The 113305-nt window shown below is 42.4% G+C and overlaps 1 protein-coding gene across 5 annotated transcripts; it reads left to right on the top strand.

The window, feature by feature from the left end:
* Positions 1-15883: 15883 nt before the first annotated feature.
* On the top strand, positions 15884-90129 carry Enpp1 (ectonucleotide pyrophosphatase/phosphodiesterase 1). Of its 5 annotated transcripts, none has more exons than NM_001308329.1 (25): positions 15884-16237; positions 48783-48855; positions 50014-50130; positions 51940-52065; positions 53368-53428; positions 55931-56028; positions 58021-58100; positions 58244-58363; positions 58925-59034; positions 63067-63132; positions 63442-63488; positions 66068-66176; positions 67762-67893; positions 70173-70204; positions 70811-70938; positions 72171-72240; positions 73068-73155; positions 73974-74140; positions 75157-75208; positions 76647-76798; positions 78670-78799; positions 79946-80026; positions 80758-80890; positions 82603-82765; positions 86067-90129. In NM_001308329.1, exons 10-25 carry the CDS (start codon positions 63126-63128, stop codon positions 86235-86237), a joined length of 1662 nt encoding a protein of 553 aa, NP_001295258.1. In that variant the 5' UTR covers positions 15884-16237; positions 48783-48855; positions 50014-50130; positions 51940-52065; positions 53368-53428; positions 55931-56028; positions 58021-58100; positions 58244-58363; positions 58925-59034; positions 63067-63125; the 3' UTR covers positions 86238-90129. The 5 variants fall into 5 exon arrangements, with proteins under 5 accessions (NP_001295258.1, NP_032839.3, NP_001295256.1 ...); NM_008813.4 differs by having other exon boundaries at positions 63416-63488; NM_001308327.1 differs by having other exon boundaries at positions 63416-63488; positions 76644-76798.
* The last annotated feature ends 23176 nt before the right edge of the window (positions 90130-113305 follow it).

Here is a 113305-nt window from a genome sequence, read left to right as displayed (position 1 = left end):
CCGTGAGGCCCAGAGATTCTGAACTGCTTCCTCTGTATCCCCTCACACTGGGGTTCCCTGGCTTCCCACAGCCAGACTCCCAACCAGGCAGTGTAGAGAGCAGAACTATGTCTGCCCACCAAGAGCCCTGGAGCTCTGGCGGGACTTGGGTCATCTCTCCCACTTCCTTGATTTCCCCGTGACTGGCGCCCCACAGAGAGTGAGTTTCAGGACAGCCAGGGGTACATAGAGAAACCCTGTCTCAAAAAAAGAAAAGAAAAACAAGAGTAGGTGCTAAGAAGTGTGAGTCTTCAGTCCATGACTCACACGTATCTAACCTGTCTCACTTCTCCTATGTGCAAATTTGTGTCTGTGGTCCTGTTTCTGCTTCCTCTATTCAAGCCCTATATGTCACTCAAATCTTGGGTCAACTATCAGTCCTCTAACCACAGTGTACCCTGCAGACTTCAGGCTGATTCGGACATTCCTGAGACATGTTCTTCTGGTCCATCTTACTTTGTTACCATAGTGCCACAGCCTGTGGATTGTAAAGTTACATTCTCTGTATATAATTCAATCTCTTTCCAGTATGCTCTAGTCTCATTGTGGAGATGATATTCATTCAGTTGTAGCTCAATCCTGGGTCAGCTGTCAGTTTATCATACAGACTTAATAACTATTTGGTGCATAGTTGAATTAAAATGTAGGAGAAGGATTGTGGGCCCCAAAGGGGATAGGAACTCCACAGCAAGGCCATCAAAGTCAACTAACCTGGACCCTTGAGGTTCTCAGAATCTGAACCACCAACCAAAGAACATACATGGGCTGGACTTAGGCCTCCTTGCACAAATGTAGCAGACATGCAGCTTGGTCTTCATGCAAGTCCCAAACAACTGGAACTATCCCAAAGGCTGCTGCCTGGCCATGGGATATGTTCTTCTAGCTGGCCTGCCTTGTTGGCCTCAGTGGGAGAGGAAGCACTTAACCTCACAGAGACTTGAAGTACCAGGGTAGGGGGAATCCAGGAGGAACAACCCACTCAGAGAAGAGTAGGGGGATGGAGGAAAGATTGTGTGTTGGGGCTACCGGGAGGGGGACAGTGAATGGTAAATAAATAAATAAAAATAAATAAAGTAAATAAGTAAAAGATAAAAATAAATAAAGTAAATAAATAAAGTAAATAAGTAAAAGATAAAATTTAATTTAAAAAAAAGGTGAATCAATAAAACCATAGTGTGGTGGTTTGAATAAGCTTGGCCCATGGGAAATGGCACTGTTAGGAGGTGTGACCTTGTTGGAAGAAATGTATCATTGTGTAGGCAGGCTTTGAGGTTCTGTTCTCAGGCTCTGCTCAGTGCAGAACAGATCCTTCTCCTGGCTGCCCGTGAGACAGTCTTCTCCTGGTTCCTTTCACATCAAGATGCAGGACTCTCCACTCCTTCTCCAGCATCATGTTTGCCCGCAAGGTGCCGTACTTCCTGTTATGATGATAATGGACTAAACCTCTGAAACTAAAAGCTTGCCCCAATTAAACATTTGCTTTTATAAGAGTTAACTTGGTCGTGGTGTCTCTTGAGAATAAACTAGAGGACAAAATTTGTGCTGGGCTTTTTTGAGACTTCCTTTGTTTTTTTTTTTTTTTTGTTGTTGTTGTTGTTTGTTTGTTTTTGTTTTTGTTTTGTTTTTTTGTTTTTTCTTGTTTTGTTTTTTGTTTTTTTGAGACAGGGTTTCTCTGTATAACCCTGGCTGTCCTGGAACTCACTTTGTAGACCAGGCTGGCCTCGAACTCAGAAATCTGCCTGCCTCTGCCTCCCGAGTGCTGGGATTAGAGGCGTACACCACCACGCCTGGCTAAGACTTCCTCTGTTAATGCAATTAATATAAGTCTCTTTACCTTAGCCTCAGGCAGACTGTCTGGACAAGGGCAAAAAAGCAGCATCAGTCTTCACCAAACCATCCTAAGATCTCCAGAGTTCAAATCACCCTCAGCACCAATGTCTTCCATATTCCTACTAGGATGGCCCATTGAGTCCCACTCAAAGCATTCCATGGCTTTCCAAATCCAAAGTCTCAAAACCCACATCCCTCCAAACAAAAATATGGTCTGGCCTATCATAGCAAAACCGCAGTCTCTGGTACCAACTTCTGTCTTAGTTAGGGTTTCCATTACACTGAAGAGATGCTACTATGGCCAAGGCAACTCTTATAAAGGCAAACATTTCACTGGGGCTGGCTTACAGTTTCAGAGGCTTAACCCATTATCACCAGAGCAAGAAGCATAGCACTATTCAGGCAGGCATGGTGCTAGAGAAGTAGCTGAGTCCTGCATCTCGATGTGAAGGGAATCAGAAAACTGTCTCACGGGCAGCCAGGAGGAGGGTGTCTTCTGCACGGGGCCTAGCCTGAGTATAGGACCTCAAAGCCCACCTGCACAGTGACACACTTCTTCCTAATGGTACCACCCCCCCCCCACAGGCCAAATTTATTCAAACTATGGCAGATAGTTGGCAGGATTGTTAGTCTCTATCTTAAATCTGCCCATGATGAGAATTCAAGTTTGTTGAACATATGGTTGTGATTTCAGAAGCTGAAATGGCATATTCCCTCAAGTATTGATGTTGCCATATTGTTTCTCACAGTTTAGGTTTTCCCTGTGTTGTGTGAGGGACTGAGAGAGAGACGGTGGACATGTTAATGAGTATGTGTAAATGTATGTTTTAGTTTCATTGCATTGCTGTGAGCACATACTGGAAGCAAAGCAGGGGAACTTTTATCTTGGATCGGTTTCAGAGAGACTTTGTCCCATTTCTGTAGAACAGAAAGACATGGGTCTGTGGCAGCCAGGGATTGTGGTAGCCAGATATTTTGGTGGAATCTTTCCTCACAAGGAAGCTAACTGGGAGGAAGTAGGATTGGGCTATCCCTGCAAAGTCTGAGCCCTACCCTCCTTCCCCCGACCAGGACATACTCTCAGAAATTTACACAGCCTATTAAACTGTCCATCAACTTAGATATTTAAATCATAAGACTGTAGGAGACATTCTAGAGGCAATCCATAACAATACATATTTATAAAGTTGAAGTCTTAGCTAGAAATATATGTGAAATAATTTTATACATATTCTTAAGTAATATTATACATTAAAATACATATTTGCTTGAGTTTCTTTAATTTCACTAATACAGTTAAATTTTTACTATGAATTTTCTGTTTTCATGTGGTGGTGGTGGTATGTATATGTTTCTGTGGGTATATATGTGGACTGATGGGTGTGAACTTGGGTGTGCATGCTTGTGAAACCACAGGTAATATTGGGTGTCTTCCTCAATTACTCCTCATCATAGCTTTTGAGACAGGATCTCTCACCGAACCTGAAGCTAATGGCTTCTTTTATGCCACTTGGATAATAAGTTGCAGACATCTCTTGTCTCAACTGTCTCAGAGCTGGGCACTGTGATGCCCACGTGGGTGCTTGAGGATCTATTGACAAGATCTTGCACTTACAAGGCAAGCACTTGAGTGACTGAGCCACCTTCTCATCTCTTGTTTTATCAGCACACCTTTACTTTCAGCACTCGGGAAGCAGACGCAGGTGGTTCTCTGTGAATCTGTGGCCACCTTGGTCTATAGACAGAGTTCCAGAACAGCCGGGACTATAAAGTAAGACCCTTTCTCAGAACAGATAGGGAGAGATCAGGAGAGATTAGGGGAAAGAGAGAGAGGGTGCTATCAGTAACTAATACTAATTGTGAAATTTTCATATAAATTTGGTATTCTGATAATTTTTTGCAATTATCTTTGAAAAAAGTAAAATCATCCAAATTATCCAAAATGGGAGACTTGTAAATGTTTTCTGTTCTATTAAATTGATTTTAATTTCTGTCTCAGTATTTTGCTTTCTGTGATAAAATGAGCGACCTGGGGAGAAAAGGGGTCTTCTCTTCTCTTCTCTTCTCTTCTCTTTTTTTTTTTTTGTTTTTGAGACAGAGTTTCTCTGTATGTCTTGGCTGTCCTGGAACTCACTCTGTAGACCAGGCTGGCCTTGAACCCATAAATCTGCCTGCCTCTGCCTCCCAAGTGCTGGGATTAAAGGTGTGCACCACCACCATCACCCTCCCCGCAGTGGGTTTTTTTCTTGATCTCACACTTCTACACCACAGTCCATCCTGGAAAGAGGGCAGGGCAAGTACTCAAGGCAGGAAACTGGAGGAAGGAAGTGGGCTAGAGCCTAGGGAGCAATGGTGCTTAGCATTTTGCTTCTCATGGCTTGCCCAGCTTGCTTTCCATGCCCAAGGGTGGCACTGTAAGCTTGCTCCTCTCTTACTAGCTGTTGATCAAGAAAATGCCTTGTAGGCTTGCCCACAGGCCAATCTGTTGGGGACATTTCTTCCTAAATAACATTTCTTCTTGCCAAATGACTCTAGCTTGGGTCAAGTTGACAAAACTAACCAGCACAATCTTGATCTTTAATTTTTTTTGATAACTAGTAATCAGAATCTCCCGATTTAGGTCTCCATCGAAAATCTGCACCCCGTGAATGATTACCATTTCATTTCCTTTATACTTATCTTTAAACAAATTTGCTCATGACTCTTTAATAGTGATAGTTTGCAAGCTTAGTTTTCCTCATTGAGATGATTTCCTTCCTTCCTTCCTTCCTTCCTTCCTTCCTTCCTTCCTTCCTTCCTTCCTTCCTTCCTTCCCCTCTCTCTCTCTTCCTCTTTCTTTCTTTCTTTCTTTCTTTCTTTCTTTCTTTCTTTCTTTCTTTCTTTCTTTCTTTCTTTCTTTCTTTCTTTCTTTCTTTCTTTGAGACAGGGTTTCTCTGTGTAGCCCTGGCTGTCCTGGAGCTCACTCTGTAGACCAGGCTGGCCTCGAACTCAGAAATCCACCAGCCTCTGCCTCCCAAGTGTTGGGATTAAAAGCATGTGCAACCACTGCCCGGCTGAGATGATTTTCAAAATGGAATATTTACCCATGGCAACACTAACCAATCTTTCTCATGGAGTCAGATTATCACAGCTCATCTTTTCATTCGTTTATCAGACTCTTCAGAACTCATCCTTTAATTTTTGAATTGTAGACAATATGTGAAGAGGCAGATGGCCTCATTCCGTTACTCTGTTCATTCTATCCCTAGGTGCCAGCTATACATTCTGGACTCTTCTGTCAAGCAGAAATGTGCCTCAACTGTGCCAAGTGTTGGCTGCGCAGTTCTAAGGAAGCTGTGCCACCCCACTCCTATGATTCTACATGCCCCTGGTCCCTTCCTTCCATTCTTCAACTAATTCTCAATGGCTTTTCAAATTTACCCAGAAGTCACTGCCCTCAGGGACTCATCCATGATCTCTATTATAGTTAAGATTTTAGTATGGAAAGGAATTAATCCAAGAAAATTAGGCCATGGCAAAAGAGAAGGGTATGGTTGTAGGAGTAAAGAAAGAAGAAAATCCAAAGACAAGGAGCAAGTAAGATATGAGTCCTGTAGGACCTGGGTAGAGTCCTGGATATCAAGGGCCCATCTGTGCTCCCTGTCCTGTGTCTGGGAGACTCCTTTGCTGATCCAGCCCAATACTGTTTCCATTTGCCTCGGTGTCTACATTTTGGCTATTGTGATGCTTTATAGAAAATGATCAGGGGACAGCAAGTCCCACTGCTGAAGACAAAACAACAATAACAAAATAAAAGCAGCCAAGTCAGTCAATTGTTCAGATCTGTGAAGCATTCTGTAAAAAGTCCCTCCCGAGACCTCTCCCTCTCTCTGGGCTTGGAAGTCCCACCTTTTCCTCTCCTGCTCAGCTATCAGCTGTTCAGCTCTTTATTTGATCAATAGAAGATGGTAGAAAATAATGTTTTTACAAAACACAGAGTCAGGAGATGCTTCATAGTGATGACAATTCCAAGGCCCTGCATCCAAGGTCCTGCAACCAGACCTCGGTGTACAGAAGTCAGCATTCGAATGCACAGTGCACAAAAACCATCTCCTAATAACATTCACTGCTCTTGTTAGTCATGAAAGTAGGCACAGAGCCATGGTCCAGAGCTTATGAGGCACACACTCAGAGTGGCTAACTACACAATGGTTTTCTAATGCATATTGCAGATTCTATAAGCAACAATGACCGTGAGATCTATGGCCCTCACTTTGGGATTGGTTGCTTTCTACTGTGTGTTCCTTAACACTCTGTAATAACCATTGCTAGATGCTGGACTAGAACCTTCAGGGATGAGAAAGATGCTCATTTGCTTTTAAATCATCATCGTCTCCTCAGAGTCCTTGGTATGCCGTAGGAAGTGAATAAATGTGCATTCCAAGGTGAGAGTGCTGACATTTATCATGAACACTTACATCATGCTTCACATTATCTTGGTAGTTATGCAGTAATTAATTAAACATGTTAATATAATATAATAATTTATTGCCAGTGTGTTTTGGAGTTGGAGCCCACAGGCTGTTTTACTCTGTGATAACATTCTCCATAAAGAATGTCAGGTTTCTGCTAACAAAGAAGGATGTAGAGTTAGGGAGAGTCTAACTTTCGAACTCTACTTAGTCAAACTTTCAAACAACTTTTTCTTTTCCCCTCAAAACTTCCTCCTAACAAAATATCAGGTGCAGGCTGTTCTGCACATAATAAATCTGATAACATCCTGACTTTTTGTACTTCTAGTTTAGGTTTAAACTTTAGCTTGAACTAAAAACGATGAAGGGATTCTCACAAATGCATTCTTCATGGCCACCACTGCACTGATACCCAAGCCAGATGTGCACACATAGAAGAAGAAGAAAGCTAGCTAGCTAAAAGTCAATGCCAACATTCTTGATGAACTTAAGTGCAAGAATTCTCGACAAAAACCAACCCAGTAGTGTGTTTAATAGATTATTCAACATTATCTAGTAGGATCTGTCTCAGAATGTAAGGGCAGTTAGACCCCTACAAGTGAATAAATGCAGAACGCCTCATAATCAGAATGCAAGGTGGAAACCACAGACAGGGTGGGTTTTCTGGTGCCGGGGAACCTGGTTAATCACAACAGAAGAATAAAAGTAGGCTCTTATCATTCACTAGTTGTAAACGCCAAACTCAAAATGGGTTAAACACAACTATGTAAGACCTAAAACTAAGAAAATGGGAAACGTTTCAGAACACTGGAATGGGTGAAGAGCTTCTTGGCTGAGACTCCAAAAGCACAGGAAACCAAGGCAAAAATAGAAGATGGGAGAGGGGAGAGTAAAGTTCTGCACATTCCCAGGCAGCAGTCATTGCAGTGACCACACATGCCGGGAAATGAGGAAAATGAGTAGAATTCTGCCTCCGACGGTTGAAATCTGGTGTGAAAAAGAGCTAGAACTCAGTAGCAAAATAACATCTCCAACTGTACTGGCTAGTTTTGTGTCAACTTGACACAGCTGGAGTTATCACAGAGAAAGGAGCTTCAATTGAGGAAATGCCTCCATGAGCTCCAACTGTAAGGCATTTTCTCAATTAGTGATCAAGGGGGAAAGGCTCCTTGTGGGTGGGACCATCTCTGGGGTGGTAGTCTTGGTTCTATAAGAGAGCAGGCTGAGCAAGCCAGGGGAAGCAAGCCAGTAAAGAACATTCCTCCATGGCCTCTGCATCAGCTCCTGCTTTCTGACCTGCTTGAGTTCCAGTCCTGACTTCCTTTGGTGATGAACAGCAATGTGGAAAGTGTAAGCTGAATAAACCCTTTCCTCCCCAACTTGCTTCTTGGTCATGATGTTTGTGCAGGAATAGAAACCCTGACTAAGACACCAACCCTCCTCAAAATAAGACATCTGAAGGAAGGAAAAGTATTTAAACATGGCAAATGTCTCTAATTACTGAGGAAATGCCTATGGAAATGTATACCAATATCCCAGCATGGCAGTCAGAAGGGCTTTTATGAAAGGTTGTAGAGTGGAAGACACAGAAAGCTTGAGGAGTGGACACCAAGTTACACCTAGGAGCAAGACTTCCTCACTGGCCCTGCACAGAACAATAATCAACTGTGTATTTCAAAAAAGTACAAGAAAGGGATTAGGTTTTCAACAGGAGATAGACATTTTAACTGATTTAAACATTATACAATAGCTAATGCTTCCATATTAACTAACTTAAACAAACACTGTCTAAACTCATACAGTATAGTATCTATTAAAGTGGACAGTTTTTATGTTTTTATATATCTGGTAAAATATTTATAAATTCAGGGGGAGAGACAATACTTTGTCACCCATTTTGTCAAAATATTTGTTGGAATGGAACAGGAGCGATCTGGTGATTCTTTTTTTCTTCTTTAAAAAAGATTTATTTACGTATTATATGTAAGTACACTGCAGCTGTCTTCAGACACACTATAAGAGAGAATCAGGTTTCATTATGGATGGTCGTGAGCCATCATGTGGTTGCTGGGATTTGAACTCATGACCTTCAGAAGAACAGTCAGAGCTCTTAACCACTGAACCATCTCTCCAGCTCAGCTATCTGGTGATTCTTAATCACACTTTCTTTAGAAAGAGTTACATTTTCTCTGTGTATATTTACATTTTTTTCTTTCAAAAGTTAATTTTGTTAGAGAGTGTGAGAATGCCTCCTCTTTTTGCATTTTGCTTTAGCAATATTGTTTTCAGGATGTAAGGAATGGCACAGAGTGAGTTCCTGCTTTCGTGGAGCGAGGGACATTTGAGTCTTCACTGCGTGTAGTGTGACAAGCAGACAAGTGAAAAGAGTTAGGGACACCCTCAGCTGCACGATTTTATGGAGTCTTTAAGTAAGATGAACTGTAGAGTCGGGGTTATTAAGTAAGTTGAACAGAAATCCAGGCTCTGACATATTTTCTCCTCTCATTCTGAATGCGCCCTCTTGAAAGAGCTTCTGTTTCTGCTCTCCACGCTGCATGGTTGCGTCCACCTGAGGCAGAATGGTGCGGTGCGCTCTGTTCTGATGGTTCCTGAGGCAGAACTCTGAGATGCACATTCAGTGCTCTGTAAGAAGAGAAGAAACTAGACGTTCCCACGTGCAGTGGAAGATTTGGAACGCTCTTAGTTAAGGGCTTATGAAATAAGACTGTTCTTCGTGTTCTAGGCAGTGACTCTTGCACCAAGGGTCAAACCTGACCTCAGAAAAGGGTGGGGCGGAGGGCGTGGCTTTACTCAGAAGCACGTGCAGCTCTACCACAAACCGAGGGGGAGTATAGTGAGCTCTAAAATATTTCTGAGCCTTGGTGGGGCCGAGAAAACAAGTCAGCCATGTCCAGAAGGATCTCAGAAGATATGGTGGCTTTTACTCATGGATCACGTCAGACCAGATCCTGACCATGTAGACATTGAGAATGTGTGGCGAGATGCGGAGAAATCGGTGAAGCAATCAAGGAAAAGCCCACCTAGCACTGCATGAGAGCCCTGCCCAATCCTTGCTAGGAAATACTGGGGCATCGTAGATGTGGATAAACAAACAGGAAGGACAAGCATATTTATTTCCCCGTGTGAGTAACTCCAGAGACCAGCAGATCTGAGCTAGTGATGCAACTCTTAATCCCCATTCAATCTCTGGTGATTCAGGAGGACAGGGTTTAAAAGAAATTACTCCGTTGTATGCGGACTCTTTAAAACTTCAAAGGATTCCCAGAGAACGGGCACGATGCCCGCCATACGTAGAAAAAGAATGGTTCTTTACTAGCAATTTCTTGTCCCAGGTAAAGCTGCCCATGGAGATTGAATTCTGCTCAGAGAATTCCAACACTGAATAAGGAGCCAAAGAGATTATAGCTGACCCGTGTCGTCTTTGTTATCTAGCATGAAGCCCTCATTGTTTCAGAACAGCACATCATTCATACAGTGGAGAACGAATCCCTCCCTCCCCAGTCATCTCCAACCTTAACTCACTTCCACACATTTGGCTGTTTAATTCCTGAGTCATTCTAAAAGCACAGAAAACGATCGCGATCGCGACAACGTGAGCCTGCCCTTTCGGAGCAGAGATAGGGGTAAGCAGAGAATCCCTAGCCTAGAGTCAAAATGAAGACTAAGAGGGCACTGTTTCTTTGCAGGTCCTGGTACATCCCTAGGACAGAGTTGGACTTTTGTGAACCTGGATCTGTTGCTGTCCTAGGTACTCTTTGTGGACCTCCACGATACTTTTAAAGTATTGTCTCAGTTTTGAATATTTAAAAGTCAAAACAAATATAGAAATCATCTGATATCCAATATGTAAATCTCTGTTGTGGATTTCCAACTATACAAGTATGAAGAGATAAACAAATTCTCTCCCCCAAATACAATATAAAAATGGACAATACTCTCAACCCGGCATGATGGTGCACACCTTTAATCCTAGCATTTGGGAGGCAAGGGCAGGTAGATCTCTCGAGTTTAAGGCCAGCCTGGTCTACAAAGTGAGTTCCAGGACTGCCAGGGCTACACAGAGAAACTCTGTCTCAAACAAACAAAACAAAACAAACAAATAAAGACAATATTCTCAGTAACTACTATTTTCCCTTCTAGTTTGTATTATGTATACTGCATATACATAATATTTATAACTATATCAATATATATTACATATAATATACTCATGATATATGTAATGTAATATAATGTATATGGGCACAGTGTAAAGTCTATGTTAGAAAGAAATGTATAGATATTTATATTTAAGAAATTTTTATTTTATTTTATGTATGTGAGTACACTGTTGTTATCTTAAGACACCAGAGGAGGGCATCAGATCTCATTTTGGATGGTTGTGAGCCACCATGTGGTTGCTGAGAATTGAACTCAGGACCTTTGGAAGAGCAGTCAGTGCTTTTAACCACTGAGTCATCTCTCCAGCCCCATATTTAAGAAATTTTAAGACATCTATTAAACCAAGCCAAATAAAACAACCAAAGCCAGCAAGTTACAGGTTATAAACAAAACTCTCTTGTATATTGCAATGAACACTTAGGCTAAATGTACAACTAAAAAAATAATTCCAGTTATAATTAAGAATATGAAATACTTAGGAAAAATAGTCAGATGAAAGGGATGGAGAGTTGAATATAGATGGCCTAAGAGTAATGTCACTCCTGAGAAATACTGAAGGTCACATAGACAAGCCGAGGCCTGTGCACAGTCACAGGTCAGGTGGCATAGCTGGTAGAGGACAAGTCTCCTCAGTATGATTTACAGGCTAAGTATAATCCCATCAAAATTGGTAGACTCCTTGAATATAGAAGCTGAGAGTGAGTCCTTACACTTCATTTGTGCACTGATAGAGACACTTTCACCTTAGTAAACAGTTTCCCAGGGTGCTGGGTAATCGTGATGATGAAATTATCTAGGCACACCTTTGGCACATGTATCTGCATTTTTTTTCAGAGAGGTTTACCTAAGGGAAGATCCATCCTGAATGTAGGAAGCATCATCTCATTGGTTGGAGTCCTGGACTGGATAAGTAGAAGGAAGCAAATACCAGCGTCCATCCCTTCCCTTTATGGATACAATGTGACCAGTGACCTCCTCTTCTTGTGCTATGCACGCTCAGTCACTCAAACCCTAACTCCAAATAAACCCATCCTTTCCTTGTCTTTGTCAGGAATTTTGTCACAGCCCTGAGGAAAGCAGCTAACACAATAAATCTTTCAGAAAGTTAAAACCATGTGTGACATTTGGGTCAGCACTCCCACTTCTGTTCCAGGTGTTGACTCTGCAGGGACAGCAGTACCCGATTCCCAAGGACGTATTGTGAGGGCCCACAGGAGCCATGATCATAATAGCTCTAACTGGGAATGGTTCAAACATTCAATGGCTGGTGAAAAGATACAAGGCGGTACATCCATTCAGTGGAAAGAAACACTGATGTATGTGCAAGCAACGGACTACGAAATGTTCTGCCGAGTGAATGAAGTCATACACAAATTACTGTAGGACACCACTCACATGAACTGCTTAGAAAAGACAAATGAAAAATAGAGCAAATTTAAAAGCTGGGGCTAAAATGGAAGCAGTATTTTTAGATTTATTTTTATTTTTTTTAAAGTGTGCATGTATGCGCACGTGTGTGTGTGTGTGTGTGTGTGTGTGTGTGTGTGTGTGTGTGTGAGAGAGAGAGAGAGAGAGAGAGAGAGAGAGAGAGAGAGAGAGAGAGAGAGAGAGAGAGAGAGAGAAGCTTTGGAGCCAGAAGCATTTGTTTTCCCTGGAGCTGGAGTTATAAGCAGGTGTAATTTGGAAATTGAAGTCCAGATCTCTGCAAAATTAATATGTGCTCTTGCTCAGAGCAAGTTTTGGACTATGACTGTGTAGGAAAAAACTTCCTCAGATGATGAACAGGTTTCTGAACTGAATGTGTTACTCAATCATATGGATAAACGTCATATTGTGCATTAGTATATCATATATTAGTATGTAATATAGTATATTATATTAGTTTATATTAATATACAAACTAAGTTTTACTAATAAGTTGTCAGTAATAACAAACATGAGTACATTTTATAAAGTCAATAAATTTTAATTGTCTATCAATGTCAGGTATTTTTTGAGATAGCCATGAGGAAGAACGGAGATGAGGTGTTGGTGGTGGCGAAGATTATGGACAGCCCTAATGTGCAGAATTGCCTTCCCCCCGCTTGTTGGACTCATACCCCAAAGCAGATCTTTTCCTCAAGATTATGTATAAAATACACATAATTCATGAAATAGTTCTGGATTCACGAAGGCGTGGTGATTGGGTGAGACTGGGTGACTTAACTAGGGAAAGAATGGACTGGAGTGTTTAGATAAAGTTGAGAGAAATGCAGAACAATCAAAAGGAACTGGGAGGCAAAAGTGAAATTCCCTATCAGTTTACGAGTGAAGGGATTCAGGGTCAGAGACTAGGAATATGTTCAAAGCCACCCAACCTTCGCTGCCGAGGGTTGTATTAAAAATAAAAGAAAGAAAAATGAGGATGGTGTACAAAATTTTAAAAATAAACAAAAGTCAAGATGTTATTTTTTTCCTGGGCCTCATACAGATGAGAGCCCTCTGTGGCTTTTTCCTTTTAGACCTATCTTGATGTTTTCAGTGTTTGATTGGCCAAGAGGTCAGAGCTGGAGAATGTAGCAGCTGCTGCTAAACTCATCAGTTGAAAAGCAAGGGATGTTTCTCAGCTTTGAGGTGGCAAAGTTCCAGTGCAGAGGGACTGGTTTGGTTTGGTGTTTTGGCCTTAGCAACATCTATCATTTCAGGTACCAAAATGGGCAAATTTAAATATTTACGAGTTTTAAAGAATTAAAAATCTTTTCCATTCTTAGAGGACCATCTCTGCTATTGTGCTAAGTTGAGTCCTTAGCCCCAGAAGCCGATGATTTGGACCTAGAGACCAAACACTGAAATTTCACATTTGGTTTACTTGGAAAAGCCATGTTGATTTTTTTTGTTTTGTTTTGTTTTTTTAAAGATTTATTTATTTATTATATGTAAGTAAGTACACTGTAGCTGTCTTCAGACACACCAGAAGAGGGCATCTGATCTCTTTACAGATGGTTGTGAGCCACCATGTGGTTGCTGGGATTTGAACTCCGGACCGCTGGGAGAGCAGTCAGTGCTCTTAACCACTGAGCCATCTCTCCAGACCCACGTTGATGTTTTGTGTGCCATGATCTTATTATACTTTGGAATAAGATGCCTCGGCCCTGAGAACTCAGAGTAAACAAGACTGAGGCAAGACTTTATCAAAGGCTGTGTAATGTGTGTGGGTAAACAACCTGAACGGCGTGCTGGACACGGTTGTACTCTTCTGATTTTAGAAGTTTAATTAGGTTTTCATAACTACCTATAAAACCCCATGGTGCAGGCTAGGCATCAACACAGGGCAGAAGCCACATCCTGGTGGCCTGTTTCCCAGGTCCACCCTGCAGATGGGCTACATTGTGTTTGGTTTCAAAAGTGTTTAAAGACTCTGTGTGTGTGTGTGTGTGTGTATGTACAAGATTTCTAGAAAACTCACAAAAAGATTTAAATTTCCTTCTTGTTTTTAAAAACTCTGAGTCTCCACCTTAGACATATAATCCTTGGCAACTGTTGCTAAGAGGCCAACTTGCTCTCTTTCTGTCTTGTCTACAGAGGGCTGTATCAGTCTTTAATGCTTCCTGGCTGTCCTCAGCTGCTTGAGACATTGTAACCTTGCAGACAGCATTGGCTTTTCCAATGAGGACAGTAGAAACGTCATTAATTGCTTTGGGTTGCTGACAATACACTTATTCGATTTTTCTTTTACACTCAAGGCCGCTTTGGAAACTGTCTGTTGAGCGCTTTTAGAAAATTTGACGTGTATTTGGCCAGTTTCAGTGGAGTAAAACTTTGGCCTTCCATCTGGTTTATGGAAACATTCAAATAATAAAAAAAAAAAAACAACCCAGAACCAAGTTTGGGGTAAAAAGTATGTTTGAGTATGAAATGGTGGACCTGTTTCTAGTGGGTGGTTTGTAATGTAGTGATAATAATAAAAAATAAACTAAAGATTGCTTTTGAGGGTGGCCTTTTCTCCTGCTGTCACTCATTGGTCCTACTGTGTGGCTTGGGTATCTATATGCAGACCCTTCTCTCTACGGTTTAATCCTACTCTAGCCCCTTGCTGACTCACCCCATACTATATATACATATATGCATATATATGAAAATGTTCACATTTTAATACATATGGCATTCAAAATGTTGATTCATTATTAAATGTCTGAATGAATGAAGTCAGAACAAATTGAAAGTGTTCACATTGTTTTAATTTATTTTTACCTCTCTTTATCTCTCTGTGTGTGTGTCTCTCTCTCTCTGTATGTCTGTGTTCCGGTTTGTATCTGCACACATGCATGAAAGTGGAAGTCAGAACTACCAATGGTTGTCATTCGTCTGAAGCCCAGCTCACCTTTTTCTGGGACCCTTTCTTATTAGCCTTGAACTTAGCAAATAGGCTAGGCTGGCTGGCTGGCCATCCCTGGGATCCATATGCCTTTGCCTCCTACTTTGGGATTACAAGCTCAGGCTACAGGGTTTTTGGAGTCTGGGATTTGCCCTTAGAATCTCATGCTTGCGAATACCAGAACTTTACCTGTTGATTGCCCTCCCCAGTCCGTGCTGACAGTTTGAGAGGGGACAAACCCAATTTACACCCGTTAAACTTCAAAAGTGAATGTGATATAATGTGATGTATATAAACAAAGCAGGTAAGGGATGTCTTGTTAATTTGTGATTTTTCTTAGTCACTGTGTTCAGTCACATTGCTTCTGCTTTTGGGTTCTGGGAGGTGTGGTTTTGCTGATGGGAAGGAGTGTAAAGCTGAAGAATCAAAGGTGAAACAAATCCCATCAAGAATTAAAGCCTACTGCTCACGTTCTGTTTTAAAAATAAGCTCATCACATAGAGTTAGAGTCTTGATTCTGCTCATCAATTAAAGTGCTGACTTCGGAGAAGCAAGACACAGACACCCGGAAGCCTCCGGAAGTCTAAAATAGCTAATATGTAAATATAATAGGATAGCAACCCCGGACGCCACACATCCCATATGTGTGTTTGTGCAAACCCATCAGTGTTGTGTAAACCCCGTGCCCCACGTTTAGCAGCTCCAGGTAGAGAATTTTCGTTTGCACTTGTGGGAGAAAAAGAAAGTCACCTCCCCACGCGCTCGTTTGCATTTCCCTGGTCAAAGCAGGTCTGCTCCCGGCCACCGGTGTCCGGCCTTTGAGACCTCGGGGGTCGCTGCATCCTCTCACTTTTGGGGCTCCAAGATCTCACACTCTTTGCAGACCACACAGCGATTCCAGTCCAGTCCTCGTTGGGCTACGCGGGGGGATTCCGCAAGGGTTCGTAGGGTGCCACGATCGCGGGCGGGGACAGGGTTTGGGGTGGAAGTTAAAGACACGCCCACGTCAGGGACCCAAAATAGCCCACGCGCCCAGGGCCCGAAATCAGACAGGAAGCCAAATACCCGGGGCGTTGAGCGGCTCGGGCCGGAGCGCTGGCCGAGGGCTGGGAGCCAAGGGTCTGGCGGGGGCGGCGCGGGGCGGGGCGGGGCTGCGAGCCTATTAAAGCTCGGCCCGCGGGGGCAGAGCGGGGCGATGGAGCGCGACGGCGACCAGGCAGGGCACGGGCCCCGGCACGGGTCAGCGGGAAACGGTCGCGAGCTCGAGTCACCAGCCGCGGCTTCGCTGCTCGCGCCCATGGACCTAGGAGAGGAGCCGCTGGAGAAGGCGGAGCGTGCCCGCCCTGCCAAAGACCCCAACACCTACAAAGTGCTGTCGCTGGTAGGTCGGTGCTTGCCGCGACCCGACACCCGGGAGGGGCGAGAGCGAGCAGGTCGGCACCCGGCATGGGAGAGCGTGGGCGCCTCCTGCGCCGGCACCGGGTGACCTGCAGGGTCCTTACCCCTCTCCCAGCAGGAGCAGGCTGCTAAAATAGTCACCTTGACATACCGTCCTCTTCCCCCAGAGAATACAGGACATTTGGAGGCGGAAACAAAAAATCGGCTAGTCTTAGGATAGCGCAGCGATGTTTGTAGTCTTTTAGGTGGCGTAGGTCAGGGTACAGGTGGTGCTCGTGGCTTTAGGTGAATTTATTGCAGTTGAAAGATTTATCACAGCTTTTGAAAGTATCGGGAACTTTAGAAAACACCCATGCTTGGCTCTGTAGTGGTATTTCCAGACAGTTATTTAGAAGCCCCATTGACGTTCATGTTTATGTGACTGGGAAGAGGCCCGGGATTCATTGCCCACTCTTTGAACCACAGACAGCGCTGTTTGTGTGTTGCCCGGAGGCACAGTTGCCTGCTATATCCCTCTGCTCTTCTGTTAGACCAGTTGTAGCATCCACAACCAACTTCTGGAAACAGGACGCCGATTTTCACTCGGGATCTTCCTTGGGTCAGAAAGGCTGAGTCCTGTGTGGTGGTTCTAAGTATTGGTGGGGACTTCCATTATTCTTCTCAAGCTCCGCTGTGTTGTGTTAAAATGAGAGCGCATAGCATAGTTTCAATGGGACTGACTGCGGGAAATAAATTCAGAACTGAAGGAGGAGGTAGTTAGTTATTTTATAGTACGTGCAAACCACAGCTTTCTGTGACTAGCACACCCTAAAACATATTCTTACACATTCTGGCTTGAGCGCTGTTTTGTGGAAAAATCTTTCCGATGTTTAAAGTCTCCTTTTGACATCATTTCCATTTCCACTGTTCTTAGGTTCTATGCAGACACCGTAGCACTTTGAGAACCAGAATCCCGAGACTTAAGGGATGGTGTCATATCCTTAGTTTTTTAAAAATAAGTCTGAGGTTCAAAGAAGTCTCCCAAACCGCAGGCGGCTGTCTCCCAGGATATAATTTTGTATCGTATGTCACTCATATGATATTGATGGGCATTTAGTGAGTTTGAGTCTAGTAAGACTTTTTGTTGTATGTTTTTTAATGGAAGATCGCAATTGTTACAGGACTACTTAAATTATTGAGTTTCAGTACTCTTACCTACTGTGAGATACTCAATGAAGACACACTGAATGTTTATGAAATTGTAAGGCATATTTATAAACTTACTATAAGTCATTGAAGGGTTTCCAGTTATTGAATTCAGTTTTACTCATTTGCATACAGGCCCACAATAGATGTCAGCACAGGTCCACCTGTAGATCACAGAGTTTTCACTCTGACACCTGCGGTCGCTTGGTTGGCCAGTATTCCAGCATTACAAACGGCTCTGATGGCACACTTCAGAAATTGCTGCATGCCCTAGAATCTCCTCAAACAGATCAACTATGAATATTTGGTATATTTGGTTACGGCATATTTTATGAATTAGAACAAATTCTTGTCTCAGATAATTTTTAGATATTTATATATTTTTAGTTTATGTGTGTGACTGTTTAGCATATATGTGTGAATATATTACATATATAATTTATATAAATATATATTATACACACACACACACACATATATATAAATATCCCCCACTCCAGCTGTCCAATGTTCTCAACAGAGGCCCAGAGTAATGTAATAGTTCCTCCAATTCCATTGTATGTATGCACACACATGAACACGCACACACATATATACATATGTATATACATATATGTATACATGTGTGTATGTTTGTATACCTTGTGTGTGTGTGCCTGGTACCCACAGAGGCCAGAAGAGGATGTTGGATTCCTTGGAACTGTAGTTTACAGATGGTTGTGAGCCACTATGTGGGTGCTGGGGACTGAACCTGGGTCCTCTGTAGGAGCAACAAGGTACTTACCTGTTGTGCCATCTCTCCAGCTGCAGCTTTATGTCTTTTGATGGACTCCAGAGAGGCATAAAATATAAGCCGCTTCTCACTGGAGCTCTTAGTTCAGGACTCAGCTGGAAGTGAAACCTATTTTTTCTCTTTTCCTCCTCTACTTTAATAACCCTCTATCAGAAGCCCTCAAAGGAATTTGACGACTGTCATCAAAGAGCTCTGGGACATGTTTTCGAGAGACAGCCTTAATTATTGGATTTATCTTGTTTCTTTTTTCAGATTAAGCATCAGCACATTTTGTATGAAGTTGAAGAATCAGGTTGGACTAATTGCATCCTGGGGTTAGGATCAGGGAGGCCCCCCACTCCCTGGCCACAGGATTCTAATCGGACAGGATAATCACAGGGCTGCTTGCAGGGGGAGGATGAAGTAGTGATGATACGATCGTGTGCTTTTCTTAGATTTTCTCTAATTAGTGAAAAGAATGTAGTTACATCAGAGTCAACGGAGAATGGGGATCTCGTCCTAGCCTTGCTTGCCTGGGTGATGCTTCATCTCAGGACTTTCTGCCTAGGTACTCAGCAGGTCTAAGGAAACAGCAAGAGAGAAAAACAGGCACTGCTCTCAGTGTCCTCTGTGACGTACGTGTGTTAGCATTCCCTGGCTGCGTTGAACTACGTTGATAATTAAGTTGCCAAGGGAAAAGGCTGAGCAGATCGTGGTATGAAATCAGGGTAGCAGAGGTTCCGGTACATTACTTTGGGCCTCTGCTGAGAGCGCTGGGTGTTGGAGGGGGAAATGAGGATGGATGAGCAAACACAGATGGAGCCTAGGATCCCACAGTCCCCTTTGACTGAACACCATCCATGACCCACGAATCTCCCACGAGGTAGATTCTAGAATCTCCCACCTCCTGATAGCACTGCCCTGTGGACTAAGAGTTTTATCTCATGAAGCTTTGGGTAGATATTTGCAATCTGAAGTATAGCAGTTACATATGAAATGCCCTTGCCTAGGTCCAGATCAAGTTTGAACTGAAATATTCACTCCTAAAGTTGGGCTCAGGTATTTATCTAAAATACCATTGCTCCCCATTCTAGTTCTAAAAGGACTAGTAGCTTTCAAGTAGTTTGCAGTGTGAGCTCTAGTAGATCTTCTAAAGCATTACTCCCGTTAAAGAGCTCTTTCTAAGAGGTAGAAGTTGGCCTTGGTCTAGCTAGACTAGGGTTAATTCTCTAGCTTCTTCCCTCTTCCCATATCTATCCTACAGTATTCAGAATAACTCTCTCAGTCGGGTTTGGATCGACATTGTCCATTGACTTTCAAATTTAACATGTGCCTTCCATGGCTTTAGCATTTTATTTCAAGATGACCAGGCTATCTCCAAAGCTAGAACAGTCTAAAATTTGTCTCTAAAGGCATTTGTTTCAAATGCTCCAATGTGTACGGAGGACCAAGGAGCCCAGGGTTCATTGTGTTTCTATTGGGTCTCTGATAGTACCTGACTGCCATCAGCATTTGGTTGGTTGAATGAATACACTACACACTTTATTTCTAGTTAGAATCATGGGAAGACAGAACACTCAGTTATAAAGTCAGAATGTGAGGAATCCAAACATACTTGGCACTCGGCTGTAACTCGGATAGGTAAGATAAAAACGGGGATAGTATTTTATTTGGATGACGGTGATGGAAGAAGTCATGAATGACCGGGATGAATGAGAGCCAGCATGCCTAAGCAGAGCCCGTGCTAAGCCTGTCGTAATTTAGGTTCAGGATCAGAAATGTAACCCTGAGCTTTCTTCCCCATTGGCACACACAACTCAGGTGTGGCCAGACAAGGATATATAAAAAGGCCAAAACAAACCTCCCTCATTCATGCCAGGACGTCTTGTGCTTTGGAAACTCTGTTGTCTTACTTGACTTTCCCTGAATTCAGCCATGGAGTCTTCTGCAGATGCTTTCCTGTGTCTTGTCTCCTGTTCCTATCATTTGTCTCGAGGTCAGGCCCTATAGCCCCGTGTTTGTACCCACCCAGTCTCTTTCTTGGGAACACAGCCATGTTCTCAACACCCCCTTCATTCCTCTTCTATTTCACTTTGCCTCTTCCCTGTCACTGAAACATCTTAGTCATGACTCTGGATAGTCTCCATAATGGCCATGTTGAACATGTTAAACACCATGGATAAGAGAGCTGGAGGCCACTAACTGTTCTAGATTATGGACAGAAATTTCAGTTGCCGACTAGTTTTTCTTTTCCAGATACCAATATTTAGAATTAAAGTAGTTTTATTTTATAGGCAGTATTTTTTTGAGTTTGATAAGTACCATTGAAATTTCTCTGTCTCTGTCTCTCAGTCTCTGTCTCTCTGTCCCTGTCTCTGTCTCTGTCTGTCTCTCTCTCTCTCTCTCTCTCTCTCTCTCTCTCTCTCTCATGTGTTTAAAGATTAGCAGATATATTTCATCTGTATTATAGACTTTAAGGACAAGCCACAGAACTTGGTCATGATTTATAACTTATCTTTTTTTTTTTTCAAGAGAGAGCAGCATTTCACATTTTAAACAACTTATCAATGAATAAGCTTTTGGAAGATAGCATAACTAGAAAATAGAAAACTCTCTTTGGATAAAATAAGCTTGCTTCTATCGACCATGAAATATGTCCCCCTACTTTCCCCCTCCTCCAAGATAGTCAATAAGAAACTTTGAGCTTTTGAAGTCAAGATAGACCATAGATTATTTATGTAAGCATAAATCTGCACTGGAAGAATAGACAAAAATGTTGATTCAACATGAGAAATACTTCACTGCCTAAATGAAAGTTATGCATTTACTGAGGAGAGAAAGAATCGAAGGTGGTTTTTCAAAACAGTGACAAGAATGTTGTATTAAATATTAACTGGAGCATGTGACCACAGTATTTTAGTTAGCGAAGGCTTCAGGACAACAGTTGAATACAGTCTGGAATGGCTTATATATTCTCTTGGTTTTTCAGGAGAATTGGTAGAAATGTGGGTGATAAAGTCTTGGTGGTTATAAGTGTTGATGCTGTGTAAGGAAGTTTCAAAAGCCTTTTCCCATATATATTTTTATTGACCTATGGCACATGAATTCTGTATTAGGAAAACATAGTAATAGCCAGTTCTATCTAACAGTTAAGGAAACAGGCACAGAGGAATTCTTTCAGAATTCTAGAATGCTTGTGTGCCTGGAGACTATCTGGGGTTGCCTTAAAGGCAGAGATTCCAGAGGTCTCAAGTTCTGACTTGGAAGATCTAGACATTGTGGAATGCATCCAAGGACTCTGTGTATGTGTGTGTGTGTGTGTGTGTGTGTGTGTGTGTGTGTGTGTGTGAGAGAGAGAGAGAGAGAGAGAGAGAGAGAGAGAGAGAGAGAGAGAAATACAGAGGGAGGTTAGCTTGTTCTGTTATTCCTCAGGTACCTTACTCTTGTGGTTTAAGACGATTGTTTCAGTAGCTTAGGCTTCCTAGCAGCCCAAAGATCAGCCTATCCCTGTCTCCCCATCTATGGGGCTGCAAGCACCTTCCTCTCTCCTCTCCTCTCCCCTCCTCTCCTCTCCTCTTCTCCTCTCCCTCTCCCTCTCCTCCCTCTCCTCCCTCTCCTCCCTCTCCTCCCTCTCCCTCTCCCTCTCCCTCTCCCTCTCCCTCTCCCTCTCCCTCTCCCTCTCCCTCTCCCTCTCCTCCCTCTCCCTCTCCCTCTCCTCCCTCTCCCTCTCCCTCTCCTCCCACTCCCTCTCCCTCTCCCTCTCCTCCCTCTCCCTCCTCTCCCCCTCCCTCTCCCTCTCCCCCTTCCTCTCCCTCTCCCCCACCCCTCCCCTCCCCTCCCCTCCTCCCCCCTCTCCCCTCCTCTCCTTTCCTTTCTTTTTTCTTTTCCCCTCCCTCTCTCCCTTCCTCCCTCCCTTCCTTCCTTTATGGGTTCTGGGGACAGAAGGCAGGTCCCTGCTCTGACACTGCAAGCTTTCATTAACTGAGCTATCCTTCCAGTCTGATGTGTGCCATTAACGAATAACTAAGGTTCCTTTTCTCCACTTCTAGAAATGTACATTGCTGAGCAGAATCCATGGCATTAGTTATAGGAACCTCATCCCACCTTATTTGTTCACCCTCTCTCTGCAGAGACCAAATGTCACATCCAGATGCATCACTTCTGGCTACCCCAGTCTCTCACCTTCTTTTCTTTGTGATTTTTTTCATACTGAAGGATAGGAATCTAAGAGCTTGCTATTGTGGTGATGTACAGATCGCTTATATGGTGAGATGTGTTTCTCTTGCTAATTGCCTGGCCCAGTTTTCCTGGAAAGCCCACAATCTGTGCAATTTTAGTTACTATTGATTCAGTAATGTGTGTGTGCGTGTATGTGTGTGTGTGTGCTCGTGTGAGTTTCTAATGTTCACAACTGAGAGTGTCACTACTTAATTTTCTCACTGTACTATAGGACTGTGCAATTATTCAGCTGTCAAAACATCCTCTCTGGCTGTAGTTTGGGAACCATAAAGAATGTTCTAGTTTGTTCCTGTACAAGCCATTTTAAAGAAAAAATTTCTTTGTTTCTACAGCTAGTTTCTTCTCTCGGGAAACGTGTTAGCATTAGCACACACTTGTAACGGGCCATGTGAGGCCTGTAGTCTCTTACAGAGGAAACAAACCAGAGACTCGGCAACTTTTATGGTGACATTACATGTATTGCCAGAATTCTCCCCAGTAGAATCTCACACTAATCTAGACCATCTTCATGTGATTTTTAGATAAGTATGCTTATAATTCAAAGGCAATACAGCTGGAACAAAGTTTTAGCCAAAATATTTAGGAAGCAGTTCTCAAAATGGGGTTAGCGAATTCTTGGGGGGTTCCCTAAGGAACCTGCAGGGGGATCTCTAGCTCAGAATCACCATCATCATCATCACCACCACCACCACCATCATCATCATCAACAACAACAACATCATCAACAACAACAAGGTTTAACTATTACTCCCTGTTATTTTGGAAGTTCCTGTGTAGATCAGGTCGTCCTCAAACTCATAGAAATCCCTAATGCCTTTACCTCCTAAGTGTTGGGATTAAGAGGTGGCTGCATCACACCCAGCACAAATCAGTCTTATCTTAATAGAACAAGAAGATGTTCACTGTCCTTTTGCCATGTTGGTTTTGGGTGATAGTGTCTTAGTGCAGTGGAGTGAATGAACCCGATGATGCCTTGGTGGAAGGAGGTCAAGGCAGTGTACGTCACAACTAGTGTTAAGGTTATCCCCCAATTAGTTAACAAATGAATGAGGCTGTGACTATGGCTTTGACAATTCCCGGAGGTCACCTCTAATCTACTCTTCTAACTCCCGGTCTGGCTAGCTCCCCAGCAGTGTACCCCAGATACTTGCTGTTTCTCCTGGTCATGTGCTCATGGTCCTTCTCTTCTCGTGGTGACTTCCTCCTCCTCCTTTGCTTCTTCTTTCTTCCTTTCTTCTCTCTACCCCAACCAGGTAACTCCAAACCCACCTACCTCTTCAGTAATTGGCTGTAGCCAATCTTATTTAACCAATAGTTTAAGGAACAAGATTTGTACAACAAAAGCTTGTAAAAGTGAAAACTCACTGGTAGACCTAGACCTTCAGGTACAGTTAAGCATCATAACACATAACAACAAATCAAACCTCTATAGCAGTGGGCTCAATTAGACAAATAGTCATGGACTTCTATATAAACATCAACAATAGTGCCCTCCCCTCCAAAACCCCTTAATTTAAAAGAATGCCCTAGATAGAGCAACAAACATGACCGTTGTTACACTGATTTTTATTAATTTTATTAATTTATTAATGATTCTAATTACTAAAGCTTAGCCATCATTCATTTTTCTGGATGCAGGAACTGAAAGTGTGCATCTAACACATCAGCCATTGATGGAAGAACAGTAGTTTTCTGCCAGAAATGAGAGCCTGCCATGAGGTTAAAACCAGATGGGTTTCTCCCTTGAGGGGGCAGTTTACAAGCGCGTGCTGCCAGGCCTGACTTCTGAATGTAGGTCTTGTATGGCAAGCAGTTTCCTCACTGAGCCTCCTCTTCAGCCTTTACAGATTCCAAACACTTCTCCATGCGCCACATCATTTGGTCCTGTCAGCTTCCACCCCTTGTTGGAGGTGGAAAAGACATGCCTCAGAAAAGATTGAGAGATCGCAAACTGTAACTCTGTGGATCTCACCAGTGAGGTTGCTGATGAATAGTTTTAGAGTCAGACAGAATTAAGTTTAAACTAATATTATGATCAGCTGATTGAATAAGAAAAGATTGTGTTCTGAATATCAGCTTCCTCACCTGCGAAGCTAAAACCACCTCGAGTATCGTTAAGAGAGTCAGATAATATACACGTGGTGGCACATGGTGTTCTCTTAGCAAGTATTTCTTTTTGTTGTAGTTAATAGTGCGACCTTGTAACAGCTCAGTGTCGTTCCTTTGGAATTTGTAAGAAATCAAGTGTCACAGGCCCCACCCCAGACCTCCTGGGCCATCAGTTTGCACTTTAAAATTTGGAGTGTCCCAGCATATACTGTCTGAGGCCTAACAACTAGGATTTTTGTTCCTGGGAATTCTAATCAATAATCAATCATGCCATTGCTATCATGCATTAAATACAGCAAACAAGACAAAAAGCCAAGTGCTCGTTGTGGCCTGGATTGTGGCGAACTTGGTTACTCCGGTCCTACTTCCAATGGCACCTCTGCTTCCCTGCACAGCAGTGGGACTTCTGATAAGAGCCTCTTCCCTTCAAGGAACAGTTTCCCTCTTATAGCAGGGAACTCACTCTTTGTGCCCTTGCCTGAGGCTCTTAGTTTAATTACCATCCTCACCCTGCTGTGACTTGCCCCTTAATTGCTGTTTATTGCTTCAAGTACAGCCAAGTTTCTGCTATGGCCACTGGTAGATAGCAGATGTCTCTCTGAGCCTGCCATTTAGCTCTCCAGACACCATATTGATTTTTCTTACAGCACTTGGTCAGGAGAGCTCTCCAGTTAAACTTCCACTGCAGCACACTCTGTAGAGCAGGGCAGTTACGTGACACAGCCAAGCAAACGGATCTCTCAGAGGTTCTCTTCAGGTGATGGTGAATCAGGTTAAATATTCTTGGCACTGAGTTTGTTCCGGGATAACGCATTGTCCAAAAGCATCGGTTTTCAATAGAGTGCCACCTAGCATCAGGGAGATGTGAATTTCTGGGATTCTAGGAAGTATAAATGAAATCTATTCAGGTGGGAAGGTGTAGAGCACCGTGAATAGACTCTCAATCTTAGCTATTTTGGGGTTATCCAGAGAAATGAATACAAAGCCATTTGTGTGTTGTTTATTTAAATGCTGTATATAGTCAGTTTAAAGGAAGACGCTGTGAAGAACTTCAGCAGACACAAGTGTGCATTTGTTTGTCATCCTTTGGGAATGGAAAGAAAAAGCATCACTACTTTCTTCTGGAATGGTTCAAGCAAAGTGAAGGGATCATGTAGAGTATAAGCTAAGTGTTATGTGCTATTCAATGTTGTTACTGGATAGTCTTTTCTCTTTGGACTCTGTCAGTTAGGGAATCAAAGAAGTCAAGATGTCTTTCCCAAGTGTTTCAGCTCTGCTCACACGGCCTTCTGCTGCACTCAGCTAGGAGACTTAGTTCCCCTTCTATCATATCTGTGTATCTATGTATCTATGTCTCTGTCTATATATCATGTATGTATGTATGTATGTATGTATGTATGTATGTGTGTGTGTGTATGTATGTATGTATGTATGTATGTATCTACCTACCTACTTCCTACCTACCTACCTATTTCTGTCTGCCTGTCTTTCTTAATTACGATTTCCATTGTTGTGAAGAGATACTATTGCCAAGGCAGCTCTTCTAAAGGACAACATTTAATTGGCACTGGCTTATAGATTCTGAGGTTCAGTCCATTATCATCAAGGTGGGAGCAGGGCAGCATACAGGCAGGTATGTCACAGGAGAAGCTGAGAGTTCTATATCTTGATCTGAAGGCCTCTGGGAGAATACTGACTTCCAGGCATTGAGGAGATTCTCAGAGCTTACCCCCATAGTGACGCACTTCCTCCAACAAGGCCACACTTCCTAATAGGGCTGAGGACATTCAAACCACCACATTATCTCTCTCTTTCTCTCCATCCATCGAATCTATCTGTCATCTATCCATCATTCTATCCATCTATCATCCACCAATCTGCTCAGTGAATATGTGTGAATACATGCATGTAGAGGTCAGAGATCAGTTTTCAGGAGCTAGCCACCTTCCTAAGGATGCTTTTATTAAGTTTACTTGTTTCCTTTTGTGTGTTTTCCTTCGTGTGTGTTTGTGTGTGTGTGTGTGTGTGTGTGTGTGTGTGTGTGTATCACAGCACATATGTAGGGTCAGAGAATAACTTCCTGGACTCTGTTCTCTCCTTCCACAATGTGGGTCCCAGAGATGGACCCTAGGTCATCAGTCTGGACAGCCAGCACCTGTACCCACTGGAGCTGTCTTGCTTGCTCCCACAAGGTCCCTCACTGGAACCCAAGAATCTCTGTCTCCACCCCTTCAGCCCTGGGACTGCAGGCATATATCACCATGTCTCACACGGTTGCTGGTGACTGAGCTTGGTACCTCTATAAGGGTCCATGATACCCAGGACTCTAATAGTATGCAAAAGCAGAGATTGTTTTATTCTACATTACACAGGGACTGCTAATCAAGGCAGTAGGATAAGAGGACTGGTCATGGAGGAGGCAAAGGTGGTCAGCCCAGGAGACCAGTTGAAGAGGAACTCATACCAACCCTGAGACTGTTCTCTTTCTATTCTTCTGTCTTGTAGTTTCTTTCTGACTAAGGCCATGGATTCTTTGACCACCACTGAGTGGTCAACATAGAAACAACACTCCTCACTGAAGGCTTCACGGAGTCCTCCCTGCTGGAAGAACAGCAAGTCTAGGCCTCCTCTGTTCTGTTTGACTTCTTCTGCCAGGGAGGATGGAGAATCCTGCAGGGCCGTGATGGACTTTCCCATCTCCTGTATATCTGCATCGATTGCCATCCATTTGTAACTTTTGTCGTGGAGTACTAGTGTTGAGGCCTCTACACTAGCAGCTCTGGCCAGCTCTATGCCAAGGAGAGAACCCAGCAACACAGCCACCCTTCTTACCTGATTGTTTGGAGGCGCTAGCTGGTTGACGACATCCTCCCCCGAGTAATAAGTACAAGCTGTGCTAGAACACAAAAATCCTCAGTTGTATGTACAACCAGGCCATACAAATGCATGGGGTTAGCTCTGCGGTACAAGCCCACCAAGCGTTCTCTGGGGGCAGCATGTATCCTGAAACAGTATGGGTTACAGAGGTGGGAATAGGCTGGGGGGTACCTTACCTTATTTCCAATGTAGAGTCCCTGTCTGGTAAACAACAGTTCTGTATTAAGTCCGGGGTAAGAGGAGTTAAGAACTAGCTTCCAATTGGCCTTCTTGCCAGTCATTACGAAGTTGATGATGAGGTTGTTGCATTGCCCCTGGGATGTACCCAGATAGTAAGGGGATGCCCAGTTTATCCTCTGGGGTAGCATTAAAGTGGGAGTGGTATATCCACATCCTGATCCCATCTATCCTAATAGCCATAGGTGTGGTCAGGATCACAGAGTTAGGTCCTTTCCAGAGAGGTTCCAGAGTCTTGTGGTTATGTCTCTTAATCCAGACCTGGTTCAAAGCAATGTGGGTTAGGTGATGGGGCAAACTCATATACCTGGCAGATGTTAGGCCAGAGTTGCTTCTAGACCCTATGGAGAGCTTCCAAGGACTTAGAAAACTTATGTTGGTCATATTCAGCTAAGATATCAGACTGGTGGTTAGGCAGCATGGGAGGGGGGCCTCCCATATAGGATCTCAAGGGGGTTGAGACATAAAGTATAGTGGGGTGTTCCTAGCCTTATATAAGGCATAAGGTAGAAGGGACATCCAGTCACTGCCAGTCTCAAGAGTTAATTTGGTCAAGACCTCTTTCAGAAATTCCATACTTGACTTTGGGTTGATGTATCTGGGGTGCTAAGGAAGGTTTGATTCTGGGGGTTTGATGCATTGGCCAGACCCCCTTGAATATGTACCCCAAATAGGTGACCATAAGCTAACAAAACCGGGCCTTCTTAGCAGACACTTGGTAGCAAGTTAACTCAGCTCCTGTAGCAGGTCTCCTGTGGCCTCCTGGAATGTTTCCAAGTGCTCCACCCCCACCCCCAGGATGTCATCTATATACTGGAGTACAGTTATTTGGGGGTATTCACCCAAGTCCTCATGCAGTGCCTCGTGGAGGATGGTGGGTAAGTTCTTGAGTCCTTAAGGAAGGCCTATCCATGTCAGTTGTTCCTTGAAGCCTCTCTTCAAATCTTGCCATTCAAAGGCTCATAGAGGCTGGCTTTTTGGGTGCTGAAGCTTCCGATGGATGTCAGGGGCAGCTTGGTTAACAAAAACCATGTTCTTGGCTGACTCGCGCTCTTGGGCTTCTGGGACAAAAGGAAGTGTAGGCCCTAAAGGCTTCAAAAAGTCTTTCTAGATCTTCCCTGGGGATCTCATTCTTTCCCTGCATCACCTGGAGCCTCCCTTACCTTCAGCAGTGTTAGGATCCCAGTTGGGTCAAAGTCAAAGGAAAGTCTCCATTGATATCAGCCTGGACTTGAGTGGGCAGCCCATTTGCTCCTGGAACCAATTTCCGGGCGGCTCCCACTATCCTCTCTCTCTCTCTCTCTCTCTCTCTCTCTCTTCTGTCGTGAGGAGGACCTGGAACAGTTGCTGACCGTCAACCCAGGTGGGCAGGTGAGTCAGCACGATTGAATCTAGAAGGCCTGTGAGAGCTGGCGGTCTTTCTAAAATGGGGGTTGTGGGGGGGATCTGCAACTTCCAAACATAAAGAGCATTACTGGAAAATGGAACATATGTCATAAACTAAGATTTAGGCCTAGTCTCCCAAATTGCCAAATTGAAGCTTGTCATGGACTCTGTCTTACCTCATGCTACAAAGCACTTTATACAAGCTGGTTATATTCTGTCTGCTGGGAGTGGTCTTCCCATCTCCTCTCCTCAGGATCTCCCTCTGTGTAGCCTCTCACATCCAATATGTCTTTGCTGCTCTCTGGCTTACCTCCCATGTCTCTAAAGCCCTCCATTGCTGTTAAGTCATGCGGAGGCCACAGCACTGAGTGGTTAGGGGACAGACTTTGGAATCAGAATGCTGGGGTGTTGACTTTATCTCTGCCAACAACTGCTGTGTGTTCTGGGCAAGACCCCAACTTTCCTGTCTTTGTTTCCTCACCCTTATGAGAAGGGATAACAGTTTTATGTCACCTTTATGGCTGATAAACTCCAGATGCGGAATTTGTGTTTACCGTTCCCGAGGTAGGTGCTTTGTGATTTATTCACTAAGAAGTTGGAGTTCCTTGGGTAACAACAGTGTTGTGTGACTGTCTGGACGCTGGTGCTACGCAGGCACCTGGAAGATATTTGCTTTGTTCTCATAGTCTACACCCAGGGGCCTAGATAGCTGTCCAAGAATCACAAAAGGGAGTTATCAAGTGGCAGCTGTGGGGAATGCTGCCCAGGAGCTGCACACAAGGCAGAGAGTAAGAAGACTGAAGTCTTGGCATGAAGGAGCCTTCCCTGAGGAGGCAACAGGCCTGGAGAAAGGGACCTGAGGGGAGGCTGCAGCCTGAGTAGAGGCCCCGGGAGAAAGACGCATGTGTCAGTCCCAGCCCTGGCTGGTGTGCCTGCTGTGCAGAACTCCGGTTTGAGATCTCTCTCTCTCTCTCTCTCTCTCTCTCTCTCTCTCTGTGTGTGTTTGTGTGTGTGTAAGTTTGCGTGTGTGTTTGTGTGTATATGTATGTGTGTATGTTTGTGTGGGTGTGGGTGTGTGTTTGTGTGTATATGTATGTATGTGTATTTGTGTGTGTGTAATGTATGTATGTGTGTTTGTAAGTGTGTGTGTGTTTGTGTGTATGTGTGTGTGTGTGTCCCACGGCCAGTTCCTGGCAGGGTCTTGCAGTCTGTCTGAAGGGTTTGGGTTTTTCAGAGTGACTGGAAAGTACTGAAGTATTTTTCTGATGGTTTTTTTTTTTTTTTTTTTTTTTTGCTTTCTCCTTCAGTATTAGCAACAAGATAAGGCCTGATTTACATGTTCTAAAGATCATTTTGGTATTAGCAATAGGCATAAATTGGAGAGTGGGTATAGAAAGATGCACTGCCTTATTTCTATTTCGGGACTACTTAGTAACTCTCCCCCATGGGGTAGCCACATGTGGTTATTACATTAACATAATGAATTAATATTAAATACAGTAAAAATTCATTACCTGAGCCACATTTCCAATGTGCAGTAGTACTAAGTTTGACTACAACATTGAGATTTACAGATATATAGAACATTTCTGTTGTCTTAAAGTTCCTATTGGACAGCAACTATGCATTGTGATATCATAGAGGTTTTCTTTGGGAATTGTGGGGATCAAACCCTGGGCCTTGTACACACTAGGTAAACAGTCTGCCACTAAGCCACAGCCCCAAAGTTCTTTTTATTTCTAACCCTTTATAGTTTTTCAATTCATACTACTACTCCTACTCCCACTTGCATATAGCACTTGTTAAAGATACTTTAACTAAGAGAACAAAACAAATTAAAAGGGTTAAGCATAAATGTTATTATAAGTATACTTTTGAGATTCTTTACCCACACGAACGTGTATAATTAAATTGACTGAAGTCATGATAAACATGTTAAAAGTCACCATGGTTGGAAAACTGTCATCCCTCCCTAATTATAAACCCACATACCCATTACCTGTTTGTAAATTCTGTCCCTCTGTTACCAGTGTTGTTGTGATGGAGCAACTCCTGGGCCTTTCTCAAAGGTTAAAGGTTGCTTGTTCTTCCTTTATACTGTTGCCAGTAAAAAGAAAAAAAACCCTGAAATTTATTTGATTTTCTCTCTTCGTTTCTATTGAGTCTTTTTTTATTTTATTTTTATTAATTACATTTGTCTTTTGGCCATTCCATACATGTTCATAGTGCATTCTGGGTAATCTCACTTCCACACTCCTATCTGCCTCCCATTCCTCCCAGTCACCCCACACTCCTCCCTAAAAATCTCTTTCTCACATACGACTTTTTGTCTTGTGTTGTGACTACTGCACTTAACCAGCAAGTCTGCGTGACCAGGGGTTTGGGACTGTTCATTGGAACCTCGTGGGCACACACTGAAGACAAATAATGACTCCTCTCCATCGGTCTGTTGGTAGTAAATAGCAGTAGAGAGGGGTAGGGGCTCCTGTGCCCCTGTTTACTGAGATCATGCTCTGCACCCCCATAATTTGTTTCTTTTCACTTTCCTCTAGTCTCCTGCCATTATTCTCCATTGGCTTATTCTGTCTTCAGGCAGGGAGCCTGGGTAATGGAGCCAGGCAGGGCCATTTCTCTTCAGCCCCAGGTCAGCAGGAAGCAGTGTTACAGCTTTGGCAGACAAAACTGGAGACAGACTCAGAGATCTAGACCACTGTGCTTTGGGTGTGTGGGGTCTGCTCATGGGGTTTGCACCAAAGGGGAAGTAAACACACAGGACTGTGCAGATGGTGGAGGTGAGCCCCGATGCCCTGTGGATGGCCAGCGGGAGCCATGTTCAGTGGACACATTTGCCACACCATGTGCTGTCCTCAATTGAAATAACCCTTTGAGGTTGAGCAAAAAGGATCGGCGATCTCAGGAAGTGTGTGTGACCCTGTGGCATTCTTCAGCCAAGACAATCCCCGTAGGAGACTACTCCCAACAGCTGGGGTAAAGTTCCTTCAGCCCTGGAGACCACTCCCAACAGCTGGACACTTCAATTGGAGTGTCCAGTGCTGGCCAGAGTGGCCAGTACACTAAGGAAACAGATGTGAAAATCAAGTCCACACACTGATCACACATTGCTGAAATACATAAACATTTAAACATTCAACTTGTTTTTTTGATCACATAACAAAACCATAGATTATTTATCATTTCCACACTCCAACCTGTCAATCCCCATGAAATTAAAATATACAGATATTTAAAAATATTCATTAATAAACAAATGATTAAAAAATCATGTTATATGCAAAGAGATGAATCAATACTGCATGTAGAATAATTTCTTAGTTATGTCTTCACAGCTACAATAGAATATTAATATGTTTTAAGAAATGAAAATAGACCAAAAATTTTAAGCAAAATGGAAATTTGTAGTAGAGTAATTCCGAATTTTTTCTGATTTCCCTGTTCCCCAATAAATACTCTATTTTTACAACAGTTTTAGATTTACAGAAAGGTTATAGCTCTAGTACAGGGAGATCCCACACCCTTCCCTGTGGCTGACAGACTAGCACAATCGCCAGGCCCCTTCTCTATCTTTACTCTTCTAGGACCCCCCTCCAGGATGGCAGATGACACCCCGGCTCCTCCACTAAATGTCTCAGTAAATGTCCTTGATTTTGATGACTTACACAGTCTGGAGAGGATTGTCACATTTTGTGGGGTGTTCCTCACTTAGGATTTATCTGATATTTTCCTCATGATTAGACTTGGATGGTGCAGTGTTAGGAGGCAGTCTGAGGGTTAAAGTGTTAAAGTTCTATACATTATGCATATGAATGTGGTTTATTCTCCATGTCCTTTTTGTTTTTTTTCTATAAAGACAGTCTTCTTTTTTTTCCCTTTGGTCCATTTTCATATTATTCCTTTGGAAGAAAGGTGTATATTTCTTTCTGCCTCCCAAGTGCTGGGGTTACAGGTGTTTGCCACCATGCCTGGCCTTTGCTCATTGGACATCAGAATTAAACTGAATTAGAGGAAGCTCAGCTGGATGTCTGCAACTACAGAACTGTGTCTACCTAGAGATGGCATCAGATTCACAGCTTAAGGGCTTAGTCTCCAAAATTGAACCCCCTTCTGGTTTGCCGGTTTGTTGTAAGCCTCAAGTTGCTTTTACCCTGACTGGCTCCCAGTCTCTTAACTTCAAGCAATTTTTTCGAGGGGCTCACATATCTCAAAGAAATGGATTTATAGTTACTATAAAGGATATTGTTGAAGGATGTGGATGAAGAGATGTATGAGGCAAAGTATGTGAGAAGAGGGTTAGGATTTTGTGCCCTCTGTGCCCCCTCTTACCGGGAATCTGCATGTGTTGAGCTGTCTGGACCTTGCCAGTCAGATTCATGGCTGAGGGCTTAGTCTCCAAAACTTCACCTACTTCCAGTTTACTTGTCACAGCCTCAAGATGTTTTTACCCTGTGCTTCTGATGGATGCTGGAAGTAAGGATTCCAGTTGAACTCTGACAAAAGGGGTAGCCTCTATTGATAATACACTGACGTGGACATCCAACACAGCTTGCTGCAATTCTCTAGCCTCCTTCTATAGCAGACCTGTCTTCAAAGTGGAATGCGATTTCCTTACTCCGGGGTAGGTAAGACATTCCTTGTGTCTTACTGTCCACTATTAGGCAAGGGAGGTTCCACATGATTTCTTTATGGCTAGTTACCAACAGAAAGATTAGTGTTTCAGTAACCTGCTCTGGGGAAGAGAAATACTAGTTTCTGAAGGCTTGTAAGACAGTATTAATGGACAAAGGCTGAAGTAAGTATGAATATGGATACATTTAATATCACACATTGTTGGCAGGTTTTTGCTGTTATCACTTTGTTCCAATAAATGTTTTTATGTGCATATCTTTGTATGTTTATGTGAGTATCATATAAATTAATAGCATTAGAACCAGAGGGTAAAAGATGTCCCTATGGATGTTGAGTTTTGATTCAGTTAAGTGATCGTCAAACAAACTGAAGCTTCTGTGAAGATGCGATGAAGACGCCCGTGGTTCATCTTTGCCGACCGTTACGTAATCAGTCTTTTTGGTGCTTGTTAATATTGATTTATAGCTTTTGACTTTTTAAAAATATGCATATGGGATAGGAGACAACTTCTGTGAGTCAGTTCTCCTTCCATCATGTGGGTCTGAGGGTCAAACTCAAGGTCTTGGGCATATGCCAGTCCTCTATCACTGAGTTGTCTCGCTGGTCCTAGATTTCTACCTTAAATGAAAGCAAATACTTATTATTTCTGGGTTTTGTTGTCACCACCACCCCCCCCTTTTTAAAACCATTTAGTAACATTTCATCTTAGTAATTTCATTTTATATCTTTAAAAACATGTCATTTTATTTTTATTCATGTGTGTCTGTGTTGGTATGTGCATGGGGTTCTTGGAGGCCAGTAGAAGGTGTTGGGTTTCTGGGAGCTGAAGTTACAGACAGGTATGAGCTAACCCATACGGGAACATCTACTGATAATGCAGGGAATGTGAACACCCAGCAAGCCTGGCCTCTTTCTACAGCATTTCTTCCTTCAAAGTACGAGTGAGATTGCTTTCCTCCGGGGTAGGAATGAGGAGTGTCTTGTTGTCCACTATCAGACAAGGGAAGGTCACATGATTTCTTTATGAACTTATCTCCTAGGTGAGCATTCTCTGGTGAGCCATCTCTTTAGAGTCTCATTTTATATCTTTAACTATTTTCTTCATCTACCTTTTTATTTTTTATAAGGCATTCTTTCTACTGGACGCCCCCCTCTCCCCAGCTCACTGTGTTAAAAAGAAATGTTACATTTATTTATTCATGTGTAGGTGACGCTAACCTGCCACAGCTTGTGCAAGACAGAGTATAGCTTGTGGGAATCAGTTCTTTCCATCCACTGTGTGGGTCCAGAGGATTGAATTTGGGTTATCAAGCTTGCTAGGGAGTGCCTTTCCCTCTAGAGCCATCTGGCCAGCCCCAAATCTCTCTTTTTAATAGGCAACTCTTCTTCAGGACCATTAGTAAATAGACTATGTAAAGAAAGGTCACAAAAATATTTTGTTATACAAAAAGTTCTATTAAAGATAAAAGACAGTTAAATTACCAGAGCAAGAACACACTGGTGATATTTATTGATTCTCTGATCAATCCAAGGCACCCACCCTTGTGGGCATAAACTGATGTTCTGTGGGAGGCTGTGTCTGAGGTGTGCCTTCTGGCCATTGGAAGATTGATCCTGCTTTGCCTTTGTGGGATTTCCTGCCATTGGCAGAGCGCCTTGATGCTTGTGCCTCAGGCTTGAGTGAAGGCACACGGGTCATGGAGGGATGACATCAAAGCTGAGCAGAGACATTACTTTATGCTATCAGATGGACGTTTTCTTCTCAGGCCTTTAACTTCAGAGAGAAAAAGGTCTGTGGGATCTCACAAGGCAAGACTGGAAGAGCTTTTGCTCACTGAGGCGGAGACTGCAGACACTACTTATTCCCCTCTTTGAAGATACTTGGTACTTATTAAACACAAATGATTGAACACAAGAGGAGAGTAGATAACTGTGCTCTCTGCAGATCTCCCCAACAGATCTCTCATTTGAAGGACATGACAAAGGTGAGCTCCCAGTGACCTTCCTCTTCTGTGTCGGGGCTGATGCTCAAGGCCTCGTAGTTTATTCCAGTGGCCCATGTTCAAGGGAGAGCCCTCACCCTTACTAGATGTAAGAGATTAAGTTGTCAGGCAGAAGTAGACTCATAGGTAGCACTGTATTATGCCAGAGGAAGGTGGTGGAAGGGTGCACGTTGCTCAGAATCATCACATCCTAAATGTAGTTTGTGTCTTAACTCAGTTTAGAGGCTTGACGTTAGCAGTGGCCCACGGTTCTGAGATCTGTTAACTGGATCTGGCTGGAATTTGAAGGGTGTGCTTATAGTTTAATTTATATTACTTCTTTTCTATTTTTTAAGGCTAGCCTTTAAATTTGAAGTTTCCTCTTGGCTGATCCTTCTCAAATCTTTTTTAAAATTATAATTTGCAACTCCTCTGCTTTCTGAATGGAAGGCGTGACTCCTTTCTTCAAGTACAAATTTACCAGAGTAGTTCATCAAAAAGCAAAGACATAATGATGCAGGTGTTGGCTTAAGTACCCAAGGTGTCAACGCCCTTTTTTGATTCTTAATTGCAGTTTATAACTTGATAGAGCTCTGTCTCTAAGACCAGTCCAGCCAACTGTGCTGTGTTTAGTTAGTAAATAAAAGCTTGCACATGATTTTCTGTTGTCAGGGTTCCATTAGCTGCAGGCTTTGTCTCCATGGTCTTCGCTCATGAGGGGTGGGCTGGGGAAAGTTAAAAGTTGTTATTAGACGCGTTCTCACGACCGGCCAGGAAGAACACCACAGACCAGAATCTTCTGCGGCAAAGCTTTATTCTTACATCTTCAGGAAAAGAGAGCAAGAAGCAAGAGAGAAAAGCAAGAGAGAGAGAAAAGCAAGAGAGAGAAAAAGCAAGAGAGAGAGAAAACGAAAACCCCGTCCCTCTTAAGGAGCATTCTCCTTCGCCTCGGACGTGTCACTCCTTGATTGGCTGCAGCCCATCGGCCGAGTTGACGTCACGGGGAAGGCAGAGCACAAGTAGTCATAAGATACCCTTGGCACATGCGCAGATTATTTGTTTACCACTTAGAACACAGGATGTCAGCGCCATCTTGTAACGGCGAATGTGGGGGCGGCTCCCAACATCTCCCCCTTTTTCTTTTAATAAGAGCAAATAGGCCACCCATATTAATGAGAGTGGAGATAGAGGTCAAATCCCCAGTGTGTAGGTAAAGGAGCCATGTACAGGATTAGCTCTTAGGCTTACAGGCTTTTACCCAGAGCAACCCTGACCTGCTCCCGTGTCGTTTTGCCTGGGGGAAGGGAACTAGGACACTGAACCTTCATGAAAGATGACATGTCTCCCTAGAATAGGCTCATATATGCCGCAGAGCCTTTCCATTGCAGTGCTTAGCCTTGCAACTCTCTCGGGCTGCTGAAGCACACTCACTCTATCCCGTGCAATGAGACTAGCCTCGTGAGATATAAGAGCTGAGTGGCCAGCGACCTATTGCCTAAGCATAGATATATCAGGGGAAGCTCCATGTTCTAGTCCTGCAAGCGCCTGGGCAATAACCACCTTGTCTCTCCTAGTTTAGGCCTTAAGCTTACAGACCAATCAAAGAAGCAACACTAATCCACAGCAAAGTGTATCTCCAAATAATATTAATCCCACCCATTTTTTAAAGAAAGAAAATGCTGAGGAGATCCAATTGGGTAATCCTTTGGTCAGGGACAGGTCCAAGCGCGTGGAGTTGACCTGAATGATGGCAAGCCTCGAAGGGTCTGTTCAAATTCAGCCATCCAATTCTGTAACATATACTGAAAAAGACTTTTTGACAAATTAGCTGCCCTAGTAAATTTAACATACTGAATGGAAATAACACACAATCCCGGAAACTTTTGTTCACATCCCTGCTGAGTTATTTGTCATAATACATCTAGTTGTATCTGGACAAGATCTATGAGTTGATTAACCAGCATGAGACCTCTCTGTATCTTGACATTAGCTGAGGCCTGTTTATCTATGACTGTAGTCACTGAGGCTGACAAAGTGTTAATGGTGTCAGTCATCTGGACCTGTCCAGACAGAGCCAAGGCTGTCTGAATCAAGGCCAAACCCAGTTCCCAGTTAGTGGTAAAAAAGCAGGAGAATACTTGAGCATTATACATCACCGTCATTGGGAGTGGAAATGTCGACATTATCCCCCAACGCTGCTCTCTCTTTATTATTGACGCCCTGGACATCACCAAGACGAGGGACATTAGTATTCCCTTGGTCAGTCTGGATTTTTCGGGTGAGTCTTTCTGGTACCCAAAATGGGTTGTCTTCATTCTGTGGGAAAACACAGATAGCTCCCCTGGATCTTATCAAGATAGGATCCGGGCCATACCATTTATTATCAAGGACATTTTTCCATTTAACCATCTCATTGGGCCTATCTGGCTCTGAACAATGACGTTCAGCCGCAGTATGGCCATGAGCATCAATATTTAAAAAATTAAGTGTAAAGAGTGCCAAAGACACCGACACTCTTGGTGCTCGGGGTACAGTCTCCTCAAAAGTTCCCCTCTTCTGTTTTATAAGATAGGCTTTGAGGGTGCGATGCGCACGCTCAACAATACCCTGTCCTTGAGGGTTGTATGGAAGTCCAGTCAGGTGGGTTACGTCCATCTGACGGCAGAACTGCTGAAATTTTTGGGACGTATAAGCTGGTCCATTATCAGTCTTAAGGAGTCTGGGTTTCCCCCAAGCACTCCATGCCTCAAGACAATGTTGAATCACATGTGAGGCTTTTTCTCCAGTTAACGGAGAAGCAAACATGATGCCAGAACATGTGTCAATGGACACATGGAGATATTGAAGTTTTCCAAAGGAAGAAACATGTGTAACATCCATTTGCCAGACCTGTAGAGGTCGAATACCGCGTGGGTTAATTCCCACATGAGGAACTGGCAAGAACTCACAGCAGCTTTGACATTGAGTAACAATGTCACGGGCTTCTTTTCTTGTCAAGGAGAAACGACTGCGTAATGTTTCAGCCGTCACATGAAAATTGTTATGAAAATTTCTTGCAGCCTCTACCGGGGATGATAGGGCAGCAGCCACCACTTTAGTGGCCTTATCTGCCAAATCATTTCCCAGAGCCATGGGGCCAGGTAGGCCTGAATGGGCTCTAACATGAGTAATATAAACAGGAGATCTTTTAGATAACAAAACTAATTGTATTTGCTGAAAAATATTGGCAACTCTACTGGAAGGCTTAATCACTCCAGCCACTTCTAAAAGATTTACTGCATTAACCACATAATAGGAATCTGACACAATATTAAGGGGTTTTAAAAAGGTTTTTAAAACTTTTAAGACCACTAAACATTCTACCACTTGAGGTGAATTTTCATTATATTGTTTGGATACCACTTTACCATTAGCCACATAGGCACCTATGCCAGTTTTTGATCTATCAGTATATACCACAATCCCATTTTTAAGTGGGTTTCTTACTGTTATTTGTGGAAACACAACAGATTGATTTTGGGCAAACTGTAAGATTGGATGTTTTGGATAATGGTTATCTATTTTTCCTGAAAAGGAGGTAACTAAAACTGTCTAATCATTAGATGCGGCTGCCAAGGTTTGAACCTGTGCAGCGGTATAAGGTACAATTAAAAGATATGGACTTTGCCCAAAGTGGGTGATTGCTGCTTTTAGGCCTTTAAGGGCAAGCTGTGCAATTGCATCAGGATACCAATCTATTATTTTAGCTGGGGATACGTTTGGATGGATCCACAACAATGGCCCATTCTGCCACAAAACTGCAGTTGGCAATTGTGCTGTCTTAAAGACACACAAACTGAAAGGCTGCGAATCCTCAATACGTTGTAATTGTGCATTTTGTAAGGCTTTTTCCACTTTTTGTAAGGCCTGGTTAGCAGCTAGAGTAAGAGTCCTAGGGGAGGAGATATGAGGATCTCCTTCTAAAATACTAAACAAAGGCCTTAATTCAGCAGAAGGAATCTTTAAAAAGGGTCTGAGCCAATTAATATCTCCCAACAGCTTTTGAAAATCATTTAAGGTATGGAGGTGATCTCTTCTTATCTCTACCTTTTGGGGCACAATCTTATCTGGGGACACCACAGAGCCCAAGAATTGTCCTGTATCAGAAATTTGGACCTTTTCTGTGGCTATCTGTAAACCCCACTGACTTAAAGTTTTAAGTAGAAAAGGATATGCCTTTTGTAGCATGGTAAGGTCTTTATGGCACAGGAGGATGTCATCCATGTAAAGGAGCAAAATTAAAGAGGGGAATTGTTCCCTCATTGGCAAAAGAGCTTTTTGTATATAAAGCTGGCACATTGTAGGACTATTGGACATCCCCTGTGGTAAGACCTTCCATTGATACCTCTTATCAGGTTTAGCAGAATAAGCTCTCTGACCCGTTAACAAGTCAAAAGTCCAATCTCTCTGCTCTGGAGTTAAAGCAGCAGCGTTTGCTCGGGCCTGCGCCTGTGCAGCCTCTCGCCACAGAGATCTCCATTTCACATATTTGCCCATACTAGGGAGAGCGGCTTTTGCAATCATTTGCCATTTGGCAGGAGTTAGTGCCATGCTGGCAAGCCTGTCTTGTAAGTATTCTACCGGAGCGTGGACACGCCCACCCTCGGCTCCTTCAAAGACCGGAAATGCCTGTTCTATTTTCCTTTGTTCCTCTCGGGGAATGAATGAGTCTGCGCACTGCCTCTCTGCGCACTGCCTCTCTGCGCATTGTTGACGCACTACGGGCTGACGCACTACGCAGGGCGGGGACTCCGCATAAGGCGGGAGTGCACCTGGTAGCCGATTGCCCTGAGGCCAATTAGCAAACTGGCCTTCGCCAGCCGCTTTTGGCTTTTTCCTTAAATGACTAGTTAGCACTTTACTTGGTTGGTACTCTTTTTTCTCATAATGAACTGCTTTTTTCTCCCAGTCTGTTTCTTCAGAGCACAGGCTCCTTTTCCTAGAGACCTCCGCTAATTGATCTTTTTTCTTTTCTTTTTTCTTTTTCTTCCTTTTAATCTCTCTCCAGGTATTTCTACCTGACCTTAACTTTTCCTCGGGTTCAAGACCCTTGGAAAGGCCTGTATACTTACCGTTTCTCTTTGCTCCTACTCTCTCTCCCCGCTTTACTTCTGATAGACTGTCCTGAATTTTTTCTAGAATTTTCAGCCCTATCTTAAGCACTATATAACATGTGAAAAGGAACAAAAGGGCTCCTAACACTAGAAAAAGTTTAAGGCCAAACATACCTGGTAAAGCCATTTCTCACTTCCGTTCCCCAGCTGATGAGTTTTGAATTTGGCAGTTGAATCCTTCTCAACAGTCTGCTTTACGGGAACCTTTATCACCGTCGTTCCCCAGCTGATGAGTTCTGAATTTGGCAGTTGAATCCTTCTCAACAGTCTGTGTTACGGGAACCTTATAACCTTGATTCGCAGTTCTGGTTCTGGAATGAAGTATCTCTCCTGTGCCAGTCCGGAGTTTTTTCTCGTCCCGGATTTTCTCGTCCCGGGTTTCGGCACCAATTGTTATTAGACGCGTTCTCACGACCGGCCAGGAAGAACACCACAGACCAGAATCTTCTGCGGCAAAGCTTTATTCTTACATCTTCAGGAAAAGAGAGCAAGAAGCAAGAGAGAAAAGCAAGAGAGAGAGAAAAGCAAGAGAGAGAAAAAGCAAGAGAGAGAGAAAACGAAAACCCCGTCCCTCTTAAGGAGCATTCTCCTTCGCCTCGGACGTGTCACTCCTTGATTGGCTGCAGCCCATCGGCCGAGTTGACGTCACGGGGAAGGCAGAGCACAAGTAGTCATAAGATACCCTTGGCACATGCGCAGATTATTTGTTTACCACTTAGAACACAGGATGTCAGCGCCATCTTGTAACGGCGAATGTGGGGGCGGCTCCCAACAAAAAGTCAACCAACTCTACTTTGTTCAGTGTTCATGACAGTAGGGTAGATTGTTCTCTCGGAAGACTCTCTGGGTGGCCTGGTTCTCTCAGCATCTCTGTGGGAACTCTGGTTTACCTCTAGCCCCAGGCATGTCTGGGAACTTCTTGTGTGTTATGTTCGGGGCTTGGCCCTTTCATAGGTAGAAAGATGAAACAAAACAGAAGCCAGAAGTCCCAGTGATCCTATGAAACATTCCCAGGACTCATGGCTTCCAGTTTTCTAGAAGTTGCCATAATGTAAGCCCCAGGAGGCACTGGCTTGGTTCTACTCCCTGTAGCTCTCTGTACCACATAGTGGAAGTATTGTTCATGGAAAGCCGATTCAGTAAATTGGCTTTGAACCATCCTGTCAGAAGCTGGGACTCTTTTTGCCAGGCAGGTGTGTGCTTTTTCAGTGTTAGTATTTGAGGAGGATCTGACCGTGAGGTTTGCCCAGGTGATGTGCCTGTTTAGGCTTTCTGCCTCTTTCTCCCATTTCCAGTCACGTGAGTACCTTAACATACAGTTCCACTGTCGCTCAGGAGGATCTTCAGCGAGCATCTTCACACACAATCCCACTCTCCCTGGGGAGGATCTACAGTAAGTCAAACAATGGAAGAGAGATGCCCATGTGTGGGTAATAGTCTCAAAGGCCATCAACACCTACCTGGATAGAGCTTCAGAGGAAGATTATGATATATGTTTGGATGTCACAATATTTCACAATATCTCCAATAAAATGTTAGCCTTTGTATGTCCTTTGGATTTCCTTCCCTCTAGACGCCGTCCCCAGTGGAGGAGTCCTGGGAAGACTAAAATGCTGCTGAGGTTTGAGTTCTTGCAGGGTTGGGTTTATCTTGTTTTTAAACTTCTCTTGCAGTTTGACCTAAGGGTAGAGGTCTCATAGCTAATGCATCCCCTTGATCCGTTTCCATAAAATATCAGCATCCTTTCTCGCCTGTTACACTTGGGCGGCAAATACAACAGTCGTTTGTTTCTGGATTTTTTAAAAGTGTATTTATTGTTGGTATCCTTTTTATGGATCAGGCATAATGACACTTAACAAATGGACCAACTGGGTCAAGTAAAATGCAGGAAAAGGTGGAGTTCTTCTTCTTTCCCCAAATCATGTTTTCAGGCAGGCACTGCTTGGTGGTGTAGCTTGGGGGTTTTAATGTGTGCAAGGCACCTTGTTAGATGTGGAAAGCACAGAAGTAAATAAATAACGTCTATAGCTGCCTGGAGCTCACAGTCAGTCAGAGACAGGCAAATAAACAAACTCATGTCTGAGGTCTGGGTTCCTGTAACCTGAGGAGGAGACTCTGGTCCAGAGGAGCAAAGAGCAGTGAGTGCCCTTCCAAAGTGAAGCAGACAAGTCAAGACCTCATCTTGGTGTGAGATCATGCAGAATCATACCACAGCCTTCCAGGATGCTGCTGAAAGACTTTTCTAGAAGTTTCTAGAGCAACCCATTTGTGTTGCTTCTGTAGCTAAAGACTTCAAGATCTCCCCATCTCCAGATCTCATCCACAGCCTCTGTGCCCCACTCCTTACTGAATTTCTGTCATGCCACTTTTACATTAAACTCCATGATCCTTGGGGAATTATTCGTTTCTCCATAGTTCAGTTTCCTTAAACCGGTGCAATCATCATAATCACTGTGAGAATGCTCTTGGGAGGATTAAGTGACTCAGTATAAAAGTCTAGAACACCTTAGGATGTACTTTGGAAGTGACAGGTGTTATTCCTATTTTCTCAGAACTCTGTACCTGCGTGGGGCTTCTGGAGACCCTGTAGTCTGTACTATGAATCTGTTGGTTAACTGTGAGGCTGCTTCTTGCTAGTTTGTGTCTTTCTCATTGATGCAAGGCTTCTTCCGGAGTTCTTCTCTCTAGACTGTTCCTCTGAGATGGAAGATTTCACTACAGTGTCTTCTGTTCGCTTTACTTTTGTGCTTCTTCACTGAACCTCATTTCGTCATACACAGATAAACACTTGTTCATTGATAGAGAAGGAAATTACTTTCTCCTCCAATTACCTTTTTGTGGCCTTGTTACCTCTTCTTTTGCCTCACCCTGGGGCTGAGGCTACCGGTATCTTAGCATCTTTTGTGCTTTTCTACTGTAGCTCTTGTCAAATTTTGTTGTGTTAATTTATGTTAATGTCTACTGCCCCCCACTTTATCTCTTCATAGGCTCAGAGTTGCTTCCTTTGCAGTCCTGGCTGTCAGTGGAGGGAATACACATAAGTAGGCATTCATATCTTGGTGAATACTTGATTTAAAAAATGATGAAAATTAAAATAGTGCTAATATGGAACTGCCAAGACGGCCCGGTGGGAACAAGCACATGCTACTTAGCTTAAAGAACTGGGTTCAGTCCTCAGGACCCACTTGTGGAAGCTGAGAACTGAATCCCATGTGCATGCATGTATACACACACACACACACACACACAAAACTATAGGTAAATGTAATATAAAATTAATGCTAGTGTGTTTGAAGGAGTCTGTGAGAAAAATGAGGTTTGTGAAAATGCCTGTTTTTTTGTTTTTGTTTTTGTCTCACTTAGTGTCAAAGAAAAACCTAATGATTTATATTTAGTTGAGAACTCTTATTAAACAAGCAGGAAGCTAAAAAAAAAAACAAATATCCTTTAACATAAAGGCAAACCATTTCAACAACTTTGTTTTTGTTTTGTTTTGTTTTGTTTTGTTTTTTTTTACATCATGTGCCTCAGATTTCCAGGAAATATTTTGCTATAATTTTCAAGAAACTATCCAAAATATAAATTGATTTATTCAACTTATAAGTTGAAAATGTCAAAATATAAAAGTGTCTGAATTGTTTCAGAGGTAAGCAAAGCTTGGTGAGGGGTTAGAGAGGTGGACCTGGGTTCAACTCCCTGCACATGCATGGTCCTCACAACCACTTGTAACTTCAGAGATCTGGTGTCATCTTCTAGACCCTGTGGGCATCAGGGTGCATATACATGCAGGTAATAAACTCATACACATAATGAAGAATATTAAAAATAAATGCCAAGAGGACTTTGACATCAGATTAATCTACGTTGAGAAGCAAAACTTCATCAGAGTTCACAGTTTTGAAAATGTTCCAGGGAAATTTTAAGCTAAAATGTTTTCAACAAGGTGTGTTATGATAGAATAACAGACATGGCAAATTTATTTTTTTGTGTGTATATAAAAAAACATGAAGACTATTTTGTTGTTATATATACATGTTTTAATTCTGTGTTACACATTATATTATAAAATGTAATTACAAGGAACTTAATTTTTGACAATGAAGAGCTAATTATGAAAAGAGAAATGTGTACTTTCTGGTAGTTAATAAGAGGGCAGGGTATCACATATACATGGTTGCCTGTTAAATGGTTAAACCAATGGGCACAGTTTAAATGGTGGCTTACAGTCAACTCTTTCCAGCCTGTTCTTTTTCCTCCCGTTCTCCCACACAAGTGCTCAAGTCTGCTTGATCCTATTCAGTTATTCCACCCACGCTTTGACTCCCAAGTCTGCCTTTCTGTTTTGTTGATTCTCCCTTCCCAGTTCTCAGGCTGTGCCAAGTTTTCAGCCAGTTTCCCACCCCGTTCCTAGATTTTAATGCCATTTAGATCCATTGTGGTCTAGATAGGTCAAGCTGAGCTGCTGGAACCGGAAGGCCTTTCCCTTTCTGTTCCCTATCACTTGGCCGTCCTCGTCTCTGCCTTTACTGCCACCCTTCCCCATGGTGCAGTCAGCATCCAGTTCATCACACCAGAGCTCGGCCATGACTCCCTCACTCCCAGTAGTGCTCCCTGCTTGACTGACCTTGAGTTGCTTCTGTTTCCTGTCACCCAGGCTCTTGGCATATGAGTGGGTCTGTCCCTGTTTGTTTGCTTGTTTGTCTTCTGTCACATCTGTCTCTGAGGCTAACTCCTGGAGATGTTCCACAATACAGAAAAGAACATGTCTGTCTGTCTGTCTGTCTATCTATCTGTCTATCTATCTATCTATCTATCTATCTATCTATCTATCTATCTATCTATCTATCTATCTATCTATCTATGAGTATACTGTATCTGTCTTCAGACACATAAGAAAAGGGAATCATATCCAAGGACCTCAGGACCTCAGGAAGAGCAGTCAGTGCTCTTAACCACTGAGCCATCTCTCCAGCCCAGAACGTGACTTTTTGAACCAATTTTTCTGTTCTGTTCTTTTGTGTGATGAGTACGAACAGTTTTGAAGTAATTGTGCTCAGATAATCATTGCCTGCCCTTAACTGCATAGGCAGTGCTGCTTTTCTGGTTCTCTGATACGGGCAATTTCATTCGCCATGGTTTAATTAGATAGTGCTGGCTTGCCAACAACATTGTTTGAGATCTAGGTATATTAACATTGAAATACATGAAATACTAACTTTGTTGCTAGCCAAGTAGTAGTAGAACTACAGATATGGATCATCAGTAGCTAGTCCTATCATGCATTTCAGATTCTGTCAGTGATTGGTCAACAGACACCTGTCAGTCAGTTCAGCATAGACGGCAACATGTGTTTGTGCTGTTTCCTTGGCGACCAGGGTTATGCCTATGTGACATTTTATAACAGTCAGTTATTGAAAGGGCAGTTGATGGATAAAGCAAGCGCAGAAATGAGCAGAAAAATGATAGTGCCAGGGCTGGAGAGATGGCTTAGTGGTTAAGAGCACTGACTGCTCTTCTGAAGGTCCTTAGTTCAAATCCCAGCAACCACATGGTGGCTCACAACCATCCGTAATGAGATCTGATGCCCTCTTCTGGGGTGTCTGAAGACAGCTACAGTGTACTTACATATAATAAATAAATAAATCTTTGGGCTGGAGCTAGCGGGGCCGGAGAGAGAAAAGTGTCTGAAGACAGCTACGGTGTACTTACATATAATAAAATAAATCCTTTAAAAAAATGATAGTACTGGAATCAAATTCAAACAAATATAGATAGAGTTGTGGAGGGCATAGCTTATGTGAGACTGTTGACATTACCACAGTTTGGATGAAGACAGGAAGGCGGAGGAATGGCGTGAGGGCTGCCGCATGGGCTTATATGAGGAGTGTGCTTGTGCCCATAAGACTGGGGAACCCCAGGAGTGAGGGATCACAGTGGGATAGCACTGTGCACTGAGGAAGCAAAAGGACTCTTCACAGCACAGAAGCGATCTTTATTTCGTATTGTAAGTTATGCAAAGGATGGGCAGGGAGCACACACATAGGTCTGAACTGCTCAGATGAATTCTACAAAGCAGACTTTAGTTCTCTACTGCTTAGTGTTTGCGCTACAGTGTGTGAAATACAGATGAGTACTTCTGCCAGCTTATCCTCTATACGGATAATTTACAGCAAAAGGGATTTTGATGTTTTGAAAAGATGCATGCTCATTCCTTTCTGTGGCATCACATATCTCTGTCACCGTATGGACAGTACCAGAGAATTTCATCAGTACCTTTTCTGATACTTTATTCTGTTCATTTGTCCTCAGGTAGTTGCTATTCATGTCTTCCTCTGATAAGTCTCCGTTTTTTATGGATATACTAATAGTTATACCAGGCATATGCAAGACTACATATATACAAATACAAGATATACAAGTATATACAAGTATGTTCAGTACCTCAGTGGATACCTGGAACTGGGGTAGTACTGGGCTTTATATTTATATCATCTATATATTTATATTTATATCTATCTATGTATCATCTGTATACCAGTCTATCTCTATATCTTATATTTTTTCTCTATTCATCTACCTAATAAAGCCAAACTTAAAAAGTAGACACATATTTACATTAAAACTAATAAAATAACATCAAAACAATAATGAAACAGCCATAACAATATAATGTCATAAAAGTTATGGGAATTTGATTCTTCTCAAGGTATCTACTTGTACCGTCCTCGTCTTGCTTGTGATGAGATAAAGCAAGGTGGGTAGAGGAGGCTCTGGGACATGGCCTTAGGCTGCTATCGTGGGTTCCCTGAATGCAAGCACTACAGTACTATGTCAGGGTATCTGAAAGCCCTGGATACTCATAAAACTGACAGTGCATACAGCATAGATACATTAAAAAATGGTGTATGTCTAGAGAGAGACAGCACAATGACACATTCTATGACTATTTAAAATATTGTACGATTTAAAAAATAATTATTTCCGCAATTCTCCTTTTAATATTTTCTGATGATGGTTGGCTGTGGGTAACTAATTGGAAAGTGAAGGCACAGATAAAGGGAGACTGCTGTGTCTATGTTTAGGGTTTTTTGTCTTCACCGTCCCTCGCACGCTCCGGAGCTTGCTCTTGGAGGTAGCACTTACACTTCCCTTAGTCCCAAAGCACTTTTGCTTACAGTCCTTTCTCTGTGAATGCTGAAGTGCCCTGTGAGCTGACATTCTAGGGTGCTTTGAAGGAAATGCCAACTTGGAAAAGGTGGGCGCACGCAGTGGGGGGGGGGTGTTGTTCTGTGGATTATTTTCCTCCTTTGTCTTCTGACCCTCAAAACTTGTTGTTGACCTTAGGGGTTCCAAGCTCAGTCATTTTAAATATTAAAGGCAGGAATCACGGGGAGGGAGAAGGTGAGAAAACAGAAACCCTGGAAGGATCCTGAGAGATTGGTACAGTCCAGCTCTCTGCTTTTACAGATGAATAAGCAGATGCTTAGACCTTATGAACCCCTTCAGCTCATACTACCAGCTCATGGCAGTGCTGTGGCCCAGTGGTCATTCCCATGCCCATGCATGGCACATCTGAGGGTGCTGTTCTGGGTTTAGGTTTGTGAGGTCACGGCTAGCACGTTCCTAGATGGCAGTAAGAAGTGGAGTCTCAATAGATTTCCTTCTTTTAAGGATTACAACTTTCTTCTGGCTAATTCCTTTGTGTGAGCCAAGTGTTACATTATCTTTGGATGATTTAGAAAGTTGCTGTCTGACGTTTATCACCATCTCCAGAACAGGACATAAATCACAAGTATGTGGTCTGAAATGTTTAAAAAATGAGCCTGTCCCTGTGATCAGCTGCCACATCTGGAAACACTGCAAAGTCAGAGACATGGAAAGGGATGAAGTTGGGGGAATAGGAGGATGTCAGAAGGCTCTAACAGTCTTTTTCTCTCCTTACAGGTTTTGTCAGTATGTGTGCTAACAACAATTCTTGGTTGTATATTTGGGTTGAAACCAAGCTGCGCCAAAGAAGGTAATTAATGTTGTGGGGTTCTGTGTGTCTGTGCCTGTGGATGCATGTGTGCCTATGTGCATCTCTGTGTGTATGTGTCTCTGTGTGTTTCTCTGTGTTTGCATATGTGTATGATTACATCTATATGTATATGTGCATGTGTGTGTGTGTGTGTGTGTGTGTGTGTGTATTTGGCATTATGATATGATTGAGACAACTGTAATCTTCAAGTCCTGTGCATACTCCACAGATGTTGAAATTTTCATAAGTTTGATGCTGGTTTAAGCACTCTTCCTAAAGTCCTATCTTATTTTGGCCATACAAAGGGTCTTTTTTGCTTACAAATTTTTATATTAAAATGTGGAGTAGAGTCTGTGACCAAAAAACAACTCTCCACCCCTAAAGAAAAACCACGAAGACATGACCAGAGGTTCCTCCAAAGCCCCAAGTAGTTGGTTGCTAAAGCAGCTCTGGAGGTTACTAGGAGACCAGTTAGCATCCCTAAGTGACAGAGTCTCAAGAGAGTTTTTAAGATATTTCTGCCATTGCTAATTTCAAAGTAGTAATGAACTCATCACACTTCTAATTGTGTTTTCCTAGTATCAAGAACAGGCTCTATATAACACCAAAAAAAACACCATATAGGTAATGAAAGCAAACCACAGGCAATTTCTGTGGTCATTCTTTTGATTCGGTAATGTCTCCCCCCGTATCCCATATGGTAGGGTTGAATTGCATACATTTTTGTCCTGTTCAACTATCCTGCTATTATAATATTACTCGTCTAAATGTTTAGTGATTGTTTGAAATATGCCAATTTTACCTGTCTGGTTAGTATACCCTAGAGCAGATATACTCAAGCTTAATACAAATGAAAAGGTGGGCTTTTGTGTTACCTAATCTGAGCTCAGGGTAGCGTAGCATGCACTGTTTTAACAGTTGTCAGATGCATATGACGCAACAGCAGTTACTGCGATTCCACGCTCCGCCCCCTTCTTCAGGTAGATCTAGGAAAGTCAGTTTCCTCACTTTAGTTTCTCCTTGTAGAATGTCCTGGTTTCCAAGCGCCAGATGTGAGTTACACTCCACAGTGGTGGCATCTTGACTCAGGTGTGCCTTAGCTCGTGTATGCGTTGTAATTTTGTGATTGACACCACCTGACTTATTCATCATTTTCAGTAAAAAGTTGCAAAGGCCGCTGCTTTGAAAGGACGTTCAGCAACTGTCGCTGTGATGCTGCCTGTGTCAGCCTTGGGAACTGCTGTCTGGATTTCCAGGAGACCTGTGTGGAACCAAGTAAGTGTGGTGGGAGAAGGGGCGGGGTTACAGGGAGGGGTGGAGTCACGAAAAGGGGTGGAGTCACGGAGGTCAGGAAAAGATCTCCCGGAAGCTGTGCATCTTTCTGTCTGTGGTTGGATTAACTCAATGATTTTTCTTTTTAGACGCCATTCATTCATTCGTTCGTTCGTTCGTTCGTTCGTTCTTCGTTCTTCGTTCGCTCATTTGTTTATTGAAACAAGGTTTCTCCTTGTAGTTCTGGAACTTGCTATATAGACCAGGCTAGACTTTAACTCACAGAGATTCACCTGCCTCTGCCCAGAGTACAGAGCTCAAAAGCTTATCTCCAACATACCCAACTTCGTTTTCCCAATTATAAACATTATAATTGGGAAAAAGTTTAAAGACACTTGCAGGGTATTATAATTCTAACACTTCTGGATGTTTTAGCAAAGTGAGATTATGAATTTAAAGAATGCTGCTTTGCTGAGCTTTGATGCTGCAGATATTGCTGACAAAATTATTCATGGCCTGAGGTTGGTATTTCCATCTTGGTCAAGCTTCAAGAATGGCATATATGGCTTGATCATGATAGTCCTTCTTGTCCTGGGAATACTTTTATTCTTGACCATTGTGATAAAACTTGCCTTTAACAACAGCAATATGTTGGTGGCCAAAATACATGGCTTGAAACTAAAAATGAACCTCCAGAGTTATTAATTTAACAGGCTGGCAGTCAAAGATGGTAAGTTCTGCACAGAGCCTAAGACAGAAGTGCATTGCTTTTGATAATGCATATTCCACAACGGGATTCTTGTCAGAACAACCCAAGACAGACACAGTCTTGTTTATGAAATAAAAAAGGGGGATATATTGAGAGGTTTTTGGAGTCACTTGGCAGGAATTTGACACTGGGCCGTGACAAGGAAGTAAGCTCAGGCAGGAATCTGATTTTTGGGGTAGAACAAAGAAGTAGGCTTCAGGCAAGAATATGACTTTAGGCTAGGACAGGGAAGTAGGCTCAGATATCTTGGTCATCCTGATAAGCCCTTAGAAACAGCAATCACGGGAGTGGTCAGGGGACTTTGTTTATTGCCTTGCTTGTTCCTTGATTATTTGTATCTATTGTCTTGCTTGTTCATCAACCTAGAACTGCCCCTATTATATGCATGTAATTAAAAGCATACCATTACATGTAATTACATGCATGGTATAAAATCAGATTGGGAAAAAAAATAAACCTGCCTCAGCCTCAGAACTGGATGGGGTCATGTTACAGAATAATAAATAAATAAATAAATAAATAAATAAATAAATAAATAAATAAATAAAACAATTGAAACTAAAAATTGAGATAGAAGTAAAAATTTAGGGATTTTTTTTGGGGGGGGTTTGGCTGGGTTTTTTTTTATTTTGTGTTGTTTTTGACACAAGACTCTTGTTCTATAGCCTTGGCTGGCCTCCAAGTTGCCATTCTCCTGCATTCTCCTAGTTGTTTACTAGCATGCATAGTTCTAGATTTAACTTTGGGAACCCTGAAAATGGCTGCTGGAATGAGCAAGGGTTTTCTTATGTTTGTACAATAATGATGATGTGCCCCAGTTTAAAAACAATGAAATCCCAGGTTTCTAGTGAAATATTACTGCTAGGTGCCTGCGTGTTTGCCATCTGTTAGCTCAGAAAGGCTGGGCGGAAGCAGAATCTCAGGGGTCAGTTATAAAATGAGTGATCATCTCTTATCCTCTTGTCCAAAATGGTGTTGATTTTTACAGATGTGTTGAACTTGAATCATAAGTATCTGTTTGTTTGTTTGATGCTGGTTTCTAGCACATATATGGACTTGCAACAAATTCAGGTGCGGTGAGAAGAGGCTGTCCAGGTTCGTGTGCTCCTGTGCAGACGACTGCAAAACCCACAATGACTGTTGCATCAACTACAGTTCTGTGTGCCAAGGTCAGTTTCCCTACCCTGGGCCCTCCTGGAGCCTGGGCATCTGCCTTGGGGAGGTTTTGCATCGGCACCGTCTTTTCTCAGAGCAGCTGTATTCCATGTCATCACAGTAGCAGATATGTTAATGGGCCAGTTATGGAATGGCTTTGATGTGTACATGAACCAAGGACACGTGATGTCATCCAGCTGAACGATAGTTACTATCTGTATGTGGCTGACCTTATTTTACCTGAAGCCAATTTTCTATTAGTTTTTTTTTTCCCTACCATCCTCCTTATGCCATTTAGATGGTGTCTGCATACTTACTACTGTATTTGAGTAAGGATCCTGTCCCAGTTCTGGCCAAGGCTTTCTTGTAATGAAGGAGCACAGTTTTGGCCATGGAGCGCCAGAGCTGGTTGATGAGACCAGGCACACTCAGGGTGGAATGGCTGAAGATGGGAAATTGCTTTGAAGGATGCTAACAGTGCTCCAATGTTTTGCTCAAGAATTAGAAGGTGTCTTGAAATCTCTAACAGAGCCTGAGTCTAAATGTGAGGGAACACAGAATAGTTATCCCTGTATTTCACAGAGACAAGTTGCATAACCTGTGAGGATACTTCAGTCCACCAGTGTTAACTCCTTTTCGTATTAAGTTGCTTAGTGTTTGCATGTAGCCTGTGCATTTCTTCACACATACCTTAAATGCTCTGCAGTTACTCACAGTACCCATGGAATACAGGAGCTATGTGAATAATTGGTATACAATACCACTTAGGAAATTAAAGCTTGGGTTGGAGAGATGGCTCAGCGGTTAAGAGCACTGACTGCTCTTCTAAAGGTCGTGAGTTCAAATCCCAGCAACCACATGATGGCTCACAACCATCCATAATGAGATCTGATGTCACCTTCTGGGGTGTCTGATGACAGCTACAGTGTACTTACATATAATAAACAAACAAATAAATAAATAAATAAATAATAAATAAATAGGAAACTAAAGTTTAATATTCAATAGTGATGCGATTCAAAAAAAATGAATATTTTCAATGTGCATTTGGTTGAATCTGTGGGTGAAGAGAATCCAGAGGTGGAGGATGAGTAGTGTATTTTCATCTTACAGTTCTGTATTTCGTTTTCTCCCGTTGACTGTTATTTCGAGACAGAACAGCTCTCTATATTCACGGTATTTGTTTACTGCCAGTGCCTCGTGATGTTTTTGTTTTGCTTTGGGGGATCTATGTTGCTGTGTCTGAAAAACACTGCATTCCTGCCATTCTCAAATGTGCTCACTTCATTCTATTTTTATTTTTGAAACTATTCCAGATAAGAAGAGTTGGGTAGAAGAAACATGTGAAAGCATCGATACCCCGGAGTGTCCAGCAGAGTAAGCTCATGGCCCGACACAGGCATACTTTTCCCTTTTTGAGAAGGGTTTTTTTTTTTCCCTTTCTCTTTCTAAATTAAGATGAAAAATAGTAATAAATCATTGGTTAATTAAACATTTGCTTTCACCAGACTGTGTTTGCTGCTGGTTCTCCAGAGGACTGTGGTATGACCCTTTCTCTGGAAGCCAGTAGAAAGAAACACCATGAGTAATAGCGGCTGTTATCCGTGAGTGTGGTGGTGTGTCTGTAGCCTTCTACGGAAGAAAGCATCTTGGCTCTACTATGGAGTTTTTGGTGTTGAACTTGTAGCACATTGCAGTTCTTTAAATTTTTTTCAATTTTATGCACTTTTAGCATAAATAACACATCTGTGAGAAAAAGTTACATGATTTTTTTTTTTTTTTAATTTCAAGACAGGGTTTCTCTGTGTAGCCCTGGCTGTCCTGGACCTCACTCTGTAGACCAGGCTGGGCTCGAACTCAGAAATCCACCTGCCTCTGCCTCCCAACTGCTGGGATTAAAGACCCAGCTACATGAGTTTTGTAATTCATCTGTGTTCTTTTTTGAACTATTCATGTCAAAAAACATTTTATTTTATTTTATTTTATTTTATTTTATTTTATTTTATTTTGAGACAGGCTTTCTCTGTGTAGCCCTTGCTGTCCTGGAACTCCCTCTATAGGCCAGGCTGGTCTAGAACTCAGAGATCTACCTGCCTCTGTCTTTGTAGTGCTGGGATTAAAGGCATGTATCACTACCATGTGGCAGAAATACATTTTTTTTACCAGTTTAAAAGTTTTTTAGACTTTAAAATACTTTAAACCTGTATTTTAATCTTATTTTGTTCATGTATGTATTTATTTTGTCATACAACATTTTTTGTTGTTGTTTGAAACAGTAGTAATGACAACTAAAACTAAACCTAAACTAAATAATTTCACCAGAAGAGGGCTTTTAGGGGGGAGGGTCCTCTCTAAACTGCTTTTTAAAATGCCAAGATATACTAAAATTTTAGACTTGCTCAATTTTTCTTTCTAAATGTTAATTGTTGCTTTAAAGTATAACGTAAGATCTTTTTTTGTTGTTTTTCGTTTTTGTTTGTTTGTTTGTTTGTTTTTTCAAGACAGGGTTTCTCTGTATAGCCCTGGCTGTCCTGGAACTCAATTTGTAGACCAGGCTGGCCTCGAACTCAGAAATTCACCCGCCTCTGCCTCCCAAGTGCTGGGATTAAAGGCGTGCGCCACCACGTCCGGCATAACGTAAGATCTTTACTGGAAACTAGAACTCCTGGCATAATTCAGAGCATTTTATTCTGAGAAATTACATTACCTGGCATTTCAGTGACCTGAATTTTATGGCTTTTGTTGATTGACATAGTTTTGTGCAGTGACTGAGACTATACACATTTGATTACACTCACCCAGGAGGGCCAGGTTATCAAGAGTAGTTACTGAGAATTGTATAACAAAGTTCTTCCTTTGGTGTGGTTGCTTTTGGTTAAAATGGGAGGGCTGAGAAGATGTGAGAGCGAAAGCTCATTCACCCTCAGATTTTAAAGTTCTGAGAAACTGTGGGCAAGATGATCACTGTTGTTTAGCTATAAAGTGATGCAACTTTTCTACCATCCATTAGCGAAAGTGTCTGGATGCAATTTCTGAGCCATGGCTGTTTGTTTGTTTGTTTGTTTTGTTTTGAATCCATGGCTAGCTATTCTCTTTTGTCAAGTGTACCTGATACAGTGTTTTATGCCCTCTTGGGCTTTCTGTGGCACACACCTCTGTGTCTTTCTGTGAACTCATCTTTCAACATTTCCAGCCACTTCATTGTTTAAATATATGAACACTGTGTCTTTCAGGCTTCTGCACCACATACTTATCTCTTCAAAATATACTGAACTTAAATATTAAATACGGCCAGGGATGCAGCTGATGGGCAGAGCGCATGCCTAGCATTAGTGGGGACAGACCTGGACTTGATCCTCAGCGTATAAAAAGAAAGCAACAAAGCCTAATTATAGCATATGTTTTATGCCTAATGAGGCACCATCTACTGAAGGAGAGACAGAGATTTGTTCAGAAAAAGAATTAATGGGGAAAATGTTGTTTACTTGTCAAATTTAGTTTCTTAGAAAGTTTGAAAATCTTATAATATGACAATATCATTTGACCAAACTTTTGTAATGTCAGAAAATATGATTGAAGTTTCTATGTTGTAGCTCAAAACAGTATGGATCCTTATAAATATTAATGGTGATACATGCATGTGAATAACTTTTTGATAAAATATGTATACAAATATAAATGCATGAAGGATGTTCTCTTATGTTCTTGCTGACTTTTCAGATAATTTCAGTTGCATGCTGACCTCAATGAGAAACCTTCACGAGGGTGGAGCCAGGGAGAGGGTGGGGCCAGGGAGAGGGTGGAGCCAGGGAGAGGGCATCCTCATTGGCTGTGTCTTCATTTTGTCTCTTTACACAGTTTTCTTTTACTCTTTACCAGGTTTGAATCACCCCCTACTCTCTTGTTTTCTTTGGATGGATTCAGAGCTGAGTATTTGCACACCTGGGGTGGACTTCTTCCTGTCATTAGCAAGCTGAGTGAGTAACTTCAGCGTTGAGTACTGAAGGGTCACGACTTTGGAGATGGATGAGGGAGGGGGGATGTTTTTGGAAAAGTACTGTGAAGCGTCTCACTGTTTTACCAAACTTCTCCATTGCAAAGCGGTGAACTTTCAAGACCACTAGTGTTGATATTGTAGATCTTGGAAACCGCTCCAAAAATACTTCTAGCTTAATTGGTTGTCCTAGTGTCTTAACCCTTGACCATGACTATTCATATTTATTATTCTTGAGAATTTTGGGAAAATACTTACTTGCTTCCTTAGTTTTCAAGCTAAAATAGTATGACAATTTTGGAAACAATAGTATACAACTCATGTAGACTACTAGCTTCTGTCATCATCTGGGTAAAACTGAATAGCCATTCAATTTTGTGTTTAATTTTTTGAGATGTCTTGTGTAACCTAGGCTAGCCTTAGACTTGCTGTGTAGTTAAAGATAGCCATGAATTCCTGATCTTCCTGGCCTTTCTTCCCAGGTTCCAGGTTACAGGAATGCCCACCTTCAACTTCTTTATCTTAACTAAAGCTCCCAACGAATGACTATTCTCCAAATTACTGATGAGATATGATACTATTTTCTTAATGTCTTTGCTAAGCTTTAAGTCTTAACTTTAGTGAGTTAGCACCATCATTGGAAGTGGGAGGAGCATGGTTGGATGTGACCACTGTTAGCCTTTGTTAGTTGTTAGTGCTTAATAGTTGCTATCTTGTTCTATGTGCCTGAAATAGAAGTAGATAAGCAGTTCTTGTAGTGTTCTTCTGGAATTCTAAATTATCTCCTAGACAAATACATCCTGCTGTTTTAAACCTTGAAATTACTCTCAGTAAATGCATATGTCAATCATTATGTTATGGTAACTTAAAATTTTCAGCTTTTCATGTGTGCCTGGAAGATAATCTTTTCAGTCGTCACTTGGCATAAATCAAGCCCGTGGACTTGGAAGTTGTTAGCCAGCCCTCTGTCCCTTCCTGAGACTTGTCTATGTGGTACCTAACATGGTTCCTAAATTCAAAGTGAAGGAGCTGTTATATTATATGTGTGATATTTAAGCCGAGTCAAGGCTTAGCTAACTTAAGCTACAGCACTGGGTAACCAGGAGTGTTGGGCTTGTGGCTGGTGACGCAGAGCCTTTAGGAAGGTCACACATATGCAGACACAAACCAATCTGAGGATCTTTTTCAGATAACGCAATTCAAGTGCTGGGGTCAACAATTGTATGTTCCTCTCCTAAGAGCAGACAGTGCGGAAGAGTGAGACACGGGGCTAGAAGGTCAGCAACAGCTGACTCCTCCGTTCCCCTTGATATACTTTTTGTTTTTAAAGTAACTAAGAAGCTCATTCATGGGTGGCTGATTTGTGTTTTATAGCCAGGGACAATGTCACCTTAACTACTGCATCTTATTAGTCTAGATTTAGCTGAGAGTGCAGCCACTTTTCCTTATATTTACTGTTATTTAGCTATTTGAACACCAAGTATCAGGGGTCACTACTTCTGTCCATCTATTCAGGCTACTGATGATTATAGGATAACTGCTTACTTGGCTTAATCACTTTGCTTATTGCTTTTCTAATGAAGACTGTAAGGTCTGGAGTTGAGGCTCAGGTGGTAGAGTGCTAGTCCAGCATGCATGAAGACCCAGGTTCAGTCCCCAGTACTGTATAAACCACTCATAATGGTGGATAGCTGTAATCCTAGCACTGGGAAGGTGGGGGCAGGAAGCTCGAAGTCTAGTTTCTCCCTTGCTGTACAGCAAACTTGATGCCAGCTTGGGTTCCATGGGAAGGGAGAGAAAGAGAGAGAAATAAATAAAACTTTTTTTTTCATTGTTAATACTAAATTTGTAGCACTTGTGTTACTTTTGACTTGTTCTGAATTTTGATCTGGCTGTTTGATCTGCATCCTGGGATAATTTACTTAATGCGATATGCCTAATAGCAGTGTCTGTTGTTGTTTTGTTTTCTGTCTAGAAAACTGTGGAACATACACTAAAAACATGAGGCCTATGTACCCTACCAAGACGTTTCCCAATCATTACAGCATCGTCACAGTAAGTAGGCACTAGGCACACTCTGTGTTTGGACCAGGAAAATGTAGTTGAAGCACTGTTCCAGGGCATAATTCAACTTCAGATGAGCATGAGGTAATTTGTTTTGAAATTCAAGCTATAATCTGCAATTGGTCTTTCCTTAGGGACTTTATCCGGAATCCCATGGCATAATTGATAACAAGATGTATGATCCCAAAATGAATGCTTCTTTCTCGCTTAAAAGTAAAGAGAAATTCAACCCTTTGTGGTACAAAGGACAGCCGGTAAGCTACTTCTTGTGGCTACTAAAATAGTTTGTTATCCATACTTATCTTAATCAGAGAAAAATAAACTGATTCCGTAGGAATTTCGGCAAACTGTTGCAGGCGACTGTTGACTGTCTCATATGTATGTATGACTACGCAGTTTACTCTAGAGATAGATTTGGGTTGTACCAAGGCTCTTTTTTTCCCTCAGCCTGAGACTTTTCTCCTGAAGTTCTAGTTGTTTGGCATGGTAGTTTTTTTTCTTATTATTTACCTTTATATGCTTATGGTGCATAGTGTTATAATTTGATGTGGGTGCATGCTGCATAATTATCACATTATTGTGCTTTATATTTTCATCTTAGATATTTAATTTTTTAAAATAATATGAAGTAATACTAAGGGGATTTAAATGTTAATTACCATGATCTGATAGCATACCTCATATACAGGGTTATTGTAGCCTAACTGTTGGAACTTGAAATTCCTGTCACTGAAGATGAATGCGTTGGTATTGTTCTCTGTCTCCTTCGAGGTTAATATCTTCACCATCTCACTCCCTTCGTGTGTCTTTGCCAGATTTGGGTGACCGCTAATCATCAGGAGGTCAAGTCCGGCACATACTTTTGGCCAGGATCAGATGTGGAGATTGACGGGATTCTACCAGATATCTACAAAGTGTATAATGGGTATGCAGTGGCTGAGCTTTCCCTAGGCTTTGTAACATAGTACAACTTCCATTTCTCTTTACTTTTCTTTTTATTCAGTCCTGAATTCCAACACTTGAATGACACTCTGAATTAAAGGTCTTCTTTACAGAGTCTTAGATGGTGCTGAATAGAAAGTAAAATCAGACAAAGAGTTTATAGAATCATTTACAAATTGTGTTCTGATCTTTGGGCAGTTTTTTAAAATGAGGTAATACTGGGCATGTTGGTGCAGGACTGTAATTCATGTAGCAAGGCACTGAGGCAGGATGGTTGTGAGTTTTAGGCAAGCCTAGGTGGTAGAGTGGGATAAAGGCCTGTTTATGTGAATGGAAGGCCATCCAGAGTTTCATAATCAGACTCTGTTTCAAATGAGACAAATGAAAAATAGCATAGAAGGAAGGAAAGAAGAAGAGAGGGAGGGAACAAGGGAGAGAGAGACAGAGATCACAGTGGACACAGAGTTCTGAGCATAGAAGTGCTATGTATTTTTACTTTAGAAAGTAAAAGAAAAAGAGAAGGAAAGGAGAGTTGGATTAAAGAATTCATAACCAGGAGCTCTGGCATGGTGGATACAGCATAAAGAATACTTAGGTGGGAACATGCCATGGTGGAGTCCGGAACATTGTTTAAATGAAGATAGTTGTGTCTCTGTATTTCCATTTCTAAATTACTTTAATAGATTTACTCTCTAACATAAGGGCCTATTAGGATAGTCTCTCTGATTTTCGAAATCATACAAACATTTTAGGGAGGGCTCTTTTTTTAATTGGATATTATTTACATTTCAAATGTTGTCCCCTTTCCTGGGGCCCCCTCCGAAGAACACCCTACCCCTACCTCCTCCTGCCTCCCCCTACTCACCAACCTACCCACTTCCCACTTTCTGGCCATGGCATTCCCCTATACTGGAGCATACAGCCTTCATAGGACAAAGGGCCTCTCCTCTCATTGATGTCTGACTAGGCCATCCTCTGCTGCATACGCATCTGGAGTCATGAGTCCCACCAAGTGTGCCCTTTGGTTGGTGATTTAGTCCCTGAGAGCTCTGTGAGTACTGGCTAGTTCATATTGTTGTTCCTCCTATGGGTCTGGCAAACCAATTCAGCTCCTTAGGTCCTTTCTCTAGCTCCTTCATTGGGGATCCTATGCTCAGTCCAATGGATGGCTGTGAGCATCCACCTCTGTGTTTATGAGGCACTGGCAGAGCCTCTCAGAAGAGAGCTATTATCAGGCTCCTGTCAGCAAGCACTTGTTGGCAGCCACAACAGTGTTTGAGTTTGGTGATTGTAAACGGAATGGATCCCTAGGTGAGTCAGTCTCTAGATGGTCATTTCTTCAGTCTCTACTCCATACTTTGTCTCTGTAACTCCTTCCATGGGTGCATTGTTCCCCATCCTAAGATGGATAGAAGTATCCACACTTGGTCTTCCTTCTTGAGTTTCATTAGGTTTGTGAATTATGTCTTGGATATTCCGAGCTTCTGGGTTTCTGGGCCAATAACCACTTATCAGTGAGTGTATATCATGTGTGTTCTTTTGTGATTGGGTTACCTCACTCAGGATGGTATCCTCCAGATTCATCCATTTGCCTAAGAATTTCATGAATTCATTGTTTTTAATAGCTGAGTAGTACTCCATTGTGTAAATGTACCATATTTTCTGTATTCATTCCTCTGTTGATGGACAGCTGGGTTCTTTCCAGCTTCTGGATATTATAAATAAGGCTGCTATAAACATAGTGGAGCATTTGTCCTTATTACATGTTGGAGCATATTCTGGGTATATGCCCACAAGTGGTATTGCTGGGTCCTCAGGTACTACTATGTCCACTTTTCTGAGGAACCACCAAACTGATTTCCAGAGTGGTTGTACCAGCTTCAAATCCCACCAGCAATGGAGGAGTGTTCCTCTTTCTCCACATCCTTGCCAGCATCTGATGTCACCTGAGTTTTTTATCTTCCCATTCTGACTGGTGTGAGGTGGAATCTCAGGGTTGTTTTGATTTGCATTTTCCTGATGATTAAGGATGTTGAACATTTTTTTAGGTGCTTCCCAGTCATTCGGTATTCCTTAGTTGAAAATTCTTTGTTTAGCTCTGTACCCTGTTTTTAATAGAGTTATTTAGTTCTCTGGAGTCTAACTTCTTGAGTACTTTGTATATATTGGAGATTAGCCCTCTATTGGATGTAGGATTGGTGAAGATCTTTTCCTAATCTGTTGGTGGCCTTTTTGTCCTATTGACAGTGTCCTTTGCAATTTTATCAGGTCCCATTTGTCAATTCTTGATCTTGCATTGCAAGCCATTGGTGTTCTGTTCAGGAATTTTTCCTCTGTGCCCATATCTTCCAGGCTTTCCTCCACTTTCTCTTCTATAAGCTTCAGTGCCTCTGGTTTTATGTGGAGATCCTTGATCCACTTAGACTTGAGCTTTGTACAAAGAGATAAGAATGGATCAATTTACATTCTTCTATATGCTGACCGCCAGTTGAGCCAGCACCATTTGTTGAAAATGCTGTCTTTTTTCCCACTGGATGGTTTTAGCTTCTTTGTCAAAGATCAAGTGACCATAGATGTGTGGGTTCATTTCTGGGCCTTCAGTTCTATTCCATTGATCTACCTGCCTGTCACTGTACCAATAATCTCAGGAGATGGAAAGATCTCCCATGTTTATGGATTGGCAGGATTAATATACTAAAATTGGCCATCTTGCCAAAAGCTATCTACCTATTCAATGCAATCCCCATCAAAAATTCAACTTAATTCTTCATAGATTTAGAAAGAGCAATTTCCAAATTCATCTGGAATAACAAAAAACCTGGGATAGTGAAAACTATTCTCAACAGTAAAAGAACCTCTGGGGGAATCACCATCCCTGACCTCAAGCTGTACTACAGAGCAATTGTGATAAAAAAAACAAAACAAACAAACAAACAAAAAAACAAAAACAAAAACCTGCATGGTATTGGTACAGAAACAGGTAGGGAGGGCTTTCTTTCATTGATTTTAGCAAAACTACCAAAGTAGTTTCATTTATACTTTTGAAATTTATGATTAAAAGCCGTATGATATACCTTACCTGAGAATGTCAAAAATGGTCACAAAGCTCTTCTTGGTCAACTCATGGTACTGTGTGTTCTGTGTGGCTCACTCATGGAAGGAGAGCGAGTGGTCTGTTCCTGTCTCCACTGTTTGCCATGGTTTTTATATCATAGATGGGGTGGACTGTGAGATCTGAGTGATCCCACCAGCCTAGGTGAACCTACAGATTAGTGAGGGGCAACCTACATTTCCTAGATCTAGTACAGGGCACAGCTGATGGTGTGTGAGGGGAGCAGGCTTTGCAAGGACCATGGTAACAGAACCCAGGGACCAGAGGAGGCAGAACTAATTTCATTGGAGGAAAGTTGCCTGGAGAACTGTAGTCTGTTCTCACTGTGTCTGCTTCCCAGTCACCAGTGAACAAGTCCTTCTGAAACAAATGAAAAATACCACGGAAGGAAGGAAGGAAGGAAGGAAGGAAGGAAGGAAGGAAGGAAGGAAGGAAGGAAGGAAGGAGGGAGGGAGGGAGGGAGGGAGGAAGGGAGGGAGGGGGAGGGAGGGAGGGAGGGAAGGAAGGAGGGAGGGATGTGACAGTGGACATTCTTAACTGAATGTATAATACCTCAAAAGAAGACAAGAAACAATTTTTAAAGCCCAATCACATTTATCTGTATAAAGTTAATCATGGTCTTCATTAGAGAAGCAAATTTAAGTTTGAAAATAACACCTTCTTTGTGTGTTGGGGGTGGGGGGGGGAGTCTGTAGGGCAGGGTCTTTCTTTATACACCTCAAACTAAAGTTCTGCGTCAGTTTCCTGATATTGGAATTATAGGATGGAAAATAATCTAAAATAATTTCAGATGTAACAGATACCTGGCTAGTATCACTTACTACTATTTCCAAGAAGAAAAAAAAATGCATTTGACATATAGTTATTGCAGATTTGGTTTAATTTGCTTATCCTCAATTTTAGGTCAGTACCATTTGAAGAAAGGATTTTAGCTGTTCTTGAGTGGCTGCAGCTTCCTAGCCATGAAAGGTATGTAGACAGTTTCTGGTACAAAGGCCGCTTTGTTTCATAGACATCTATACAGACTACAACAAAACTGTTGTTTGCTCTGATGATTTATAGCCAGAGCAACTAGTGAACAATTACAGCTTCATTTTGAAGAATCCTAAGCTTGTAAATGGCTCCTCAGAGTTTTAGGGATGCTTCCCCAGGGATGTAGGATTTTTAATCAGGATCAACTGTTGAATTATTCTTTCCACTCTGTTTTTCAATGTGTTCGTAAAATGTTACATTTTGATACTGTTTGATTTAGACCACACTTTTACACTCTGTATTTAGAAGAACCAGATTCTTCAGGGCATTCACATGGACCAGTCAGCAGCGAGGTAAGTTCACCGCTACCTATAATCACTTCGTTAAATTTAGTATTCCTGAAGTGGACTTCAAGAACCTTCTGTAAGGGACTGTGACTTCTGGAAAGAAAGATATTATGCTTTTTGGAAAGAAATTCTATGTAACCATGTAACTATGTACATGAAATTCTATGTAGCCAGAGAGAACAATTTAAACAAAACAAGAGCTGAGAGAACTGGCTTTGCTTACAGTTTTTACAGCGATACATTGAACTGTTGAATGAAATCACCGTCAGCTCTGAATCTTTTATCCTCCCTTTTCCTTCAAACCTGAGTGCTCTATGAGAAGTCTTTAAGTATCCAAGACTGCAGATTTCTGTGGATATATCCTCTTCTTACTCTTCTTAGGAGACACTCTCCTGCCTGGGAGCCAAACTTATTACTTAAGAGTGGGGCTTGAAAGCATGGTAGACACTATTAAAAGTGAAGAACCAGGAAAAAAATTACTTAATGTTAGCTACTGTGACACTAGGGATGGGAGCCAGTTACCTACGGAATAAAGATCATAATGTTTCGTATTTGACCTTCCATATTTTAGAAACGTAGCCAGTTCCTGGCTATGGCCACCGTAGCTTAAAGCAACAATTCCCTCTTTCTGAGTTCACATCACCATGCCATTCACATGTCATGGAGCATAGAGCATCAATGCCCAAGGTGACATGAACTTCTTCCTCCCTGCGTCTGTGTTCTGTTTTCTTCTGATCGGTGAATTCTTTCCTATGGCCTGAGATGTGGATGAAATTGAAATTACAGACTTGGGAATCCTGTTGGACATAAGATGAAGAAGAGGTGTTGTCAGGTCTATTATCTTTCTCCTCCTATGAGTCCAGAAGACAGACTACAAACCCACTGTCTTCCTTAGTAGTTAAACCTTTACTCCACGTTCCTACTAGTTCCCTGCCCAGGTGATGGAGGCTGGATAGTTTATGAGTCTTTAGGATTCCTTATTGCTTGTCCAGATGGAAGCTTGGCCTGCCATGTCTACTGTGAGCTCTGTTTTGGGTAGCCATGTCTGTGCTCCTTGGCCTAAATGCAAGACGATTGCTAAATGTAACAGTAGGGAATAGGCCTACTCCCCTCCCTCCCCCGCAACTCGAATTTAAGCCTCTGTAAAGAACATCTCTCCTTGTTTTTCTGCCCTGTGCCTGGCATGGACTTGAAGCCTTTGAGAGAGCAGATACTATTCTGCATTGCTTTTATATCAGTCAAGAGAGGGAAATTAGTCCTCGGTCAGGTCTGTTTCCGTCCTTGGTAGTCTTTCCATCCGGGTATGTGTCCAGAAGCTCCATGGCAGCTAGCAGCCTCACTCTACCCAGCTCTGACTCTGTCATCAGGAAAGCAGGCATGTTCCTTGCTAGAGGCAGCATTATGAGGAAGTATGACCAGACTGGCCATCTCACAGTAGGACAAGAGAAATTTTGCTCATGACTGATTATTGCTGTGGTTTTCACAATTGGCCAGGCAGCCAGTGTGATTTTCATTATTGCACTTATTAATTGGTATTTTACTGATATGTAAGACCCATGATGAGGTCAGTTTGGCTGAAAGGCAATTGTTTATTTGGTCATTAAATTAGGATCCATGCAACCTTACCTGACTTGCTCACTTCCCCTCTTTTCTCCTAATGTGTTCTTGTTCCGGATGAAGTCCGCTGCTTTTCAAATCATACTAATTCACTCTCTTCAACTCTTTTAGTATTACTGGCACCTGAAACCATGTTAATATTTAAAACGTAAAATCCATGCCCTTTGGCTGTCTTCCTGTGAGTGGAGGATCATACTGAAGGATCTTATCTTGTACGAATGTGAGGTGTGGAAGCTGTAAGTGAAGATGTATTGCAGAGAATATAGGCAAGACTTTCCTTGTGTGGCTTTATAACACACGAGGAAAAGAAAACGCCAGTAAGCGGCTTACCCAGACTCAGCCCTCCTGTAGTCTTGGAATATCAGTGTACAAAAGAGATGCATTTTGTAAGGAAATAAGGGGTTCCTGAGAGCTGTAAGGGTTTATTTATTTTTAAGTAAATGGAACTACATGAAGCATTTATGAATTAATTTTAACCCCTTTGCAAGTCAGGAAACATTGTGCCCATTTAAACAGTGACCATTTAAATGTTTAAAAAGTTCAAGGTGAGGTTGATGGCGGGAAGTGAAATGCTAATTAAGATAGCATTGGCTTCGGCCCAGACACTGCAGACTGGAGTGAGTGTTAGTTTGGTTTAATCCAGTCTAGTCTGAGTTTGATACTTGAACCTCAGGGAGGGACTAGCTAATGGTACCCCCAGAGTATATAGTTGAGTAACTATGCAATCTGGACCATTCAGCTCCTGATGATTGGCAGATGTTTTATGATCCTGACCTGTATCAGTCTACTGTGTATTTATCATAGCTTATCAATGTTTCAATGGCCCCTTCCCTCCCTCCCTCCTCTGCCCTCTTTCCCTACATTCTCCCCTCCCTCCCTCTCTCCCTTCCCTCCTCTCAGTAGACTGTGATGATGTAGAAATTGCTTTAGCATGGAACACATCATACACAGCTGCTTGCCGTTCCTAGGTCATCAAGGCCTTGCAGAAGGTTGACCGCCTGGTCGGCATGCTGATGGACGGCCTGAAGGACCTGGGCTTGGATAAATGCCTGAACCTCATCCTCATTTCAGATCACGGTAATCCGAGCTCATGAATTCACTCTGTGGATTAAACAGTGTGTCTTAAAGAATTGGCTCAATTGATTCCTGTTTCATTATTTTTACTGAGGGTTGTAGATAAAGCTTTTTGCTTTTAAATGTGATTTCTTAGGGGTAGTTTTTTAGGGAAAATACATTAAATATAAAATGTAATTAAAGTATAAAATTAAAGAAATTTGTGGATATGGCCAGCCATAACCTATCTGACCTTTTCTCTGGTTTGATAAAATTCTACACCAGTATTGAAAGTACTAAAAATAATATCCAGCATTAAATTTGGGTAACTACAGTTGAGCTTTAATTGGGACATATCTTTATATATCTCTTCAATTCATTTTAGCATCATAAACCTGACTTTAAAGGAAGTACCTATGTACTTTTATCTGAGTTTCTTGTGAGAAACATGCTATTTTTAAAGAGTTTTAATTTAACTATTGCTTGTGAACACACTGCACCATGGTGTGCTGTTAGAGGTCAGAGGACAACGTTTGGAAGTCAGTGTCTCCATTTGCGATGAGTTCTGGGGACAGAGTTAAGGTTGTTAGGTTTGAAGAAGTGCCTTTTCCAGCTGAGCCACCTCACTGGCCCCCAAATGCGTTTTTTTTTTTTTTTGCCAAGTGATTCTGTACATATCACGTGATGATGTACAGCTTTGGGCCTCCAGAGCATCATCCATGCAGCAAAGCAGTCAATAGGCTCTTTCTGGCTCCTTTTGTTCATCTCGCTTGTCTTTGCTTCAGACATGCTTGTGGGATGCTGTCTTAGGAAACAGTCCTAACACTGTATACTCCAGGATTTCCTTCTTCGGGAGTATACTCCAGTTTAATATGAGGTGTTTTGAGGTAAATCGTCCTCTTCAGTTGTGGAAAGGCATCTGGCAATGCTCACATGGTGATTGCATGAGGCACCAGGAAGATTCATTTAGTGCCAAATCTGGGGACGAAGGAACGGGAAAAGGGAGGAAAGCTGGAGAGATGGCTAAGTGATTGAAGTGCTAAGTGCTCTTGCAGAAGACCTGGTTCAGTTTACAGCACCCACATCAGGAGGCTCATATCATGTGTAGCTTCAGTTCTTGGGATCTATATCTTCTGGTTGTCTGTGGGAACCTGCACACATGTCATATGTATATATGACATATATACATACATATTCAGACATTTCTCTGTGTGTGTGTGTGTGTGTGTGTGTATGCACACTCATGTAGGCACATGCACATATGCATATATAAAAATAATAAACATTTTAAAAAGATAAATATAGAGAAAATGTACACCTAACTGAAACGTTGTGTCTTATCAGATGATCAACTAATATGAGTACTGAATTCTGTGTATATAGATAATCGGTTAAATTCTGGAGGTATCAGGTGGCTGAGGCAGGCAGATCTCTGTGAGCTCAAGGGCAGCTTGGCATATGTAATGAGTTTTGGGATTATGTTCAGAGACCCTGTTTCAATAAAACAATAAGAAAGGGACAAAAACTGATTCTGGAAGTGAAATTAATTATGCTTTATGTGCGATTTCCTTTAGTCATGTTACGACATGTTTTGTGATTGATTTTCCAGGCATGGAACAAGGCAGCTGTAAGAAGTATGTGTACCTGAATAAGTACTTGGGGGATGTGAACAATGTGAAAGTTGTGTATGGACCTGCTGCTCGGTTGAGACCCACTGATGTTCCAGAGACATACTATTCATGTGAGTGAAGCTATTGGCTAACTTTAGATGTCACTAGAGAGAATGTACTACATGCCGGCCACAGGAATGCACAGGTGTTCTGTACAGGGTAGCACTGGAGTGAAGAGAGGGTAGCCATTTACCTATTAGATTTTTGGACCGGACACTATGTGGTAATCTATAATTTCATATTCCAGTATATAGTCTGCTTTTTAAGTTTTATACACTGTTTATGAGAAAACTTCAACTATGTTTTTAAACATTAGGTAATGACATTCCATTACAATGACCCATCATTAGAATATTATTGTTATGAAGAGGAATGCAGCAGAAATTATTCATTCTGTAGGCAATCAGTTTCTTTACTAAGAAACAATTTCCCAAAGCATACATCTTTTACATATAGAGAGACATATGTCAACCACTTTGGAACACAAACCGCCAAGACACCTTTAAAGATATTTGTTACTTTGCACAGCAAGCTCACTTCATAACTGTCTCCAATCTCCATGGCTCCTGTTCTGATTTTCATCTTTGGCTTTGCTTATCTTTTTGATACAATTTTTAAAAAAGATTTGTTTTATTTTATGTATGTGAGTACACTGTATCTGTACAGATGGTTGTGAGCCTTCATGTGGTTGTTGGGAATTGAATTTTTAGGACCTCTGATCACTCTGGTCAACCCTTCTCGCTCCGGCCAGCCCGCTTGCTCTGATCAACTCTGCTCGCTCAGTCCCTGCTCGCTTCGATCCAAAGATTTATTTATTATTATACATAATACACTGTAGCTGACTTCAGATGCAGCAGAAGAGGGCGGCAGATCTCATTACAGGTGGTTGTGAGCCACCATGTGGTTGCTGGGATTTGAACTCAGGACCTTTGGAAGAACAGTCAGTGCTCTTACCCGCTGAACGATCTTGCAATTACATTGTACAATGGAAATATAAATTTGTCTGAATTATCAAAATTGGGTTAAGTTTGGATTTTACAATGAAATAAATTTCGGTATAGACGGTTGGATATTTCGCTACTGTTGTCCTCTAAATAATACAGTCTTAAAATGAGCTGTGACTCACTTACTTTGTATTAGGCATTATAGTAATTCAGAGATGAGTTAAAATATACAGGAGATCATTTAAGCTACATACAAAGACTGTATGACTTTGTAGGGGACGTGGCCATCTGAAACTGGTAGTATCTGAAGGAAGACTCTAGAAACATTTTCCATGGATTCTGAGGCTCACTGTGCCTGGTTAATAACCTGTTAGAAATGTGTAGACTGACATTCCTGGGTGACATTTGGCACAGGGCGGTTGACGTTGACAGACAGACTGAGTGGTGTTTGGCATGTGGCTGAGCTTTAGCCACAACATCATCTCCCAAATTAAAGCAAAAGTTGCGTATCAATTTATCTATACACATACGTATGGATTCTTTTGTGTAGGTAATTTCCCCAAATGTATGTAACTAAAAGCAGAACGAAAGGGGCTTTTAGAAAACTAGACAGTAGCTGATATGTAGCACAAACTTCACTAGGAAAATCTAATGGACCCTCCCCGCCCCCATTTAAACCCAGTGTTGACACTAATTTACTTGCCTTCTCATTTGTATCTGTTTCATTGGAAAATTCCATTTTCTCTCTACATCACAGCTCGTTTCTTCTCTTTAGAGAGAGCTTGCTTAGTTTGGAATATGTCTTCCTAAGTACTTTCTGTAATGTATCCGAAACACATATCTTGATTATGACGTGGAGAAGTTATGCTAGATCTGGATGGGTGGACAGCAGCTGACGAGTCAGGGGGATGAGCAGACAAGCATGTGGCTGCACAGAGAGATGGGTCAACAGACAATGCATTGGTTACCTTTTTGTAGGGCAGTGTGACACTGTTTCTTGGCCATTGTGACAGAATGGTGCCTAAGCCTTGTCTGCTCTTTTCAGTGGCCATGCACTGATGTAAGAAGAGCTGTTTGAAACTAGCTTTGGGGCTGCCGATGTAGCTCCATTGGCACAGAACTTGCTTCGTTTGCAGAAAACCCTGGGTTTGATCACCAGTATTACACAACTTGGGTGTAGTGGCACGTGCCTGTAGTCCTAGAGTTGCAGGTAGGAGGATTAGAAGTTCAAAGACATCCTCACTACATAATAAGTTTGAGGCTAGTCTGGGCTGCATGAGATCCAGTTTCAAAAAAAGGACAGAAGAATGCACACTGATAGTTTGAGTTTAACAATACAACACTGTGCATCTTATATTACTTGTATTATTAATTGTAGCATATCATTCTTTTGTTTGTCACTTCAGTTAACTATGAAGCCCTTGCAAAAAATCTTTCTGTGAGTATCTTAATTTTTCATTATTCAGTTATTGCTATACTTGATAATATATATGATATAGTATAGTTGGTAATATATATGATATAGGTCATGATGTCCTACTGTGCTGCATGTCTATAATCTTGTTTTTGATCTGGTTTATACTAAATATCTATTTTAAAAAATATGTATTTGTCCTAGTGCTGATATATATATCATATGCAAAGAAATGCATATTTATATGCATTTATTACATATATGTGTAACATATATATGTTTCATATTTGACACAGTTTACTGAAGAATTTTGTATAGATGCATTTAACAGCATGTGAAATAAACACATTAGTTGTAACCCCACTGTAACCCAGTGACACTCTAAGAATCGTAGGTCTTTTGCTCAGTAGTCATTATAATTCCCAATAGAGGTTCCAATGACCATTCAAGTTCCACAACTAGCAAGAAGCATTAGTTTCCTAGCTGCACCTGTGTCTTCCAGTCAGGCTGGTAAGATGCTTGTGAGTAAAATCCCGACCTGAAGTTAATGTTTATGCCCCAGGTGATGTAAGAGTAATGGTTTTGCTTTGTTTTGTTTCGTTTCGTTTCGTTTGCCTTTTGCTCCATCAGTGCCGGGAGCCAAACCAGCATTTCCGGCCTTACCTGAAACCCTTCTTACCCAAGCGCTTACACTTCGCTAAAAGTGACCGGATTGAGCCCCTGACCTTCTACCTGGACCCTCAGTGGCAACTTGCGTTGTAAGTCATGAAGCCGTTCTGGGCACACACAGCCTGATGCAGTATCCAGTACAGGGAGGACTCGCCCCTTTCTAGCAGTACGTGTAGGGTGTTCTTCACTCTAACTCTAAGCTCTTAGCATGTTGAATTGGATAACTCTTTTCACTGTGAGCTGCTCTGTTCATTGTAGGAACTTTGACAGCACCCTGCACTTGGCTTTAGCATTTAATCTCAACGTCTGGCCATCTGGAAAGTTGACAGATGTTCTGTACCATCCTCAGCCTGGGGATGAGCGATCAGCTCTGACTAAGGCCGTTGCTCTGTCTGCTCACATGCTGATGTCTTCTAACAGTCGACATTAATGCATTGCCCATACCACCGAGGCTCTTCTGTGAAGTAGTTATTTCTAACAATCCTTCCGAGTTCAGCACTTGTGAGAGCACTCTTTCACGAGCATGCATCTTGTTACACACAGCTGCTGCTTTTCATTTTCTTATACCAACCCATCAAGAAACCTCAGCTTGTTGGGAATACTCACCAAAATATTTGCATGATTGATAATATTCATATCTCAAAACTTGACCGTTAAATTATTTTGGTAGTCACCCACAAAACCGTTAATTGTGACAAATGTCCCTGCCGAATAATACTCGAAGCAGTGAAACACTTCCGTCAACAGTTACACCTCTTTTCTCGACTACAGAGCAAGGCACTTAGTCTAGCAGATGCATAACGGGCCAGTCATTACTCTCAGGAGGTTCAGTATATGACGACTATCTTAATACTATATAGGAGGGCTAGGCATATAGCTCTGTGGTAAAGTGCTTGCTTAGCACTTCTAAGGCCCTGGGTTCAAGCCCCAGTACCTCCAGCAACAGCAAAATACTACATCTAAGTATTATTATAAACCACATCATTTACAAATGACCTAAATGAGAAGCTCAAACCAAGTGGAGTGAAGATGAATGCCATTTTATTATTTTTTTTTTTTAGCAGAGTAGGCATTCCAAGACCCATACTTATATCTCTGTACTGAGGCTTGGTCACCTCTGTCTGTTGTTTTATGAATGGATCAGCTCCGAGCAAAAGTGTATAAAGAATAATACCCAGGAGTTTCAGAGCAAAGTGCCTTTATTTAGTTTATGTTCATTTAACAATAGCCACTTATTCTTTATGAATGAAAATAGCAGTGTGGCTGAAGTTTTGTCCAAGGATGAAAATCATATTACTAATTTATATATGTCAAAATTTAGGAATCCATCAGAGAGGAAATATTGTGGAAGTGGATTTCATGGCTCTGACAACTTGTTTTCAAACATGCAAGTGAGTAAACCTTTTATACTTTGCTGATAGGATCAGTCTGAAGAAAGTCAGATGACAAAATCTGAATCTTAAAAGAACAAACTGAGTGTGTAGAGAACGACAGTGACTGAGCTTTATTCCTTTGGGAAGAATGAGAGCGCCTGTTAGGAAGCCATATTCGTGTTTCTGTGGACGTGTGATTTATTGGCCACCTTGCTACGTGTCTAATGACCAATTTGAAGATATCTGAGCTCTATGAACTATTTTGTCTCATGACAAACATCAGTGACTCCAGGTGATCATGTTTATGATCTGAAAGGAGGTACCACCTGGCATTTGCATGGCATTTTAATTTTTTCTGAATATAGTTGTAATGATGATTAAAATATTTCTCCTTAGCATCCTGTGAGGTAAGCAGTGTGAGTTTATACTTCAGCTCTGGGTGTTGGGTGCCCTCTCTGATCTCTGTGAATGTCACCCTCACAGGTGGCATATATTCACATAGACACACAGAAACACAAATAAAAAATAAACTATGAATCCCTTTTATGAAAAGAAAAGAGCAAAATTTAAAATGCATTAAATTCCACCATAAATACACCAATTCAGAAATCATAGATTTCTATGAAACTTGTCCTATTTTATAGATATCTATAGATAATGAAAATTAAAACAGGGCCCAAGCCAGCCCACTGGGCATGGTGGTTCCCTTCTTAGCTTATATAGACATCACTATACATAGGTGTGCATGTGTACATATGTGTGCAATGCAGACAATATAAAATTTTGACCACCTCCATGCACAACTGAATTAAGCAGATAATCTTTTATATTTCTGGTGAATTCAGGCTCTTTTTATTGGCTATGGACCTGCCTTCAAGCATGGTGCTGAAGTTGACTCCTTTGAAAATATTGAAGTCTATAACTTAATGTGTGGTAAGTGTGAGTAGCCATTCTGACGGGTGTAAAATGGATGTTCTTACAGAAGACCTGCGCTTGGTTGCCAGCCCCCATGTTAGGTGACTTAGAACCACCCATAACACTAGCTTTTGTGGGACAAGTGGACTTTGGCTTCTGTTGTCACCAGCACTCATGTGTACATACTTACGTAGACCCACACATACATATGATTAAAATAAATATAATCTTTTTGTTTGTTTTTTTGAGATGAGATTTCCCTGTGCAGCCCTGGCTGTTCTGGAACTCACTGTTTAGAGCAGGCTAGCCTTGAATTCGGAGATTCGCCTGCCTCCGTCTCCAAGTGCTGGGATTAAAGGCGTGGGGCATGTGCAACCATCTGGTTAAAATCAATCAAATAAATGAGAAGTTCAGGAATCTGGGTGGCATAGCACTTATGTCAGTAGTAGAACAGCGCATTTGGGGTGGAGAAGTGACTCTCTAGTTCTTCCAGGTGACCCAGGTTCAGTTTCCAACACTGCCCCAAGACAGCTTTCAAATAGCATCTAACTTGAGCTGCAGGGGCTCCATCACAGGCACCCACACTCACATGCACGCATGTGCACACATGTACAGTTTTTATAGAATATTATAACAGAAATAACTGTAGATGGATAAAAAGAATCACAGATTCCTATAGTTGAAAGCCAAGCGTGTTTTATCTTCATTCTACTTAAATAAAAAGAGAATCAAATGCATCGTCAGATGTAAAACTATAAAATGAAGCTCATGTACAAATCGATTTGTCTGGTCTCGGGATGCCTGGCTGACTCTTTACCATTCTGGGGACTCTGCAGACTTACTGGGTTTGATCCCAGCTCCCAATAATGGAAGTCATGGCAGCCTTAACCACCTTCTAAAGAAACCCATTTACAACCCAAGTCATCCCAAAGAAGAGGGCTTCCTGTCTCAGTGTCCAATCAAATCAACATCCAATGACCTCGGCTGCACATGTGACCCTTGGGTGAGTATAGCTGCAAAGCTTAATATTGTGTGTGTGTGTATGTGTGAACATCTCTTTCTCTCTCTTTCTATGTGTGTGTGTGTGCATGCGTGCGCATGTGCACACACATCTCTCTCTGTCTCTCTCTATCTCTCTCTCTGTGCACATCTCTCTCTGTCTCTGTGTACACATCTCTTTTTGTGTGTGCACATCTCTCTGTGTGTGTGCACCTCTCTCTCTCTCTCTCTCTCTCTGTAGAATGTATTATAGAAAAAGCTAAGATGAAATTAAAATGTAGAAGTTGATGTAACATGATTATTAAGAAAATGTATGTATACTTTTAAATCTAAGAACACATGCAGATCACTTCTTAGACAGCTCCCCATCTACTTTCTGCATTTTTAGCTGTTTGTATCCTCTGGGTATTATGAGCCCTTGAAGGCAGTTGGGCTGAACTCTACAGGATCCTTTGAGCAGAGTAAACCTATGTTATTGAATGTTCCTTCTCTAAAATAAGGCCCAACCCCCAACTTACTGCAAATTTAGGAGAAGAACGTGTGTGTGTGTGTGTGTGTGTGTGTGTGTGTGTAGGTTGTTGTTGTTCAAACGGATATAATAAATACATGGTTCCATTTTCATTAGTGGTAATTGTCCTAATCATAGTGATAATGTCTTAGCTGTTGTAAGAATGAAAAAGTTTTCAGTAATCCATCAGCCCAATGGACAAGATTTATGAAGTTAGTAGCTGGATCTTATTTTACGGGTTCACTTTTGCTTACCTTTGGTTTAGACTTGGAATAGAGATCAGATTGTGAATCAGGTTTATAGTTTCAGTTGCCACAGGTAATTTTGTCTCATGGCAATTGCTGCTTCTCCTCTTCCACCCCACCTTGTCAAAGAAGGAAAACATCTCCCATGATATTTTGTTAATTTTCTTTTTGTTTCTTCTTGGATTAGTTAAGCTACAGAAATGATATAGTACAAAATTAAAGCATATGTTCTTACTCCTTAAAAATCCCTTTATAAACTCCTTTTAGATTGTGCCAATCAAGGACTTTGAGAAACAGCTTAATCTGACCACAGAAGATGGTAAGGCATGTTTGCACTCAGATCTGAAATGTGGATGCGGGACCTTCTCTGTGTAAGCTTCATAGAGTTGTTGGGTTGGGGGCAGGGCATTCTTTATGAAGAAGCAGGGAGCCATTTGATGAGACATAGTTTTCTCTGCCAGATAGTCTAGCATGTTATTCATGCTAGAAACTTACACTGAAAAGGTATACATGCTGGTTTGTGAAAGGTATGCCTTTCTGCACGTGTTGAAAGTGTTTTGAAATTTTAAAGATTTTTTTTTTGTATGTTTATAAGAAAGCTTAGATTTCCATTTAAAATACCTGGCAAATTCCTGTCCCCTTGTTTTAAATTAATTGTAAGAAATTACAGGTTGGTTTATCTATCTAAAGTTACTTCCTCATACATTTTTGAAAATTAACTTGTTTCTTATTTATTCATCTCTCATAGCTTTCTAATGAAGGCTATGACTTTGTAGGCAACAGATGCAATATATTCTGTGACTTGGGTGCTCAGAGTTACACTGGACGATCTCTAATCTTTAGATAATTTGACTAATGCTTTCTCCTTACTGGAACAAAAGGATAAGTTCTACATTAAACCTGACTTGAGCTGGTTTCGTAACTGTCAGGATTGGGACAATCTTTTATCCCCAAGGTAGCACAGTATGTGATAAAGACTGATGCATTGAGACCATGTAGAGCTGAGTTCCTGGGCTCAGGAGCAACACGATGGGGAAGTATTTATTCCCTGCAAGCCTCCATCACCTCATCTGTGAAGTAGGTGTAGGACTGTACTTCTTAAGGAGATGTAGGAAACAAGATGAGGACCCTTCTGCAAAGCACCCTACCCTTAGAGAAATGGCATCAAGCCATTGTGTACAGTGACGTCCTATCTGCCAGTTGCTCCTAGTCTTTGCCTTCTAACCACCCACAGGTGCCTTCTTCACGTACCAGTCACTTAGTGAAGAGTGTTTAAACAGTATTAAGGAATCAGGGGACTTGTGATGCAGTTAAATGGGTTGATTACTTGCCAGCGTGCATGAAGTCCTAGGTTCACTCCTCCAGCACTACAAAGAATTAGGCATGCTACCACACACTCAGGAAGCAGAAGCAAAAAGATTGGAAGTTCAAGTTCTACCCTGGCTACACACTCACTTTGGTACCAACCTGGGCTAACCTGAGTCTTTGTCTCAAAAAAAATTTTTTTTATTTATTTATTTTTGGGTAGTGTGACAATAATTTATGGTAATTCAAGGTAGTATTCTCCTGTGACACTTCTTTTTTAAACAGAACATTGATATTTCAGTAGAAAAGGCAACGTTTCATGGATTTACATTTGTGTGTGTTTCTATGCCCTGAGACGTTTGTGACATGGTTAAAAGAGTTTCATGAGTGCTCCGTTGTAGAGCACCAAACATTGTAAAGCGTGGTTTCATTTTCCCTTTGTGACCAAGTAGATGACATTTACCATATGACTGTACCCTACGGGAGGCCCCGGATTCTACTGAAGCAGCACCGCGTCTGTCTACTCCAGCAGCAACAGTTCTTGACCGGATACAGCCTGGACCTCCTCATGCCCCTCTGGGCGTCTTACACCTTCCTCAGTAATGCAAGTATCTGCCCCTTCTTTGCGCTATGTTGAAAGCAGTTTATTGCTGTTAGTCTGTTACCCCTTCCTGAAAGAGGAGAGGAATCCAGAAGTTAGGGCACAGCTTTAGGTCTGCCACTATCTCCCTGTGTAGCTGTGACACTCAGACTGAAGTTCTCCATAGCTGATTTCCTTTATGCCCCTTTACCCCTCCCCCCTTCTTTTATTTTTTTAAGACAGGGTTTCTCTGTGTTACCCTAGCTGTCCTGCAACTCACTTCGTAGACCAGGCTGGCCTCAAACTCAGAAATCTGCCTACCTCTGCCTCCTGGGTTCTGGGATTAAAGGCTTGTGTCACCACACTGGCTACCCCTCTATTTTGAATATTGTGACTCTTGATTTATACTCCTAGGAAATCAGATTGGCAATAGGTCACAATTTCTCTTCTTGAAAGGAAGGCATGGCTATCTGAGCGCATGGGTTGTCTCCAATTGACCAAATTTAAGGAGACCCATGAGAGCTCTGTCCGGTCGGTCGCTGCCCCTCATTCACCTGAGAACCCCAACACGGAAGGACCAGTGGGCATTTATATCCCCCTCCTGCTCCTGCCAGTAACAGAGAAGTGGGGAATCAGGTTACCATCCTCCCTCACTCCAGCCCCACTGGTTAAATGGAAGGAGAATGGTAAAGGAACCATGGGTGATTGGCGAGCCATAAAGATAGCCTTAAGGGCTTGCAAGGGGATTGAGAGCTCCATTGAAGGAAACAGGCTTAATAGTAAACTTAGTACTGATACTCTCTGAGAGTCCTATACAGAAAGATAGAGATATGCACACATGTATATCATTTCTATTCAAATGCTCATTTCTTAAATGATTTATTTATTTATTTATTTATTTATTTATTTATTTATTTATTTATTTATTTATTTATTTTATGTATATGAGTACATTGTAGCTGTACAGATGGTTGTGAGCCTTCATGTGGTTGTTGGGAATTGAATCTCTGGTCCGCCCCAGTTGCTCCAGTCAACCCTGCTCGCTCAGTCCCTGCTTGTTCCTGCCCAAAGATTTATTTATTATTATAAATAAGTACACTGTAGCTGTTTTCAGATGCACCAGATCTCACTACAAGTGGTTGTGAGCCACCATGTGGTTGCTGGGAATTGAATTCAGGACCTTTGGAAGAGCAGTCAATGCTCTTACCCGCTGAGCCATCTCACCAGCCCTAAAATACTCATTTTTATAGACATTCACATCTGTGCAAAATTTCTTGAGCATTTTAAAACATGTTTGAAGATTACTTTCAGTCAGTTTTTCCCCCTGTGGTATGTAGTGTTCACCATGTTTGGTGTGCACAGGAATTTATTGTGGTTTACTGCTGTAATTTGTGATGGTCATTGCTTCTGTTTGATTCTGGTTTTCTTATCCAAGCAAAGCTATGTGAAGTCAGTTTCACTACGACCCCTGAAAGTGTTTTCCCTTGCTGTGTTCCCTCCCTCCCTCCCTCCCTCCCTCCCTCCCTCCCTCCCTCCCTCCCTCCCTCCCTCCCTCCCTCCCTCTTTCTCTCTCTCTTAGAAACCTTTGGCTGTAATTTTTAGATTTGGAAGATGGAGAGAACTTCTTGGGAATTGACTTTTTATCTCATACAATGTTGAAAACTGCATAAGTAAAACATAGCCATCACAGCAGAAGACCCTTGCACATACAGAGATCAATAGTCTTCCCATTGCAGAATGTGTTTGTTATTTAGATAGAAAATAGCCGCAGGCAGAAGGGAAATGGGAGAGCGCTGTGACTCTGTGTTGGTGCCATGACGATTGCCCCTAACTCATTAGCATCCATCTCTTCTCCACGCCTGACACCTGCTGATTCTCCACCATTTGTTCCCCAGGACCAATTCTCCAGAGATGACTTTTCCAACTGTCTGTACCAGGATCTTCGGATTCCCCTTAGTCCTGTGCATAAATGTTCCTATTACAAAAGCAATTCTAAGCTAAGTTATGGGTTCCTCACGCCACCGAGTAAGTACCTCGCCACCTTGGCCCCACGGCTTTCCCTTCCCCACGTTTTCCTCTTTGCTTGCTTATGAATCTCTCATGGGTCTGTGGGTGTGGCTTACTGCTAGAGAACTCTCCTAGCATGTAGGAGTCCTTGGGCCAAGTGTCAGCACCAAATTAATAATAGCAATAACGAAAGCAATAAAATATATTAGTGAGAAATATCTTCCATGTATTCTGTGGCACTGTGTGGAGCCTTTTTTTAAAAAAATTAACTAGTGAAAACTGATACATTAGGAACATAATTGGGAAATCATTACATTTGTCCGAAGCTTGAATGTCCGATTCATTGTATACTGTGTGTTTAGGGAGTTATTGACCTTGTGTATTCAGGTAGAAGACTCTGTCTTTTCCCTGCATTTCCCTGAAAACTTGAAAGTGAAAGGCTATATCTAGCTCTTAGGAAGGAGGTAACCCACCTCCCATCTCCCTTCCCTGCCCCACCCTCACAAAGCGCCCCCCCCCCTACAGTTCACAGCAGGACTAAGCACATCCTCTCCCAGTGAGGCCCAACCAGGCCCTTCACAAGACTTTTTAAGGCCAGCCTTAAAAGGCAACAATCAAAAGGCCCCAGGTACCCAAGCCCTCAGCTTCCAGTCCAGCCCTGAGTAAGTTCCTGCAGACACCACTTGGCCATGGAGCTATAAGAGAGCAAGTCCTAGCTCAGTTTACACAAAGAAGCCTTGTGTGGCATGCTGGGGCAGACTCCGGGGTTGTTTTCTCTGGGTGGTAGGTGTTGTGCTGAAGCCAGAACTTCTGAACTTTCTTCCTTTGGCTATAAAAAAAAAATTTGAGAAGTTTGTAAACACAATACTCTTCCAGCTGAAATAAGAGAAATAAGGCAAAAGTTTGAAAAGGTATGGTTTAGGGCTTTCTTATTAACATTTGGGTTTCTTCGATAAATTATCAGCACAAAGAATGAGTTTACATTTTTATTTTCCTAAGGAACTTGGGCAAATGTCTTACGTTTCCTGTCTGCGAGGACCTGGGCAGGTTTTACAGGATTCAGTTGACTCTCAGCTAACTGTTACTCTCCACCCCAAGACATTGCGAAACCTTCTTCATGCTGTATGAAAGAGTCATTTTCTTTTTCTTTTTTTTTATTCACAGGACTAAATAGAGTTTCAAATCACATATACTCTGAAGCGCTGCTTACATCTAATATAGTGCCAATGTATCAGAGTTTTCAAGGTAAAAACCTCTAATGATGGTTTCCGTATATGTAAATTTAGTCATTATGTAATATAATTTATAGTTTTGACTAAATGTGCCCTCTGCAGGTACTTGAACACAAAAAATTCTATAAATTCTAAGAGATATATTCCAGTATATGTTTACTTTGTATTTTTATATGTTATAAGCATCTTTGGCAAAAAAATTATATGGTATGTTCTCTATCGTTATATAGTGAATCCAATAAACTAATACGTCATCTTTCAGTATGGTTCCTTATTTAAATAAGTTTGGGTAATTATTTTCATTTTTAAAATGAATAGATCTCATAGCATTATGTAAAGTTATGATACAGAATATAAAATATACCACGTATAAGGACATCTTATTTGAATTTTTGTCTTTGACACATGTATATTTTCAGAGGACAAATTCAGCTATGAGTAGTGAGTCTGATTCATGGTTTGTGCTTCTTTGGTGCTCGGTGTTGACACACAGTCATTACTGCAGGTTAAGGTGCTTATTTCCGAATACAGAGATGGAGTTGGATCCGTGTTTGCCCTGTAGTCTTTCTGAGAGCCAAAAGCGAACCATGCGTTCTGGGCTTGGCAGCCGACTGAAGCCAATCTCGACCCAGTCCTCAGCGATTACAAAGACTAGCATTACTTTATACCATTCGCCAGTTCCACACAGCGGCAGAGCGTGCCGGTCGTTCTTGTGAGATTGCAGCATCTTCTCTTGTTTTTCAGTTATATGGCACTACCTTCATGACACCCTACTGCAAAGGTATGCCCATGAAAGGAACGGCATCAATGTTGTCAGCGGTCCCGTGTTTGACTTTGATTATGACGGACGCTATGATTCCTTAGAGATCCTGAAACAGTAAGAACATATTTCATACTCTTAGAGGGAGCTATAGAGGGGATTCCATCGAGTCAGCAGATCCTTTCTATACAGTGCAACGCAAGTGTACATAGGGACACTTACCACCCACAGGCATTTTGAAATCTCTACGATAGGTATAATACTCAGTTTCAACCAAATTTATTTTTTTTCAATGAGAGAAGTCACATCTCCCCATTCGTGAGCCCTGTGTAGATGCTGGTCCTCTGACAGAAGCGCAGAGTGCAGAGGTGAGAAAGGGGATGAAAACGCACCAAGCCGTCTCCCACTGGATGGCAGGGAGGGAACCACCATCCTGAGGAAACTGTTGATGGAGCTGATTCCATAAAATGAAATAAGGGAATGTTCTAGAAACTGGTTGATGGTTTTGGTTCTTTTGTGGGAAAGAGGTGTGGGGCAGGATTCAAACTCAGGATCTCCCACAAAGAAGACAAGCGCCCACCACTAAGCTATGTGCCTTACCCTGGTTGAACTCTATTAAAGCAAATAACTTAACAGCATTTTCTAAAACAGCCTCAAGACAGATACCAAAGACTCTACTGAGATTTTGTCCCTTACAGAGAACTCTCTTATTGCTTTATAACAAAACATCTTGGGAGTATGTCAGTTTATAAAATGCGTACTTTTAAACTGTGTCTATTATTTTAGGTTTTTGTGTGTTTGTTTGTTAGCAGCAGGGTCTCTCTATGTAGTCCTAGCTATCTTGGAACTCTCCGTGCAGACCAAGCTGGCCTTGAAGTCACAGAGATCCACCCTAGTGCTAGGATTAAAGGTGGGTGCCAACACACCCAGACAGCTTAGCTGTGTCTATTGAAGCAGAACTTTTTTTTTTTTTTTACATGGTTGGCCTGTCCGCCAAGTTGTGGAGGTTGTAGAAGAGACCTTATATGCTCTCGTCTCACAGCGTTAGCCAGATCTCTTCTTTTCAATGTATGCTCCAGGTTATGATTCTACACAGGGTCATTTTATTTGGAAAATAGTGATTGTCACTGTCTTAAATTTTGAAAAATGCCCAACAAATAAGCACAGGTTTAAAAACAGGTCAAGTCTTAACAAGAGTCTGTTCTTAGTTTTCAATTCTTTTTCTCAGTTAAAGTTTGGGGGTAAAACCAGAAATTTAGTCAAAGGGATGGAGAATTCATGACATATCCTCTCTGAAGGAAAGGAGGGGCCTTGGTTGATTCTCTGTCATTGTGCGGCTGACAAAAGAGTATCAATACTAATCTAGAGTTAGAATGTTGGTTGTAAGTGTTCAAAGATTTCATATATATGCATATATATATATATATATATATATATATATACTATCTGAATATTCTTTAGATAGAAATTGAAAAGCCAAATTTTAATAGAAAAGGTTATTTGAACATTCTACTTATTAGCATCAATAATTGGAGTATTGAGGTGTAATGATTATTTAATTATTTATTCTTTTTTTTTTTTTTTTGAGACAGTGTTTCTCTGTGTAGAACAGGCTGGCCTCGAACTCAGAAATCTGCCTGCCTCTGCCTCCCGAGTGCTGGGATTAAAGACATGCGCCACCACACCTGGCTAATTATTTATTCTTATAACATGCTTATTTAATTAAATGTAACCTTTAGATATGTTTCAGTAAAAGTAGGCTGTACTGAAGTATTATTAAGAGAAAGATAAATGTTTCTTAATGAAAGTGAATGTCGCATACTTTACAGAAACAGCAGAGTCATCCGAAGCCAGGAAATTCTGATTCCGACTCACTTCTTCATTGTGCTCACCAGCTGCAAGCAGCTGTCTGAGACTCCCTTGGAGTGCTCCGCCTTAGAGTCCTCAGCTTACATACTGCCTCATAGGCCTGATAACATTGAGAGCTGTACGGTAAGTAACAGCCTGTCTCCCTTGCCTCCCTTGCACACGGACGTGTAACCTGTGTGTCCGTACATTGCTCACACTCTGGAAGAAACAGAACTCCTGAGTGTACATGGGTTTTGGATTTACCTAATGGTTTTACATGTGGGCCTTGTTTTTTATTATAGTATTTATTTAGGGAGAGAGCATCGTGTGTGTGTGTGTGTGTGTGTGTGTGTGTGTGTACACGCACGCGTGCGTCTTGATACATCAGGCTTGCTGGAGGCTCATGGATGTTAATGAGGAGTAGATTCTCTTCTTCCAACACGTTGGGGTTAGGGGGTGAACTCAGGTTGTCAGGCTTGGTGACAAGTGCCTTTACCCACTCAGGGCCCATCTCGATGGCCCTTGATTTTTGAAGAAGACAACTTGTCCTTAGGCTTCTTATATGTTTATGGGTATCTCTTTCTTTGGGTTAGGGAAGTTTTCTTCTTTAATCTTGTTGAAGATATTTACTGGACCTTTAAATTGGGAATCTTCACTCTCTTCTGTACCTATTATCCTTAGCTTTGGTCTTCTCATTGTGTCCTGGATATCCCAGATGTTTTGGGTTAGGAGCTTTGTGCATTGTGCATTTTCTTTGACTGTTGTGTCAATGTTTTCTATGGTATCTTTTGCACCTGAGATTCTCTCTTCTATCTCTTGTATTCTGTTGGTGATGCTTGCATCTATGACTCCTGATCTCTTTCCTAGGTTTTCTTACTTCAGGTCTGTTTCCATTTGTGATTTCTATATTGTTTCTATTTCCATTTTTAGATTTTGGATATTTGTGTTCATTTCCTTCACCTGTTTGATTGTGTTTTCCTGTAATTCTTTAAGGGATTTTTTGTGTTTCCTCTTTAAGGGCTCCTGTATTTCTTTAAGGGAGTTATTTATGTTCTTCTTAAAGCCCTCTATCATCTTCATGAGAAGTGATTTTCGATCCAAGCCTTGCTTTTTCAGTGTGATAGTGTGTCCAGGTCTTGCAATGGTGGGAGAATTGGGTTCTGATGATGCCAAGTAACCTTGCTTTCTGTTGCTTCTGTTCTTACGCTTGCTTCCCACCAACTTATTATCTCTAGTGCTACCTGCCCCCACTATATCTGACTGGAGCCTGTCCTTCCTATAATCCTAGTTGTGTTAGAATCCCTAAGAGTCCAGCTATCTCTTCTGTGATCCTGAGATTCTGGGTGTGTCAGAGTTCCTGTGAATCAAGCTGCCTCTGGAACCCTGAGATCCTGATGTGACCAAGCTTCTAAGATCATGTGATCCTGTGATCCTGGGCTTGTTAGAACACCTGGTAGTGAAGCCTCCTCTGGGTGCTGTGGGACTGACTGGCTGTGGAGTTTGTACCCAAGGTAAACCGGCGCAGGCCGGAAGGAACCCCCAAAACTAGACTTGTAACCTCACTATTATAAATTAATGTTAAAGCTATAGTAAGAAAGCATTTAAATATAGTTCTTCCATATCTAACATTATGAAGATCTTTATTATAGTATTTGCCATTCCAGTGGTGGGTTTTTTTTTTTTTGGAACAATTGTTGATTTTTTCATCAATTTTTTTCCTTGAGAGATTAAATTGCTGTTAAATATACATCAGTCGTCCAGAATGATGTAGTAAGTATTAAACATTAAATATGTTCTGGAGCAAATAGCTGAAGATCAATACAGAGAAGCAAGGAAGGAGCCTCTTGTAACAGGGTCAACTGTATACCTGTTGGCACGGTGCTGTGATCAGTGGAGGCAGAAGGGGACTCAGGCTGTTCATCTCTTCTGTTCCACCATGCTTACTCGTGGCTTTGGCCCACACGAACTAAAAATGATTTCTGCTTTCCGGATTTCACATTTGAATTCTGCACGGACCTGCTGGGGTTGGGGGCGGAGAGAGGCAGCCCCAAATTTATCCTTTCATCAAAATGTTGTTGAGTGACTTGAGCCAAATATCACAAGGCTGTTCTACTCTGCCATCCAAAGAGGAGTGTCCTCCCTGGTTGATGGGAACATTGTATTCAGTTCTTTAATGGCAGCATAAAAGACACTAAATATTGCAGTGCACCGGAAAGAAAGTTATTTTAAAGCTTGTTACACAGTTGCTGTTTCTTCTGCTTCCCCTCTGAACAAGTGACTAAGCATTAGTTGCATTAGCCTGAAGAGACATTCTGGTTATAAGTCCTCTTTACTCATTCCTAAGAATGCTGAAATAAACGACGGACACTGCCTACTGACAAGGAGTTCATGGCGTCAGGTGCTTCCCTCAAAGCCAGAGGAAGGGTTGTGGCTGGGAGGGAACTAAGCAGCAGCTGATTTAAGTTTGATGGGAAATGCGAGGTTTCTGTTCTGCTTTTTATGGTAAAACTCTTTATTATTTTCTACTAATAAGATCCCAAGAGTGCATGGGGCTTTAAAAACAATTACATTTATTAGTAATGTGTGTGTGTGTGTGTGCACATGTGTGTGAGCATGTGTGTGTGAGAGCATGTGTGTGAGCATGTACGTGTGTGCACATGTGTGTGAGCAAATGTGTGTGAAACTCAGAGAACATCTTTCAGAAGTTGGCTCCCTCCTTCCCCAGCCTGGGGATGAAGCTCATGCAGCCAGGTTTGGCAGCATCTTCCTGGCCCCATAGACCTTTCTGATACACGTCTTTGACCCTTTCCCATGGCCATTTTCAGAAATGCTTATAGAATATGGATGCATCCTTTCTATCCCTGCTATCTGATTTAACTATGTTCTCTACTTCCATGGACCAGAAAGTCTGCCTTTGGTTTTTTTCTGATCACATATTGTTTAGGTCTTTATTCTCTTCAGAAATGAAATTTCATCTTATGTATTTTGCAACCCCAGTTCCATGAGACCATAAAGATGACACATTCCCGTGATAACTAGAGTTGGTTTGATATAGTTGCTCACATCTTATACTTGATCTTTAAACCCAGCCTGGCTTTGGCCCGCTGGGGCAAGAGAGATGGTTCAGTGGTTAAGAACACTAGCTGCTTTTCCAGTAGCCCTGGGTTGGACTCTTAGCACTAAATAGTATAACTAGCAACCATCAATAATTCTAGTTCCAGGAGATTTGATCACCTGATTTTCATGATGCTCAGGTAATGCATTCAGGCAACACACACACACACACACACACACACACACACACACACACACACACACACACACACCTGTGACTTCTGTCATTTCTCAGCCTAAAATGTCCTAAGTAAATAAGCTGAGAAGAGGGGGACCTTACTGGGAACGTGAACTGAGTGCTCTCTGGTGACTTCTTCATCTTCTGTCCTAGCATGGGAAGCGGGAGTCTTCATGGGTCGAGGAGTTGCTGACCTTGCACAGAGCTCGGGTCACAGACGTGGAACTCATCACTGGCCTCAGCTTCTACCAGGACCGACAAGAGTCAGTTTCAGAACTGCTGAGGTTGAAAACACATTTGCCAATCTTCAGCCAAGAAGACTGATTGTTTTTTTATTAAAAAACAAAAGAAAACAAAACAAACACCATAGATCCTTTTGAAAGAGTCTTATATTTGATACAGTCCTCTACACTTTTGCATTGTTTGGAAACGGTCGAGTGGAGTTACAACTGGGACTCCCTGTGTGGTGTCGATGTCCCTGGCTGGGTTGTGTGACGACTCAGCACATCTGCAGAGTGTTCCTGTCCTGTGCCATGCAGACTTCCTGTCTAAGAATTAGATGTGTCACTAACGCACGGGGAGTAAAGACACTTCACCTCACACCTGGAAGTGTTCTTAAGGGACGAGGGGCAGTGTACGTGGTCTGGGGACCTGATGTTGGAATCCTATTGTTGTTAATAAAACTGAGTAAAGGACTGGGGTAGCTCATGTCCCATTTTAAAAAAAATGGAAAATGGTTCTGTATTGATTTTCACTTGGAGTTTCAGTTTTAGCTAAATGAGGCCCCATTTCTATTTTTTCTGTCTCCTCCAATAACCAAAGTCTTGTGCTTTTAAAACAAATTGTGATTGGGTCTCTTCAGGTTTAGTGGCTTTCCATCAAAAAACTGGACTTTTGATGGAAAATTTGTGAGTTGAGGATATCTAGCTTTTGTAAAAATCTGACTCTATGTTTATACACACACGCACACATACACATGTACACACGCACACACATGTGCACATGCATGTATGCATGCACACACACATGTAACACATGTGCACACACATGTACACACATACACATGTAACACACCCACACACGTGCATGCTCTTGAATATGCACATGCACACACATATGCACATGCACATCCCAGTCCTCTTTACTAGAAATAAATGAAGACTGAAAAGAGCCCTGAGCATGGTTCTCTCAGGCCATTAAAATTGGGCTTTGTTTGGATGAACCCCGAGAGAACTCATTGGCACTTGCAAAGTGACTTTTTTTTCCACTGTGAAGAGTGTTTTCTCTGCACAAGAGAGCCCCCCTCCCCCACAGTGATGGGAGAAGAGCTTTGCCTGGCTTAGTTCTTCAGTTTGAAGCTGTGTAGATCTGAAGAGAATTCGTCACTCATCACTTAACATCTTCACTGTGCACACGACAAATGACACAGTGATGTAACTTCCCCTCACCGACATTGCCACTGACATTGATGTAATAACTTAGAAGGTGTTGTTTTGTGTTACCCATAGCCTCTGGCATGCATATCTTTCAGTCTGTTCTTTCCAAGTTTGCTACTTCCTGCCAGTCTGTCTAAGGTTTTGTTTGGTTTTTATGCTACCTTTTATCCATTCTGTTGTTCCCAGTAGGTTTATATATAGGCTACTGTTTTATTTGTAAAATGTTATTTGTGTTTTGCTTCTTTATGTCTTCTATTTGCTGAAATTTTTTATTGCTTCCATTGAGTATCAATTTCTTCATTTGTTTCATGTGCATTTGCGGTTGCTGGTTGGAACATTTTTACGATGCTGTTGTACAGTGCTCGTTGGTACATCCTCACTTCCTCTGTCAATGTTTGTTTCTATGTGTAGTGGGTTTCTCTTGTCTTCAACATATTTTTTTTGCTTCTCATGATTGTTTTAAATTAAAACCTGGATATTTTAGGCATTCTATCTTAGCATTCTGCATCTTCGGTAAATCTCCTCTGACATCATCCCTGCAGAAATACTGGGGACTCGGCCTCCTTCTTACTCTCTGGGAGATGAAGTATTTCACCTCCTCCATTGATATTAGGATGAGAGGAGGTAAGCGGAGTGGGGAATTCAGATCTCTGTTCGTTCATTGCTGATGCCTCCCGTGCTGGGATGTGAACAGTACCACTTACTGCTCCTGGCGGGTCTCCAGTGATGCAGGCATCCTGGAGAAAGCTTCATCACCACTGGATAGAGATGACCCTCTCAGGCTACTCAGCCTCCACTGGCACTGCCCTGGCAGCGGAGCTGGAGAGCTGGGTATGGCTTTTACAGCTTGCCAGCCGTAGAAGTGTAGGCTCCACCCCCTTGGCTGGTGTGGGAGGGTCTTTTTTGTGTTTCACAGAAGCAAAGTAGATTCTGGTGAGCTCCGCCCTTTCCTGCCCTTTGGATGGGGAGAGTAAGCCGTGTTTTCCACTCCCTGCCCTGTCATTCTGGCATCTTCATGCTCCTTCATCAAGTCTGAGGGAAATGAGCTAAAAGGAAAACTTGGGACACGGAACGTTACTCTTGAGTTCTGAGGTACTTAGCCTGCCTATGTGGTACTCAGTCCTCCTGGGTTTGTTTTTATGTATAATATAAAGGCTTTGTCACCCAATTAGCAGTATATGTGCTTAGTTACACGACCCACTTGGCCTGAAGCATCCTAGTGGGGCTTCATTAAATGGATAGGCTCCCGTTCTCTGAGCTAGACACTGAAGTCGTAAAGAGGAGCTGGTTACAATTCCTATAATCCCGAGGAAACAGGCAGCGGTGGCAGAAGTGTGAGTGGGTTCCTAAGGAGCAGGAAATGTCACTGAACCATGAAAGATATACTGGGTACTTAATTCAGAGTCCATAGTTCTTAGGGTCTACCTGTAGGTGATGGTGGCTTTGTCCTACTTTTTCTGACAAGGACCAATATGCAAAAAGAACCCCCCCCCCCACTTTAAATCCTAAATCTGACTTCTGTACCTTGGGAGTCCATACTTCTTAAGGAAGGTTCCTTAGAAAATGACCCGTGTGGTCAGTACCTTCATTGCTGAGAAAGAACCAAGCAGGAGTTTTTAAACAATGTTTTCAAGAACAGGACCACAGTGGGAAGAAGGTGAAGGCTCAGAGTCTGTAGGGAAAGGATATCTGAAGCGTTTAAGGACTGTTTAAATGGAGGCTGTGGGGAGCCATGTGTTCAGGAGATGTGATGAGGTGAGGCAGGTGACTGCCCGCAGACGTTTGGTCCTCCTTGCCCTTTCCCCTGTTATTAGCCAGGGTAACTTCTGTCCTGTGGGCACATACTTATCTGCCAGAGGAACTCACACTTGAACTTTGAAACAATTAAGCTGATTACCCTTCGTGTAGAAGCTTGTAGCAGGAAGAGAGTGATGTAAACGCATTCCTAAGCGAAAATTTTAGCATGGTTACAAAGCAGGGACATTTGGGGGCCGGTTTTGGTCAGTCTAAATATTGTAAGACAACCAAAAATTATTCTACAGGATGTAGGTGTGTCTATATTGAGAAATGTCAATTTCTTAATAAAACTCTATTATATTGAGTCTTGGCAGCTTGCCTATGTGGCTGTGTGTATGTGTGTGTTGGGGTGGGGGAGGGGTGGAGCTTCCTACAGAAAAATGATACCAAGTCCAGGCATTGTTGACATTAAACCGCAGCTGCGTTGTTGGAGGGAGAAAAGGAATTAAAGTTCACTTCAGGTTCGCAGAGCAAACAGTGCCAGCCTGCAGCCTCTGTCCTCTTTGGGGACAAGGGCATGTGACTGTCATTTCAGAGTCAGAAAGAGTCTGAAATTAGAGGAAAGGTGCTAACTTGTGACAACTATAGACATTTTCAGTGTGAAGTGTTTGACTGTATTCCTTCCTCTGTAAGTAATGGTTCTAGGAAAGTGCTGCTTTCTAGAAATTATATCTATCATCAGAATCTACAAACACATGAAATATCATGAAATGTGATGTCTTAGTTCCGTACAAATGGCAGAATCGGCCTGAATGACACAGAAATTGACAAAGCAAGGCTCAGCTTTTTTTCTCTTGTAACTTTGCATAGTATTCTCAGCGTCTTCCTGTTTTGTGAAAAGATCTCTTACCAGTTTACAATGCAACTGACCTGTACTTTACTGTGCTTCTCAATGCTCTTCCAGCTTAACTCTATGTTGAAGCATAAACTATCTGGTCAGGGGATAATTTCAAGGTTTTAATAAAAATAATGCTTTGACTTAATATTTATTTATTTATTTATTTATTTATTTATTTATTTATTTATTTAATGCATATGAGTACACTGTAGCTGTCTTCAGACACACCAGAAGAGGGCTTCAGATCCCATTATAGATGGTTGTGAGCCACCAATGTGGTTGCTTGGAATTGAACTCAGGACCTCTGGAAGAGAAGCCAGTGCTCTTAAGCTCTAAGCCATCTCTCCAGCCCTTGACTTAAATTTCTAATCCTATTACCTATCAGAAATTCAGACCAGCATCCAGGAAGATGGCTCAGCAGTTAAGAGCACTAGCGGCTCTTCCAGAGGCTCTGGGTTCACTTCCAGCCCCCACATCACATGGAGGCACACAGATGTCTGACTCCAACTGCTGGGCAATCCCGAAACCTCTTCTGGCCTCTGCAGGCACTGCATGTACACGGGCATTCAAGTAAGAACACTCAGCCCTCTAAAGTAAGAAGAATCAGTATTTACAGGTAGAATCCGTTTCCCGTCTTTGCTCACACAGTAAAGGTGCCGAACACTATTATCCTAGATTCTTATCATTCACTGCTGTGTACCTGGACAATGTCACCATTTTGTAGAGCTACTCATGTGTATTAAGTTATAAACAGAAACAAACTTGCCAATCCCCTGAGCTCCCAGTATGTGTATCCAAGACATGGCCACTTTGTTTCCAACAGCTCATTTTAACCCAGGAATCTGATAATCTTTAACCAGAGCAGGACTAACAGTGGCTTCCCAAGCTGAGCTGATGACTCCCTATCAGGGTGTGAGGCACTGGGGTAAGTTGGAGTCAAGGGAAGGACAGACGGAACTCCTGTCTCTCTGTGCTCACTTGTGAACATTAACCTGGAACATTGGTTCTCAAACTGCAGGTCCCTTTGCGGGGGGTGGGGTGGGGGTTGGGGGTGGGGTGGGGGTTGGTGGTGGTGGTGGTGGTGGGGTGTTCAGATATCAGATATCCTAAATATCAGGTATTTACATTATGATTCATAACAGTAGCAAAATTATAGTTATGAATTAGTAAAGAAAATAATTTTATGGTTGGGGGAGTCACTACAGCATGAAGAACTGCATTAAAGGGCTACAGCATTAGAAAACTTGAGAACCACTGCTGTAAGAATAAGGTCTGTCAGACCCTTCAAGATGTAAAATAACATACAATACACGCCCCACGTAAGGCTCCTGGTACTTCTTGTGTGGCTGTATAGAAGGTACTATGTATCAAGAAGTTGTACTTAGGGGGCTGAAGAGATGGTTCAGCAGTTAAGAGCATGGGCTGCTCTTCCAAAGATCCTGAGTTCAAATCCCAGCAACTACATGGTGGCTCACAACTATCCATAATGAGATCTGATGCCCTCTTCTGGGGTGTCTGAAGACAGCTACAGTGTGTTTACATATAATAAATAAATAAATCTTTAAAAAGAAAAGAAAAGAAGCTGTACTCAGACATAGCTACAATACGAAGTACGTGCTTGCTAGTGGCAGTGTCTACAGCCACCACAGGAAAGAAAGTAGTTTCAGGAGTGCTTCATTGCTTGTAAGGAGACAGTTGTCTGCATCCAGCCACCACAGGGACAACTTCTCCATCTTGTTGGCGGGATCAAACTGAGTTCATGGTCCCAGGTCTACAACCGACTCCCTTGTTCTCTTATCATCTTGAGTTACACATCAAATATCCAGGATGAGGTCTGACTACCAAGGCTCTGAGTCAAAGGCCTTGAAACCAGGTGGCCCAGGAGTGTTGACTTGTTTCCTGTAACTTGCTGGCCCCGAGTCAGGGCAAAACCACAGTGGAGACTCCCTTGCCCAGCCCCGTGTCAAAATATGATTGGACGGTGCTACAGCCCACCCCGTTCCTCCTCAGTTTGTGGTCTCATCCTTAAATGTGCTGTACAACTTCGCTTCACGGATGCAGTTCGGCTCTAGAGTCTGTTCTCTGGCCCGGATGGATCAGTAACAGCGTGATTACAATACATTTTTTTGTCATCTGCACTGACCTGGTCTTTGAGCTCTGTTGGATTTAAGTGGACCCCACAATGGCTTTACACATTCCAGCAAGGAGATGCCTTCAGTGACAAGGGAATACAGTGCATTATGGCAAGAAAAGCTTGGAAGCAGGGGCAGAAGGCTGTCACTGGCGGTAAGGAAGGAGAGAGAAAACAGGAAGTAGGGATCAGGCTACAAAACCTCAAGGCCCGCCCCCATGTTTCCCCCTGTTCAAGCGCAGTCTCTCCTGCAGGCTTCATGACTTTCCCAAACAGCACCGTGAGGTGGGGCCACGTGTTCAAATACAAGCCTATGGGGAAGACATCACATACAAACCACGGGGTGATGTGGTTATCAGTGTAAAAGATTATTAGCTCCTACAGGGGCCCAGGGATCTGCCATGATCTCTTCTTAAAGAGAACGTCATCACCACAAACTTCCTAAGACAACAGATGCTGACGAGGACAGACCGGCCACAGACACTTCCCTGCCTGGACTCTATGCTGAGCCTGATATGACTATAGCCTTTGAACTGGTTCCCGGAGCTGATAAGGTTTATGGTCTGCAAGTGTTCTGTTTCACGGGGACTGTAGGTCAGTAGTGCAGCAAACTTTTCCCAGTGGTTACAAGCATGTTTTCACATTGACATATAATTTTTCAGATATTTATTGTCATGTTGCCAAAGTCACAAGTTACTAAAAGCAGAAACAAACTTTACATCCATTTCTGTCTAGGACAGACCTTCAAAGCATGCCCAGTGAGCAGATAACATTGGGTCATTCCTACCAAAACATCCACTTGAGGGCACACACATTGCAGGAAGGTTAGGGCACAATTGCACGGGAAATACGGTTGGTATTTTCAATTTCTGTATTCATTTAATTCTGACTATTTTTTTTTTTTTGAGTCAAGGTCTCTTGTAGCCCAGGCTGCCCTCATTTCCTCTGAAGAAACTCAGGACCCTTCTACCTCCCATGTGCTGGGATTTCAAAAGCAAGCCTTCCACGGCTCCAGCTTTAGTGGGTTACTTTTAAAAAGAAGTTTATTTATAGATACTGTACTGGTGCACAATCAGAATATTTTTTAAGTTAAAAAGAGTAAAGTTGCCTTTCAAGGGCCTTTTACAATTGGTTCCGTGACTCCACCCTGGAGAAAGCCTGCTGCCCTCTGATGGAGGAGGGAAAAAAGCCTTTACTGGGCTTTGCCTTCTCACACAAAGCACACCACAGAGCTGCAGCACACTGCTGGCAGAGTTGCACACACTTGACAAAGGTGGCCGTGTGTGCAAGTGCCTGGGTTATCACACCCACCGAGTCACACCAGACCTTCTGGAAAGAGGCAAAGAGCTAGCAGCAACCAGACAGCAGCTGGGACAAGCCAGCTGTCATCTGCTTCTGGGTATCTTCCCAGGGAGGAGAAATATTTCCCCACTACTTCCTGTCTGTGAAATCCAAGGTCATGGGATGAAACTAGGCTCAGGTTCAGAGAACTAACAGTGCTGTGTCGCCACAATCATCCTATCCGTCGCTGTCCCATGAAAAGCTGACAGAACCAAAAGGCTTCTTCGAGATGAATCACGTGATGGTGCAGCTGACAACTCCTATTACACCCACTCGCAGCAGGCCAGGCGGCTTCTTTCCTTTAAAATGTTTGTGCTAGCGGGGCGTGGTGGCGCACGCCTTTAATCCTAGCACCCCTGGGAGGCAGAGGCAGGTGGGTTTCTGAGTTCGAGGCCAACCTGGTCTACAAAGTGAGCTCCAGGACAGCCAGGGCTATACAGAGAAACCCTGTCTCGAACCCCCCCCCCCCAACAACAACAACAAAAAAACCCAAACAAGCTTTTGTGCTAAACGACTTCCCTGATAAGTCTGTAACTGGAACACTCTCATTCTAACCATGGCGAGGAACTTTAGCCTCTAAACAAGATGTCATAGTGTTTGCTTAAAATCACATTTATCACGTTAAAGTTCACTCATCAAAGTTTCCGTCTAAACCAGAATAATGCCTTCTAAGTAAATTTATTTTCGATTTTATTTTAGTGTGTGTGCACATGTGTGCATGTGTGATGTATGTAAGATGCTCCAGTCCCCAGTCCTTTAAGAAAGATTCTCTCACTTTATTAAGAGCTAGGTTGACAGCCAGTGATCCCCAGTAACCTGCTTTCCCTGTCTGCCAGTGGGGGATTAAAAGGACGCGCCTGGATTTTTACATAGGCTTTAGTGATTTGAACTAAGGCCTTCAGTGTTCACAGCAAGTGCATCTACCTACTGAGACATCTCCTCAGATCCCCAGAAGAGATCTTGAAGTGAATGTGCTCTTGGTGCACCGGGAGCAGAAAAATCACTCTAAAGAAAGAGCAGAATGGATCGAGAAAGACTTTACTTCTCGACGGAGGAGTGAACATGTGGTCTATGATATTCATGGGAAACAGAAACGTCAACAAACACAGGAAAATCTTTTCACTCATTTATGAAGTCACATTTAAAATACAAAACTATTTTTCTGTGCTTGGCACTCGAGAATAGACGCAAAATGTAAAGTTTCAGTCATGGCAAGGGAGGTGGGACCCTGAACAGGCATAGCCTGGGGATTGTTACACAAACTGCTGGATGCTTTCTGAGGGTGAGCTGACAATTTGTTTCAAAACACAAATAAGAGAGAGGCTGGGAAGGAAGAAAGGAGGGGAAGGAAATAAGGGCGACAGTATCAGGAACTGGAGGAGATTTGAGAGAGGTACAGAGGGTCAGGAAATCAAACAAAAATCTACAGCAGGGGGGATGAGGAACTGGGGATAGCCACTGGAGGGTCCCAGACACCAGGGAAACATGAAGCCACCAGGACCCAATGGGGATAACTTTAGCCAAAATGTGCAGAGAAGGGGGAGATAGAACCTGTGGAGACCACCTCCAGTAGATAGGCATGGCCACTGGTTGAGGGATGGGGCCACTCACCCATCTCAAAGTTTTTAACCCAGAAATGCTCCTATCCGAAGAAAGAAAGAACAGGGACAAAAAAATAGAACGGAGACTTGTGTAGCCTTAGTGAGATCAGATAACCAATTTCTATCACATACCTGTCAGAAGAGGGGATGGATGAGTGACAATCCACAGCCTGTTTCTTTCTCTTTTTCTTTTTTTTTTTTTTTTTTTTTTTGGTTTTTCGAGACAGGGTTTCTCTGTATAGTCTTGGCTGTCCTGGAACTCACTTTGTAGACCAGGCTGGCCTCGAACTCAGAAATCCGCCTGTCTCTGCCTCCCAAGTGCTGGGATTAAAGGCGTGCGCCACCACGCCCGGCTTCTTTCTCTTTTTCTTTTTCTCTCTTTCCCTTCTCCCTCTTGCTCTGGCCCCCATTCCCTCCCACCCCCCTCACTCGCTCTGCCCCTCCCCCTCGCTCCGCCCTTCCCCACTCCCTCCCCAGACCCAAAGGTTTCTATTTGTTTCTCATTACAGGGGGTTGTGAGCCACCATGTGGTTGCTAGAATTTGAACTCATGACCTCCAGAAGAGCAGTCAGTGCTCTTAACCATCTCACCAGCCCTCTTTTTACTTTTTTTTTAAAAAAGAGATTTATTTATTATTATATGTCAGTATACTGTAGCTGTCTTCAGACACACCAGAAGAGGGAGTCAGATCTCATTATGGGTGGTTGTGAGCCACCATGTGGTTGCTGGGATTTGTACTCAGGACCTTTGGAAGAGTAGTTAGTGCTCTTAACAGCTGAGCCATCTCTCCAGCCCCCTTTAATTTTTATCTTTTGAAATTAAAATATAATTACATAATTTTCTCCCTTTTCATCGCTCCCTCCTACCATCCCCATGTAGGACACCCACCACCCCTCATGCTCTCTGAATACTTTTCTTCTTCTATAAGAAGATTGGCAAGATAAGTTGGAGCCTCGTCTGTATTTCGGAAGCTTTTGATGTGGTTTCTCCAGAGGGGTGGTGGTGGTTTACGTCATTCTTGTGCCCACCTTTTCCTTGTAAGACAATCTGCCCCTTTGGAAGTATTCTGCCCTCTAACCCTTGAGTTGTGTGAAGGAGACTAACTATAGTCTCCTATAGTCAGAGTCAGTTGCCACAGTTTTACGACATCGTGACCTTAAAACCCAGCACGCAGCGTTGGCAGGTGCTGCCCATCACCGCCAGAGTCCGTCATGCAGATCTTTCAAGTAGATTCGGTGTAATTCCTAGGCTAGTTGGCATTTGGAGAAGCACACAGATATAACAACGAGCAGGTCTGGCTCTGCTTCTGTACATGTATTTGTTCCTTAAAGAGACCCAAGCCATTTCGGTATGTGTGCTGATTCCATATTCCTCTATAGACAGCAGCAGGACTCATCGCAGCCACTGATACGTGAACAGAAGGTGGCGCGTGGACACACACAGTGAGATGCCCTTCTCCTACATGTTCCTGCTTGGATAGACTTGGAAGGTGTGGGTCCGAATACTCAGATGAGAGAATCTAAATAAGTCACATTTGCAGACACAGACAGTAGCATGGAGTTTGCCTGGAGTTAGGGAAAGGGGGCGGGGCATAAACAGTCATTCAGTGCTTTATAGGATGAAAGCATTGTTCTGTTTTTGAGACAGGGTTCTCTATGTAGGCCTAGATGTCCTGGAACTCACGCTGTAGACAAGACTGGCCTCGAACTCACAGAGATCCTTGCCTCGTGAGTGCTCTGATCAGAGGTATGAGCCACCATGCCCAGCCTAGGATGAAATTTTTTTTGATATCTTGTCCTAAACAATGATAATATATTTAATGCTACTGAAATGTAATTTGCTTCAAATTAGTTAAAATTAGAATTTTATGTTTTGATTTATAAACCATCACTTAAAAAAAATCACAGTGAATGTGGAAGGTTGCGTTGCTATGACGGATGTTAAGTCCTGGGTACAGATGGAAAACACGCTTGATTGTTACTAATATGAAACAAACAAACAAACAAATCACAAGAAATGTAAAAAACCGCCCCCATGTAAGAGCATCAGGGCAGAATGAATGTGAGCTGCAGAAAAAACTAAACAGCGGTCGCTCTGCGCTGAGGAATTGTTCGCCCCCTGCTGGCCAGTCTTGGAATTGTTCTGCTTAAAGAAAAAGGATCGTAGGAGCAAGACCGCTTTCAGTAAGTTGTCCTGTTACTAAACGATAAGAATTTTCATTCACCAAAATGTTCTGCGTATAAGCATCAAACTCCTACACCCATCCCTGAAATCACTCATCCATTCCTTTGTTTACTAAAATGAACGCACCAGCCTTCACTAACTCTCACCACGTACATAGAGACACACAATGCAACCTTTTGAAAGCGTTCCCCACTTGGCACACCTTCCTGTGCCCAGTCCCTTTATGTTACTTTATATCAGCAAATAAGGTCCTTGACGTGATGTACAACTCGGGTTACTCATTCCCCTCGGATGGGCATTTTGTGGAAGATTTCTAGTTTTTAATCTGTTTCATATAGAACAACTATGGGGTTCCCAGGTTTTGTGTGAACAAAATGTTTTTATTTCTGTGTGTTTAGTGACCATGAAGAGAGTTGCTTTGTTACGCAGTAAGTGCGTATCTGGGTCTTTATTCCCCACAGCAGCTGTAATACTTTATATGGTCACTTGTTCTAAATCCACGTATTTTTCACATTTGCTTTTATAGATATCTTATAGCAGTCAAAATTTGTACAGTTTCCTACGGGTGTTGAATATATTTCAATGGGACTATTTACCATTTGTAAATTCTTCTTTTAAAAATATCTTATTATATCTTTTGCATACTTCCTGGAAATTACTTAATTTTTTTGTTACATGCTGATTTTTTTTTTCAAATTCTAGATCCGGCGCTGCAGTAGTTGCAGATATATTCTCACACCATGTGCCTTCTTTTTCAGACTCTTATAATAGGATCTTTTCCATCACAAATACTTTAAACTTTAGTTAATTTTAACTTGGTTTTATTTTAATTTTTTTCTCCTACGAATTATAATGTTGAGTCAATGAGATAATTTTTCATCAAGTCTAGATCCTGAAGATTTTTATCTATAATATCTTCTAAAACTTTTACAGTTTGGGGTCAGATTTTGAACCATCTGTAAGGTTTAGATTGAGGTTCATACTCCTCCCTTAATAACTCGACCACTGCATGGCGAAATGGCGTTCTCTTTGTACTGACTTGCTTGTAGGCCCTTGTCAGGAAGAGCTGGGTGTATTTCTGTGGACTCACATTGGAGTATCTATTCTGACTCCTCAGTCTGTTTATCTGTCTGTCCTGCTGTGGATATCCTCCATTCATGTTGAGTGTTAAAATCAAGGAGGGTGAATCCTCCCAAGCTTGCCGATTCATTTTTATATCTGTTTTGGATGCTTTTGTTTTATCGATCTGCACAGACTCCAAGACACTGATGGCTTTCTCAAAGCACACATCCTGCTGAGCCTTGATAGTGAAGGGGACAGATGGGGACACTTTAAGCTCTAAATGAGCACACTTGTACTTCATACTGTTGAAAAGGATAGAGGCTCTTGTCTCTCTTGAGTCATGAGAGGCCATTTGTACTTCTCACTGTATGCAGGAATCTGGACGCACACACTGTGTGCTGCCCAGAAAGCGCACATTGTTAACTGACGGGAGTTAATCTTTAACCTAAAGGTAACTCAGATAATGGTTGGGAAGAATGGTGACTCAAAGGCTGGCCTGGGTGTATAAAACTCCCTACACAGGGAAGGGTGATAACAAGGAGGGCGGGCAAGAGGAAATAAGGACAAACCCACCAGCATGACGAATCCAAAGACAAGAGGAGCAACGTGACCAGAGAGGCAGGACTGAATGGTCGGTGTTCTGGTTTCTTATAAAACTTGTTACTGGAGAAAGTCATGCTTCTCCACCAGGTTGCCAGCCCTCTGAGGGAAGCACTGATCCTGTCTGCTCGTTGGCACCCATACCGAGGGGCAGCAGGGGTTTCTATTCTGGTTATAGCTGGAACAAGGCAAAGTGTCTATGTCCCGATAACTCTCTGCCACTTCAAACATGGTGCGATATGCCCGAGCCAGTAGAATAAGGAAAACGGAAATAAAATAATACAGGCTCAGAAAGGAGAAATGAGACTAAGTTTATAGGTGTCACAATTGTTTACATACCCAAACCCCAGTGAGCCCACCAACAAACAAAATAAGTCGCTGGAGAAGTGGTTCTCAACCGGTGGGCTACAACCCTTGGCACGGTCACATATCAAATATTTACATTAAGATTCATAACAGTAGCAAATTGTTATGGATTGTGAAGGTTGGAGGTCGCCACCGCATGAGGGACTGTGTTAACTGATTGCAGCCCGAGGAAAGTTGAGATCACTGCTCTAGCGCCACAGAAAGAATTACACCAGTGCAGTGACATGGGTGTCAGTTAGGGGAGAGGTAAAATTTTTACTCTGTCGATCAGTCTGTGATTACAACTGATCCAGTCTTTCTTTTACGAGTGTCTGGAGTTTTCAGCACATTTATCTTTAATATATACCCAAGTTCTCATTTTTTTTTTAGCAGTTGTACGAAGCATTATGTTTTTTATTTTTATTTTTTATTTTTGACTGAGTGACTACAAAGACTTTATTAAATTATTGCAGCAGGAGGCAGTGCTAATGCAGAAGAGGGACATGGTGGTGAGAATGCTTAAGCAGCCTCAACAAAGCCACAGAGACCTCAACCTGTCCAAGCTGGTGCTATAGAGTCAGAGGATGGGCACCACGGGAAGAGATTTCAAGTTAGCCCTGACAACAGCACCTCAGCTCTGCGGGGACATCGGCCAGGGTCCTTTCTGAGGGCGCTCGAGCCTCCAACTGGAGGAGAGTTTGGGCCAGTTGCTCTGAGCCTCCAAGGAATTCCCCCCCCCCCCCCCATGAAATCATCTCACAACCAAGGCAAAGCTACATGCCACGTCTGACACTACCAATTGCAAGCTGGGTCCCTGGGCTATAGGAATGGGGGCAGCCCCCGCTGGGCTAGGCAGACTGGGAAGCGGGAAGCGGGGCGGCTCCTTTGCTCCAGCGCTTAAGAGTCCTTATGGGCCGCTGCTTTATAGTCTTACCAGCCTCAGCCCAGTTCAAATAGTCACTAAACTTTGTATTCTACGCTTACAGAATTCCACAAACACACCCACCTGCACTGGGTCCTTTATTACTTAAAAGGGCTTAAAGAAACATGTTTTAAAAGAAAATTTCCTTTGTACACATATACCTATGTAGAGCCTAGACGGCCTCTCAGCTGACTGGGTCCCCAGCCCCCCAAGCTGAGAAGGCTCTGCGAGGCTCTGCAAGGCTCTGCAAGGCTGCTACAACGTGCAGAGTTTGGCTGCATGGATTTTAATGAGAGCGTCAGGCGGAGCTGTGCTGTTGCTCACCGGGACTTGCAGATCATTACCAAACCAGCTATAGGATGAGAACACAGCACATGGAAACCCTAGGAGGTCACTGAGCTAATGATCTAACCCTACCTTCCGCAGACAGGGCCCCTCCCTCCCCAGCTCCTCGCGACCCCAGTCTTTCCTGGTGGACTCTGTCCATTCCAGAAGCCAGGCCAATACCGCCGCTGCAAGGTCGGAACAGAGCCACAGTGAGCAGAGAAGCGTTATGTTTTAAATATTGGTTTCAAAGTGTTCATTACTGACATATAGAGTTAAAATGTATTTATTTATTTATTGGTTTTTCGAGACAGGGTTTCTCTGTATAAGCCCTGGCTGTCCTGGAACTCACTTTGTAGACCAGGCTGGCCTCGAACTCAGAAATCCGCCTGCCTGTGCCTCCCAAGTGCTGGGATTAAAGGCATGCGCCACCACGCCCAGCTTAAAATTATTTTTTTTTTATAAAACTGTCTTATATCCCACAACCTTGGTAAACTCATATTGGCTCGTCTTAGGATGATTTTTAAGTTCCCCTGATGTTCTCTCATAGACGCCCATGCCATTTGCAAGAGAGAGAATGTCCCTTCTCATTTTCGGCTCTCTGTGGCCTCATTTCTTGGCTTGACTGCACTGATCGTAACACATGATGCTATGCAGCAGTGATTGTGTGCCTCCCAGAAAGGACACATGACATCTTATCGGACACCGCGGACTTCGTAGGTGGGAAGGATGGCAGTATTCGTGGATAGTAAGAGCAAGGTTAACATTTTAATGTACACCTCATCAGAGCATACAAGAAACACGACTGAGTCTTCCACTCCTAACACTGAGGAGCACTGGAGCACACAGATCTCAGTGGCTGGACTGACAATACAGTTCTATGGTAGAGCCTTCTCCTTGATACACGGGCCTAGGATCACCCCCCCCCACACACACACACACAAACACACACATACACACACAAATACACACATACAAACACACACACAAACACACACATACAAACACACACACAAATACATACATACAAACACACACACAAACACACACAAACGCACACAAATACACACATACAAACACACACACAAACACACACATACAAACACACACACAAACACACACATACAAACACACACACAAACACACACATACACACACAAATACACACATACACACACACAAACACACACATACAAACACACACAAACACACACATACACACACATACAAACACACACACAAACACCCCCCACACACAAACACATACACACAAACACACACATACAAACACACACACAAACACACACACACAAACACACACACACAAACACATACACATACAAACACACACACAAACACACCCCCCCCACACAAACACATACACACACAAACACACACATACACACATAAATACACACATTCAAACACACACACATACACACACATACAAACACACACAAGCACACACACACTCCCCAAATGCATTTCATATCACCTAGAAAAATAATACTAAGAAAAATTTGTACTCTGGGAAACATTTTAATAAAACTACATTGTTTGTAATTACATTTTACATTGTAATTATATGAAAATCAGTGATAATATTAATAATTGCTTTTGCGATGATTGCTGTGTGTTCTTTGGGGTTTGATTTTGTTTTTCCCTCCATACTCTAAAGTTCTCATCCTGAGGAAGATAAATGGTAGTAAATTCTAGGTGGCCCTTACAGTTATATTTGATGCAGAAGTGAAAAACCTGTAATCATTTTGCCAAAAATTCCTCTCTCGCGTGATTGCTAAAATACAGTGGATATTATGGGACCTTTGTAATATTTGTAGTATTTGTGAAGTACCAGCCTTCAATATGGTTGGCTTAGGCAATCTTAGGGCCATTTGAAGCTTGTATGTTCGTGAACCAGACACACAGGCGCCACATAAGTTGCTTGGGAAACAAGAATTGCTTATCCAAAGACCTAGAGCCTCATTTCTGAGCATCTACTGAGGGACTCTCAGCGAGGACGACTCACACAGGGAGGCCGGCTTTCTTTGTATCTCGAGCGTCAATGACGTCTGGGCTTGTCGATGGACTCAACACGCACGTGAAAGTGTTTAGTAGGACCGTCAGTGGATTCGGCAACCACCAGGAATATTTGCTAATACGTCAGACTTTGTGTTCGTAGTGACACAGAAGAGGACAAAGGCCTGGAAGCCATAGATGCTTAGGATTCTGTTGTTCTTGCAGATACTTTGTCCTTCTGCGCTACGACTTTCGCCCAGCAGGTGGCGGTATGTGACTGTGAGAACTGCAGCAACAGGCACAGAAGTGAAGAACTTCCGGGAAAAGGGAGGGGGGGGGGCGGTTTAAGAGTCGGGTTTCCTGAAGCTAGCTCCAGGATCATGCTGAATATTCTGCGCATCTGATTAGAGATTTGGATTTGGATATCAAGCTACCTGCTCGTTTATTACTTGAGCATAAACAGATTTATACTAGAGATGAATCTGAGCTTGCTGTCTGGAGTCACTTCCTAATGCCACCTCTCTCAGCACAGTCACATTTGGGCACGTTGAATACAATCTCTGTTTTGGATTATCATCTTATTGGAAGAACGAGTCTACAGTTGTTGCTATTTACCTCTGCTTAGGTGTTTAGATTCCTCACACTCCTTAATTTCACCTCAGATTAACGCATTCAACCCAAAGCGTGTTGCATTAGTCAGTCTATCCAGGTAAACGGGGACAACTGATAAAAAGCATCCGGTGGGTGCTGCAAGCTTTGATCGCCTTCAGGTAGCCAGTCGGAAACTGGCTACTGTGGAAACCCTGCCACTAGATAACATTTTACTGCTGCAGACGATATTTCCCCCTTCTTTAACAGTCTATGAAATGCTCTGCTGAGCCACGCTCCCTTAGCAATGTCCCTTCCCTGGGGGAAGCTTTCTACAAATGTACAAGCCTCCCATTAACTCGTTCCACAAAGTCCAGTCCAAACCTTTAGTGACACTGAATATAATCTCACAATCACTTCTTCTTCCCTTCCCTCTGGCTCTCCCAATCTTTTTCTTATGTCACAAGGTCAAATACTCTCAGTTCATGTGTGTCTTTCTTATAGGCTGAGTGACTATACACAGAGCTATGTGTTCTTGGAGGGCCTTGAGCCCCATGGCTGGCAACAGTGCAGCGACCTTAGTGGCCATGGTAGGTCTTGGCACCTATGAAATGCTCACTAAATGTCTGTGGCTTTGGTTCACTGCTGCAGGATAATTTCACAGTTGTGATATATTCTACCATTTGATTCCAGCCAACTTATTGCTCTTAATTTTCATTTTCAATCATCTTGTTGGTGCATGTCTCCTCTGTCCCCACCCCTCTGCAGTCGTCCATTTTCTTCAAAATCTGGCTGCAGTGCCATTTTCTCTATGGAACTACTGTCTCTGTAGCCTTTGAGCACTGCCGTCTGAGCAATCTGATCTTGCCACACAGTATGAGCCTTTAACTTTGTCCGTCTGCATCTTGAGTTCCAATAAAAGGGGGAAACTAAAGTAATGCACGGTGGTGGGAAAGACCGCAGAGAGGAATGCTGCCCTTCACGAGGGATAGTCTGAGTCTTTCGAAAGTTCCTTCCTTGTTCGACCAGACAGGACCATGATTGATGGATAAAGATTCAGATGTGGGACATGCTGAAGCAGGGCAGGCAAGTCTGTGGAGACCCAGTTCCGTCTATTTGAAGTGGTTGTCTCTTTGCCAGCACTCCCAAGAGAATAGTGGGCTGTTTGATCTCTGGTCCCCATCAAAGGTGCCCTTGACAGACTGCAGCCCAGGTCTGTAAGCTTCCTCATAAACCCATGTTTGGAAAGATATCTCTTGGGTGGGGGGGTTGCGGAGAGGGGGTTATTTTGGTTTGAAACTGGAAGAAAGGAGGCTTGAAACTTAGTTGGAAGTGAGAAATATCAAGGTGGGGCAGGCAATGAATCTGGAGGGGACAATATCCTGTGAGTAAAAACAGTGGGTCTTGAGGCGGTTTCTGAGATGCTTGGCTGTTAACTCTCTCATCAGCCGCCCTCCTTGTCCTACTGGCTTGGCCCTGCAAGGCTGGGGTGCGGTCATTGATGCGTCTCTCCAGCTCCCGTTCCTAACTGGAACTGTTCGTTCTGCTAACGATCCCAAAACAACTTTTGTTTTGGGAAAGATGACCAAGCAGTCGCTTGTTAAGAATCCACTGAACCCCTCTTTCAGACCAGGAACAGTGGAAGATTCACAGCAGAGTAGGGTAGATAGAGACACAAATATACACACCATGTCTTGCTGTTGTTGCTGTGGTTATATACATACTGTGTCTTCCTGTTGTTATTTTGGGCTATGTGGATAATTTTCATTTGCCGGGGAAGTCAGACAGATTTAAGGCAAATGGGCATATTCTTTTCTAGCAGGAAAGGGACACTGTAGAGCCTTGGCAAGCTTCACCACTGAACCATTATGAGCCCCTGAGTCTCCATATGCTTCAGAAAACTCCCAACAGAACGCTCAGGGGAGCCATAACAAATTGCTTGGCATTTCTGTAGAAGACTGACAATATTCCTCACCTACTCTCATCTCTAATTGATGTCCTGTTTTTCCTTTTGTTAATCTTGCCAGGTACAGTATTGCTGTCTGTCCTTCTTAGATGGTGTGATCGAGAATTACTTAATATGTGTTTTGGAAAAGATCTATTATTTTTATTTTACAAGTATGAATGTCCCGCTTAGATGCATGTTCATGTAGTACCCAAAGAGCCCAGAAGAGGGCGGTGGAATCCACGGAACTGGAGGGCCAGATGGTTGTGCGCCACCATGTGGATACAGGGAAAATCTCACTGGGTTCCTCGGAATAAACAGCATAATGCTTTTAACTGCTAAGCCATTTCTTCAATGTTTTGTAGTCTCAAGTTGTGAACGTATCTTGGGCCTTGTCCACAGAAATTCTCTGCAGCCTGGCTTGCAAATACACTTTTCCAAAAATCTTTCCACATTGCTTTAAGCCAAGTGGCCTGGAGATTATAGAGTTTTTAAGTCCTAAAATCGTTTTATATTAATCCTTCGGCTTGTATTTCTCAGACTACATAGGTAGGACTATGTCAAACCTCAAACTGCTTTTGTGGGAAGAACCATGATTACAGCCCCCCTCCCCCATCCAGACTAAATAATTTTTCTTCTTGGACTCGTGGAGTAGATATTGTAGCTCATTCTTTCCATGAAGATGTGGTAACGTTGGAGTCCTGGTTTACGGGAAGACTGGCCGTGGTACGGAGGACGGAGTTTCAACTTTACCTCTTACACTTACAATTTCCTATGCTCTGCTCACAAGAGTGCTACGACCCAGGACCCTGGTTGCTGACAGCAGAAGTCTCCCTTCCAGGGATGCCTGTGGTCCACACAGCTGAAGGTGTTCATTTTTTCATGATTTCAAGGTGCTGCAGAAATTCCCATTATTACTGAAGGCTCAGCAATAGATTTTTAAAGAATATTTATTCTTGTGGCAGAAGCAAATAATCTATTTTAGGCATGGCCCATATCACAAGTTTTTACTGTTCAAGTATGGTCACTTGCCTTGATTTAGTTACTTTAGTCAGTTTGTATATGCTAAGCTATTTCGGCACCTCCTTTGGGTGGCCTTGCCCTCGCCTGCAAATCATTCGAGAACGTGGTCAAATTGTTCCTTACAGAGGGGGTCAACCCCTTTTTCCCAAGAGCCAGCGGAAAGAACCTGAAAGTCCTTCAGGGCTGCTATGCCAGTTTCTGCCACTTGGTGGCACTGTCGAACACGGGTCCTCCTGGCTTCGGGGTACAGAATTTGGTATTTCTCTTTCCTCCTTGGAGGTAGCCTCATTTGGACAGCAAGGTTACACTTCTTAGTTCAATCAGATTTCTGGCCATTGTATTCCGTGTCTACATCACCTTTTGGCTCCAGCCAACCAAGAGTTTAGAGTTCAAATATTTTGGTGAATATGAACCTTCCTCCATCAATAATATCTAATTAAAAACAGTAATGGATACAATGCCTCACCATTTTGCAATGGTTCCATACACAGGCAGCAATGGAGCCCAGCAGGAAAACGACTTATCCCGAAGAATTCTACAAGTTGATAAAAGATAATTGACTGGTGGCAGTACCACCGTGACTTTGGACCCCAGGTCGTGGCACACAGTTAGATGTATCTCTGGATACAGTACCCATGGATGTTACATTTTTTTTTCCAGGTCTACAGAATTTTCTGAGATTTGAGAGAGCTAGTTAATTCTTTAAGAAATGAAAATAGTAAGTAGAATCAAATTAGATTTCTTTTTACATGGAGGACAAAACAGTATGTCAATTATTCAATTAGTTTGAGTCCTGAGAATTATGTCTAGAGTGCGTGTGAGACTTTCCAAGTAGGTATGCTCTCATTGCTGAGTTCTTCATACAACTTCTCTGAAGACAGCTCTGCCGAGGCAAGTTTAAAATGATAACACAGATGTTCCAGAAACATCTTCAGATGACGGAGTGTTGTTTTATTTCTGATTCTTTTCCTCCTCCTCTCTGAGCAGTGGCGCTGATGGTGATGTTTGTCTTTACACAGCTTTTACCATGCAAAGCATATTGGTGCCCTTGACTCTACTCTACAGTTCTGGAAATGTGTGAAATGAGTTAACCCTCCTGCCAGTCCATGCAGGCGCACATTTAATATTATCCCTGAGCTATGAGGAGTCCAGATTTGCTATGTTGGAGCTGAACTTCAAAAGCTAACATTTATGGGGAAGTTTCCTATAAGAAAGTCTATTTTGGGAATTTATTAATCCCTGCTCTCTAAGTGCAGTGAGTCCCATCAGTGTGTTTGGCCTCCGTTGCTTGGAAGCAATCTATGGCCAGTTTAAGACTTGTCAATTATACAGTCACCTCCAAAAAATAGTATTTATTGGTTGACCCTAAGCCCATGTAACAGACTAACTCACAGATAGCATTGACATTCAACCATCCACTAATACCTCATCTAGAAGGAGCACATTCCGTTCAGAACAGAGAGCTCCTAGGCGCCTCTTCATCTGGTCTCTACGCGAGAGCCTTCGTGCATGCCCAAGTCAGGATCTGAGCATAAGAGCTAATGAAAATGACCCAAAACATATGATTTGCTAGGGAATCGGGTTTGTCTAGCAAATAAGGGCTCCCATTTTTCAGTACGTATGAGGACATGGCTAGATAGCTTCCGATGCAGCAAGGTGTTCTAGAGGTGGTGAGAAGTGAAAAGTGGTTATCAAATACTTTACACATCACAAAAAAATAGTTTGTGCTAAACATGGATGTGATTACACACACCGACTTGAAATAGAGCGCCACTGCCCAACGGAAGTGTGAGGTGTGCAATTCAAAACTTTCAGGAGTGTCATTTAAAAAGAGAGAAATAGGTAAAATTAATAACAACGATTTATGATATATTAATTTATATAGAAACTTACATAAATTTATTTGTTTATGATGTATGTATATTAATTTATATAGAAACTTACATAAATTTATTTGTTTATGATGTATGTATATTAATTTATATAGAAACTTACATAAATTTATTTGTTTTTCATATAGATTATCACTAATAATATATTTTAATATGTTAATGCTATATACCACATGCTAGTGATAGGTTTTATTTAACACAATATTATTATTTTGGCATATAAACAGCATGCACTTCTTGATATTTTTATATGTTTCAAAATAATTAATACTGGAAATTTGGTTAGATGTGTGAGGGAGGAAGCCTTGGGGCCACTCAGTGAATAGAGATTTGAGCTAAGATCTGAGCCGAGAGCCAGAGCCCTCTGGAGAATCAGAGAGAGTGAGCTGTGATGGCAACAGCTGGCTCCCACTCTTCCCAGGGGTCCCCCTCCACACCCATCTCATAACTCAGACCCCCGAGTCCCCTCCCCCCTCAGTTAACACTTGGGTTTTGTCTTAGTTCAGGTTTCTATTGCTGTAACAAAACACCATGACTAAGAAGCAAGTTGGGGAGGAAAGGGTTTATTCGGCTTATACTTCCACATTGTAGTCTGTTACTGAAGGAAGAATTCATTTTTCAACTTTCTCATTTTCTTATATTATTTGACCCCCCCCCCACAGGTTTACATAGGGGTGTGTGTGTGCGCATGTGCGCGTGTGTGTGTGTTTGGGGGGGGGTGCATGCCCACATACAGACCCCTGTGTGGGCCTCTGAAGAGTTCATAGGCTCTAGCACCTGTGTACTCCCCAGAAGACATTGAAGCTCAAAGGATGTTTGATCCAGGAACTATTCTAAGTGAGGCAAATGTATGCCAGACATGCACCTTGCAAAGAAACAGAAATTACATGTCTAGCACCATCCAAAGGTCGTCAGCTCCTGCTTCCACGTTCCTGCCCTGAATGGATGCCTGTCCTGACTTCCTCCAATGATGTACTGAGATCTGGAAGTGTAAGCCAAATAAATTCTTCCCTCCCCAACTTAATTTTTGGTCATGGTGTTTCATCACAGCAGTAGTAACCCTAACGAGGACAATATCCTTACAAACAAACAAACAAACAAACAAACAAACAAACAAAAAAACCCAAACCCAGCCAAAGGCAGAATTTGATGCGGGAAGTTGGTCTGTTTTAATGTTTTAAATGATGTAGAGGGGAACCTCCGTTATAAGAATATGCAAGGCTGCCTTAGGTCCCAATCCTGAAGACATTCCCACCCATCTTAAAATTGGCTCTTCCTTCCGGTGGGTAGGGGATTCTACCTGGTAGACAGGGAAGTACTCTGGAGAGAGTCAGTGGGCTATTGCTGGGCACGGTAATTTGGCTGGCAGTGAGAATGTTGTCCCATCAACCCTTTCCTTTATTTGAATATGCAAATATTACTGGAATGGTTACAGGAGATGGCAAATCTGTCTGGTCCCCAGGAGACTGATGATGTTTTAAAGATACAGATACTCATGCAGTGGGAGAATGAGCCTGAAGAGAGCGATGGGATCGAATTCAGAATGAAGGATTTAATTCAGAAATTAAAATGTGCAAGAAGCTTCGGAACGCCGTACCTGCTGTGGTTTAAGTGGCAAATAAGTTCGAATTCCTGCATCCCTAGCTGGTGGTGCTGCTTCGAAAAGTTACAAAGCATCTGCGAGGTTACAAAACGTTCAGCTTTGCCGAAGGAAATACCTCACGGGGGCGGGCTTTGAGGTTTCATATCCTGGACTTCATTTCCTGTTCTCGCTCCACTTCCTGACTACTACTGTAATGTGTCAACCAGTTATGCTCCCGCCACCGTGCCTTCCCTCCTGGAGTTATCACCTAAGGAACTGTAAACCGAAACCCTTTACGATGCTTTTGTCTGTATTATTTAGTCACAGTAAGAGAAGCGAAACTAAGACAACCGTATAAATATTTCATCAGCTGGTGGAAAGATATACTGAAGGTGGTTTCACTAATTGGTAGATTAAATTACTGTTCCCAAGTCTTCATTCCCTGCCTGACGAGAGCATCAAGCATCACCCACACATTGTCATGGGACTTGCAGAGATCTGTTTCTGCAAACTACACTCTATACCTGCTTGGCCATGTGACTTGCTTCGGCCAATGGGAACCCAACGATGCCCCGCCCAAGTATTAGCGAGATTGACAATGGTGTTCTTGCTCTCACATCGGTGTCTAGAAGAATGTTGTGTTTACACTGGTATCCGGAGTGAGAAGTAACCCAGAACACAACGCTAGTAACAGAAACCCAGCTAATAGGCAAATGTGTGGAAGTAAATGTTTCTCGAGTCACTGAAATGTCGGGAAAGCCATAGTAAGGCTGAGTAATATTGGTTTCCATGAGGAAAACTCACCTTGCTGAGAACATTCTCATGATTTTTATTGATGTAATTTGAAAAAGTTTCATATCACGTGGCAGTAGAGACAACCAGCATGATCATTTTTCCCAGAATGATGTTCCGTGAACTATATGCTATAAAGCTGTGCTTGAGTAGAAGTTGACTTTTCATAAAAGGGTAGTTCCTGTGTGTCACCGTGCCATGAGTCCCACGTCAGGATGCTGGGAGTGAGATCATGACCGTATTTGAGAGGCCAACAAAACTACTTAGTGGTCCCTAAAGACACCTCCTGGAATTTACTGATGTGGGCATTTTTACATTTTCAATTACAAGTGTGACATTTTCCTTTGTGCCAGTTTTGCCAGAGCCAGGGATCCTCTACAAGGCTCTATCCGCACTTGATAGAAAAAGCACGGCTAAGTGACTCATCTCATTCACCGTTGGCTCAGTTTAGCAGGACATTTGTCCCTGTATGACGTGATCCTGTCCTTTCTTCTCTGAGCTCTCAATAAAGTAACTACCATGGCTCAGGAAAATATAATCATTGTGAACATTCCTGCACCAACATGACATATGTATTTGCTGCCTAATTTATCTCACCCTATACCCTTCATTGCACTCAGCAGTCGCCTATTACATGTCAAGTACCATTTTAGATCCCTCATACATCTTGTTCTCCTGAATTTCATACCTCACAAATTCGTAGGGAAATATGTGCCTGGATAGAGGAAGACCCAAGGCCATGCATGAGGCAGGGCTGAGCTCAGAACACAGGTAGAGCCGGAAGCAGAGTGTAGGGACTCCTCAGGAACTGGAGTCTAACCAGCATGCCTGTGAGCCACACCATCTTAGCCAGTCTTCCATTGCTGGGAAGAGACACCATGACCAAGGCAACTCTTACAAAAGAAAGCATTTGACTGAGAGCCTGCTTGCAGTTTCAGAGGGTCAGTTCATTATCATCACAGCAGGGAGCATGGCACTGGAACAGTAGCTGTGAGCTCCATCTTACTCCACAAGCAGAGCAAGCCAGAGAGAGAGAGAGAAAGAGAGAGAGAGAGAGAGAGGGAGGGAGGGAGGGAGAGAGAGAGAGAGAGAGAGAGAGAGAGAGAGAGAGAGAGAGAGAGAGAGAGAGAGAGAGAGAGAGAGACTAGGCCTGACATGGGCTTTTGAAACCTAAAAGTCCACTCCCAGTGACATACTTCCTCCAACAAGGCCACACCTTCTCCCACAAGGCCACGCATCCTTTCATAAGTTCCAGTCCCTCGTAACTAAGTATTCAAATATATAAGCCTATGGGGACATTCTTTTTTGTTTTTTGGCTTGTTGTTGCTTATTTGTTTTTTTTTTTTTTAACTTTCTATTGATTCTCTGTGAGTTTCACATCATTCACCTTAGTCTTGCTCATCTTCCCATCCCCTTATATCCACCCTTAGCTCTTGCAACTCCCCAAAATAACACACACACACACACACACACACACACACACACACACACACACACACATACACACACACAAACACAAAGAGAGAGAGAGAGAGAGAGATTTCTCACAGTGGAAGCTGCAGTATGTCACAGTGTGTCCCACGCTATGTCCTGCGGTCCACACATCCTCACTTGCCAATGTTCATTGCAGTGAGTCATTGGTAGGGTCTGAGGTTTTAGCTTCTGTGGCCCCTCCCCGGGACTCCTGCTGATTATCCTGTTGTTGCCCTTTGTCATGAAGATCCTGTAGCTTTGGATCAGCAACACTGCCCCTTCTACTTGTCTGTTCCAAGATGACGTAGATTGTGGGGTGGGCCTGGTAGTAGCTGGTCAGTGCACTGGCTTTCCCTTATTTGTACCACGAACGTTGCTCTGGCTAGGCTACCCAATGTATGGAGCCATTTTTTATTCAACCATTACTCATACTAAGAAATTTAGATTTTGCTCTAAACATAATATGAAACTTAAAAAGGATTTATGTTTTAGAGAGGTAATTCCAGTTGCTGGGTAAGGGACAAGAGAGGAGCAAGAGGGAGAGGGGACATTTGAGGTGGAGGGTACTGGGAAGGCTCAGGATGACCTGGGCTGCATTTCGGGAAGGAGAAACAGTCACATCCAGGATGCATCTGGGACATAGGACTTGCTGACAGGTTGGCTGTTGGGTGTGAGCCCCAAGAAGAGCGTAACCTCAGCATTTGGCTTGAATGGTTGGAAAAACTGGCGTGCTATTGGCTGGCACGGTGAAGACTAACAAAGAAGCAAATTATTTGGGGCTTGAAGAGGGAGATTACACGCCTTAGCTTGTGCAAGTGTTCTAGAGGCAAATATTTGTAACTGAGGCTGCCACTGGGCATGGGCTTGATGCAGTGAACTCTATCTATGATGTTTCCTCCTGAGTTGTATACATCTGCCAAAGCCACCTGAACTGTCTAGGCCACTTAAGTTTGAGGTCAAATAAACTTTAGAAAGAAAAAGTCTACCCCAAAGGTCTTTGGCAATGATAATCACTCTAAGAAGTAGAAATATAAAGACTCAGAGAAGCAGCCTTATCTGTGTGTATTGTATTTATTATTTTCACTCTACTTCTCTCTAGGCTGGGAATGGGTACGATATGGCCTACTGGCTAAATCTGACCTTCTTCCTGATTTTGTAGATGAATTTTCCTGACATATATTCATGCCTGTTTACAGATACATTACTCATGGCAGCTTCTAAGCTCCAATGACAAGGTCAAATAGGAAGGCTTTATGGCCCTAAAGGGCTAACTTTGCACTTTGAGGCCCATTCATGAAAATGTGGCTAACTCTTGCTCTGTTGGAAGCAACACAGGCCAACTTTCAAAGTCGACTCCACTCAAGAACTGCAAGGCTCATTTGAGATAAATTCTTCTCTGTTCCTTCAGCTCGTATTGATTAGTTCAGGGTAACAGTTCGTCCAAGCTTGCATCATCCATGAAGACTCAGGAATTTTGTGTGTTCCAAGTTTAGATAGATG

This window comes from Mus musculus, chromosome 10 (assembly GCF_000001635.26).
Source record: "Mus musculus strain C57BL/6J chromosome 10, GRCm38.p6 C57BL/6J".
In the NCBI taxonomy this organism is placed as follows: Eukaryota; Metazoa; Chordata; class Mammalia; order Rodentia; family Muridae; genus Mus; species Mus musculus.
Note: the sequence above shows the minus strand (reverse complement) of the source record. Positions and strands in the feature narration are given on the sequence as shown.

Bases quoted from the DNA above. Each gene is read 5' to 3' on its own strand.
- Enpp1 (NM_001308327.1), top strand. From the start codon at position 16,052: ATGGAGCGCGACGGCGACCAGGCAGGGCACGGGCCCCGGCACGGGTCA. The intron at 70,205-70,810 runs GTGAGTATCTTA...TTGCTCCATCAG, and splicing joins CCCTTGCAAAAAATCTTTCT to TGCCGGGAGCCAAACCAGCA. The intron at 78,800-79,945 runs GTAAGTACCTCG...TTTTATTCACAG, and splicing joins TGGGTTCCTCACGCCACCGA to GACTAAATAGAGTTTCAAAT.